Source organism: Salminus brasiliensis, chromosome 13 (assembly GCF_030463535.1).
Source record: "Salminus brasiliensis chromosome 13, fSalBra1.hap2, whole genome shotgun sequence".
Classification (NCBI taxonomy): domain Eukaryota; kingdom Metazoa; phylum Chordata; class Actinopteri; order Characiformes; family Bryconidae; genus Salminus; species Salminus brasiliensis.
The window spans coordinates 27,656,319-27,800,497 of record NC_132890.1 but is presented as its reverse complement, the minus strand read 5'-3'; the positions used below and the strand labels follow the sequence as shown (position 1 = coordinate 27,800,497).

The following is a 144,179-nucleotide window of genomic DNA, read 5'->3' as shown; positions in this document are numbered from 1 at the left end:
TTAGTAAGCAGGCTCAATTAAATGATAACTCAAATAACCATTTAAAAGCTTAAGTGGGTCTTTTGCCTGTTTATTTTCTGCCTTCCTTTTGTTTTTAAAAATGGGTTCTATATACAGTGACATGCAAATGCCTGAGCGCCCCTGGTCAAAATGTCTGTTAGTTTGGATGACCAAACAAGTAAAGGATGACTTCATTTCCAAAAGGTATACAGCTGCAGCTGGCACATCTCTAATATTTCTATCAAGATCAGTTCAAAGGAAAAGTCCTTACAACATACTATCAATACGGTAACACCGTAACACAGCATGTAAATGTTTTAGCAAAGTCTTTTAACTCTTGTTTGGGGAATTTTCACCCATTCATCCTTTGGAATGGTTGCTATTTCTGTGAGATTATTTGGCTTACATGCACTGCTCTTTTAAATAAATCAATCCACAGACTTCCATTAAGTTCAAGGAAGTAGAAGAGTGCACCACCACTCCCAAGTTTGCTAAAACCCTGGGGGGTTGTCTCTCTAACAATACTGCGAGCAGTTCTCTCTGAAATGTCTTCTTGGTCTTCGAGACCTCAGCTTGACCTCCACCGCTCCTGTTACCTGCTACTTTTTAATTGCATTATTTACTGAGCTGTCTGGAAATGCTTAGTTATCTTCTTATGGCCTTCTTTTGCTTTTGGGCATCAATTAATGTAATTTACAGAGTGCCTGGCAGCACTTGGGATCAGAAAGACCTAGACTTGGACCACATCTGGGTCATTCACAGCATGTGGGATGTAGATGGGACCATGCAAACACATTCAGAGCACATGCCTACCTGGACCCCACCTACCCCACATTCCACCCATGTAAGTGCCACATGAGCATGTTGGCTGGCACTAGTTGTGAAAAAGCCATAGCCCTGACAAGCTGACAGTGGTTTTCTAAAGAGCTCAAATTACTTTTTGTGCCAAAACTTTTGCGTAGTGCTCCTTTCCTTAATTTATAATATTAATTATATTAATTTAAATAAATCACACTATTCTTGCTTACAGTTTTAAAACATGTGTTTCATTAATGTTAAATTAGCTACATTTCTTTATATTTATGGCTTTAGGAGATCAGTTCATCTTCTATTAGCTATTCACAGTAGCATGCCACTGTAGCACCAAAAAGGGTTTTACTATCACCATTAAGTCAAAGAACAGAGTGCACCCATAGGTAAGTAGTTCTCCTAAAATGAGATAAATAAACTGGCAAATAAGTGGGTTCACTATTCCAGTTATATTCATTTGTCCTGTCACATTGCTGTGAATTCATCACCCGATTCCTTGCTTTTACCTGTCAGCTCATTAGACATTGAGTATAAAGCCATCCCTCAGCCATGTCAGAAATGTCTGATCCGTGGATTATCCTAGGATTAGCACTGTTGCTAATTGCGATAGGCCTGGGGATAAAATGGTTACCGGTTGTAGCATAGGAGGATTAAAAATGACACCTGAAGGATTGGGGCTCCTGCTAAGATGAGCCAATTACGTGACTGATATCATCTTAAGCCATATACCATAGATTAGTTATGTGTAGACATTCATACTCACCTCTATCAGCTCTAATTTGTCTTCTCCATCATCAGCCATTACAGATTTATTCAAAAGTGAACATTTTCAGGCCAGGCAGTGTCACTAATGGAGTCACTTAGCTGTTATTTAATATCTGTAATAACCTGTTTTGCCTATTGCATGTTACCTATTGTGAAGAAATGACCAGTTGTAGCAGTGATGTAGCAGTCTTACATCCATTATCGTTAAGGTCAAAGGTTCAGCCTCTGTGTATAGCGCCCTTAAGAAAAAAGATTAAATGTCAGAGAGCTGCTAGAGCTAATCCCCATGCCCTTCTGTGTCCAGTCGCACAACCTTTGAATAAGAGTAAGCGTTTATTAGGAAAAAGTCATATGTTCTTATTTCTTTTGCGCCAACTCTGTTATACTGTATTAATGATGAGTCCAGATATCAGCATCATACAGCATCTGTCACTTCAGCTGCTTGAGAAACAGAGTAGAGAACCTTTACATTATATACGTTGTACATTACATTTTCTCAGCTTGCTATTTTTACTCTACAGGGTGAGAGATCATGTATAAGCTTCTTACATACAAACATATGTGAAGTCTTTATTCTACATTCAGACAGTAGATTGTTTAATAAAACCCCATAAAAGATCTGTATTTGAACAACACTGTGATGCAATTCTTGTGTTTGCCAGTAGATGGTAGCATCATACCAAATCTTATGTTACCAGTTGTTTCTTCACACTAAAAAATAAAGGTGCTTTGCACTGTTCTTTGCACTGTTCAATTCCACTTTTGGTTTTGATTCCAGTGTGAAGAACCCTTTAAAGATCCAAAGAAGCAGCACTTGATGTAAGGTTTTGTTGTTGTTGTTTTTTGTTTTTTTTTAAACCAAATATTCAAAAATGTTCAAATATACCTAACAAAGTTAAAATTTGGCATTTCTTCTATTTTTTAACATTTAAAGTAGAATAAGTACAAAAATGGTTTCTCAATTTTATCTCTCTTTAACTGCACTGATCATTAGTGTGGCTACTAGTACACTTTAGTGCACTGGAGCATAATAACGTTTAGCATACTAGAGTCTCCCTTTTTTACTAGGGCAGGCACACCCATTATGCAAATGGTTAGTTACTACCCACCAACTGAGGAATTACTAGAAAACCCAGTATGTCCTCTAGGAGTACAGTCTGATTCAAATGGATTGCATGAATTGTGAAAATATTGCTTACACAAGAGTCAGAAAATCGGCGAGCAAATTCTGGGTACACATTTTAAAGATTTTGTGACTGAGGAAATGCTACAGGAAATTGCAGAAGAAACGAACTTGTACAGTGTGCAGAAAATGGAAAGTCGGTAAACACAAATGCCCAAGAAATCTTGGTATTCTGGGTATTCTGGGTATGTACATGCACATGGGGTTAGTACAGATGCCCAATGTACGAGCTTACTGGGAGATAGAGTCAAGATACCCCCAGTTTGTGATGTGATGTCACGGGGTTGATTCCTGAATATGCTGACGCTGATTCACTTTCAAGACAACCTCAATGTGTCTGAGGATGCAAAAAAAGATTAAGTGTGGAAACGCTGTTGACGAAATCATGGTGCCTTTCAAAGGAAAATCACACCTACGGTGCTACACGCCAGGAAAACCTCACAAGTGGGGGTTCAAGATGTGGGGACTTGCCAGGCAAAGTCTCTACAACTTTGTGTGTCAAGGGGGAGAAGATCTCGCCAAAAAGAAGTCTGATGTTGGTGCTACAGGAGATGTTGTCCTGAAAATGACCTCAACCCTTCCAGCAGAAAAGAATCTTCTTCTTTACATCAGTTCCATTGGTGGCGCACTTGAAACAAAGAGGAATCTACTACATAGGCACTGTCCAAATGAACAGGGTGAAGAACTGCCGATGGATGAGAAAGAACTGAAGACAAAGGGAAGAGGGTCTCTGGATTTCAGAGTAAACCAGGAAGACAACATCATTGTGAAATGGTATGACAACAAAGCTGTGAACCTGCTCTCTTCTTTTGTTGGCGTTGAACCACTGGGCAATGTGAAGCGCTGGGATCAGAAAACCAAAACCTACATAATGGTTCCCAGACCAGCCATTGCTGACACATACAACAGGTTCATGGGAGGCATTGACCTTCTTGATCTGCTATCTGCACTGTACAAGTTCAGCTTCAGATCCCGAAGATGGTACATCTACATTTGGTGGCACACTGTTACAGTGGTAGTAATGAATGCATGGATCCGCTACAGAAAAGACCTGGAGAAACTGCAGCCCAGGCAGAAACCTCTGCCCCTGCGAAGGTTTCAGGATTCTGTTGGCACTGCCCTCACAAGTGCAGGTAAGGTCAAAAAAGGTGGCAGACCACTGTCCTCTGCAGAAGCAACGCCTCCCCGGAGGAGAAAAAACACTGAGGTTCCCCCTGATGTGAGAAAGGATGGCCTTAATCATTTCCCAACATGGGAAACCCTTGTGTACTGTGAGAAATTAAAACAAACCAAAAAAATAATAAATGTCTCTGTTGATGGCACTGATGAAGGTGAAGATGATGTCAAAGATAAGAGAGAGAGAGAGAGAGAGAGAGAGAGAGAGAATGGTTAGTTGGCTGTAATCTACACATTAAACTTATAAACAGTCATGAAGATAATAAGGCCATAAAGGATCCATGTTGAAGAGTCATGGTAAACAATTTTAAACACTAAAATAACTCATAATAATAATCAAGTAAATAAAAGCACATCCAAGTAAAATGACTTTAGTTGATATGACCTATACATGCTCCACTAATGTATTCTTTCATAGTAACTGTTGTTATGTTGCTGCACAGCGGTGGGTTTTCAGTTTAGCTAGACTGTGCTGATGTAGCAAATTAAAACTTAGAAATTCATCACAACATTTACATCCAACCTATCTAACCTAATTAGAAACTGTAAAGAACAAAAGCTCTCAAAACACAGACACCTAGAATACAGTGTATATTTAATATGATATTTATTATTGTAATAGATGAACTGTATAATAAAAAATATATACATTTCTATCAATAAAAAACAGATGAATTACTAAATAAACTAAAGATAGCATTTCCACTTAAAATCTCCTGATATCTTTATTATTATTATTATTATTTATGTTACCTTTATTACTATCTTTACGCTATTGTCTAAAAGTTCTGCTGATACTGAAAAGGATACAAAGCATTAAAAGGATACAGTTGGAAGTTCAGTGGAATCCAGGTGGTGGTCCGAGTGGTCTGGCAGGTGGCTGGGGAATCATCTGAGTCTCCAGGAAGTTGGTGTTGCTCGACTCCGAAGAACGGAAGCATCCACCCTCGCCAATGACCACTCCCTTGAACGTACTGGATGCCTTGGTTTGCTGAAAAGAACACAGAGAGAACCGATGATTAATAAAGGAGCTCCTCAGATCAGACACAGTGAGTCTGGATATTCAAAACTGAGGGGAAACTCTTACCAGGGTCTGTGTCCTCAGCAGCGAAGTGATGCTGGACTCTGTGGTGATCTGCACCTCCACCACACAGACCTGGTGTCCGACGCGCTGAGAGAACAGAGCAAGTGTTTGTCACAATGACTCCAAATTTGCTTAGGAGCTCATCTGTGCTGCTGAAAAGCTCCACTATTCAAACTGCTTCTGCCTTTACCTTGATGAAGGCCACAACCTTGACTGTCCCAAAGTGCTGAGGAGGGAGCTGCGTCTCCTATGAAGCAGAAAGACCTTTCCTCAGTTTAAGAACACTGACCCTGACCCTTTATATATATATATATATATATATATATATATATATATATATATATATATATATATATACTATCAATGGACTGATCGATTGATATAATGGATACACTTCCCATTCTCCTCTATAACCTCACCACTGGGAACAGGTTGAAGCACTGGTTGGTGAGCACCCACCAGTGCACGCTCTCCAGGCCGCTGTACACGGACTTCTGCTGCAGCGTCACCTCCACCTGCTGTGAACAGTGAGAGAGGGATGATGAACGGTGATGTTCCACAGAGAAAGAAAACTTCACAGTCAAACACGCTGACTCTGTACTGAGGTGAGATTTTCACTGCTAGAACAGAAAGAGGTAAGAACCTTCTCCCCATTGGAGAACTGCTGGGTAAAGGTGAGCGCGTAAGTCTGGCTGGCGCGCTGGACGTCCTTCTGCAAATAAATAATGGAGACATTAGGAAACACTGGAATACCTTTAATGGATATAGAGGCTTCAGAAAGTGAAGAACCAGTGGTGATTTTCTACAGAACAGAGCTTTCATGTTCTGAGAGCTGTATCTTACCCTGTATGTGAACAGGGGTCCACACCACAGCTCCTCGCTCAGCAGAAAGACCTCCCGAGGTCTGGGTGGGGAAGCCAGCTCCTGTAGTGCTGCAGTAATAATAAAATATCAGAAGAATCATATTAACTAAAGAAAAGCTCTTCCGGGTTTTCCTCCACTGCAGCAGCTACATGCACTAAGTGAGCAGATAGCAGCGCTGCTAACCAGCCGGTAGGGGTCATTACATCCGCTCGCTAACATTAGCTCCTAAAGCCGTCCACTGTCCAACAAACCCAGCCGCACAGGGGCTAATGCTCACACTGTACATCCATTTAAGAAGCGACTGTAGTTTTAACAGCCCGACACAGCAGAGAGAGCTAGAGGGCAGTGTAAGTTACTCACCCTCGAAGTGGGCGGTGTGGGCGGGAGCATCACCTGTGCGCCTCCGCTCCGTCCGGGTCCACCTGCGGAGCAGAAAACACGCAGCAGTTGTAGCGCCAGTGATGTAAATCACCGGCCGCAGTCGGAAGGGGTGTCGGTTAACGACTAATGGGACAGCGTTCTTTAGAACATCTGGAACATCTGTGGAACTCACAGACGTTCTAATCCAGCGTCTGTCACCCAGGAGATGGAGTTCAAATGCAAACATGTTTGAAGATGAAGTGTATCCTGGAAACCCAGCAATCCAAGTAAAATCACCATGACGACAAGAATCTAACACCATCTGAACTCAACATCAGTCTGATATTACAGACAATATCACATCCAATTCATCTATTACAATAATAAATATCATATTAAATATACACTGTATTCTAGGTGTCTGTGTTTTGGGAGCTGTTGTTCTTTACAGTTTCTAATTAGGTTGGATGTAAACGTTGTGATGAATTTCTGAGTTTCCAATTTGCTTTATTTTAATTTGCTACATCAGCACAGTCTAGCTAAACTGGAAACCCACCGCTGTGCAGCAGCATAACAACAGTTACTATGAAAGAATACTGTGATACTCTTAAGGCCTTTAGTTAATCTTTTCATGTTTTCTTTCTAGTATTTAAAGACTTGTTGTTGTTTGCTTTTGAATTAAGTAAGAAAGAAAAGTTAATAGATAATCTTAAGTTTAATAAGCTTTTTTTAATTATTAATTTCAGTGTGTAATGTGTGGTGATGTCACTTCCGGTTTAGACATTGGGGGTTCTAGGGCCAAACAAAACGAGGCAGACATGAGTGAATGTTCTGAAACTAGTCTCCTAGTATCTGGAAGCAGCAAAGAGGCAATGTTGTAAGTTCATCTAGCATTAAGACACATTACAGTTCATATATTAGTATTAAAATTAATTAATTAAATAGTGATTGCATAAATATTAAATAAAAATCCCCTGGAGTTTCATCATTATGAAATGGATGGAATCTGGCACACGAGTGAATCTGCCTAGAGCAGGCCGTGACAGTGCAAGAAGGAGACTAGGAAGGGAAGCCCTCCCTTAGACACCCATGACTGCTGTGTTTTGTGGGTGTACAGTCTGCTTTGAGCTCTTAAGCTTCTCACACACCCTGAGACTGTGATACAGCACGTCTACATACGGCACATTGTCCCCCTCCTTTCACACCGGCAATCAAACTGAACGTGCACTACATTCTGTTTCAGTGGCCAGTTTATACTGAATGTGAGAGAGCTTTAATCTGAGGGTCTGTATTGGTCAGTAGGTTATAAGGCAGAAGGATGCAGCTCCAGCCTGCAGCTCTGTCAAACCAACCATAAGTGTGTTTGTTCTGAGAGTGAAATGCAGGGAAATGTGCAGGTCTCATGATCAGATCATCCATATACTTAAGTGATTTCTCTAATGAATTATGTTGTCATCTCAGGAAAAACAGTGATTATGCTGTAATAATGATATAAATAACTTTAGATATTGATCAAAAATGTGTGGCATGTGACAGGTTCTGTTGTGGCTATCTAGGCTTAAAGAGTTAGAGGTTATCTAACATTAGTAGGCTACACACCACAGCACGGAGTGTGTTCCAGTTAACTGAGACTGAAGTCACACATTTCAAGGATAAACCTTCATACTTGAGAGCAACCCTAGTAAAAAAAGTAGACTAAGTATGCTAACCTTCATGATGCTCCACAACACTAAAATGTACTTGTAGCCACACTAATGATCAGTGCAGTTGAAGAGTGCTATAATGGAGCAACTATTTTTGTACTTATTTTACTTTAATCAAACAAAAATAGAAGAAAAACATACTTTTAATATGTGAAGTGTTCTTAACTATTCTAAAATTATGCTGTTTTAAGTAACTTAAAATGATTTTATTTTATTCAACATATAGTGTGACTTACACATTTGACAAATATTCCAACTGCATTACTGATCATACACTGACTGCAAAAACAAACAAAAACTTGTGCAGTGTTTAACTTAAACCACAGAATTACAATACCTCCAATTTTAGAAGTGAACACATAGCTTGTGGAGAGTGAATAAAGGGGGAGAAAGCCACGCCCAGTATGCAAATAGGTGGCATCAGAAGCCAATGGGAATGTTGTGAATTTTACTCATATAGGTTGTATTCCACACTCAAACCCACTGTATATTATTGAAGCAGCACAGCTGACTTAGTTACTGGACTTTAGAGAAACGTCAATATGAGAGAAATCAGTAAATCCAACATCAATGTTGTTTATTTTGTTGTTTGTGATGTTTTAAGCTTGCATGGACTGATGACCAATCATTTTACCAATGACCACTGAATAAACTCCATTATTAGAAGTTGATTAAACTTAAAAATCTGTAAAATGATCAAAATCACCTCAACTCAACCTGAGCTACTATAAACAATTTTTGCATTTATTAAACTTCCCAAAAAGCAGAGAATAAGCAAAATATATTAGATATTTATATATAATATTTTATATAACTTAAGTTGATAAACATACAGCTTAATTAAAAAAACAACAAAAGTGACAAAAAATTCAGTGAAAAGGATTCACAGCACCATTGAACTAACCAGCTAAAACAACATACACTAACAACCTTCATCCAACAAGACAGTTAGAGCACTACAAGAGTTACATATGCACACATAGGGGAAGGTAGCTTAGGGGAATGACTTCACACTGATGGTGAGTAAAGTGGGAGACACACCCAGTATGCATTAGAGGGTGTCAGGAATCCTTTAAAAATATATACAACAAATCTCAGGATGTCTTAAATACAGTGCATTTTTTTCTTCAACTGGGTCTGATTTGACCCTGGTTTGATATTCATGTTTGCTCTCTGCCATTTAGTCAAACTCAGCATGTTGTTAAACTATTAAACACTGTGGCCTTTTTTTGTCTGCTTTCAGAGCGACATCAGCAATCAGTGAGCTCCCACAGCACCCCCAACCTCTCACTTAAATGCACATATGCAGATGAGCTCTTTTGGTCGTGCACTAGACACAGAATCAACGTTTAAAATACTGTCCTCATTTGAGATACCATCAATGTTATATAAACACAGCAGTATGCAGTTTTATCTTCATACTTCTCAACCATGCCACGGTAAGTATGGGCCATTTACTTGTGTAATGTGCTGGAATCTGGTGTCCGATTATTGGTGGCTCCGATTTCTTGAGTTGAAATCATGTATTTTGATTTCATATCAATCAAAATATTTACCCAAAGACAAATATTTAAATATTTAAAGATCATTTATTATTTAGACCATAAACTGTTTTTAACTTTGTTCTGACTTTTACTACTAAATATATTAAAATATTGTCTTTATTCATAAAACGTAGGTTTAAACAGCCCAGATCATACTATGCTAATAGCATTTTTGGAAACAACTTAAAATTTTAACAAAGTAGGTCATCATGTACCTTACTAAATAAAATTTCACTTTTTTGATCAACTTTGACCAACATACAGGACAAGCAAGAGTTAAGTCAATAGTGAACACTACAGTACTCTGCCAGAATATTGCCACCCTCAACACCAACAACAATATCATGCTCTTATAACACAACCGTTATATAAAACCCAGCTGATTATCTAAGAGAAGGTACCCAGGGGGGGGAAATTACATGCTGATGGTGACTAAGAGAGAAGGACACTCCTAATATGCAAATATATGATATCATTGGAATAAAAAAAAAAAATACTGAAGCAGCTCAGCTGACTCAGTTACTGGACTTATTGGGAGACATCAGTATGAGAGAAATCAGTAAATCCAACATCAGTGCAGTTTCTATTGCTGTGTATTTTCAGCCATTTTTAAGATTGTATGGGCCGATCACTGTCTGTTTGCCAGTGGCAACGGACTAAACTCAATTATGACATGATATTAAAACATCAAGCCTAGAGTTGAGGTGAAGGCTATCTAGGGATAGCAGTGCTGGCTCCCAACTTAAGATTACTGGCTGAAGTAAGCCACTATATCTGGCCGCTGTGTTTGAGCTCAGTAGCTTAAAGAGCACCAAAGGAGATTAAAGGGTTTTAAAATATACCATAAAGCCATTTACAACAACTTCCCCCAAGTTACCTCTGTATGTAGAGTAGGTTCAGTTCAGCATCCTGAGCACTAATGGAGGCTGGGATGTGAGGTGTTTGCACCGAGCAACGCTTTTGTGTAGTTTATTTCATATTCATTGGGTTTGGTTATCATTTAATTCGGGAACAGGTGAACGTGATGGGCCAAGAAGAGAGTGCAGATCACAAGGAAGTGGATTTGGCACAGATTCAGGAATTATGCACGACTTTTATGAAGGAATGCCCGAGTGGAGCCTTACACTTACATGAATTCAAACGGATCTTCGGCATCCAGAGGGAATCGGAGGAGGAATCAGCCTACATAGAAACATTATTCCGCTCATTTGACGCCAACCAGGCAAGTAAAGCTGAATACTCCTTAAGAGTCACTAAATCTAACTCATATTGTGGTGTTTCTTCATGAGTTCACTTTTAACCTCTTCAGGATAATACCATCGATTTTATGGAATATGTAGCAGCACTACACCTGGTTCTCAGAGGAAAGCTAGAAGACAGGTTGAAGTGGTCTTTCAAAGTTTACGACAGTGATGGAAACGGCCGACTGGACAGACGAGAAGTGAAACGCATCATAAAAGTGAGTTTAGAGTCATTTACCTCATTGAAAATGACTTGTTTGATTATTCAGAATAATTTCATTTAATTTAATTTACTTCGTAAATACTTGTTTCTTGTTCTCTGTTCTTAACCAAATAAATCTGTAGTAAAACTGGGTCTATCCCACATATTACCCAACTGATATATAAACAAACTGCACTGATTTTGGATTTACTGATTTCTCTCATAGTGATGTTTCTCTACAAGTCCAGTAACTGAGTCAGCTGTGCTGCTGTTTGTGTGTAAAATATAACCAATATGAGTTAAACTCACAACTTTCCCATTGGCTCCTGATACCACCTATTTGCATACTGGGTGTGTCTTTCCCCCTTCACTTACCATCAGTGTGAAGTCATTCCCCCCATTCCATCCATTATGTGTTCAGTTGCTGCTTTTTGTACTATTGAGGTTGTCTGGGCTCTGGTTTCAATGCTATAAGAGCATGTTACCACATTGATTGCTGTTGAGTTTGGTGCTCCTAGACACTGGGCTATCTTGTGAATTCAGTTGAAAATCTTTGCTTAGTGTGCTGTGTGCTTTATGAGTAAGCTTGTTCCCTGTCTACAAAACCAATCTCTAGTGATTATAGGGTAAAATTCATAACAAACATGACTGCAGGTCATAGAAATAATCATTTAATTTGAGCACTATAAAGTGCTAGATTAAAGGTAGTGTATTATACCCCTTTCCACACGTTAATACAGTTTTCTGGGTTTTCTGGGTTAAAATGTCTGTGAGATGCTTTGTCAGACTGGGAATTTGCTGTGGAGCATTTAAAGGTGAGGTGACCTCATCATCACCTGCAGACTGCTTAAATAAGTCTATTACCTTGGCACACTCATAGCGCCGGCCAGCAATGCCTTTTTCTTTTTTTGGCTCATCTTCTCTATCCTACCATGGGTTTCTCTGAGCGCTAGATATATGCTTATGTCAAAACTGAAAAAAGTGAAACGACTATGTCCTTCCTTTAAAGTGTATTTTTACTCTGTTCTAATTGAAAAACCTGCTGTTCAGTTTGTCCAAAAGCAAATAATCTTTCCCTTAAATAAACTTCAAAGCAATAATTTGTCTGAAATAATGGTTTTACTTCAAGCCAAAGGTTAAAATGTAATCTGACCTCATGACATCTCATCAGATCACTTCTCGGTCAGTTTGCTGTCCAAAAATATACCAAAAATACACAACAATAGAAACTGCACTGATATTAGATTTTCTCAAAAAGTCCAGTAACTGAGTCACTTTTCCCCTTTGGCTCCTGGTACCAATTATTTGCTCAGTGACCATCAGCATGTAGGCATTCCCTCTGGGTACCTCTTAGATAAGCAGTTTGCTTTAGTGCTTTAGATAATGACTTATTATTTGTCCTCAGTGTTAAAGATTGTAGGTGCAAGTTACTGTTCTCTGTGTTGCTCGTGGGCCTGTTTGCTGGTTGAGTACTGTAGTGTCTGCTCTTATATTAACACATGATTTTGGTAGATTAATGAAAGCCAGCTCAGGAAAGAAAGCTGATATTGAAATGTCAATTCATTAAATGTGAAGTGATTCACCTTTAATTAAGATTTTAATTGAAAGATTTAATTCAAACTTCAAGTTTATACTGAATCAGAAACTAAAAATTACAAAAAATAGGTAAAGAAAAGTTAATAAAACTAATTAACATTGTGTTTAATTTAGTTTTGTACAATACAAATGTTTTTTGTACTAAATTGTAAATATAAATAAAAAGTATAATAAAGTATAATAAAGTAAAAATATTATTAATTATGTGATAAATAATGTGAGAAAATATATATTTAGACCTAAAAGATTTGTCATTTTTTCCCTATTTGGTCCAATGTATCTTTTTTCAGTCAAGGTTGGGGAAAAAGACAAGGCCTCACGAATATAACCCACCGAAAACAATTCCCAGTGATGCTATGGGAGTGCAAGTACACAACACTTGCTCTGAAGTCAGATCAATCTAGAAAATAGAAGCCAAGCATAACTTTAACGGTGTTAAGCGCTCTGTGCTGTGCTAAACTTGAGCTATTAAGTAAACTTAAGCAGACTTTAAACATACAAGTGCATCACTGTTATACACTGACTTTCACTCAGACACTCACCCCTCAGACTCTATTGCAACTCAAAATCACACACAACCTGTGTTAGCACTAACCTCCTTAATTACCTACAATCATAGAAAACAGCAGAAAATTGCACACAAGCCAACACAGAGGAGAAGGTAGCTTGGGGGGAATGCCTTTACACTGATGGTGAGTGAAGGGGGAAAGACACACCCAGTATGCAAATAGATAGTGCCAGAAGCCAATGGGAACGTTGAGAGTTTAACTCATAGGTTGTATTCCTCACACAAACCCACTGTATATTATTGAAGCAGCACAGCTGACTCAGTTACTGGACTTGTAGAGAAACATCAATATGAGAGAAATCAGTAAATCCAGCAGCAGTGTAGATTATTTTGTGTGCATTGTTTTCAAGCTTGCATGGGTCAATCACTGTACCTGCAAGCACTTGATAAAAGTACAATTTCATATTCGTAACATAATTTAATTAGGTATTTAAGCATGTCAGCATATATTGCTGCATGCTTTAAATACTTTAAAGTGCACATGACCCCTAGGACTATATTTAGTTTATTAGAGTTCAGATATTGAGAGCCTAGGACATCATTAACATGGCTTGTGACTACCACCGCGGTAGTGCAGTGTAGCAATGCTGGGCGTGGCTGGCGGCCGCTGCAGTAGAGTTGTTGAGTCAACATGCTATCGCTACAGACTTTGATGCGCATATTAATGTTACAGTGTGTCTTTGTACCACTTCTCTTTACAATAATATTTCAAACAAGGAGACTCAGCCTCAGCTTACCTAAGATTACATCTCTCTCAGCAGCACATATACTTGTTAGCTTTGTGGTAAAATGCAGTCCTCAGATCACAGGAAAATATCTTATAGACAAACAAGTGGAAGTTTTGCGCATGCATGTTTCAACAGGTTAGTCTATCAGTCAGTTAGCCAGTCAGTAAGCGGAATTTCCTCATCTAGGCCGGCCTGCTAGGCAGTCTGGATAAAAAGTTTATAGCGTACAATAAATGAAAAAGCTTAGCTTTGAGCTTCAAGGTTTAACAACATTTAAACTTGCTTATGGAAGATCATAAATATAGCCGCCATGGCTGGATGCAGAACAGTTCCAGAGAAAGTGTTAAACTGACCCCTGCTGTGTTGCTGTTGACTGACTGCCAACAGTATTAAGAGATTTAGCCTGTTCAAATGATTGTGTTGAGGACACAGAGTGCTCTTTCATTCTCTCCTACTGAAGACAATCCAATCAGTTATCAAAGCACCACTTTTCAAGCTGATACTGTCAGTCAGTGTTGTCAGCAATGGATTTCTGTCTCTGCAGATCATCTACAAAATAAAGATGAGGAATACAGATTTCAACATGACACCTTGTGAGGTCTGTGACAGGATTTTTGAACTGGTTGATCAAGACAAAGATGGTGAGTTTCATACATTCTTAATTGCCACATTTGTTTAAATTGTTTAATTTTTTATTTGTCCATTTGTCGCACACACACACATATATGGACAGTAAGTACTGGGACACCTGATCATTCATTCATTGTGTTTTCTAACAACAAGGGGTATTAAAAAGACTTTACCTTGCTTTTTTGGAGTAAGGGAAGCTTTCTACTAGATTCTGGAGCATTGCTGTGAGGATTTGATTGCATTCCGCGACAAGAATGTTAATGAGGTTAGAATGTTGAATGATCACCACCCCACCTCATCCCCAACTCCCCAACTCATCCCAAACACATTGGAATCAGCACCACCTTTCCACAGTTCCACTGCTCCACGGCCTTAATGCTGGGGTGCTTTACACATTCATTAGAAGGGGGTGTCCACAAACATTTGGACATATAGTGTTATATATATGTGTTTTATATCCTTCAACATGTAGTGTGTAATGAATTCCAGCAGGTGGCAGAAGTTAATACACTGTAATTATGACACACTGGCAGTTACAAAGGAACTGTTGAGATGTTCATGCATCACACACTGATGAGTCGAAGGTTAAAACATCAGCAGATCTTTCTGACTGTTTTGAATTTGGACGATGCAAAATGATGAGCTGATCTGATTGATTCTCTAGAGTCGCCATTTACAGTCTCTCTTTCTATCTCTCTTTCTATCTCTGTAGGTCAGATCTCCTTGACTGAGTTTATGGAAGGAGCACAGCAAGACGAGTGGGTCATGGATCTTCTAAAGCTGGATGTCAATGTCAGCAGCTGGTTCATCCACAACAGGAATAAAGACCCCTGATCTCAGATTGGTTTCCTTTCCTTGGCTTCCCCCCCCCTGTAAAGTGGCCCATCCTGTGGCTTTAGGTGTTTGGGGTTATTGCATAAACCATGGGAGCGTGAACCATAGCACTGTGGTGGCTGCTTTTGTTTGCTGTTTGATTGACTCAGACCAATGAGGAGCTTTAATTCTGGTCAGCAGTTTACCTGCGGTGAAGATGGTTGTATATTCAACCAATAAAGGTGTGCAACGTGTGTAACATTTTTCTATTTGTAGCATTACTAAAATCCCTGCTTTATATAAATTAGCACAAATGCTAATTATCAGCCATATATCATGTTCAATGTATGAATAAGTTCCACAAGAGACATTTAAACGCTTGAACAACAGACCAGACATGTAAAACAAAGAAGAGGATTTAATACCGTAAGAGCAGACTATCCATAAGGGGAAACCAAGAGACAAAAGAGCAACATAAAAGGGTCAGAATATCAGTAGGACAAGCAAGAAGCCATTCTGTATGCAATAACAGGTTAATGGCATTTTTTACAGCATCTGGTAAAAAGGTTTTTATGCTAATATACAAATGAGAAACAGATGAACGTGGTTAAAACTCAGACAGCGCTTAGCATGGAAACTGTTTGTGATTGGTTAATGTATGTGCTGGTCATGTGGGTGCCTGTGGAATCCTGTGATATTGAGTCATGTAGTGCGATGCTGTAATTTTGACAAAAGGAAAAAAGAAGTGAGTGTATATTGATTCTTGTGATTGCATTAAAGTTTGTTTTTCTCTGCTTCCCTCTTTATGTCATTGCAGGCTGAAAAAAAAAGTTTCATGGATGAGTTGTAGTTTCCAGTTCAATGTATGTTTCTGTCTTTATATATTTGAAGTTCTGTATGCTCAGGTTTCTTTGGGAAAGTACAGAGTAATTAGCTGATACTGAAAGGTAGAGCACCATTAATTAGATTAGAGCTGAGAATTAGGTGAGGTTGGTGGACTTAAGTAATCTCTATTTAAGAAAACACTGAGCACAGTCTGCTCTAGTCTGCCTTACTCTACACATGTGTTTTATATGCTTACTCTATACACTTACTCTATACATGTGCTTTATATGCTTACTCTATACACTTACTCTATACACTATAGTCTATCTTACTCTATACATGTGCTTTATATGCTTACTCTATACACTTACTCTATATATTATAGTCTATCTTACTCTATAGATGTGCTTTATATGCTTACTCTATACACTTACTCTATACATGTGCTTTATATGCTTACTCTATACACTTACTCTATATATTATAGTCTATCTTACTCTATACATGTGCTTTATATGCTTACTCTATACACTTACTCTATACATGTGCTTTATATGCTTACTCGATACACTTACTCTATACATGTGCTTTATATGCTTACTGGATACACTTACTCTATACACATTAAATATTAAGTTAATTATTAAGTTAATATTATAAGTTAATTAATACTAAGAATTAAAAATGGTTTATCTTATATAAGCACTATAAAAATCAGTTCAGTTGTTAGTTGGTCCTATTACTATAAGTTCAATGAAATGCATTTTGGATGTTCTGCTGACAACCTTAGAATTTAGGACCCACTAAAAACGCTAAACTGTGTCAAAAGAGATTTTATATAAACCAAATACATCTAGTTAGTCCCACAAAATATTGATCACTATTATAAATATATTATTTAGTGACAGTATAATCTTGCAGCAATGCTTGCTGTTATATCTTACAACACTTATACCCACAATCACTACATAAGATTTACATCTATACCTAAGAGAAGTTAGCCTGTGGGGAATGACTACACACCGACGGTGAGTGAGAGGTGGCAAATAGTTGGTGCCATGAGCCAATAGGCCATAGGTGTGAGTTTTACTCTAATAGGTTGAAGTGCACACCCAAACCCATTGTATATTACTGAAACTGAAGCACAGTCAATCTTTATTCAATCCAAAAAGTATTCATTCCAACAGCAGGTGGACAGCGTGTGCCTGTGTGCGTATGTGTGTGTGTAGTTGTACAAGCCTGTGTGGGTGCACACACAGAAGCAGGGATCAGAATCAATCAGGGATTAAGGTGCTGTGTGTCACACGTCACTATCCTTAGTTTCCTTCTGCACACACACAGACAAAAACACACTCACACACACACCGCCTGCCTCAGCATACTGTCAGAGGAAATCCATCACTTAAAGAAAGAGAATCCAGCTGTACCAGAGCTCCTGAGATGATACTAGTTTACCGCTTCCACTAAGTGATGCATTACACACATTCTCTTTTGCTCAGTGGTTAGAGCTCTGGGCTATTGATGACAAGGTTGTGGGGTTGGGGTTGCCACTGTTGGGCCCTTGAGCAAGGCCCTTCACCCTCTCTGCTCCCCGGGTGCCGCAGCAATGGCTGCCCACCGCTCCGGGCATGTGCGTCCACTGTGTGAGTTTCACTGGTGTGTATGAGTGAAAAGCAGTAGTTAAATTCCATCTATATCCAACACAAATGGTAAATATGGCTGTCTTGTCTTATACACAATGGTTCTTTATAGAAACAAGACTGGTTCTGCTATGGCATTGCTCAAAGAACCCTTAGTAGCACCTCATTTTAAAAGCATATATAAATGAACATGAAAGTTGAGTAAGTTGAGGTAAAACAGTTAAAACTTAAAAACTTAAAGACTCTGAGACTCTAATTAAAGATGATGTTCGACCATTTCTAGACAAACCCAAGTCTGTGTCAGAGCTTCAGAAAGCTTGCAAGATAACTAGGGCTTCATAAGACAATGGCTGTTGAGATTTAGTTTTTTGAAACTGACGTTTACTGAATGTACGACACAGCGAACACTCATTTAGTGAGGTTGTTTCAGGACTAAGTAGTGCCCTTTGGAAGATTGGATTGGCGTCTGTGTCTAAAAATACTGTAGTACACAAGAGTTAATCCACTAACAGCACTGAGAGGGGCTCAGTTCCTCCTGCACTGTCAACAAGGGATGGTTAGGACTGCATGGCTCACTCTGGACCACTGACATCTATTCAAATTTCAGATATATCAAATTTTCAGAGAAGAAAGCTTACATAGTTTGCTCTGCATTAGGGATTCCTGCTGCTAGGTTCTAGTGCCAGAAGAATGGGTCAAGTGCAAAGCGAGGAGGATAGTGAAGTAGGCATCTCACAGATTCAGGAGCTGTACAAGAAGTTTGCAGACGAGTGCCCCAGTGGAAAGCTGCACCTACACGAATTCAAGCGGATTTTTGGAATAACAAGCAACTCAACAGCAGAGGAATCTGCATACATGGAGAACGTGTTCAGATCGTTTGACGCTAATAACGTACGTATCACACCAGAGCAGCTAAATGTGGGCTACACTCTTAAAAATGAAGGTGTTATAAATGGTTCTTTGAGAGATTCCATACAAGAACCACTTTTGGTTCCATAAAAACCTTGATGTGTGAGTGTGAAGAACTTTGACATCAGATAATGGTTCTTTAGTCATCGCTCAAGGAGCATTTGAGGAACCTTCATATTTAAAAGTGTATAGAGAACATATGTTGTTATGTGGAGAGGGAAGAAAACAACTAAGCACCTCCTAGAGGTCTCCGACTGATGTTTAAGACGTATGCACTTCCATTCCTTCAGGATAACACCATAGACTTTATGGAATACGTGGCTGCCCTGCACCTGGTTCTCCGTGGCAGGCTTGAGGACAAACTGAAGTGGTCTTTTAAAGTTTACGACAGGGATGGAAATGGGAAGCTGGACAAGCAAGAGGTGAAGCACCTCATCAAGGTAATTTCTTCTTCCTGTAGTGGAACGTTTCTGGTATTTATGGGATTTAACTGCTAAAAGAAATACAAAAACAGGAATAAACTGTAAGTGCAGATGTTGTTGACTTCAAAGACATGTTCTTCAACAGGTTCAACCAAATAGAGGTGACAGAAAAGAGTTCCTCTCCAGCAGAACCATTGGTTCACTAACATTTTTGACATGTAAACATTTAAAGAACCTCCTTTTAAATTAGTGTACTAGAGCCTTTATGTTATGCAAAGGTTCTGTAAACCAGATTTTTAAGCTTTGCCTTTGCATTGCTGAAAGAACCTACTCAGGGAGTCACTATCACTATCCCTGGCTGCTGTCTGGGGGCTTAAAGGGTTTACGTTTCTTCAGAGTGCTTTAAGGAAAGGGCAGGGTTAAGACATCATTAAGATATTCTTATCAGACAGAAGCAAATAGGTCCAGGTCAAAATCAAAGCAAGAAGCTTTTAAGGCAACATTCCATGTGAATAATGTTAATGAACTGACTCCTGACCATGGCTTGGATTTTGACTCTGAGGCAGGAATTAGAAATCATAGAACTTTGAGAGAATGTCAGGAGGGAAAGGCATCAATTAGCTTCACCACTAGCAATGTTTTAGGCTTCACTGATTAGTAGGTCACCTAATTAATTATATATTCATGAACAGAAACGTTAGTACCGTAGGGGCTCCTGAGTGGCATACTGCCTATGAATTTGCATCTTCACCATCATTAGGGGAGCCTAAACGTGAGATTGAACTCTGGCAAAACCACAGCTGTACACAAGTGGTGATAGGTTAAAAGAAGAAGAAGAGGATAAAAATAATGAATCAGTCATTTCAGCATGCCGATCCCTGAAGGCATGTAATGTAGTAGTTTTGATTACACATATTAACTTCTGTGTATCGCTACAACTAACAACACTGTCCTGTTAATCCTTTCCACAGATCATCTATAAATTGCGGCAGCATGACCGTCAACATGACACGGAAAAACTCAGTCCAGATCAGATATGCGACAGGATCTTTGAACTTCTAGACCAAAATAATGACGGTAAGTTCTCCAAAATAAGTTTGTTGTTGTAAGATCACTAAGCCTAAACAGCCTTGTCTCACATACTGGGGTCTCAATACATACATTGTCAAAAATTGCAGTTGTGATTAATTGATTAGGTCAGTAAATCAATCATTATTTGGCGCAGTATAAAATGCTTTACATTTCATACTGCGCTAAAGAATAATTTATGCATTTTTCAGTAGAAATGTTCAATTTTTCATATTTAAGAAATGTTGTGTTTTTAAGATCCCTTAAGCAGCACTTAATACTGTTTTTACTATTATGTCTTTAAGGCTACGTTCATACAAGTAAAAGTGACCCAAATATTCTGTGTGGCCATGTGAACAGGAAAAACACACTGAATCTGACATTTTCAGTTCCGTTTTGGGCCACTTTCATATGTAGTAATAAAATCTCATTCACTGAGACATTTATTGAGGAGAAGGTAAAATGAATGACAGCAGTGAGAGAGGTTTTCAGTGGCGGGATAGTGAGGTAATACATTTTTAGAAGGCACAAATCACAAGCATCGCTCCATGTTTGAAGAAATTCCTGAAGAAACATCTGAAAGCAGTCAGAGGAGAACTTGGATGCAGTGTCAATAGGAAATGCTTTAAAAAGAAGTTTAAAGAAACCAAGGTTGCAAAAAAAGATTGATTTCAGTGAGAAAAGCAGAATTGAGTCACTTTCCCTGCTGTGTAAACATAGGCTAAGAAAGCCCAACTAGATGTCCTACTGATCATTAGGACTTTACCAATGTTAAGTTCATTGCTTATGTCTGCAAACATTATACAGGAATTAATCCATGCTTGAATTTCACATCTTCTTCCACCTAAACCAATATTTCAGCTTCTTTACGAACAAAAATGTTTGTGATTAAGACCTGCTGTGACTAGTTGCTTCAACAGTGCTTCTCACTCCTTGCCCTGAAGTAGCACTGCCCTTTTTTTTGCTCCCAATGCACCTGATCCAACTAATTATCTAATTAACAAGACTAACCTGAGTTGAACTGGGCATTAGAACAAAAGAAATACAATGGCTATGCAGGGCTGTGGCACTCCAGGACAAGAGTGCTTAAAGAATAGAGGAGGGGAACATGTTGGCACATACTACAAAGTGTTATCCATGTCGTACCCTCTTATGAATGCGCACCAGGACCAATGTTGGGACCAGGTGGGGTTAACATGGGCCTCCTTTTGGTGGTTCACTAGGCCTCGCCTTGGGATGCTTTTACCGTACTGTTACATCACACCATATAAATTACCCACCCAGGATTGGTGCTTCTTTACATTGGAGAGTATATTTGAGCTGCTACTTTCATGTTTCTACTCAAAAGGTAACACAACTCCAACTGTTGGCTGCTTTACACACATGTTGATACCTGTTATTTGCTCTTGTAGGTCAAATTTCGCTACAGGAGTTTATAGAAGGGGCCCAAAAAGACAAATGGGTCTTGGAGCAGCTCAGGCTTGACCTGCGACCCACAGGCTGGTTCATCGACCACCAGGCTAAAAAATCATGAGGTCTATTAAAGAAGACAGAATCAAGAACACATGCCAACACTGACTCAGAGACAACACCTGTTCTTCAGAGTTCTCTTCATTTCCATCGTCTGAAACCAGAAGCAGTTGTTCATTGAAATTCAGCAGGACAAGGTTATGCCAACTCATCCAATGTACTGTATTTTTCGCAAATAAATGTTGCATGATTTGGGTAAACAAGGTGGAAGGAGCAAAACGGAAGCCTCACCTTTTTCTTTCTACACAAAGAGACATTTAAGGTATTAATGGCCTGCAATAAAAATATTGTGGGTAGGTTCTAAGTAGGTTGTCAATCATGAAGGAATTTTGTGTTTTCTGTCAACAACTCTGTACACACACATGCATAAACATCTGCACCAGCTATTAAACCAGAATTTAATAATGCAAAGCCTTACATGTGAATGCACTGTCCATCTGTGCTGAAGAAGACATCGGGCCCATCCTTTTTTCTTTTATAACCGCAGACAACCAAACCATTGCTGTCAGTAATGAGTGTCTGTGTGAATGTGCTCTTAAGAGTCACTTAAGTGGATTTTTTGTTGAGACGTTTAAAGGCGGAGACAGTTCTATGGGTCAACATTAGAAGCAACAATCTTCCTTTAACCAACAATGGTATTTTCACCCCTAACCCCTCTGGGTTTTCACTAGGAGTGTTACAAGACAATAAACACATGGCAGTTGGTGTAGTCTAGTTAGTAACACTGCCTTCCCAGTGGGAGACTTGGGTTCGATTCACTAGCTGGACAAGCACCTCGTGCATCACCTCGGGCAGGACTCCTAGCACATCTACCTGAGTAACAAGTCTAAATGCAGGCATGGATTGGAAATTTTCCTGGTGGGCTGGTCTTGTGAAGGCTGTTTTTTTTATCCCCAACCCTGGAATAATAGACAGACAGACATCATTCCCCCCAGGCTACCTTCCCGACCTTACCTATGTGTGCACTTGTAATCTATGTAGTGCTGTAGGTGCCTGGCTTCAGTGTTGGAGACTGTAACATCAAGTTACCACTCCCTCTCTCCTGCTGAGTTTGGCTGCATGTTGGCTGAATGCTGCAGTGATCAATAGCACAATGTACAATAGCACAGATTATCCATTGTTAAACTCTTACACAGATACTTTATCCTCCATATCGTATCCTGAATCCCTCTTGCCTACCGTTCACCCTGATACCTTTCAATTTACATTTTATCAGATCAGATTGTGTTGATGTGAGGATGATAACTGTTTATATGTCTTGTCACTTCCAGCAAGAATAAAATCCAGGACTGGAAACTGGATTGAGTGTCTTAATGTAGATATATTTCATGTATATTTTGGTGTATTTTTAATCCACTTTTTTAAGTGTAGAATAGTAATGTGGCTGCACCTTAGTGCTCTGTAGCATATTAAAGACTACTTTTGTTCACTAGGGCATTTACAAGATTCTAGAGAGCTTAGAAATGTTAAATGTCTCTAAAGGGTTTTAAGAAATGGTCATCAACTTTGACTTTAAAGGAGTGTAATAAGCATGAAAATGTTATATTAATTTTCTAGACTACTCATCAAATTCTTTATTGTACTATTTGAATAACTACTCTGCAATCTAAAGAAATGGTTTATCGAATGTTTGGCTGTAAATAAATGAAGAAATCACAGTATAAACATATGTATTTGTATTTGTCTATGTCAAGGTTGGATTGTTCATCATAAATGTAATGAGTTAGGAGTATCATATTACAAACAGTAATATATATATATATATATATATATATATAGAGAGAGAGAGAGAGAGAGAGAGAGAGAGAGAGAGAGATTTTTTTGTTCCTAAAACACCTGAAATATTGAATAATATTGAATGTATTTTTTTCTGACGCTGAAACGATGCCACCTAGTGTTCATCCCGCTGTACTGCAGCTTTGCACTCTCGCTCAGACAGAAAGAACCCAAATTCCCAGCATTCCTGTGAGATTCTCAGACTGGCGTCACCGTCTTCAGCTCTGCGCATGCTCTTTGAAGTTGGTGCTTAATCTGCCAAGAAAAGCTCCCAAAAAGCCAGTGGTGATCCAGCTGCTCCGCCAGATGTGTCTGCTGCTGGGAAAAGGCAGGGATGCGAGGTGTGCTATGAGATGACACTTAAATGGAGATTGTGGAGGTAAGCTTAAGTGTGTGTGTGTGTGTGTGTGTGTGTGTGTGTGTGTGCGTGTGTATGAAGTATGGTGCTGTTGTAGCTGTATGTGTTAAGGCAGTGCTTGGTGAAATGTGCTGAGCTTGGTGTACAGAGAGGTGTTTGGAAATGTATAAAATATGTTTTTATTATTATATCAGTGCTGCATGATATAGATTTTTTTCCAGCACCATGTATTCCCCCATGATGTAAGATTACATTTTCAGCATATCTCTCTCTCTCTCTCTCTGTGTAACTCTCTTTCTCTCTCTCACACACACACAGCTGAAACACTCCAGGTACACTCCAGTCTGTGCATACATGTCCTGCAGATGGGGTGGTGGACTAAGGAAAGGTTTTGAGGAGCTCTACACTCCATCAGCTTCACCATGCTCTTTGTCTGGACCCCTTGGTTCACCAGTTTAACAATGGAGCAGTCAAACAGAACTGCATTCTCTAGGTCTCACTCGGTCCTAAACTGGGTGGCACCAAAGTGTTGAGCCCAGGCTCATTTACTTAGATGCATTAATAGCTCTGCTGACTCCGTGCCCAGTTATTTACATCTTTCTATCAGTAGAGGATGTTCATTTCTACTTTAAAGGTGTGCCCTAGAATGGACGGTCTTTTCCTTGTCATAGCTGAACAGTGAGAGTTCTGTACATGGAACTGGCATACTGTGAACCTCAAACGCTGGCAATCTGGCGCAACGTCACCAGAGCTGAAAAATGGACCAATTCCAAAACCCCCAAACTGTTGTGTAACAGTCTAGGCATGTTGCATATATATATATATATATATATATATATATATATATACACCACTAGCAAAAGCCCTAATAAAAGCTGGCAAATTGCTAAAATGCTTGGGGATAGTAATGGTGTAGTTGATATTAGTAATGGGAGCTATGGGAGTACAGGTTGCTATATGAACCAGGCCTTGCTTTTGCTGTGCCAATGTCTGCAAATAACTCAAATTGTGCCTTTAAGTGCATGTTGGGCGGTAAGTTGCTTGTAGTTGACGCTCGTTCACCCGCCTTGGTCGCATTCATGTGGTTAATGTGGGAAGTAAAAAAAAAACTAGGAGGCTGTTTTTGTTTATTTATACATTTTTATGCAAAATAATATGCATATGTTAGATGTTAAAGTTGTTACTATTAGGATTATTGTACAAATTGTACATTAGTATTAGATATTTTACCATTGATTAACTGTTTATGTTGGAAACAGCGTTTACAACACAACTCGTCCAGTTCATGCGTTCTTGAAATTTGTGATGTGTCAGACTTCAGCGTCCGACTTCAGACTTCAGAGGGGATTCATGTGATGATTGCTGGTGGAAAACTTGTTTTTCTGATAAAACCGACACCACTTGAGTACCAACAGACATGACGACGTCAAATCCAGGCAGAGCAAACGTAGATCAGAGCTAGGCTTCATGATAGGGCTAGCTGATGCTAGCTTTAGTCGTCTCTGATTGCACACTTTTGTAACTGTGTTAAAACTATGCTATATGGGCTCCTAGTGTCTCAGCGGAGGACTTATGCTTCCTTTCTGTAGGGGGAGCCTATGAGCAAGAAATACCAGTTCTCGCATAAAGCTGCTTTAATGCTTAAGAAAGTTGTTCTAACCACTTGAGGCATTGATTTATATATATATATATATATATATATATATATATATATATATATATATGTTTTTTTTTTATATATATATATTTTATATTTTTTTATATTTATATATATTTTTTTATATTGTTGCCTAATTCGTGTTCGGAAACACTGCTTATTTTGGTCAGCTAGACGTTTGAGAGAGGGTTGTACTGTCCACAAACTACAAATCTGTTACTGTCTGGGTTTCAAAGCTACCCATTACAGTGTCCAACTAACTCAGAGGTCAGAGGTTAACACAGGCATTTCTGTGGAGCAGTATGTGCTAATACTGGAATCCCAGCAATGCCATCTGGGCACAAAGAGTTCATATCAACAGGTGGTCATTTGGTGTCTGTCTCTAACCTCAGGGACATGGAATGAGGAACCAAACTTGACACATCAAACACTTGACATTTCAATATTGTTGTAACTGTTGTTACAAAACATCAAATTATTTTCAGTTTCAGTTGGTTTCACATATCTAACGAGGCCCTAAAGTGCACACAAAGAAACACTAGGTGTGTGAGGAGTGGATAAAATATAGTATTTCTGTATTTTAGTTGACAAAATAATGATATAGATACACAGAAGCCCAAGCATGATTTAGTATTTGATTATTAATGCATTTTAAGACCGTTTGTAGACTGATATGATCATTTTTGTATTCAGCTGTCTTTCTAATAAGGCTGTCCATCAGTGGTTGCTTTTCAGGAAGATGTTATTTCTAAAACATTGAGTAACAATTTTTTGTGGGTTCTGTTCTTGCTTATATAAGAATGAAGTAGAGCTGGGCAATAGGACAGTATTGATCATTTAATTACAATTTGTAAGGTAACATGACTTTTAATATGTCATAATTTATATGTAATATGGCGTTGGGCAGGCACTTTTATTAAGAGCAACCTACAGTTTAGAGCAACATTGTGTAGCAGTTTTAGCCTAAAATAGTGGTACAATGACTGTAACAGGGAGAACGGCATCTCTGTCATAGCCACTCCGGGGCGGAGCGCTGCTGCTTTATTACATGTTATTTTGGATGGGATATATATATATATATATATATATATATATATATATATATATATATATATATATATATATATATATATATATATATATATATATATATATATATAGAGAGAGAGAGAGAGAGAGAGAGAGATGCTTTTTTCACTTTAGATGCTGGTTTTGTCTCTGTATTTATATCTTTCAGCATATCAATACATGCATGTGTACAGCTGTTTATGGTGGGGGGCTCAAAGCGTGATTTGTATTTATGGTAGTGGTGTAAAACCTGTAGGGGGAGCTCAGGAGACAAAAATACCAATTCCCATATAATGCTGCTTTAATCCTGTTACAGAGGGAGGCGAACATAGCATTAGAGGTCTTATCCAAAACCCCTTTTTGTGATAAAGTGGTGCTCTTTCAGAGGGGGAATCAAACCCCAGTCTTCCAAGTACAGGGCAGCAGCATGATCTGCTATGCTACACCAGCTGCAGTAATAAATCACAGTGTATTGCAATATGTGAAATCTTTAAAAATTGCAATAGTTTTATATTGTGGCTGAAATATTGTATTAATGTCATATTGAAAGGCCTCTAGCAATTTCTACTCCTAGCAAACACACTCAGGCACATACACACACACTTGCCTTTTATAGGCCGCACAGACCTGAGGGAGTACCAGGCTTAGGGAAGGGGGGTGGCTCAGTTTTGCAAATATGGACAGACCCAGAGAGTGAGAGAGAGAGAGAAAGAGAGAGAGAGAGAGACTGGAGGAGAACTGATTTTGTCTGTCACTCCCTCTCACACCACCGTGAGAGCCACAGGACACATGCTGTCCTCCAGCACACCCACACACAGACACTGAGAGAACGAGAGAAGAGAGAAAGCGTGTGTGTGAGAGAGTGGAGAGAGAGGGGAAAGACAGAGAAAGAGAGTGAGAGAGAGAAAGAGAAAGAGAGAGAAAACGGAAGGGTTTTGTGGTCTCTCCTGAGGAGCTGCTGGTGAAGCTGGGAGCAGGATGGCTGAGGGAGAAGGAGGAGATGAGGAGATCCAGTTCCTGCGAACGGTGAGTGCCACTTAACTTCTCATGGGCACCCTGACCTGCCCGTACATCTGCTTTTCCAGTGGATGTGTGAGAGAATGTGCGTGACTGCGTGTGTGTGTGTGTGAATGTGCACGTGCTCCAGCAGATGATGATACTGGTTATAATAGGGCTTGCACTACTGCTATCAGAGGGCCTGCATTGTGAGTTGGTAGAAGATGTTCTTCAGGCTTTTCTTAGCAGAACATACATGTTCCTTGGGCTCATAAGGGATTTGACACTGTGCCCCTCCATCACAGGATATTTTTAATGCTAAATTCCCTGTCTACTCTACCGTAGTTAGGAGGGGAACCCATGCATGTTGGTTTAGAAAACTGTGTTCATGGTTTTCTCAAAAATTGTAGTCAAACTTTGAGTGTTTCAGACTTGTCTCTGTTTAGACTTTACGGCTGGTGGACCTCAAATCTATAAAACTATAGAGAAGGTCCTATTGTATTACCACAAAGCATGTTCTTGTTGTACTACTGCAAAGCACCCATCAGTTTGACTGTTGACAGTTGACTGCAGATGGTCAGAAACCTCAGTTCAAAAGCCACGTAGCACCTTCGCACCTTTGTTCCAGAATATTCCTCCCTTCGAGTAGTTAAGTGTAGATAGACAGCGGCTGCTGCATCTGTTAGCATCGTTATCTATTTTTACCCTCGGAGAGGAAAGGAGAGACTTTTGGTGCGAGGGTGGAAGATGCAGCAGGCAGTTCAGTCTGAGTGAGGACAGCTGGCCACTGCCCCCCTCATCTCTCAGGCTGAGACTGAGGCCAGTGCACAGGGGAGGGCAGCAATATCATGAAAAAGTGGGGCTGAGACAATGAAGGACATTCAGATCAAGACCAAATAGGCCATATGCAGTTTCTGATGTTGTATCTGTAAAAGCTGATGCTGTATGTAAAATGAAAATGTCAATAACAGTGGATAAAAGTATGTTGCTTTGCATAAGAAGGTAGTAGCAGCCACTTTGAAGCCTGAATTGTCCATTTTTATGGATAGCTGTAGGTCATACAGTATCAGAAACCACTTAAGGTTTAAAATAATTTAACAGTTTTTTACAGAAATGTAAAGATACTATATAATGCATTTATTCAGTTTTTATACATGGTATGTGACTTTAATTTGGGAGAAAATTGCTCAGGAGTTTTACAAGCCTATTTACCACCCTGTTACAGAATGAAATCTGCTGATTTTTGCTTAATTGTGGGCTTGCAAAAAAAAAAAAAGATTTGTTTTTAGCACTGTACCAAATAACATGGTCATTATTACCAACACTGCCCTCTTATACAGTGCTGCTGTCATCTCAGCGTGGTTAGCTAGCTGAAGAGATTGTGGCCAGGTTAGCTTTTAACCTAGCACAGATAGCCCCTGCTGTAGCTTAAGTCCCCGGCTGTAGCTTCTTTGCTCATTGAGTTACCCCTCTTCGAATACTGCCACAGGGCCTGGCACGCTGTCTGCCAATTGTAAACATCTGTAAAGTGCTAGAAATTCATTAAGCAGTTGTCTCCTGATGCTGGTATGATTTCAGTATCATCATGTGTCTCTAATTTCATTCCAGTCTTCCTTTGATAAAGGGTTGGTATAGACAGGTCATCTGATGGGGACTTCCAAAGACCAACAGAGGTCATGCCAACATCACAGACATCAGTCTAATAAATGAACTAATAATAAACTTATTGTTCAATGTTTGTAACATTTGGGCTTTTTGTGATTGACTTGCCTGGATAGGACGAGGGTAGTTGTAGTATCAGAGGTCCATCCAAAATAAAGGCAAATGTAAGCTAATTTTCATCACTAAAAGGAAAGCGCGCCTTATCTAGAGGACAGATGGAGGGGAATGAGGGTAATTGTTTAACAACAGTCATGGCTCACTGTCTCTGGAGATGGCTGTCTGGAAAGTTGTCAATCCTTTTAGGCTTTGGAAAAAAAAGCCTGTCTGTGTAATGGCAATAATAATAGGCTCAAGTGCCAGTTTTAGGTGTGGCAGTTTGGGCACGGTCTGAATGACAATGCTGCAAGGGATTTTTCCTATAATCATGACCAAAGGTCACCTTTTTATACTCATCACGAGACACCAAAACAAAGCCTCCCAGCTGCCCTTATTCTCTGACATGTGCTAATGCCCACTTTTGCCCCACAGCTGGGAAAGAACTTAATTTTGGATGGTTTCTATTGGTCCATTCATCATGAAATCTTGAAAAGAACAGCAGTCAAATACATGACAATATATATAACTTTCTATGGATGTCAATGTCAATTATTCCAAGTCATTCTGTAGCATTTCTATTGGTCCATCCATCACAACACGCTGGGAAATTGTTATCTGTTAGACCTTACCTATAGATCATTGTGTCTTTGCTGGTTTATTGAGAAACTTATTTTTTACACAAAAGTCATCTTTAGCAATGAATAAATAATATAAATTCTCATTTTGGAGTTACTTTCTCTCTCTCTGTCTCTCTTGCTCTCTCTCTCTCTCACACACACACAGACACAGACTCACAGATTTATAAAACTGCCTTCTCTCCTTCACCACGTTTGTGTAGGAGAGCTGTATGAGTTTGTAGACAGCAGACAGAGCTGGGCTGTGGTACGCTTAATACGTTCTGGCTGTGTAATTTATCATGTTCAGGTGTATTGAAGTGGAACCTTTAGGCACTATGACGTAAATTCAGTTAGAGCAAGTGCAGAGAAGGAAATGACATTTACATCACTGGAGCGTCTCCAGGTTAAAGCTGAACTTTAACAGTCAGATTTCGCTGCTGTATGACTTTCTGACAGTCTGTTTAAATGATATCGGCTCTTCATAGCTCATGTCATGTGAAATTAGTTTAACGTATACTTTCTGTGGCCCATATTCATGAAGCATACTGCAGTGTTATGTCAAAATTCGCAAATTTCCAACATGATGAATGGACCACCAGAAATAGCCAGAAATGACCTGAAATCAAGTCTCTCCATATTAGCATACTTTAAAGTTGAGGGCATACAGTTTCAGCTCTGGCTACAATGCAAATTGCATAAAAGCGAGTTCTCCACCAATGCTAATAACCCTTTAACCACGTAAAGAACCATTGCTAAGTAAAGTAGCAAAGTAACCAGATGCTTCTTTAACTTGACATAGTTCTGTGTACAGCCATTGCTTTTACTTGAAGAACCCGTGAAGAACCCTTTTTGTAAGAGTGTATACTTGAGTGTAAAGATACCTGGTCCTAAATGAGCACTGCCTGTCTGAAGGTTTCTGTCCAAATATTTGTGGACACCCCTTTTAATGAATGCTTTCAGCTACTTTAAGCCACACCGATTAAGTGGACTCTCTGAAGCAGATCAACATGAACCTCTTGGCACTGTGCCTAAGGCCGGGCATGGGTTAGAGAGGTATAAATCCCATATAACGTTTTTTGGTACCCTTGCATCTCAGAAAAAACAACGAATGTGCAGGTGTCCCAATACTTTTGTCCCTTTTGTGAATGTTCTGAGAGCATTTCACTGTAGATACATCCTGTAGATGACAGGGATTAAGTCACGTCCTGGACTGTATTTTAATTTTCATGGCAAATCTCCACTCAGAAAACTGTGTAGTCCTGGACTAGGCTTAATCCCTGACAGAAAATCAGCCATTAACCCCTTAGATCCACATTGTTTTTACATCCTAAGGTTCCTTGTTGTTCAGTGGAAAGCACAACTGCATGGAAACTAATGTAGTGAAGATATGAGCTGAGTTCTTCTTACATTACAGGCGTGTGAAATTGAAGCCTGGGCCCAGCAGCTGATCCTTGGCATTTAAGGGGTTAGACAAGTCTTAGAGGTGCACGACCTTACAGTACAATGCAATACACGACCATACAACACCAGACTGCAAGGCCTACAGTGAAGACAACACAATAAACAGGCAGGACAAGGCCGAGGCTCCTGTCAAGCGTGTGGTGATTCCTCTAGGAGAGCCCCAGGGATCTGACCGCTGGTAGAGAGAAAGAGAGAGATCCGTGTCATTGTTGAAGACGGTTAGAAGGCAGGGAGAGGTAGAGATCAGGCTAAAAGAGTAGTCGTAGTGTTGGAGAGAGCGTTCGAGGGGGTATTCGGGTTCCAGGCTATAACAGCGCTTTCTTTTTATAGTTTCGCCACTATAAGCGCCTGACACTCAGGAGGCAGAGCAAGAGTGCCTGTGTCCTACTTCTCCTTTGCTTGAATCCATTGGGAGGTGTGTGTGTGTGTGTGAGTGTGTGAGTGTGTGTGTGTGACACATGCCATATGAAAGGCCTCGTTCTGAGATTGAGTATTTGAGCATTTGAATTATGACTGATAACCTCACCTAATGCAGGGGGAAGCTGAACTAAACTGTGTGCAGTCAGCTTCTTCCAGAGACTGAGGCTGTTTTAATACACCTCTCCATCCTCATTGCTCCCCACGCACACATACACACATACACACACACACCTCAATGCAGAGAACATTGTTGTGAGCGTGCAGATTCTCACTCTGGAGAAAGAAGGTAAATTTAATTAACTTAAAAATAGAAAAATCTCGGAACACCAAAGTTATGCGGTGAGAGAGCGCAGCGGAACATTGTCTACAGATAATAATGTAAGGTGTGATAGAGACTGGGGTTTGTGTGTGTGGGGGTACGAGCGTGTTGGTTGACAACGTTCCACTGGTCTCCGCCTTTTAAAGGTAGTGATTTTAACTGATCTTTGGGCTTTTGCTGAGTCTACACGTGGTCAGGTGTACACTAGGGGAGGGAGAGAGAGGGAACGACAGACAGAGAGAAAGAGAGAGAGAGAGAGAGAGAGAGAGAAAGCACCTGTTTAAGTGGATGTCATGCAGTCTGTCATGACCACACTGTACACAATAAACAGGTGTTCTCAGCTGCCTTTAACTTGCTGATGTCACTTTGTGATTGAAACAGAGCCCTGCATGACGCACAGCTTTGTTGCAGGAACTGCATGTTAGTTGTGGAAGCCAGGGCCGGACTAGTTCCCAACCAGTGCTGGTGATATACAGTATATTGTCTATATCAATATACCCTGACACTGACATATTGCTTTGATATATACACTATATGGACAAAATTATTGGGACACACCTCTTAATCATTGAATTCCGGTGTTTCATGCTGTCCCATTGCCACAGGTGACCAGCTCCCACGAACCACCTAGGACCCCCCACAACACATGGAGTGCTGGGAGGGTAAAGGCTAGGTATTTTGTTTATCATGCTAAAAGCTACATCTCTTACAGAGTCTAAATTATTACGTAGTCTGAATACAAAGCATTCAAACCGTTTATTGGCCATTAGTGACAGCATTGTCTGGTGAATGCTGATTGGAAGCCACTTTACTGTATTACCTGGCCATACACGCTACAGTCTGTGGGTGAACGGTCTACACGTCTGCCAATTGGCCCCTGCCTGTGGCCAAATTAAACCATGAAATCTGGCTTGTGAGTCTAAGTACCTCACTAATGCAAATTCGTCATATTTTATGGCAAAGTTCCCAAACCCAAGATTCTTTTACAGAGCAATAATAAAAACATGAGATGTTGGTTGTCACGTCTGTCAGATTCTAATCAACAAACAAAATGCCAACATATTCTTCATACATTGGTGTAAAATGCATATTCATGTAGTTCTGGCTTAAAGTGACCATTCTCTAAAGAGCAGGATTCTTATTATTAACCTGAACCCCTCTGTCACACAGCCTCAGCTTAACACTACATGATTCAGGCACTCAAACTCTGTGCATATGCATATTGCTGTTGCATATTTCAGAGATACAAAATTAATATGAACTTTCTAGCACTTGGTCCTTTAACATTTAATTGGAATACACTTCCAATATGTGTACAGTTGACAGAAGAAAGACTGCTTAATTACTGTAGACATCACTGTGTCCTCAGAGAAATGCTCTCCAGGCTGCAGGCTTTCAACAGCTCTGTTATTATCCCTCACATTCTGTAAAGACTTACCACTTTATCTTTGATACCGACTCTGAAATCTTGTGATACAAAGCAGATCGTTCTTCTTCTAAAGATGCCAAAGAATACATTTTGCATTTATTCAGTGTTTGAAGGTGTCTGTGACTTTGGCTGGTGTGAAAAAGGCTCAGATGCAGTTTTACAACCCTGTTATTTAGCCTCAGAATAAATAGTTTTCGATTTATAATGGGCTTGATGCCAATCTCTGCTTTTATTGGTGGATTTATGTCTCCAAGACGATCTCAGTAAATATGTAGCATAGCATAGTCTAGCCTTGACTGTAGCACTGTAACATAAAATATATATATACAAAAAAAAAAAAAAAAAAAAAAAAATATATATATATATATATATATATATATATATATATATATATATATATATATATATATATATATTATTTTTTTTTGTAGTTATTTGCAAGTCTTTCGGACACTGTTGCTGTCATCTTAGTGTTCTTCAGCGTGGTGTGTAGTAAGCTAGCTGAAGAGACTGTAGCTGGTCAGCTGGTCAGTCGGTCACTGTTAGCCTAGCCAAATTCCTGTCCCTTAGCCTAGAGTTAGCTTTTAGCCTTTTTAGCCTTGCTTCCATATTCTTCTAAAGTAGTCATTGTGTTTAGCCTTGAAAGGCTTTCACTATTGGGCTGGGTATATATCAGTTTTGGGAAACGTAAATGAAATGAGTCAGGACTGTTGCGTAACAGTTTTGAGGGTTTGGAATCAGCCCGTTCTGGAAACCTCTGAAGAGACAACAGTGTTTGAGGTCCACGGTTTGTTAGTTCCATGTACTGAACTCTCATTATTCAGCTATGCCAAGATAAATGCAGTTTTCCATTCTAGACCACCCTTAAAAATGAAGAATGCTTTAACCCCTAAAAAGCCTATGGACCGCCAGCAGGCCGAAAGTGTTCTAACAAACTTCTATTACCAAAGAATAGTCCCACCAGTTTGTACAGAAGTCCCTTAGTGTGTAAGAAGCTTTGGAGTGTTTAGGGGTTAAAGGAGGGCTGGGCGATATGGTAAAAGTTCTATATATTGATATCAAAAGACATTTTTATGAGACACATAATGTATACTTGTAGTGATACACATAATCACAGACTCAATGCATCAGTACATTCTTAAAAAGTACTATCCAAAAATACTCCCCCATACTGGGGACAGTGATTCTTTTTTTTTTCAAACTTTGCTTTTTTACACAAATATTACACTGTTGTAATGAAACTTGCGGTTGATCAGTGTTGTTTAAGCACTGATGATAACATAGATATGCATAGAAGAGCATACTGTGTATCACAATATCAAAATTCATCACGATGAAAATCGTCAGATTGCCCTGCTCTAGGTTAAAGTGATCTAAATGATTTTTAATCTGAAGAACTTCAAGTTTAACCTACTCAAACACTGTACTGCCTTACAGAAAGAATTCATAGTGTGCACTACTTCAGGCAAAAAAAATGCTGTCCATTTTGATATCCAGTTCTGCATTTTCATTGGCCCAGTGCCCATACCCATCCATACCAACGTGCCATCTCTAATAAAAAAGTGCTATCTTTACAATCTGCTCCATCCATCTATGCATCCATGTCAGCATTCATACTGTGAATGAGATGAATGAGCTAATCACACATCACGGAGGTTATGTACAGTACCGTAGTGTTTTTTTTCACTGAGCGTAAGTGAGAAATTGGTCATTAAAGCGTCAGCGTGGGCTGGGTTTGTGTGCAGGGTTTTAGTCAGCAGGTCAGACTGTGTGTTGTTGTTGGTGCTGGAGCTGAGCGTGAGTTTGAGGGATCCTGACGGAGCCGCTGCTCTCTACTGGTGTGTGTGAGCCTCCAAACTATCTGCCAGTCAGCAGTGCAGGGGAATGCGAGAGTGACAGGTGCGGCCACCCAAAATAGAAGAGTTGGGGGGCGAGGAAAAGAGAGAGGAGGGGAGGGGGGAGGGTAGTGTGAAGAAATGGGTTTAAATGGACTAATTAGCTAATATGATGGCAATGGTGGTGGTGGTGGCGGTGGTGTCTGAGGGTGAGGAAGAAGTGTATCAGGGCAGTGTTGGAGTGTTTGGGGTAAACGAGTGGAAGAAGCAGAGCAAATAGGAAGCTCTACTGCTGCTTTGCTGTCAATCGGGGATTGAGAGTTCCATCCATAACACCAGAGTCTATTTTCTCTGTTTCTCTTTGCTCAGCACACACAGTCTGAGCTAGATATTACTCCTGCGCTCCTTATTCTCTCTGTGCACACACACACACACACACACACATACAATTAATTGTAGTGTTTTTCGTACACGTTTCAAATTGTTGGCACAAAAAATAAGTTACACAATTTTACCATTACTCTAAATGCAGCTGGCCTTTATGCTGTTTTCTACATTAAAATAAAATAAATAAACAAATAGAATGATAGAAATAAATAAAGTTGTTAATGTTGTTATGTTAAATAGCTAAAATAGTACTTTTGTCCATATATATGGACCAATAGAAATGCTCAAAATTATTTGCAATAAAACATTACATTTAATTACATTAGAAGTTAAGGATGTATTTTCCCTTTTCCTGTAAAGTCACAATTTTGGAGATACATGTTATTGTGACAGTAATCGATGAGTATAATCTTCCACCATTTGTTAGCTGCAGTGCTATATACAGTATAATGGAAAGCTTATTTGCTATACAGGTAGAATAGCTGTACTGTACTGCACTGTTACGCAGGTACACACAATATGTACAGCAGTAATAACCTGGATTCCTGTTTCAGTAGCTAGTCATCAAAATAAAATATTTTACTTGCTCAGCAAGAAAAAGGCCAGCGCAGCATCACTTTTGATTGCCTTTTGATTGACCTCCTGACTAAATATTCATCTAGCTGCAAGGCATTTATAATATGTTAAAAAGCAACATATTATAAATAAAAAAAATATGAACATTATTTGTTAATAAACAAATAAATAAATAGATTTAATGCGTGTGAACGTCAATTTTCAACAAAGTTCTCCTCACCATCCAACACCTAGTTCATCAGCTAGCCAGCAATCAAACTTGTGTTCCTCTAACATTGTTTTTTTCCTGAGCAACATATCGACTTTACAAACAGTACATTCTTCATTATTTTTAAATATTTTATTCTTTATTATTTTTTCCTACATTTAGTACTTTATTTTAAAGTGATAATCTGTCAGTTACCAAAACACATGAATCGGATCATTGCGAGTTTACATTTCTTCAGTCAGTGGAATAATTCAGAGTGTTTAGAGTGTATTTAGGTTTTAAACCATTTCCATTCAGATACATACCTTCACAGAAAAAGAAAAAAACATGTATATCCACAATAGAAAAAAGCGTTTTTCACTTTTAATTCAAGTTAATGGGAATAAAATCCCTTGTGAAACTGCTTACTGTGGTTTTGAGTATATTGTTGTGCTAATTTATGATAAAACACCACAGTGTCATAATGTAGAGAGTAATTATGCCCAGCAAACATTGGGGAAAAACTAAAACTGGCGAAACACCGAATCTGAAGGCTTTCTCTGACACTATATGGCTATAAGAGTGCAGCTGGTTAGAACGTGTCCAGTTGCTTCATTAAAGCATCCACTCAGTCATGTATCTATTTAGATTATCATATAGGTAGTGTTTCCAAAGTGACAGCAAGAATAGCACTTGAATCTTTCTGAGAAGAGTGACTAGCTCTGTTTATTCAAATAACCTAGCTTCAGCAAAAAAACAGCTTCAGCAAGCTAACCAGCTAATTTGCTATACAGGTAGAACAGCTGCACTGTACTGTACAGTTACGCAGGTACACACATCATTTACAGCAGTGATAACCTGGCTTCCTGTTTCAGTAGCTAGTCATCAAAATAAAATATCTTATCTGCTCAGCAAGAAAAAGGCCAGCGCAGCATCACTTTTGATTGCCTTTAGGTCGCGCAGCTCTTGCCTCCTTTCAAAATCAAGGATTTAACAAGGACTCTGTCGCACTCTCTTCATTCCTTTGGGTTGACAGTGGGTGAATGAGCAGATTAAGACTGAGTTTGTCATTCTGATACCTTCATGTTCACAGTAGCCATTGTGTTTGGATCAGCACCATGTGCTGTCGGGACCATGTGCTGTCGGGGCTATGTGCCGCTGGGAATGGTTGGTTATGGTTGTGAGTAGGAGTTGGGGTCGTTATGTAATTACTATGGTAGATTGTGATTAATATGAGATGTTGTTTACTTTACATAATTTTAAATAATTTGAAGTTTAAATTATGTATGTAATGTGCAGTCAGAGAAAATGACATAGAGTGAGTGTTTTGGATGCTAATCCTTTACCTTTCTTACAGCTTCCTTTCTTTTCAGGAAGCACATCCAAAACATTTCAAATACATTCAATTATGTTGTGGTCAGGTCTTTTGGGATGGTCAGCCCATTGTCCTGAGAACAGTAGCAGCGTCTTTGATTCATTTGTCTGTTTACTTTTCTTAGTAAGAGCTTCTTGATCAGCTTCAAATCTTAAATCATCTTCTCACAGTGGAAGGATGGACAGATGCAACTATGTATTTTTATGGAGCTTGATTTTCTCCTCCCTATCAAAAAGCTGTTGATCTGAGGGTCTGCAGGGTTGTTAGGTGTCCCAGGTGTTGCTTATTTATAATATTTTATTTATTTATTTGAATTCCAATTTGGGATCATCTTATATCCAATATCATTTAAAACAGTTGAAAAATAAGGAACTCTGTGGTCATTGTGACTGGAAAATATGATTCAAAGAAAAATGATGAACTACATAGTTTGTTATGCAATGAATTGCATTTGCATTCAGTTAACACACATAAACGCTTTCAACAGAATTCCTCAGTCTAATTTAATGAGGTGTGACGGAGAGATAATGACTATAAAACAATAATTGGGATTGTTCAAAGTGACTGCCTTATTAGAAATGTAGTCCCTTTCTAATTACTCCTAATTTGGATCTTGACATCAAGGAGATTTATGGTTTAGGGATGTCATTTGTAGCTTTGTTGTGCTAACAGGGAAATGAACCTTGCAGCCTCCATAAATACCACCCTGGACCTAGAGGCCACCCACCCATAGAGGAAGTGACATTTTATTCAGGGACACAGTGGCAGGGAGTCGTGTGCGCGGAGTGCCGCACGCTTTTTCAGCTTGGATTAGTCCGAGGCAGACAAAAGCATTTTGAAAGGGCAGCCCTTCACAAAGGACTCCCCCATCCTCCCCCTCCCTTCTTCCTGTATTGACTGTCCCTCGCTCTCTTTCTGTCTCTCTCTCTCTCGTTCTCTCTCTCTGTGTCTTTCTCCATGTCCTGAACTCATCCACCCACCTCATCCATCTCTCCATCAGTCTGAATGAGGCTGTAATCGATGCAGTAGATGCGAGTTTGAGGCTTGGCATGAAGAGGCCTGTGTCAGCAGACTGGAAATGAGCAGGGAATCCCCCGACTGGCTCTCAGTATAGACTGGAAGAATTTCCCTGCTTTGAAAAATCTCTCCTCGTGCGCATTGACGTCAGACGCACTTCAGAGTGTGTGTTCTGTGACCTTCTGTCTTGTTGGGGTGTTGCAGATGTTCTGCAGGCCTCTGATTGAGTTTGTGTTTTAATAATCAGTGATAATATTGGGATTACAATCATTTCTTTCACATTTTTCTTATTTTTCAAGTTTTTTTAAACAAATGCAGCGTCAACAATATACATACAGCACCTAATATTTTGTTAAATGACCCTTGATCAAGTGCATTCAGCTACTTTACATTGCACCCATTGCTGACACATACAGCTTGTCTACTCCCTGTAGATGCCAAGTGTGGCCTAGAGGAGTGTAAAGCCCCCTGGCATTGAGCTATGGAGCAGGAGAGCCGTGTTCTCAGGAATGATGGATGGTGCTCCATCCCATACTTTTGAGATAAATTGTGGAGTTGGGGATGAGGTGAGGTGGTGATCATCCAAAATCCTGACCTCACTAATGCTCTTGTCACTCAATGAAATCAAATCCTGACCTCAGTGCTCCAAAATCTAGTAGAAAGTCCTCCCTGGCCAGTAGAGACAGTCACTCCAACAAAAGCAGGATAAACTCCTTTTTTTTGAGCAGGTGTCCCGATTTGTTTATATAGTGTATCTTTCCAAAACTATATCTGAGGACAAATTCTGATCTCAAACTACTGTAGAACCTGTATTTTAGACCATATATTTGCAACCATCATTCTTCTGTGATGTAACTTTTAGGATGGTAAAAGTGACCCAAATCCAATCTTTCATGTGGTATTGAAATCCAATACATATCTGATTCAGGCAGTGTGACTCTGTCTGAACAGCCAGATGGGAATTTATGTGAAATTAATGCACATGTGTGTCGGTTTAAGAGCATTCAGATGAATGTTGGATATAGGTCACATTAAAAGTTGTCTGCCTAGAACAACCTAAAGAACATCTGCTGTGTGAGTGCAGCCTCAGAGGCATTAAACACTTTAGATATCACTAACGCTGTAAATAAAAAAGGAAGTTTTTTCTGTAATGGAGCATTTTACATCAGAGGACTCTTGTTTACATTAGACGTTTTTAATTAATTCATTTATTAATGTGTTAATTTATTTAAAATATGATAAAAAAAGCATATGTGTAGCTTCTGTGAGTTCTATGTAATGTGGTTTCTCATGGAGCTTCTTAAAAATGGTGTGTAAAGTGCCATCAATGGCTAAGCTGAGGCTCCTTTAAAGAAATCATAATAAATAAATTCATCCATAATTCCATAATGTGTTATTTTATGGTGTTGATGTCACTACTATTCTAAAATACAGTAAAACTGTACTGTAACCCTAAAAAATAATAAATGCCCTCTACACACCTTGATTAAGTGTATCCAGTCATTGGACTGATACTGTCCTACATGAATAGAATAGAGTAGAGATGTGACTGCCTAACGCCTCTGTTTATAAGAGAAAGAATAACAGCACTAAAATGGCACATAACCATGTGTTCAGGTTCCCACTTCTTTTCCACCATTCCCTGGATAGTTGAGCGTCGCTGGCCTTTTGTTCTGGCCTCACCTCCTGCTGAGGGCTCTTAAAGCAGAGAAATGGTGGACACGTGTCCGTTCTCCTCACCCGTCCAACACCCACATAAAGCCTAGCACCTTTACTGACTCACATTGAGTCACACTAAACAGATTAGACTCTTCACATGAGTACCTGTGGGCTGGAGGCTGGTTCTTCACAGGCCCTGAACTTTATTTCTGTGAACGAGTGTGAACAAGCCCAAAATACTTACTATTGTGTCCTACAATGACAACACAAATGGGAACAGGTTCAGTTTTTTCTACAAAAGAATTTGTATTTTGACCCTTCTAGTTGTGGTTTATTTTATGGATTTGTTCATAATTCTTTGTCACTACAGTACCAAAGACTAGCTCTGTCATTACATTCAGTGATTGCTGTCATTATATCAAAGCAGATGTGGTCAGGAATTTTATTTTCCCAAAATGGCTGGCAGATCATTTTAAGAGAAGGAGAGGTGATATGGGTTGTCTACAGGGCTATGATGTCTCTATGATATTGCCCTGATACCTATCGTTCTGTATGAAGTTCATCATAGCTTTAGATGACTTCAGCGGTTCATGGAATTGAGAGTTTAAGGCACAAGGTCTTTAGCAAAGTTTTTTCCCGCTATGTGAAGAATGCCTTAGGGCCTGGACGCCTTGTGCTCATTGAGGGAACAACGTTGTGTGCGTTGACTCAAAGCACACAAGTACAGCAACTAAAGAACTGTGAATATAGAAGATTTGTGTTCTGGAATGTCCAAGTCTGAGTCCTGACCTAAACACATTTACAGGGATGAATAGGAATTGTTTGGTGGAGGTGACTGGCACTAAAGGAGAATTCAAAGGATCACTTACTTTTTCTAGCCTACTTTTTCTAGTGAATGTTTACTTAATGTGCTCAGTAAAAGACATGAACAGCACAACTGTTTGTGTATTGGTAGTGTAGTTAGATTTGATTAGTAATTAATGCAGAAATTGGGCTAATTCCAAAAGATTCACTTACTTTTGCTTGCATCAATTAAATAGCATCCAAGGAAAATGTATTAAATCCATTTATAAATGCTTTTTATATATTTATTTATTTTTTACCTTTATCAACATTACATAAGAAAACCAGAAACCACATGTAGGCCCAGTGGTCATTTTGAATGGTATACATCCATACATCACTGGAATTCATCTAGATCTAGATTTTCAGGACTTGTTTATCATAACTTTTTGTCTCGGTTAGTAAATCCCCTCCCCACATCTTCTGTGCTGACTTGTCTTACCATGAGTCCTGTCCTAAATATGGTTTAGCTGTAATCTTACACCTGCTTTAACTGACAGAGTAGCCGTCTGCCATCTTCATTCAGCCCTCGTCTTCAGTTCAACGGGTCATTACCACAGATATGAATGTTAACACTTCTTTTCTATTCCCCTTTTGTTCACCTTAATCTGAGTCAGCCATGAAGCCTTGCAGCGACACATTAGCGCTGGTTGTGTGAGGAGAGTAGCCTAAAGCATTATGGATCTTTCAAATCCCCCAGCGGCTCTGGGGCTATTTATACGGGCCTAACTTAAGCCCTCGAATGTTGGGGCTTGAGACTGCAGCTTTGCACATGGCTGTAGTGGAACTGCTCTCACACCCCAGCACAGACACAACACTCTCTGAATACTTTGTCTGGGTCAGCAAGAATTAAGGGTTGCTGATTAAATTATATTCAATTATAAATCACAAGGTTATAGATTGACATGTCGGCTGCAGGAGAAAGAAAGATACATTTAAAAAAGTCTGTATCTGTGTTTCATAAAAAGTAGCAACAGGAATTTGCAATTTCCTAGAACTTCAGACCAGAGTTTAGAAATTTGCGAAATCTGGTCACAGCTCTCCTGAAAAAAACAGCCTGGTCAGCCCAAACCAGTTAAGGTGTTTGATCCAGCTTAGGGTATGTTTTAGTCTGAGTTGGATGGTTTAGTCTATGAGGTCAAGCTTGTTAAACAGCATAACCAAGATGGTTGACCAGCATGACAATGGAAATCCAGCAGACCAGCTTGACCAAACGGTTTAGAATGGAAAAATTGACAATCAGCTTGTTGGTCATGCTGGTAGACAATCAGTGAACCTCAAAAGTAAACATACAATGTGTTGGTCAAGAGTGGTATGTTTGGACCAGCTTTTCAAGACCAGCTAAGACCATCTGAATTGAGTGGCCATCAAAAGCCGGTCTTTGGCTGGGTTTTTAAGCAGGGAAATGCATACAGATTGCTTACTGTCAGACAGAGACAGAGTTTGTGATTGTCTGTAAACTCTTTAACAAGTGCTTGAGTCCAGTCTCAGAGGTTTTTGCTATTGTCTGGGACTTGTTTTGGACTCACCACACTTGGTCTAGCTCTAGACCCACTACCTTTAAAAAATCTATATTTTTGAGCACTGTCACCAATATACAATGACCCATTTGTGCTGAAATCCAATCATTGCACCTGTTTGATTTGATTTAGCAAATGGAATCAGAAGACGTCATTCCTTTAACCATTTTTTAAGGATTGTTTTTGGGTCTCAATCTCATCAACTAGTCATAGCCTTGGACATGCATGGAGAAATGAAGGACAGAGTTTTCAGTGACAGTCTAGTAGTTTCTCAGTGTTTTCAGAAAGAGCCAGATGCAATCAGAGGTCATGGCAGGAGAGTTAAGAAAGACAGCAAAAAATGTGCAGCGCAGGAAAGAATCTGTAGGAGAAGCTGCGAGAACAAGAGAGGAACCGCCATCCTTCATCATCGTAGGTCTGGTGTGCATGGCTGCCTTGTCATCCGATCGTCCGGGGCCAGCGAGGAGTGTGAGTCACTGAAGCAGCCGGCTGCTTTTAGAAATTCAGAACACTGCTTCTTCTCCATATCAGGGCCAGGGTCACACACTCACACACTTGCACACACTTTCACATATATCTTTCTATTTCTTCACAATGCAGCCTGAGGCAGCTTGCCTGGGTACCTGCACACTACTTCACCGGCAGTGCCATGCAATTTTCTTTCTCTGCAGCCTGCAGCATTCAGTAGTTCATAAAATCAATTGTTTAGTTTTATGGTGTTGAGATCTGTGCAACTTTGGAGATGTAGTGGATGGTTTAGGTGGAGTGTTCACATATACAGTGTCACAGTATCACAGTACTCCCATAAAGAAGTACTGTTTGTAGATTTAGTTTAGGGTGCCGCTTAAATTCACTGCAGTGATCCGATTGCTCAACCCGAGTAACTCAGTGTCACCCTGTAGCAAAATATATCATAGCTCAAAATAGCTCAGAACGCCTTACTGCTATTTTTTCTATCAGCGGGAGATTGCAGGTTTGAACCCTGGTGATGCCACAGCCATCCGTGTCCAGCAGTCCTCCCTTGGTGGGTATGATGATATCAAATGTCTAAACTGAATGGAAAATCAATTAAATGAAAGGAAATGTATTATTTTATTATAAAATTAGCATTTTGGAGATGATGAGATATACACCAAATAGACAAAAGTATTGGGACACTTGTTTCTTTCAAAAACAAGGGTCAAAAAAAGAAAATTGACCCGATTCACGGATCTGTTTCAGCCATGCTGGATTTTCTTTTAAATGAAGAGACAACAGTGTTTGAGGTTCAAAGTTTGACAACTCCATGTACCAAACTCTCATTGTTCAACAATGCCAAGGAAAATAAAGTTTTCTGTCATAAGGAAGTGATTTGCTTCAATTAAAAACAGCTACATTTAAAGCTCAGTAGCGCTTAGTATGCTAATACATTAGATTTCAGTATCTGTATCAGCAGAGGGAAAGTGGCATGGTGCCATCTCTGCATATAGCTGTAACACTTTTAACCTTACAGTTAAAAATTATTTTTGAAGGGTGCAGTGTGTGAGAGTGATTTCTGGAGAAGGCTAGGGGAGGCATGAGAAAAGAACAGAGGGCACACTGTCCCATTTCCAGTGTGCAGGGGCTGCGGAATAGCTCATGGAGACAGATTTGGGCTGGCTGAAGATAAACGATGAGCTAACTCTAAAGGAACAGCACACGCAGCTGAAGAGCAGACAGGCTTCACGGATCTGAATTTGGGGGAAGTCAGCGGCGTGCGTCACACTACAGGAGATGATGTCATCACTACACATCACGCGGGGTCAGCGAATAAAGATACCATCCTGCAAAACCACCCTGCAGAAACGCCCCATATAACAGCCTCTGACACCTGGGGTGATGGAGAGACAGAGGAAGAGAAAGAGAAAGAGAGAAAGAGAGGGAGAGGATGGAGAAAGATAGAACATACACTACTATGTCCAAATGTTTGTGGAAACCTCTTGAAAAGATAGTATTTGACTACTTGAAGTTGCCCCCATTACTGACACGGATGTGTGAATACACACATGGCTTGGTCTAGTCTCTGTAGAGAAGAATAGGACTCTCTGGAGCAGATATGCATGAACCTGTTGGCACCGCCCCATTAGGTACCGTCAGATATGAACCGTGGAGTAGTGCAACTGTGCTCTGGAATGATGTTGGTGCTCCATCTAATACTTTTGGGATGAGTTGGAGAGTTGGGGATGAGGTGGGATGGTGATCATCCAACATCCTGACCTCACTAGTGCTCTTGTCGCTCTTGTCCTCATAGCAATGCTCTGAATTCTAGCAGAAAGCCTTCCCTGGACAGTAGAGACAGTTACTCTGACAAGAGCAGGATAAACTCTTTTTCAGTGCTCTTAATTTTGGAAGAAACAATGAATGAGTCCCAATACTTTTGTCCATTTATTATAGAATAAATAATAAAGCAAATCAGTCTAGTAAAAGCATGTAAATATTAAGGCCGTGTACTGTGCAAGAACCTGGCAATACGATTCATATCACAATACAGGGATTATGATTCAATATATTGTGATACTCTAAGCAAGACGATACACTGCGATTTTTTTAAACACATTTTAGGAAAACTATCAGTAGTATAAAAAATACAGCACTGCTGTCTAGCGGTCAGGCCTTATTGCAAAATGTATTATTGTGATTGTTCAATATAACGATACTTTCTTACACCCCTAGTAAATATAGCAGGTACATAAAGGCAGATTACAGAAACTGCAAAAAAACAGGATCAAAATATGAATAAGAAGAGAGAAGGAGTTTGGGTTTGTGAAGTGGAAGGAGCGAGCCGAAGAGAAGGGTATGGTGTGCTTTTATAATGAGTGACGGGGGAACAGCTGAGAATGCACTGTGTCAGGTGGAGAGTTGGAGCTCAGAGTGTTTATTAGTGTATTTACACCCCAGATGGCCCCTGAACTGTCTGCTGCTGACAGACTGGCCTGTGTGTGTTCATGTTTGTTTGAACAACACAAATCATTGTCTATTAAAATGCCCAACATTGTTACATGAGTCAGAATCAGGAGGTATTTATGAGACCCCAGTTTCATGAGGGTCGTCAGCAGTGTCACCTGGCTTTTCTTCGCTTCTGAATGGTTGTTTTGGGGTTTTTTGTTGGTCTCATGTTCTATCTCTCTTCTCCCTGCAGGATGATACGGTAGTTCTCCAGTGTACAGCCACCGTCCTGAAGGAGCAGATCAAACTGTGCCTGTCCTGCGAGGGTTTTGGAAATCGGTTGTGCTTCCTTGAAACAACGTCCAATGCTCAGGTACTCAGCACATTCCCCACAGTGCAGCACCATATGGGATATATTAGTCAGTAAAGCATAAGAATCTTAGCCAAACTGTGAGGCTAGACGACTGGCTGAGAACATCTTCAAACAACATCAGGCAGGTATTGTAGGATCTTTTTTGGTATTCAGTGATTAGTACCTACCAAAGGTGCTCAGAGAAAGGACAATGGGTAAACTTGGGCAATTAGGTCTCATTGGTCCGATCCAAGGAGGCCCCACCTCAAAACTTACAGAACATAAAGGATTTGCTTCTAATGTCATTAGACCAGATACCACAGAACACCCTTAGGTGTCTTGTGGACTCCATGCCTTGAATGGTCAGATCTGTTTTAATGGCAAAAGAGAGACATGCTCAATATTAGACAGGAGGAACTGATGTAATGGCTGATCAGTGTATATATTCATTACTTTTATCACAATAGCAATAAAAACTTTCTTATATTTATAACTACTAACTACCTTGAGGAATGGGAGTCTGGACTCACTGACAACTTCTTAGAGTTTAAGGGGTTAACCAGATCCAGAAAGACCAAATAAGGTAGAAAAACCTCTGAACATCAAATATTTTCAAAGAGAAAAAACAGAGTAAAGGCATATTCAAATAAAAAAGCACCAAATATATTATCACTGTCATGCAAAACCCTCATGTCAAAAAACATATTATATATATATATATATATATATATATATATATATATATATATATATATATATATATATATATTAACTTTCAGTGGAAGTTAATGGAAAAGGATGTGTATAGCAGAGATCATTAGCTTTGGTCATGGAGGACTGGAATAGCCAAACTGTGCTGGACACTGGGCCCCCAGTACTGGTATCGTGTATGACAATGTGAATCTTGTGTATTTAAGGGCATTTTCACACCTGAAAGTCCAGCCGAACCAAGGTTTATGGTTTTGTTACATTGTAAACATTGGCTGCATCTCCCTGTACTTGACATTGGTTGGTTTGTAGATTAACTGCTGATGTCAGCATTTTTCATGAGTTGCCAGAATCCAACTCCCTTTGAGTGCTTTTCTGTTTTCTATTGCTATATCTATTGAAGAATAAGGGTTCATTTACAGTTACAGTAGATACAAGAATCACAGCTGCTGTGCTCATACTGCTGTGTGATGCACATGCACGAAAAGGGGACTTCAATTTCAGCACAACACTGGTTCCTTTTCTTCTTTGATTGTTTAATGGGTAACACTAGCCTGCCTTAGCTTCCTGTAACTGGTCGGAAAGTCTGAACCACCAATAAAGTGCAACCATGTAACCATGGTTAAAATGATCCAGTCCGAGACCACCTGTTATGGTTGGACCAAACTGAAAAGTTAAAAGTTCCGGACTGAACAAGGTAGGTGTGAAAGCTTTGCTAATACTGTACTGATGCGGAGGTCTCGCACTTAGGATTCTCAGTCACCTTCACACCTGTTTTACCATGCTGTGACAATAGAAGAGGTTTCATTTTGTAAGTGTTGACGTGTCTGTGTTTCTGTCCCCGTCCAGAATGTGCCCCCTGACCTGGCGATCTGCGCCTTTGTGCTGGAGCAGTCGCTCTCAGTGCGAGCCCTGCAGGAGATGCTGGCCAACACCGTGGATTTAACTGAGGTGAGAGCCAGGGAGGAAACAAAGGGAGTAACAGAGTGAAGAAAAGTGAAAGAAAGAGAAAGTGGCTGCAGTGTTAAAGCACATTACCCAAACAAGGCCTGGTTTCCCAACAGCATGGAAGTGAGAGTGTTCCTTCTAAATCTTCAATATTAGGATCATCTGAAGTGTGTCTCCAATGATTTAAAGGAAGCAGGACCAGCGTACACTCTTAAAAATAAAGGTTCCTAAATGGTTCTTGGCTTGATTGTACAGTTCTAAGAGAAACTTTCTACCACCCTTTCTACCACCTTTCTACCATATTCAAGCCATCTACCCACCCTGGAGAGTGCAAGGCCATTCGAACCAGCGACCCTCTGATCTTAGTGACAGCACCTTAGTCTAGCGGAGGGACCACTTAAGCTGACTTTTTAAAGAAAGTGTTTAGTTTTGACCTAGTATATAATTACTTAAATCTTATTATCAGATTAGCTCTTGAAGTTATAATTTTGACAAACTATTGCCTGAAACAGAGAACCTTTAAATGCATGGAAGTTGTCCATCGGTGAATCTTCTCCTGCACAGAATAAGGAAACCTCTTAGAACGAGCTTTCATAACCCACTGTCAGCATGTACAAACCCATCATCATGACACTTACATCACTGTCACATCAAGTAAATGTTAAACTAGTGACTTATTCAGTTAAGCTAGCAATAGATAATTATCTAGGGCGAGAGCTAATACTAGAAATACAGATAGGTGGCTAGCTAGCTATCAAGCTAGCTAACAGCCATTATGCTATTGTTCGGTAGTTATGTAGTTCAGTAGCTAGCTAGCTAACGTTTGCCTTTGAGTGTCTGTTACTGAATCTGGTTGGGTTGTGTTTCCTTCAAATTTTAGTTGTAGGCTTGGTTTCTGTTCGGCTAAAGAACCATTCAAACAAAGAGCTATTTAAGATGTTGTTAGTGAAACATAGCTAATGCTTGTTTTAGCTACTTTTTAGCACCTTCATTGTTAGGAGTGTAGTGAAAAAGGTCAATTTGGATGAATGCAGACATTTGTTGAAGGGAATACAGCCACTTATGGAAGTGGAAGGACAGAGGTTCACAGGAATGCAGTGGAAATAATTCTGCTAGTCATTAAAGGCCTCAGGAGACTCCCATTCTGCACCTGTATTCCCATACCTGTGTTCAGTAACTTACATATCCCTGTATAACTGTAGGTCCAGAAGAACACTTTGGATTCAGCTCCTCTCTTTATTGCCTTTATTGTTTCTTGATTTCTTTGTATTTTTGTGTTGTTTTAATGTGAATAGTTCTCGCAGTTACAGTGTGCTGTTTCTGTTTGATGAATTGCCATTTCCAGCAGTGGTGGTGTGATTGTGGGCTGGTTTGAGGTCCAATCCTGTCTTTGACTTTGTCAAAAGCTTTCTTAGTGTATCTTAACCTCCTGTTGCCTTTTGTCTCTTTTCTGACCCCTCGTCTCTTTTCTCTGCCAACCATAGGCAGTCGATTTGGACCAATGGGTATGTTTTTTGTTTTTTTTGCACATGTCTCATGTACTCATATGTTCATCTGTTTCCCCCCTACCCAATCTTAGCACCTCTGTTCCACTCCCTCCTGTCTTTTCCTACTTAGTGTGTCTTATGGATGAAATGAAATGGTGCTGCAGTTACTGTTCACCTCCCCCAAGCCTTCCTGTCCTCCTCGGATTTGATCCCTGTGCCACCTGTTCCTCACTTTGTCCACTATTGGCATAGCTGGAACCTTATACGGTTCCCAAGCGACATTTCAAACAAGGGCTAGGTCCAAAGTGTACGAGAGAGAGAGAGAGAGAGAGAGAGAGAGCAAAGGAGAGCATCCCGATCTGTAAGACGAGTCCTGTTACTCAGCTCCACGGTAAAGCTATAAAACTCACCGCCCCTTTTGAGCTTAGTCCATCACACACTGAGAATCTTTAAGGGCTTCACTTTGACGAGCCATTTAAGGTCACAGGCTTTCAAAGAAAACTCTGTGTTTCTTTTCCTCGTTGGGTGATCACTGATTACTTGGCTCATCACCCAAAGAAATGCAGGGTCTTTTTTGGACCTGTGCCAGCTACACTGCCATTTCATGCAGCACCGTCACCATTTCACTAACATTCACTTCCATCTTCTTTTCCTTCTTTGACTCTAATGGCCTTTGTCTTCTTACTTTATCCCTATTATCTCTGATCATCTCTACTAAATACTAAATCACTCACTCTGGGCCACCGACACCCTGATCTTTACAGAAATAGTTTGGTGAAAAACAGATGTACACAATTTGAATGTAGTCGACCATACATATGGTCACAAGGCAAACTTAACTAACAAATAAAGAGGGACGGGGACTGTCAGTGGGCCCACAGGCATGACGATAAATAAATGAATAAATAATTAAATACTTTTTAAAAATGGATGAACAACAAGACAAAAATATAAAACAGTTCAACAGAATTCTGGTGGTAAAATCTGTTAGCAGTATCAATTGTAAATATAATTGACATACATGGAAACGTTTAAAATTTTGACTAAAGTCATTATTTTAAGTGATAAATATGGTGTTTAAGTGAATATATATATATATATATATATATATATATATATATATAGCCATAAAGACATCCAGCTAATATGTAGTTCTGAAATTGATGTTGAATGCATTGATTGACGATGGCAACAGAGCACCACACACCATTATTGAGCCAGGGAAGCAAACAAAAATAGTAATGTTTTTTGCCTCAGTTTAATATATAATGTAGGGTCTCAGAGACGTCTGTTGGTCTCAGAAATGCCTTGTACCTATTGACCTTGGACTGATAAGCAACAGATTTTTAACACATAAGATATAGATAATGTTTTTTTAGCAAACTGTATAATGTTCAGATGTGATATATTTAAATAGTTGTTAAACACAAAGACATAAATAAATCCACAGCACTTACCCTACTGTTTCTGTCTGAGAGGGATGGACAGAATGGAGCAGAATTAGTAAAAACTGTTAAAATTGTTGCTTTCACTACAAGGTTTCTTTGACCTCTTTGCCTTCTGAATTTGTCAATTTTCTTGAGTTGCCAAATGTTTAAAAAACAGAATATTATGATCACCACTGGTTTGGAATGAACTCAGCCTGGAACGACACAGATGCCGCGTGACATATAAATATGTGAGCACACCAGTCAGTCAACAGTCAGTTGTTGCAGAGTGCAAAATAAGCATCATGGGCATAGGACGATGTTTGACTGATGTCCAGAAAGGCATGATAATAGAGTACCGGGTAAAGGGTGGTAGCATCTCGGAAATGAATAACTTGGTGGAATGAGAGCCGGCATAGTGAAGGTGTACAGAGAATGGACTTCTCTTACATTGAGTTCCGCCCAAATGGCATTTCAGTGGTGCCCCACAGGCCTAATCGAAAATATATGGCATGGCTGCATAACAAGGATAACAAGGTCTCCAGGCTGTTTCAAGCACAAATCAGCTCACTGAGCAGAAATAAAACGCAAGAAAGCCTCAATAACGTCTGCTGTTCACCTACATTTAGGGCAAAATTGTGTACATTTGATTTTTCACTGTTAACACGAAACAGTCTTTTCCTTTCCTTCTTCTTCTTCTCCTTCATTTCTGTATCTCCAACTTTTTCCATTCTATGCTTCCCTTTCGCACTTAATGGCCTTCAGTAAGCCGTACAGAAAAGTTCCCGTCAGCCCTCTAACCCGTCACTGAGATTAAAGTATGTGACAGACAGCCTGTGGTATTAGCTGGGTATTAATCTCATAAGAGGGAGAGAGAGCACGTCCCGCTTGGCCTTAGCAGGGGTTCACCTGGCTCTGCAAACAAGGGGCTTTTTCCTCTGCTGTTGCAGCTATCGGAAGGCCAGGGATGAGAATAACATGGCATGCAGCCCAGCAGAGAGTCTCAGCAAGAGGAAAAGTGGGGAGGGGAGGGGTGTCAATGGGGATGGAATCTGACACCTGAGGTGCTGAAAGAGCCCTGCCCCCTCATTGCTCCAACTGCTAATATGGACAGACAGACAGATGGTGGCATAACACACTGACCCACACCGGTTGGCCGCTACTGTCCAGGTGGATTAACCTCATAGACCTGCAATGTGCATTCTCTCTCTCACTTGAGCCATGCTACTGATGCTGATGATGATGAGGATGATGATGATCACAGTGGTTACAGTGGTAATGGTGGTGATGATAATCCCTAATAACAACAATAATCATGTTTTCTCATTTCTAAACCTCACTGGATGTTGAGTAAAGGTAAGCTGGCCTCAGGAATCAGAGACTGCTGTCCTTGTACCGGCCTTTTGTGACCTCTCCCGGTTTGGTGTGGACTGTCTGTTTACTGGTTAGTTCTGTACTCGTGTGTGCGTTTCCTGTGGTGCTGTAACTCACTTCCTTCGAGTGTGACAGGAGGTGAAGAGATGCAGAGTCATCTTTGGTGCGGCTCCTCTTCCTTCTTTCTCCCATGATGCTCTTCTTTCTGGTGTGCTCCTTATATTTCTGTCTGTCTGTCTTTATGTAAGAAGGATGAAGGCCACACTTTTTTTTATTTTTGGTTTTGAGGGGGTGGCTGTTACCATACCACACACACACACACACACACACACACACACACACACACACATACAGATGCACATAAATCTATCCACCCACATAAAGCCAAGCCTGCACACTCCCTCTGTCCAGGTCTGACATCTAGAAGCTGATATAACTTCTGTCTTTTTTCTCTTTTGGCCTTCCATTTCTAGTCCTCCCAGGGAGGGGGCCACCGGACCCTGCTGTATGGCCACGCTATCCTGCTTAGGCACAACCACTCTGGCATGGTGAGAAGCAACAGATGTGATACATTGGACATTTTGTTGAAATAAATGAGGCAATGAATCATCCTTTATACAAGGATGCACTCATTTGCTAACAACTGTCATGATTAATCGTATTTTCTCTCTATTATGTCGCATTGTTTTGTAGTACCTTAGTTGCCTGACCACATCACGCTCACTCACAGACAAGCTGGCCTTTGATGTGGGATTGCAGGAAGACTCTACAGGTAAGCATACTTATGTCTGATGGGTCCCTGAATTACATCTGTGCTCGTTTTTTTTTTTTTTTTTTTTTGCCAATGTCGTTGTTGTTGTTTATTGGTTAAATATTTTATTGTTATGCAAACTTGCCATAAAAAGTCACAGCATAACACGTTTATGTTGCAGTGCATTGTTGATTAGTGCTGGTTGCATTTGCATTAGATCGCAATGCATTGTCACATTCTTCCATTGAAAGTTTCACACCCATACAGACATGCACTGTTTTTGTATGTAAACTTTTTTCAAAACCCTGCATCTCAAAAGATGTTTAGCTGCTCATAGACGAATGGGATTTACTGTCGGAATCCAATACAATGTACATACATATTCAAAATGACAGACCCGAGCCAAGTGACAAACCATGAACCTCAAATACTGTTGTGTCCTTCTTCTAAAGCAAACCTGGCACATACCAGAACAGAGCTGCACTCTTACTTAACAGTCTTAATTCTTTATATTTACACCCCCAATACAGTACATACACTTAGATCACTAGTAAAGGTCTTTCAAGGCTTAATGCATTGGCTACTTCAGGAGAAAATATATGGAAGCGAGTGTAAAAAAGCCAGGTTAGGCCATGGCGTGTTATGCTATGCTATGCTGTGTGGTTCCCTTTATCCCACCTTAAATGGAAAATCGAGGACATCTTAGCATTTTCTTACCCCAACCAAAGTCACATAATTATTATACAGTATACTTCTATATTTATATCATTCATCAATAAATTCTATGGCACCTTTAAGAACATCTTAACCGACAGAGACAGTGTTCAGAGTGATGCTCGCTTGACCATTTAAGAATAATTTGTATGCCAACAAAGAAATCCAACCAGAAGAAGGATTCACAGTTGTCAGAAAGTCAAAGCAACACCTTGCCAAAATCCTTCTAGTGCAACGTTTCCACCTAGACTGTCAGTAATTCACCAATTGATGATCTGGGAAATATTAACCTAACATGAAATATTACATTAATGGAAATTGTGTTTGGAATCCTGCTTCATCATTTTTTTTCTGATTCATTACCCTGTAAATACAAATGTGAGGTGGCCTTCATGTGTCTGTAGGTGAAGCGTGCTGGTGGACTATTCATCCTGCCTCCAAGCAGAGGTCAGAAGGTGAGAAGGTCAGAGTGGGTGACGACCTCATCCTGGTTAGCGTGTCATCTGAGAGATACCTGGTAGGATTCACTCTCTTGCTCCTCAGCTTTTTAGCTGCAGTTCTTTTCACACAACTTACTTACTCTCTCCCAGCGTATTAAATACTATTGTAACAGCATTTGGTGTGTTTCACTGTGTTGTGTGCTGTATGCGTGTAAAACTCTTGTGTTTGTGTTCTTGCAGCATCTGTCGTATGCCAGCGGGGATCTGATGGTGGATGCCTCATTCATGCAAACGCTTTGGAACATGAACCCAGTGTGTTCAGGTTGTGAGCTTGCGGAAGGTGAGCGCCTTTTCTTTTCTTTTTGTTTGTTTTCTTACAGTTATTCCCTTAAATCCCAGTTTTTTCTTCCTAAGGCTTTATTGAATTGAAAGTAATGCAAACTAACTGAGTTATCCCTGAATTATACAAGTGAGCAATGAAAGCCTGGACCTGCCATTGGGTTAACTAGATTTCAGTTTGAATCTGCACTGTAGTTATGGGTATTTATGGCTACACTTTTCTCCACTACAGGATACTTGACTGGAGGCCATGTTCTGCGCCTGTTCCATGGTCATATGGACGAGTGTTTGGCTATACCACCACCTGATCAAGGAGAAGATCAGCGCAAGTGAGAAAAGAGACAGCATCGGCTTCAGCAAGAACTCAGTAGAGTGTTTGCCAACACTGCTTAAACTGCCTCTTTCTTGTTCTTTCTCCCTCTCTCGCGCTCTATTTCTGGTTTCTGCCTCTTGTTTCCCTCTCTCTCTCTCTCTCTCGCTCTCTCCCTCTCCCTGCTTTATCAGGATTGCCCAGTATGAGTCGGGAGCTGTGTGTAGTCAAGCTCGCTCTTTGTGGAGACTTGAACCTCTGAGAATCAGGCAAGGAGAGTGTCTGTTCTTTTGCAGATATGCTTTTGCTTACTCAGTGTTTAGGGGAGTAGCGATAGTTCCTCAGCCGGTGAAGATTCCTCAGCCAGTAGTGAGACAGTTTTTAGGTAACATTTTGTTGTTACTGGAGACTTAAACTTCTGAGCTCGTTATCTGTGGAGGCTTGAACCTAGCCTGTGACTGGCAGGGAAGTCTATGAGAAGGAGTGTGGTTCTCGACCGCTGATCCCCAGTCACTGGATCGGATCGGGACATCCCTATTGACTGCACTTCCTAAACGTTTAGGAGAGTAGCAATAGTAATATGAACCAGTAGTGAGAAGATTGTTAGGTCATATTCTGTGACTGGCAGGCAAGTCTCTACTTGTAGAAGTAATGGCGCTGCTATACTGTTTAAGCAGTAATAGCTACATTGGTCCTTAAACTCCACATAATTGGTAGATTTTTAATATACAGTTGAATACAAATGCCCACCCTAATCTTAACTACTGATATCTGATACTCTTTAATGCTTGTTCCCTGTAGCTGGAGTGGCGGCCACATGAAGTGGGGTCAAGCGTTCCGCATTCGCCATATCTCCACGGGTCGCTATGTGTGCCTGGATGAGGAGAAGGGTTTGATGGTGCTTGATCCAGAGAAGGCCAACACAAAACTGTCTGCTTTCTGCTTCCGTGCCTCTAAGGTCTGTATAAGTATTTTTGGAAGTCTTCAGGTTACTAGAAGTGCTGTCAGTGTAGCTGTTCCAGAGTCCATTTCCTCTGATCTCCCTCTCTCCTTTTTCCCTTCTGTCTGTATTACTGCTTGTCTCTGAGCAGGAGAAGGTGGAAGTGGCTAAGAAGCGGGATGTGGAGGGTATGGGTGTACCTGAGATCAAATATGGTGAGTCCATGTGTTTCGTCCAGCACGTCTCCACAGGCCTGTGGCTCACCTACGCTGCCCTCGATGCCAAAGCAGCACGTCTGGGTACCATGAAGAGAAAGGTACGGGACAGACTCAGAGACCCCTAAGGATGTGGATGAAATCTTATTCACTATGCACTGTCTTGTTTCATGATGGTTTTCCTGCTTCCCTTTTTGTCCTTCAGGTCATTCTGCATCAGGAGGGCCATATGGATGACGCGCTGTTGTTGTCGCGCTCTCAGACAGAGGAGTCTCAGGCAGCACGAATGATCTACAGCACCACGGGCCTTTTTATGCAGTTCATCAAGTACGACAAGTTCATCAGTAGCTACTCGCAGCACTTTTAATCAGACTGACTTTTCAGAGTCAACCGTGATTTAGCTGGCTAATTCCAGAAAGGAGTCAGCTGGGACAGGGTGGTTTAGGACAGTTTGCGTTATAATAGGGGTTTGCAGGCAGGTGTACTGTTAAATGACGAGTCCCTTATGTCTCTTTTTTATGTGTTTATTAATTATTTAATTCATTAATTTATAATATGTGCTTGGTCTACTCATTCTGTGTAGAATTGTTCAAAGACGTGAACAAAAGCTTACTCCCTGTGCTCCTACAGAGGACTGGACTCTCTAAGTGGAAAGAACAGGGCTGCGGGGCCAGTCTCTCTGCCCCTGGACGGTGTGATCCTCTCCCTTCAGGACCTGATCCACTACTTCCGGCCACCCGAGGAGGAACTGGAGCACGAGGAGAAGCAGACAAAACTGCGCTCACTGCGCAACCGCCAGAACCTCTTCCAAGAAGAGGTGTGTGTGCATGCATGTATGTGTGTCACTGCATATGGCTGCTGAGAATTTTCCGCAGTCAATGGCTAGTCTCTCAGACCTAGATTAATAGCTCAATTTTAGATCCAAACTAAGTAGACTTTCAGAGGTAAGTCTGTTGGCCTGGTTTGTAAAGCTCCAATCTGTGATGTCTTTTGCCAACCCGTCTGGCCAAATGCAACACTGATTGACTGGTTTGGTCTCTGATTATTCCTGATTGCACTGTAGGGGATGATCACCATCGTGCTGGAGTGTGTCGACAGACTGAATGTGTACAACACTGCTGCACACTTCTCAGAGTTTGCTGGAGAGGAGGCTGCCGAGTCCTGGAAGGAAATAGTCAACCTGCTTTATGAACTGCTGGGTGAGCCTAATGCCATACTACCATAGACATAGACATAGATGTGCGACTGCACACACACACTGCTCGTCCGGTCCCTGTAGAGAAGTACTGTCAATAAAACAGGACTGTCTGGAGTAGATAAAGATGAACCTAATGGCACCGTGCCTTATGCCAGGTGTAGACAAGGGGGGTGTAAAGCCTCCCAGCATTGAGCTGTGGAGCAGTGTTCTCTGTAATGATGGTGCTCCATTCAATTTTCAATCACTTTTGGGATGAGTTCAGAAGTTGGGGGTGAGGTGGGGTGGTGATCCTCCAACATCCTGACCTCACTAACGTTCTTGTCACTGAATGTAATCAGATCCTCACAGCAATGCTCAGAAAATCTAGTAGAAAGATTTCCCTGGACAGTAGACACAATTACTCCAAAACAGGAAAAACTTGCATTAATACCTTTGATTTTGGAAGAAACAGTGAATGAGCAGGTGTCCCAATACTTTTGTCTCAATAGTGTGTTCTCCATTTTTGCTGATTTTCACTTATTTGACATAATGTGAATCTGGCAGTTTTCACAGTCATGATTCATAGATCAATAGAAATGCTCCAAAATAACCTGGAATAAAGTATTTTACATTGACTTCCATTGAATGTACAGAAGGTTTACTTCTTCACCTGAGAAGTTGCTGTTTTGGTTATGCAGGTTATGGCGTGGACTATCTGGAAACCAATAATATGGTGAAATATCTTCTAAAATTCAATGATGGAGGGTTAAGCAGATGGCAGATGGTTGCTATGTGACTCAATTAACTATTTACTCCTAAATAGTGCAGCATATTATCCCTGTTCTAAAATTATCTCTCTTCATCATAATGTGGGAAATGTCATCTGAGGGTTTTTGTATGATTGTGTGTCATTTGAGTAATGAATCGGTGAAACAGGTGAAAGTAACCGTGAGTTCTTGTTTTTCTAGCTGGTCGAACATAGTTTGCTCTCTCATTGCTTTCTCTCTCTTTCTTTCTCCGTCTCTCTGCAGCCTCTCTTATCAGAGGGAACCGTGCTAACTGTGCTCTGTTCTGTGATAATCTGGACTGGCTGGTCAGCAAGCTGGACCGTCTGGAGGCTTCCTCAGGTGCGCACTGATCTTTTTCCCTCTTACACAGCAGTGGGCAAAAAATACTTCATTGTGATACTTTTCAACATTTTCAGGATAAATAATATGTATCACAGCTTCTTGATGAAGAGACATGATATACACATAGTTCTAATTTAAAAAAACTCTTAATGTTGGCTTACATTTGCTACAGCACAACCAATTAAAGCAGCATTATGTGAGAATTGGTATTTTTATTTCCGACTCCCTCTACAGTTAGGGTGTGTATTTCACTTTTACACCATTGCTGTAAATACAAATCACACTTTAAGCACCCCCTCATGGACAGAGGTACACATTTCTTGACAAGTGGAAGTGAAAGAAGGTTGTGGACTGATGTGGTAGAAGAATATATACTCGGGAACCCCTTATGCAGCTCCACCGAAGTTTCATAGTGCAGTAGCAGCGTTCCAGTCCGGAGTGGCAATAACAGACGCCGTTTACAGTCAGTGGAAAATCAACATAATTCTGAAGCTCTTATTTTAATTTAAAATTGCTACATAATGTGCTTTAAACAGGACTGATTATAAACTTTGTAATGAAACCAGCTTAGAATTGTTCGCGTTTATTCCACAGCAATAAGATATCATCATACACACCTCTACTGCCACATCTAAGTGACCTCAAAATGCTTTATGCCTCGCGCCTTCAGTAACTCAACTTTCTACTATTGCGTTTACCCTCTGCAGGCATTCTGGAGGTGCTGTACTGTGTTTTGATTGAAAGTCCTGAAGTTCTGAACATCATCCAAGAAAACCACATCAAGTCTATTATCTCTCTTCTCGACAAGCATGGACGCAACCACAAGGTAGGCTTATCCTGTTTGAAATGAACAGAGACAAGAATAAACACAGCCTTGCATTCACAAGCACAAGCAAACACATTCAGACTAGAAATGCCTGATCTCGTCTTTTTGCTCCATCAGGTTTTGGACGTGCTGCGCTCTCTGTGTGTGTGTAATGGTGTGGCTGTGAGGTCCAATCAAAATCTGATTACAGAAAATCTACTTCCAGGCCGTGACCTTCTGCTACAAACCAACATTGTGAATTATGTAACCAGGTAAGACACTACTTCTTCCTAACCTTTGCCCCCTGATTTTTGCCCCCTGAGTGTCAGCCAATTCCAATCTTTGTGTTTCTATAAATGATGCAGACACACTATTTAGGTGAGATGTCCGGGGAAAGCTTTCTACTGGAGTTTGGAGCATTGCTGTGAGGATTTGATTGCATTCAGTGGCAAGAGCATTAGTGAGGTCACCCAGCTCCTCCCAGAAGTGTTGGCTGGAGTTCCATTATTCTAGAGAACACAGTTCCACTGCTTCACAAATACCCCTCTAGTCCACACCTGGCATTAGACATGGTGCCAATAGGTTCACGTTAACCTGCTCCAGAGAGTCCTATTCTATTGTCGGTACTTCCCTACATGGACTAGACAAGTGGTATGTGTGTGTGTGCATTTACACATCTGTGTCAGCAATAGGTACAACTTAAAGTAGCTGAATACAATCATTAAAATGGGTGTCCACAAACATTTGGACATATAGTGTATTATGCATCTATTTTTAATACTAAAAGTTTTTTTTTTTCTTTTTTCAGAAACTATGCTATAGCAAAAACTAGTGCTAATAGTGCCTCCCTGTGGAGAATCTGTAGCCTGCTCTCTCAGTGTCTCTCAGAGAGTATGTATGGATAATGACTAAACTGGACTAAATGTTATTTCAGTTACATGTGTCAGCGTTTTTATAAATAGGAGTGCGAAATGCTGTTTAACAGTTGCTATCTCAGCATTTTTACACTGAATTAATAATCAGTGAGAAAAATTAGTATAAAGATAACATATTTCAATTTAAAGATACAACATCTGCTTACATTCAAATAAATATCTATAAATTCAACTTTTCCTTCACTCCTGTGTTGGGAAAAAATCCTCTCTTCGCAGGGTGCATATGTGCGAGTGTGAAAAAACAATGGAAAAAAGAGAGAGGCGTAGGTGTTTTCTCCTTTATATATCTCTCCAGGTGTGACAGTCTGTCTGCAACCACCTACTGCACCCACACCACCATGGCAGAGCCAGATAAGGTCACAGTTTCAGCGCCAATAGTAGAGCTAACACTACTGATACTAAAGTAGTGTTGGTTAATGACCAACACTGACCAATGACCAGCATTTACTAGAACACTAGAGGACCAACACAATAAAGTGAGACTGTGAGACTGATATGTACCTAACTGAGAGTGTTATAAATCTATTTTCTCTGCAGTGTGAGGCCCAATATCTTTCTGGGCACGTGTGAAGGCTCAACACAGTATAAGAAATGGTACTATGAGATGATCGTGGACTACGTAGAGCCATTCGTGACACTCCAGGCCACACATTTGCGAGTTGGCTGGGCTCTGACCGAGGGCTATAGCCCATATCCTGGAGGAGGAGAGGGCTGGGGAGGCAACGGTGTTGGAGATGACCTCTACTCATATGGTTTTGATGGCCTTCACCTCTGGTCAGGTGAGTGGGATCATGTAAATAGGATGTAGAGGTACTTTGTCAAGAAGTACAGATGATATTATTTGTGGATTTGAACAGTGTTTTTATGCACATTGAAAAATTTAACTAATAATAAAGGTATTAGTCCTGTAATATAAAAATATGCACCAAGTATATACATATATTTGATATAAAATACTGTATAAATACTAATAGACTATATTTAATATTTATATAAAATTATTTATATAATATATATAAAACAATACTAAAATACTGTATAAATAAATATATACATTTCTAATAAAAGTATTTGTTGTCTTTAGGTCATGTGTCTCGTCAGGTAGCGTCACCCAGTCAACATATCCTGGCAGCAGATGATGTTGTGAGCTGCTGTCTGGATCTGAGCGTGCCCAGTATCTCTTTCCGCATTAACGGTCATCCTGTTCAGGGAATGTTTGAGAACTTCAACTTGGACGGCCTCTTCTTCCCTGTCATAAGCTTCTCAGCTGGAGTCAAGTAAGAACCTGCATCTCTTGCTTTAGCCGACTAACTTTTTAAAATTGAACCTCACTCTTTGCTAATAAACTGCTAATAAGCATTACTTTTTGATTTATTACTAATGTGCCCTGTCTTCACTTACCTGCTTTGTCTTTGATCTCTTAGAGCTCGATTCCTTTTGGGTGGTCGTCATGGCGACTTTAAGTTCCTCCCTCCTCCTGGCTACGCTCCGTGCTACGAGGCTCTCCTGCCCAAGGAGAGGATGCGCATTGAGCCCATTAAAGAGTACAAGCATGACTTTGATGGAGTCAGAAACTTACTGGGCCCCACACAGTCCCTCACACACACCTCATTTACACCCTGTCCTGTGGACACTGCTCAGGTGCTCCCTCCACCCTTTCTATATCTATCTATCAGTATCTCTCTCTTTCTCTTTATATATATATAAATGTATAATCCTGTCTGTCCTTTAGCACTAATAGTCTTGCTGCAACTGTGTTTGGGTAGATTGTGTTGCCTCCTCATTTGGAGCGAATCAGGGAGAAGCTGGCTGAGAACATCCATGAGCTGTGGTCTGTTACACGCATCGAGCAGGGCTGGACCTATGGGGTGGTAATGCACCTTCTTGCTGTCTCTCACAGACACACACAAACACACATAACCATAAAGCACTTCCTATAAGTGTTTATTTTATCTCTCTTTACTGCCTGTTTTCATATATGCTTTCTTTCTGTCTCAGTCGCATCTAATACGCTGTCCTCTTGCTTTCTCAGTTCCGAGATGATAATAAGAAACTACACCCTTGCCTGGTGGACTTCCAGAGCCTGCCAGAACCAGAAAGAAACTACAACCTCCAGATGTCTGGAGAGACTTTAAAGTAAGTGAGAATTCCCACCTGCTTCCAAAACTACTTACTTACTCTGTATCGCTATAGTCCAGTGAAAAACTTGAATCTCCATTTTTGTCTGTTTTTAGTTTTGTTCATGGTTTGAACCCTGTAGCTGCTCTGTACACTGTGTAAATAATTCTGGATGAATAGATTAACAGAAATGCTCAAAATTACTTGGAATAAACAACTTAGATTTTACATTGACCTTCAATTAAAAGTAAGAGCATTTGTGCCGTCTCCTGAAAAGTCACTATTTTGGAGATACATGTTTTTCATTGGGCAGCGACAATATTTTCAGGTCATATATGTTTTTGCCTCTTTGATTCCTAATTATTAACTATTAGACAAATTAGATTTTAGATGTATCTGTTTATACATTTGTACGACATGTATTTTTTGTGAACCTCCCCAGGACACTCCTGGCTCTGGGCTGCCATGTAGGTATGGGGGATGAAAAAGCAGAAGAAAACCTGAAGAAGATCAAACTGCCCAAAACGTGTGTATAGTAACACTATTATACTGGCCTTTAAATATATCTTTCAACTTTAAGCGGATAATTTTTGTGATATGGTTAAGCCTGTTAAAACATATTCTCTCTGTCTCTCTTTTTCAGGTATGTCATGACCAGCGGGTACAAGCCAGCCCCTCTCGATCTCAGCCATGTGAAACTTACGCCCAACCAGAACCAGCTAGTCGAGAAGCTGGCAGAAAATGGCCACAATGTGTGGGCACGAGACCGAGTGAGGCAAGGTTGGACCTACAGCATTGTACAGGTACCTGTGCATTCAAGAGGTTCAGACACTCCTGCTGCTGCAGTTGAGATTGATGTAGACACCTAATACTAGAGCTTGCTAGAAGTTCTCAATTTAGATCTATCTCAATCTATCAGTCTTATACTAACTCATCCTCCCTGTTCCTCAGGACATCATGAATAAGCGTAACCCTCGTCTGGTTCCGTACAACCTTCTGGACGAGAGAACCAAGAAAACGAACAGAGACAGTGTGAATAACGCTGTGCGCACCCTTATTGGCTACGGATACAACATTGAGCCCCCAGACCAGGAGAGCAGTGAGTGCTTGCCTTTCAGTTGTTTTTTTACGACAGGTGATTTACGCTGTTATGTTATCAACATTGTCTTGTGGAGGTCCCTGAGTGGTCCAGGGGACTAAGAAATGCCACTATGATCCAATGATATCTGGTTCGAATTCCAGGTCATGCTGCTTGCCGTCTTTACCCTCCTACTCATATATATATATATATTTTTTTTTTTTTATTTTTTTTTTTTTTATAAATTATATTTGAAATTTAAAAAAATCTAAATTACAGAGAAACTTTAGGCTCTGTGCACCCACATAGTGTGTAAAAAGGTCTCCAGCTTAGGTGCTCTTGTCTGCTGTGCTTGTGTTCTGTTTCTCACTCCACAAACCACTCTGCCTTTCTTACTGACAGGTGGTCATGCGTTGGACAACACCCGTGGGGATAAGGTGCGCATCTTCAGAGCTGAGAAGCAGTATGTTGTGACCTCAGGAAAGTGGTACTTTGAGTTTGAAGCAGTGACCACTGGAGAGATGAGGGTGGGCTGGGCTCGGCCGAACGTTCGTGCAGGAACCGAACTAGGAGCTGACGAGCTGGCTTATGTCTTCAACGGAAACAGGGTGGGTATCGGAAGAAGTACTTCCTACAGATTATACTGTACACACAGTAGAAGCTCCGCTGCATAAACGGTGTCAGTATATGACAAATACATGACAGGCATGGCAGTGATTGGTGATGATAAGCCAAATTATTTTTGCTGTGTGTGGTTACTCTCCTACCAGGCTCAGCGCTGGCACATCGGGAATGAGCCGTTTGGTCGGCAGTGGCAGTCTGGGGATGTCGTAGGCTGCATGATCGACCTTGTGGAGATGAACATCATGTTCACTCTGAATGGGGAGATGCTGATAAGTGACTCTGGGTCAGAAATGGCCTTCAAAGACATTGAGGTTGGAGATGGTGAGTGAGAGAATCCCTCACTTTTAAAATGAAAGATGCCACAACTGGTTCTGGTTAAATGATGCCATAGAAGAACCGGTATTGGTTCCATAAAGAACCATATTTATAATAGAGATGTGTGAGTGTGAGGAACCTTTTAAACCATCTCTTGATGTAAAGCATTTTTTTAAACCTTATTCTCTGTTTCAAACATGGTTCTTTTTTGGAACTCTGAAAACCGTTTGTGGTATGTACTCTAGGGCACCTGGTCTTTGGGCTTGTTGAGTTGTAGTAATTTGAACAATCCTTTGAATAATGAAAAGGTTGTTTGGATTTAAGTTTTATTTTTTTTAATCCTCTCTTTCCTTTCTTTCTTTGTCCACCAGGCTTCATCCCTGTGTGTGCTTTGGGCCTGTCTCAGGTAGGCCGCATTAACCTAGGCCAAAATGTTAGCAGCCTGCGCTACTTTGCCATCTGTGGGCTGCAGGAGGGCTTTGAACCTTTTGCCATCAACATGAAGAGGGACATCACTATGTGGTTCAGCAAGAGTCTGCCCCAGTTTGTCCCTGTGCCCACTAACCACAATCACATTGAGGTACTTCCCTCAAAGTAGCATGTTTTCCATGCCTCCATTACATCTCATAATGAGAGTGTCTCGCTTATCTTGATATCTCTTATCTGTTCTCCTCATTCAGGTGTCTCGTGTGGATGGTACAGTAGACAGTGCCCCCTGTCTGAAGGTCACCCACAAGACATTTGGCTCTCAGAATGCCAACACAGACATGCTGTTTTTTAGACTGAGCATGCCCATTGAGTTTTATGAGACATTCAAAGTGCCTGCAGGCACCACCCCACTCACCCGCGCCCTCACCATCCCGGAAGACGAGGTGCTGGAGGTGGATCCCGACTCCGACTTTGAGGTGCTGAAGAAGTCGGCCAGCCGGAAGGAGCAAGAGGAAAAGGAGAAGGAGCCATCAGTACCCAGAGAAATCCCTAGCATCAAGGAGAATGACAAAGACACGGCATCTGAGAAGGGGAAGAAAAGAGGGTGAGAACAGAGGAGCGTCACAGAATGAACATGCACTCTGAAGTCTTTACTATGCAGTCAATATAAGGACAGATGTTGTCATTTTTGTTGTTCTAGTTCTGTACTCGTAACCAGTAGGCCAGCGTACCAAGCCGTAACAATTAGCATTATATTGTCTCAACCAGATAACTTTCAGTGTAAATCTTTTTGACCAGTGATATTCATTTACTGTAGTTATATAAAGTATATTGCTGGGTTCGCCCCTCATTCACTGCTTTTGCATCCCTCAGTTTTCTGTTTAAGGCTAAGAAAGCAGCAATGATTGCTCCCCCTCCTCCTCCTCCTGTTATGCCCCGTTTGGTGGAGGATGTTGTGCCAGATGACCGCGACGACCCAGAGATCATCCTTAGCACCACTACAGTGAGCCCCTCTCAGACAGAGATATACTTAGTTACACTACCTAATGTCTATAGGTAGCATTTGTTTACCAAGCAGGCATCTGCTGTTAGTTTGACGTCAAAAACATGCAGTCTTTATATTTTCTTTATATTAAATAGATGTTGAAATTTTAAACCAACAAAATAAAACAAAAACAGCTAATGATGTTAGAATTTAAGTTAAGATTATGATTATGACATTCTGCGTCATAATATGAGATTCTGCGTCACTATGACGTTGGCGTAAGATGTTTGGAATGTTGAAAGGGTTTTGGATTATGACTACCTGACACCACAATTGTAAACCAACAAAAAATCTATGTCTAATGATGTTAGAATGTCACATCGAGTAGACGTTAAAATTAAGATGCTTACCAGACATTGGGTTTGGTTCGTCATACCACATGAATAAATATCAATATTCTGATGTTGGATTAAGACACTTGGAAGATGTTGGATCACAGCTTAAAACCAACAAATTATCAAAAGTAGCTGTCGTCCTACTACATCAAACTCTACATTCTATTCTACATCAAATTGATGTTGGCATTAGATGTTGTCCAGACACTGAATTTTGGTCACCTGACGTCACAACCTACGTTCAACCTGATAACAATGTCTACTGTTGAAGTTGTTATATAAACTGATCTCTGACTGTCTTTCTCTGTGCTCAGTATTATTACTCAGTGCGGATCTTCGCTGGTCAGGAACCCGGCGGGGTTTGGGTGGGCTGGGTCACTCCTGACTACCACCAGTATGATCTCAACTTTGATCTCTTCAAAGTGCGCACCGTGACAGTGACAGTGGGAGATGACAGGGGCAATATTCACGACAGGTGATGAGCTGCATCAAAAGCATTACACCTCAACATGACCTTTAGCTGTGAATTTATCACTCTCCGGCATTTAGACATGATGATATGAATGTAAACAATTTCATTTTAAATGATTCATTTGTACTGAATGAGCACACATTGTATAGACACTGTAAATGTGTGGATTTGAATGTCATGTAAACATCCTAACTGGTGACTCAACAAATACTACTGCCATTCCTGTATTAAAATATGCACCCAGCCTGTTTGCTGCTTATGAATATGTAAACCCTGATGATCCACTTTTCCACACAGCATAAAGAGGAGCAACTGCTACATGGTGTGGGGAGGGGACCTGATCAGTGGTTCCCAGCAACGTTTTAGCCAGGAGGACTTGATAGTTGGCTGTCTGGTTGACTTGGCAACAGGCCTCATGACTTTCACAGCCAATGGGAAGGAAATCAACACCTTTTATCAGGTGAGACTGAGTTATCAGAGCAGAGATGTTGTACCTAATAATACCTAATTATACCCTAAATATAACTCCTGTGTAAAGGACCTAGGCTTTCTGGGACAATAATGAGCTATATATCTCAGCTGTAAGCATTTCTAATTCATAAAAACACTATTATTAAACTCAATACTAAAATTGATTTATTGTGATTTGATGTAAGAGTGTCAACATAATAATTTCCACATCTATTCTTGTGGAAGCCCAGTTTTTACAGTTACAGTACACTACCTAGTTTAAGTCTTTTATTTATAAGTAAATCAGATAAACTGTTGGTGGAACTGAACAAATACATACAGTAGGCAGAGCATCCAAATCTGTGCTAATTTAACTATGTTCTTCTAATCTACATGTCGACTAGTGACATACTGGCATACTGCAGACGAAAATAATCATCACGACTGCCTAAACGCTGTGCACAGTACTGTGTATGCTATATATGCTGTGTTTATTCCTGCTGCTCCACATCATTTATAGTGGTCTTATCTTTTGACACACTACGATGGGTGCTTTTCTTTTCAGGTGGAGCCCAACACCAAGCTGTTCCCTGCCGTCTTTGTTCAACCCTTCAGTCAGAACATGCTTCAGTTTGAGCTTGGCAAGCTGAAGGTCAGTCCTCTCCCTTACCCCGCCTTTGTTTTAGTTCTGTAGCATCCACTCAGTTGAAGTAGTGCTCATCTATATCTCTCTGTTTCCTCATCTCTTGATCTTTACCTCTCACTCCCTATCAGAACATCATGCCTCTCTCAGCAGCCATGTTCCGTAGTGAGCGGAAAAACCCCGTTCCCCAGTGTCCACCCCGTCTGGACGCGGAGATGCTGACTCCGGTTATCTGGAGCCGCATGCCCAATCATTTCTTAAAGCCTGAGGTGGGCAAAGTTAGTGAGAGGCATGGATGGATGGTAGAATGCACCGAGCCGCTCACCATGATGGCCCTGCATGTTCCAGAGGAAAACAGGTGAGCAACAACAAGGGACACATATGCTTGAAGTGATGATAAAATAGATGATAGAGTTAATATCATTATTTAGATATTGCCTAATGCCATGGAACTGTATTGGAAATCGTATACTTAGAGTCATCCTTAATGTATGTTTTTTTACAGTGATTTACAGGATTCTGTTCATTGATATTTATCATTTTTGTGCATCAGGTGTATCGACATCCAAGAGCTCTCAGAGCGTCATGACTGGCTGAAGTTCCACTACCACACACTGATGCTGTACTGCGCAGTGTGTGCACTGGGTAATAACCGTGTCGCTCACGCTATCTGCAGCCATGTCGACGAATCACAGCTTTTCTATGCTATTGAGAACACTTACCTGCCCGGCCCCCTACGCAGTGGCTACTACGACCTACTCATCAGCATCCACCTGGAGTCTGCCAAGCGCAACCGCCTTGGAACCAACCGCGAGTTCATCGTGCCAATGACGGAGGACACACTCAGCATCACTCTGTACCCTGATGCTGAGAAGGCCCATGACCTGCCTGGTGTAGGCCTCACCACTTGCCTGAGGCCCAAGCTCCACTTTTCTCCCATCAATTTTGTGGGCACTGACCCAGACCTCTACACTCTTAGCCCTATTTTCCCTCTCCAGGTATGGTACATGGCAGTAATAGGGTGCTTTTCAATGAAGATGATGGGGCTATTGTAGTAGGCTAAAGGAAAGGAAGTAAAGGAAGCATATATTTAGTAATTAGCATATTGTCATCTGTATAATTAAATAATCATAGTAATAGCAGACATATTTTTTATATATAGTGAAAAAATATTTTACTGTAACTGTAAGTATCAACTATTTGCCCTTCCTAATGTCTGCTCTTTCTCTGTAGGAGCTGAAGACCAAATCCCTAAGCATGTTGACTGAGGCTGTCATGGATGGTAGTCAGGCCATGCGTGACCCAGTAGGGGGCAGCGTTGAGTTTCACTTTGTCCCCATCCTCAAACTCATCAGCACTCTCCTCATCATGGGCATCTTTAACGACGAGGACGCCAAGCACATCCTGAAGATGATCGATCCCAATGTGTTCGGTGATGCCAAAGAGGAACAGGGAGGAGAAGAAGAAGAAGAGGCTGCTACCAAGGAGGGAGGAGAGGAAGCGAAGGAGGAGGAAGAGGCAGCCGAGGGTGAGGAAGAGTTGGTGGATGAAGGCGTGGGAGAGGAAGAGGAAGACGAGGAGCTTAAGGCCCTTAAGAAGGAGGAAGGAGAAGAAGGAATAGAGGCGGAGAAAGCGGAAGAGGAGCAGGGAGGAGAAAAGGTGGATGGAGAGAAAGCAGAAGAGGAGAAGGAGGCGGAGGAAGGAGAAGGTGAGGGGCAGGAGGAGGTGGAGGAAGCTCCAGAAGAGGGGCTGCTGCAGATGAAGCTGCCGGAGTCAGTCAAACTGCAGGTTAGATACTTTTATATGTTTTGTTTATTACAAATTCATTACTATCATTTACAGCATTTAGGAAAAGTTACAAAAGTGCTTCACTGTTCACTCTGCAAAATACCCTTAGCTAGTTTCTCAGAAGATACTTCTGAGCACACTACTAAACACAAAAGTCAGTGTGGAGACCACAATACTCGGCACTACACTAAGTTCTCTCGGAAGAGGAGGGTCTTCAGTAAGCATTTGAAGACAGCGAGCGCGTCTGCTGTTTGGACACCCAGGGGAATTTCATGCGACCACTTTGGTGGAAGTCTAGATGCTTGTCCTCTGTGGATCTTAAAGGATAACTGATCAGGTCAAGCCCTACTTGAAGCTTGAAGGGATCTTGGTACTGATCGACTTTTGACCATTGTCGTCAAGCACAGAGGGGCTGCTTTGTTCAGGGTTTTGAATCTGATGCAGGCAGCTACAGGAAGCCAGTGAAGAGAACGCAGTGACATGGCTGAACTTTGAAACGTTGAAGACGACCCGTGCCGTAGCATTTTGTATTAACTGCAGGGGTCTGATGGCGCACAAAAGGAGACCGTCCAGAAGAAAGTTGCGTTAATCAGCTCTTGAATTGACAATAGACTGAACAAGCACCTGGGTGGCCTCTCTAGAAAGGAAGGGTCGAATTTTATATACTGACTTTATATGGAACTGACTTTTTTAACATATTTTTGTTCCTTGCTCAAAATCCTTTTAACCCTGTTGAAAGTGCAGAGTTTAAGGTTCAGTTGATATCATAAGAAACATTACTAAAGATTTTGCCATGATTGGCCAGAATTAAACACCAAACTGTGTAGCAAAGTAAACAAAGATGGTAATGTTGTTACAGAAATGCCATCTCTTTTACATATATCATTAACTTTTATCCAACATCTTATCATCTTATTGTCCGTCCCCATCTCTGTCCCTCCCTCTCTTTCTCAGATGTGTACCTTGCTGCAGTATTTCTGTGACTGTGAGCTCAGGCACCGGGTGGAGGCTATTGTTGCCTTCTCTGATACGTTCGTGAAGAACATCCAGACAAACCAGCGTGAACGGTACAATGAGCTCATGAGAGCCTTCACCATGACGGCCGCTGAGACGGCCCGCAGGACCCGAGAGTTCCGTTCTCCTCCACAAGAGCAGGTGAAGCACACACTCGCATTGTTCTCATGTTACCTCAAACGTTTAAGAACACCTTCCCTTCTTTTAAAAGAAAAGCACTATAAGCACTGAACTTTGGTATGAAGTACTTAGCTGGACATGATGAACTAAGATTCTTCTCAGCCCATAAGGCCTGACAGCCACGATGTAAAGACACGCTATAACCCCAACAGCCTTCAATTTGTGATGTGGAGTCACTCAGGCATGGAGAGGCTCTGAGTCACACCTCAGGTGGTTGGGCCAACAGTACTCACAGCCACTATGTAGACTCACTCCAGGAAAAAAAAATGAAGAAAAATCGGACCTGCAGTGTAGAGTCTGTCTGGCGGCTGGCCAAGCAATTCACCAAGCCATGGTGTAAAGTCATTTCAGTGGCTGACCTAGAAGACCTAAAAGACGAGCTGTGATTTAAAGTCTCCCTGGCAGCCGGCATTGCAATCCTCCTGACTGCAATGTAAAAACACTCAGTGGGGGGCCATGAGAGAAAAGAGTACCCATGACCAACATGGAAACATAGAAGTAATCATAAAGAACAGACAGCAGTACAAAACAAAAACGCTAACCAAAATGAAGCGGCAGACAATTAGGAATGCACACACACATACACACACACACACACACACACACACACACACATACAAATACACACACATATAGTAAAAAGCAACTTTTAAGTGTTTAAGGAACTTTGCGTTTTGTCCAGGTTCTTCTGCTGACTAACTTTAAGCACAGTCCAGATGATGAAGACTGTCCAGTGCCTGAAGAGGTGCGGGAATTTCTCCAGCAGTTCCACAATGACATCCTGAATCACTGCGGTCAGTTTCAAACACATTGCAGACCAAAACTGCCCTTTAACTACTGCAGCAGATGTCTTTACATATGTGTCTTTACACAAGTCTTTACATATTCAAGCATCACCCTCTGAAAGATGTTGATTATTTGATTTCTGTAATTTCAGGTGTGCATGTGGAAGAGGAAGAGGAGGAGGAAGAGGTAGATACTTCACTGAGAGGAAGACTGCTTAAGCTGGTGGACAAAGTCAAGAATCTTCGCAAGAAGCAAGAGGAAGAGGAGCCAGAGCCAGAGGAAGAGACCAAACCCAGTGAGTAACGCAGGTTTTAGGAACATAAAATAAAGTTGAACCCTTTCACAAGTATGGTCCCACCCATGGAATTTGAATGTTCAGCTTTTCAGAATTTCCTTGCGAAAGGGTTATATCAGTCATATCTAGATGTATCTGCTTTTAAACATGTAATTGAATAACTTCTGGATTCTTCTTCTTACCCAGGTACTTTACAGGAGCTGATCTCCCACACAATGATTCACTGGGCCCAAGAGTCTTTCATCCAGAACCCAGAGCTGGTGCGCATGATGTTCAGCTTGCTGCACCGGCAGTATGACTCTCTGGGCGAGCTGATCCGGGCCCTGCCCAAGGCCTATGCCATAAACGCTGTGTCCGTGCAGGACACCATGGACCTGCTTGAGTGCCTGGGCCAGATTCGCTCACTGCTAATTGTCCAGATGGGGCCAGAAGAGGAAAGGCTCATGATCCAAAGCATCGGGTTAGTTCTGCGTGCTAGTCAGAAATGTCTGATTAGAAGATTGAGGACATTATATAATACTGTATTCTCTTTAGTAATCATGGCCTATTAGGGTATGAGTAAGCACTACATCAAATGTAAAGAACGAGGGCTTGTGCTGATTTCCCTGTTGCAACACACCATTAAATCTGGCAGTTAACAATCTCAAAATGAGAAATAGTCGATATATATCCAAGTGTTTGTGGGCACCCCTTCTAATGAATGCATTCAGCTACTTTAAGTTGCACCCATTGCTGACACAAATGTGCAAATGCACAAATACCGTCTTGTTCTGTAGAGAAGTACTGACAATAGAATAGGACTCCCTGGAGCAGATAAACGTGAACCTTTTGAGCACAGTGTCTAATGCCAGGTGTGGGCTAGAAGGATATAAAGCCTAGCAGTGAAACTGTATTCTCTGGAATGATGGTGCTCCATTCAATACTTTTGGGATTAGTTAGAGATTTGGGGATACGGTAGGGTGGTGATTGTTCATAAAAAGCCTTCCCTGGACAGTAGAGAAAGTTACTCCAACAAAAATCTCTTTTTAAATGGCCTTTATTTCATAAGAAACAATGAATGAGCAAGTGGCCCAATACGTTTGTTCTTATAATGTGTTTGGACTACTTCTGAGGATTATACTTATTCAAATATATCCATTTTTTACAGTGTAAGTATGTACCAAATGTGCCATAATGAATAAAATGACAATATTTTGTGTTGTAGGAACATCATGAATAATAAGGTCTTCTACCAGCACCCCAACCTCATGAGGGCACTAGGCATGCATGAAACGGTTATGGAGGTCATGGTCAACGTGCTGGGAGGAGGAGGAGACTCAAAGGTATTTCTCTACTTCTGCCAGATATCAAATATCAGTTTCTGAAATGTATTACAGTCACTTTGATGAAGCACTGTTCTTAAATATCGCTTTGTACTGTCAAATCTTTAGCATTTTAATTTTATTAACTCACTGCTCTCTCTGAAGGAGATTCGTTTCCCCCAAATGGTGACAAACTGCTGTCGCTTCCTGTGTTACTTCTGCCGTATCAGTCGGCAGAACCAGCGCTCCATGTTCGACCACTTATCCTACCTGCTGCAGAACAGCGGCATTGGCCTGGGTGAGACTCCTCACAAATCATGCTGATGAGAGGACCTGCTTTACACATGATGAACAAATATTACACCTATAATAGCTGTAAATACTGCATGTATTAATGTGATGATGTGGCCATTCTGGCTGGTGACTCAGTGTGACTAATAGGAAATATTACTGTTTGGTTAGGAATGCGTGGGTCTACTCCCCTGGACGTAGCTGCAGCCTCCTGCATTGACAATAATGAGCTGGCTTTAGCTCTACAGGAGCAAGACCTTGAAATGGTAAAGCATCTTGTGAAATTTGTCCATCCCACTATGTTTTTCTTTTTTGCACATTTACCCAAATCTGTGGATGTCAAATTAAATAGATCATGTTCTCGTTATCTCATCCAACAGGTGGTAACATATCTTGCTGGCTGCGGCCTGCAAATGTGTCCAATGCTGCTTTCTAAGGGCTATCCTGACATTGGCTGGAATCCCAGTGGTGGAGAGCGATATCTGGACTTCCTCCGCTTTGCTGTATTCGTTAATGGTGAGTGGAGTGGGTTTAGGGTAAATTACCAGGTCTTTCAGATTGTCCATAATATTACAGCCTCCTGTTTGAAGATAGGGGGCAGTGTAAAATTCCTATACAGGCTTGATCTTCTGTTTTTCTTATGAAACAATGTAATGCACTGCATATTAATTTGAAAATTTGTGTGTATAGCCGATAATTGATGAGGGCCCTGTATGCATTAGGTTTGATTAGGGTAAATCAATTTCAGGGTGTAAGTGGATCATATATTGAAATTGTGGGGTTTTATTTATATTGTAAGCACCCCGAAAAATTAGTCACCAAGTGTTTTTCAAGCTCATAGTACCTTTAGGATCTTGCAGATGTCGTTGCACGAGGATGATTGGGCTATAAATACCTGTGGCTTGTGTAATGGGATTCATAGATTGAGAAGAGGTGGTAGTGAATGTGTTGTTTGATGTGTGGAAAATGGGTCGCATGGAAGATGTTAATTTGGGGCAAAAAGGAGTATTTGCATTTGGGCGTGCCAAAGGCCATAGTGTGAATGAAGTAGCTGAAGCCCAGTCTACAGGAACATCTTGTCATTGTTGAGCAGAAGTGAGCAAAGGCCTCTTGTGTGCCACTCTGCTCCATATGTTCATGGTATGCAGTTCCCTGCGGAGTGTTTTTCCAAGCGAAACGATTTTCACTCATAAGCCGTGAAACACGGCGGCGGTCCATGTCCTTCAGGTTTGTTTTTCGTCAAGAATTTCCAATAGAGTTTAGACCTGTATGACCATATGCTTTGATACATCTGCAAATTTAACTTCTTCCTTCACACTATGGCCCGTGGCACACCCAAAAGCAATTAGACTGTATTGCTAATCTGCTTTGCGACCCATTACATACATCCAACGAAACATTCACTGCACTGTACCACCTCTTCTGAATCTATGAATCTCGTCACAAACCCCACAGGAATTTATAGCCCATTCATCCTCGTGCAGTGCTATCTGCAGGAGCCTGAAATTACTAACACCTTGAACATTCAAGGTCACTATTATATTTTTTGTCCGGGAAGCTTATATTTATATGTATTATATTTATATTCATACTGTGTTTTTAGTATTTGTTATACTAAACTGTATGAAAATTAGCTTATTAGCTAATTCTGGTACAGATTAGATTGGAGATTCGTGTAATTTGTGCATTTAACAAATAACTAAACTTATGATATGTAGTGAGTAACAGCAACTGGACCTCCTCCTGCAGGTGAGAGCGTAGAGGAGAACGCTAACGTTGTGGTACGTCTACTGATTCGTCGGCCTGAGTGCTTTGGCCCTGCCCTGAGAGGAGAGGGTGGGGCAGGTCTACTGGCTGCCATGGAGGATGCCATTAAGATCTCGGAGGATCCGGCCAGGGATGGGCCTACGCCTAAGAAAGACAGACGTTTCATGTACGACTGGACTGATAAGAGTAGCTAATGCCAAAACAAAAGAAAGCATTGTGATTTGTTCCTTGCTTAGACCTCAAGTGATGTGTGTATTGTTCTTAATTAATAGGTTTGGAGGGGAGGAGCAGCATGAGGAGAATAGGGTGCATCTCGGAAATGCTATCATGTCATTCTACTCGGCTCTGATTGACTTGCTGGGCCGTTGCGCTCCTGAGATGCATGTAAGTTTGACATAGTGGACAAATGCTTGGTTCCTTAAATGAATTAAATTTAACCATAAGCCACACTTCTGTTCACAGTTGATCCAGGCTGGTAAAGGTGAAGCTCTAAGAATCAGGGCTATCCTGAGGTCTTTGGTGCCCATTGAAGACCTGGTGGGAGTCATCAGCCTGCCTGTGCAGATTCCAACCTTTGGCAAAGGTATAATAAGAGTGATTTTTTTTTAATATCTTACATAGATGTCTTCACCTTTGTTCGACTTTATCTCATTCTTCTCTCCTGTTTCCTCCTTTTCGATGGTCAGAGAGTCAGCTTGTTGAACCCAAGATGTCTGCCAGTTTCGTGCCAGACCATAAAGCCTCCATGGTGTTGTTCCTGGACAGAGTGTATGGCATTGATAACCAGGACTTCTTGCTACATGTGTTGGAGGTGGGCTTCCTCCCAGATATGAGGGCTGCAGCTTCTCTGGACACGGTGAGATGTTATTTCAGTTTGCTCTGGATATTTCTCTCCAATAACAAAGAAAGCAGGCTGGCTTTCACATACATGCAAATGCTGTGCCACACAATATTCACCCTTGATCTAAGACGTCCGAATTTGCCTGAATGTTGTGATGTCATGGGCTGCAAATGATTGGTCTGAAAATGTATACATGTTGTTGTATTTGGATTCTAGGTGGCGTTCAGTACCACAGAGATGGCGCTGGCTCTAAACCGTTATCTGTGCTCTGCTGTACTGCCTCTGCTCACAAAGTGTGCCCCGCTGTTTGCTGGCACAGACCACCGGGCCATCATGATTGACTCCATGCTGCATACCATCTACAGGCTGTCCCGTGGCCGCGCCCTCACCAAGGCCCAGAGGGATGTCATCGAAGACTGTCTCATGTCCCTTGTCAAGTCAGTCTTCTTTTTCTTTCTTCTTTCTTCTTTCTTTCTTTTTTCACAAAAGATGATTAAGTAAATTGATTACAGAGTGTTTAGTTTAGTCTAAAGTTCTCCTAACTCACATTTTTTTAGTTTTGCATGTCAGTCTGGGCAACAGTACATGTTGAGTAAAGCCTTAAAAATGTTATGAAAATGAAAAAGAATTTAATCAGATTTGACTGTTTACTGTTTATTCCCATAGGACTCCCCCTATCACATTACGTCCTCCGACTGGGGGACTTTTGACTATGGAGTGCTGAGCCTTTGCTGGGATTTGAACTTCTGATCTTCTTACACTGGATGAGCAGCAGTTAGACTGTTGTACCACTCTAGAGCTGTCAAATCACACTGCATAAAAACACATTTCTGAGTAAATTTACCATGGCTTCACAGCTCTAAGGTGGAGCAACTGTCCAACTGCCAGCCTGTCAAGAGACAAGAGATCATAAGTTTAAATCCTGTCAACACCACAGTTCTTCATTGTCAGGAACCTGAGATTATCGATGGGGATAAATAGTAAAGGAACACAGAGATAGACAGCATATTTCAGCTGTTTATGAGTTGCCTCAACTCAAAATGTATTATTGACAAAATTGAGATGCAAATGTGAGTTAGGAACACTTGTGACTACACAAAATGTGGGTAAATTTGTTGGTTAGTAAAAAGTTATAAAAAAAAAACATTGGGTTGTTATTTTTTAGGTATCTACATCCATCAATGCTGCAGCATCTTCTGAGGAGACTAGTGTTTGATGTGCCAATCCTTAATGAGTATGCCAAGATGCCCCTGAAAGTATGCAAACTTTTTTCTCATTTTATTTTCTGATAGAACGCCAACACAAAACAGTTTCATGTTGTCAGTTATAGCTGAGGTGACTGTTTCTTTCAGCTGCTGACAAATCACTATGAGCGTTGCTGGAAGTACTACTGCTTACCCAACGGCTGGGCTAATTTCGGCATCACATCAGAGGAGGAGCTGCATCTGTCACGCAAACTTTTCTGGGGAATTTTTGAGTCTTTGGCACACAAGGTGAGGTACAAAAACAGTAAATGTGTTAGAGAAGGAAGCACACACATGCAAACCCGTTCACACTATCAGACATGTTCTTACTATGTTCTTCTGTTGGCAGAAATTCGATGCAGAGTTGTTCAAAATTGCCATGCCATGCATCTGTGCCATTGCTGGTGCCATTCCTCCAGACTATGTAGATGCAAGCTACTCTGCCACAGAGAAGAAAGCCACTGTTGATGCTGAAGGCAACTTTGATCCCAGACCTGTGGAGACCACCAAGTGAGTCAGCTGCTCTGTGTGAACATGGCGTGAGGGGTTTGCTGGGAGACAAACTAAGCTTTACAAGATGAAAACTAGTATGATTCCTTAACAACCTGCTTGGTTCTTCACAGCACCATCATCCCAGAGAAACTGGACGCCTTCATCAACAAATTTGCAGAGCATACTCACGACAAGTGGGCTTTTGAGAAAGTCAGTGAAAAAGCCACACTTCTCTCATAAATGTATCACTTGAAATTGCTGGGCAAAGTTTAGTGGGATTTCACCCAAAGGATTTTCTTTGTTTCCTTTCAGATCCAGAACAACTGGACATATGGAGAAGCACTGGATGAGAATGCCAAGACCCATCCTATGCTTCGGCCGTACAAGACATTCTCTGAGAAGGTTTGAACATGTGCTTTCCCTCAGATCACACCAGTTGTGTGAGACTGTAGTGACTGTCCATTACAGACAGCATGAACTGTATGTTTAACTCCAGTTAAACAGAGTCCAGTGACTTTGATGCTTTGGTTTATATGCAAATACTAAGCAGGCTGCCATATTCTGTCTTCCAGGATAAAGAGATCTATCGCTGGCCCATAAAAGAATCCGTTAAGGCCATGCTGGCATGGGAGTGGACTTTAGAGAAAGCCCGTGATGAAGGTGAAAAAGCAGAAAAGGCTGCTGCTGCTGCTGCCACCACAAGGAAGATCTCCCAAACTGCTCAGGTAAAATAGGGATGAATAGGATAGACCCATGGAGTGAAATGGATGGAACATATAGCTTAAAAATTTGCTTTCTTTTTCTTCAAAGGCCACATATGATCCTAGCCAGGGGTACTCTCCCCAACCAGTGGACTTAACTACCATGGCCCTGTCCAGAGAACTGCAGGTACACTACTATGAAGATTTGATGATGAGGGTTTACTTAGGCAGTTTTTTGATAGACTTTAACATTACTCTTTTCCTGGCTACAATTTTTTCTAGTCTATGGCAGAGCAACTGGCTGAGAATTACCACAACACCTGGGGCAGGAAGAAGAAGATGGAGCTTCAAGCCAAAGGTGAACTTCAGATCCTAATAAAAGAACAAATGACAAAAAATGACATTACTTACAATATGAATATAATAATTCAGTATTAAATGATTCCATTTTCAGCAGTTTTGTATGTTACAACTTTATCCTACAAAAAACTATTAAATATTGTCTAATAGTAATAGTATTAGTTTTCAAGAACTACATTCATTCTATTCAAATGTATTATTTTTATAACATTTGCTATGTGGGATTACACATGCAGAATCTGTAACTGAAGTATAAATAACATGTTTTTAAATAAATATAAAAAAGTAGAACTGTGGATTACTTCTGCCCAATAAAGCAATTTATTGGACAGCAGTTTATACCTTTTAAGCAATTAGTGTGCACAATGTTAATAAATTATAGATTTTTCAGTAGCCCATAGCCCATAATATTTCAAATTATATCATCATCATGAAATGAGTGTGAGAAGTAGTCATGTGAACAGGAATGTGAACAGGTTGTTCTGTTTACAGATGTAAAAAGTGTTTTCAAAAAAATAAATAAATTGTATGCACTGCTCACACTGAATGCTGTGTGTTGTTATAGGTGGCGGTACACATCCCCTGCTTGTTCCTTATGACACTCTGACAGCAAAAGAGAAAGCCAGAGACAGGGAAAAAGCCCAAGACCTGCTTAAATTCCTCCAGTTTGAAGGATATGCTGTTACCAGGTATAAAACCATATGCAGTTTGTTATTAATGGGAATTTATTTTGATTGTGATTTGATATTGTTGCTGTCCTCTCTGGGTCCTCTCTGGGTCCAGCCAGTCATCTAGCAGCCTAGCGTTAACTTTCAGCCTTTTTAACCTTGCATTCATATTCGTATGGTGTAGCCATTGCTTTTAGCCTCAAACGCATTCAGTAGTGGGCTAAGTGTAAATAATTTTTTGGGGTAAAAATATAAAAAAATAAAGACTGTTACATAGCAAATTTGGGGATTTTGAATTGGCCTGTTGTACAGCTCTGTTTTACTTACATGGGTTTTGCTTTCGAAGGAAGAGACAACAGTTGTTGAGGTTCACAGTTTATCACTTCTATGTCCCAGACTCAATATTCAACTATGCTAAGATAAACACAGTTTCCTATTCATCCTTTTCTCATCCCTCACTTTCTTCCTTACTCCATTGTGTTCTTTGTGCAGGGGTCTGAAGGACATGGAGCAGGAGATCTCATCCATTGAGAAGCGTTTTGCTTATGGATTCCTACAGAAGCTGCTGAAGTGGATGGAAATTGCTCAGGAGTTCATTGCTCATCTGGGTGTGGAGATAAGCTTTTTATGCAATTCTCAGACAATTGTTCAACTTGAAATCTTACTCTTTAAAATTATTAATAAAAGACACCTAGTGTGACATAACTGATGTGTATGCATTTGACCGCAGAGGCTGTTGTGAGCAGTGGTAGAGTTGAAAAGTCTCCTCATGAACAAGAGATCAAATTTTTCGCCAAGGTGAGACAATTACACCCTTCATCTGATAGTATGAAAAATCATCATGTCCTAAGCATCAATGCAACACATATCTGTCATTTCTTCACACTTTTCTCCCCTAGATTCTGTTGCCTCTGGTAAACCAGTACTTTAAGAACCACTGCCTATACTTTCTTTCCACTCCTGCAAAAGTGCTAGGCAGTGGTGGCCATGCCTCCAATAAGGAAAAGGAGATGATCGCCAGGTAACTAATGCTATTACTCTCAGATGCTGTACATTGGGTCTCATACAACCATGAAATGAATGTAAGGGATCGATAGGGCTATGTTGAGTCCTAGGTTGAAGTTACATTACAGAATATGGTTTGTTTTGGTAGCATTCCATGTAAAGTTTGTAGCTATTCAGGAGATTTGTTTTGCAGCGTTACATACAGTGGTCCTTCTGTACTTTAAATTTCCTTCTACCTGTGGTGCTGTACTTTGTGTTCCATCTCTCCTAAGTTTCCCCTTTCTGTGTCCCCATTGTTTTACCCTCATTCTGGACTACATCAATTTTCCGCTTCTTGTCTGAACTTCACCCTCTGTTTTTCCTTCCATCCCTCCCTCCTTCCCTCCCTTATGTCCTTTTCCCTGCCCTTCTTTCTCTCTCTTTCTTCCTGCCTCAGTATCTTCTGTAAGTTGGCTGCTCTAGTGAGGCACAGAGTTTCCCTCTTTGGTAAGAACCTGCATAAGGGGCTGATGCTTTTCCCCGTTCCTGTTCCCCTCAGCTCTGCTCTTTCTTGGCATTCACAAACCCCTTCTGCATTCAGACAAGCCTTCAGATTGCTTTTACTTCTTTAATGCTCTGTCTGTTTCTGTAACATTCAGTAATTCATTTCTCTTTCTCTCTCACTCTCTCACAAACGCTTGCTCTCTATTTCTCGTTTTTTTCTGTCTGACATGCTAATGCTTGGCATTTTTCTCTGAGTGGCTCTGTTGGAATTTGCTGTGCTCGGCTTAAATGTTTGTAACTCACTCTCTCAGCTTTATGCTGACTCTAATAGAAAGAGATTACATTATTTGAAATGCTTTTGAAGTGCTTATGCGGGAAAACTACATTCTGAACAATAAACAACCAGCAGTGCTGCAGTGCTCCGTTTTCAGCATGTGCTTTATCATTGCAACCATTGTGACTGTGTTCATGGTAGAGTGACTACTTTAAGCCAAAGTTATTGTGGTACTAGTTTGTAAGAATTTGTAATAAGGTTATATTGAGGTTGTTTTCACTCCTGCAACGCTTGGGCCGGACCTTCTGACTTTCCACTGTGGTCCAAATCCAAATAGCAGGTGTAAAAGGTGCCTCAGACCATGGTTCCAGACCAAACACCAGAATGTTGCGGTGTGTGTTGCAACGCATTTTATGGTGGTTTGGACTTTCGGACCAAGTACTGGATGTTGGAGCAGGCTATCGTCACCCATTAAACAATAGAAGAAGAAAAACCTTGGTTCTGACCAAGATCCAGACTTTTAAAAGTAAAAATGCCCTTAGGCTGCCTATGCAGGACACAGGGTACTCTCTAGTGTTCCCCACTGATCTCTGACTGCATTGATTGACAAGCTTAACATCATGCAAGTAGTAACCTGACCACGAGCACCTGACTTTTCTCTCATGGTGTGTGCTGTCCACAGGAACGGACGCTTCTGCGGTAGTAAATTGCCTCCATATCCTCTCCCGTTCACTGGACGCCAGGTAAGTTCATATCCAGCTCAGTAGATTTTCAGTCCCAGACCACATACAGTAAACTGCACACCTGGTTCTACTCATCCTTCAACTTTCCTGAGTTGAAGCAGGTTGTTTGAGCACAAAACGAGCAGTGTATCCGCTCGGCTACGACAGCAAACTTCTGGTCTTACTCCATTACTCTGTACAGGACTGTGATGAAGTCCGGCCCGGAAATCGTAAAGGCTGGTCTGCGCTCCTTCTTTGAGAGCGCTGCTGATGACATCGAGAAGATGGTTGAGAACCTCAAACTGGGCAAAGTGTCCACCAAAAGTCAGGTTAGATGTCAGCTGTCAGGGTGCTGTTCTGTCCTACTTACTGTCACACTGTCATGTCAGCGTTGCTGTAATTCTTCCCTTCTGTCTTCTGTCCCCAAAGGTTAAGGGTGTGTCTCAGAACATTAACTACACTACCGTTGCTCTGCTGCCAGTGCTGACTTCACTTTTCGACCACATTGCCCAGCACCAGTTTGGTGATGATGTCATCTGTAAGTTGCTCATCTGTCATAAGTTCACACATTTTTTAAGTTCACACAGTTCTTCAAATGGTTGTTTGAGCAAAGTCATAGAAGAGCTATAGTTTGTGTCATGAAGAACCATGTTTGTCATATGATCCAGTAACAGTAGTTTCTGACTCAGACTCAGACTTACTGAAGTTCTTTATTTCACACTAATATGTTCTCTTTCTATCAGTGGATGATTTGCAGATATCTTGCTATCGCCTCATGTGCAGTATCTACTCTGTGGGCACTGTTAAGACTCCTCATGCTGAAAAGTAAGTAAAAGCGTAAGTGAAAACAGCACACACTGTATGTATACATTATAGAATCTCACATGAATGAGACCCCACTTTCCCATGGACAAATAGTGCAAGTGCAAATCCTGAGACATTATATTATGTTTCATAATGATTATGTCATTTCTAGGATGAGACCTGCTCTTGGGGAGTGTTTGGCTCATTTGGCTGCTGCCATGCCTGTGGCCTTTTTGGAACCCAACCTTAATGAGTTCAATGCATATTCCGTCTATACCACCAAAACACCCAGGGAAAGAGCTAGTGAGTGCCAAGTTCCTCTTTGTTCCTCTTTGTTCTTGTGCATAGATCATGATTCTCATATGACTATTGAATATCTGTCTATTCAGTGTTTTACTCATTTGTGCTCTGCAGTCTTGGGTCTGCCCAATGAGGTGCAGGAATTGTGCCTGGACATCCCTGAGCTGGATGTGCTGATGAAGGAAATTGGAGACCTGGCAGAGTCAGGAGCTCGCTATACTGAAATGCCCCATGTGATTGAAATCACCTTGCCCATGCTGTGTAACTACCTCCCCCGCTGGTGGGAGAGGGGAGTGGAGAACTTCCCCGAACAGGAAGGACAGCTTTGCACAGATGTCACCTCTGAACACCTCAACCAGCTGTTAGGCAGCATCATGAAGATAGTAGTCAATAACCTGGGCATTGACGAGGCCTCCTGGATGAAGAGATTGGCCGGTTAGTAGGATTCATTAGAGGCAAAGACTGTTTCGAGGTCCTGTTGTTTGTGTTGTATTACTGGGTTACCAAGTAGATCTTGGATTTTGCACAAGCTTCAAAGTAACTGTCATAATTCTTCTCCCGTCTGTTTCCCTCAGTGTTCACCCAGCCTATTGTAAGCAGGGCCAAGCCAGAAATGCTGAAGTCTCACTTCATCCCCACCATGGAGAAGCTAAAGAAGCGCTCAGGGAAAGTGGTGGCTGAGGAGGACCAGCTACGCATGGAGGGGAAGACTGAGGTGGACAGTGAGGGAGGAACTATTCGGGATGAATTTGCTGTGCTCTGCAGGGACCTCTATGCCCTCTATCCACTGCTCATTCGCTACGTGGACAACAACAGGTGCCTGAGCCACATGGTGCTTGAGAATTAGGCTATGTTCAGACTTTCTAGATTGTATCCAGATTGATTTTTTTTTTTATCTGCACCTGAAATCTGATTTTTGCTAATCAGATCTGAGTTACAGTCTGAGTTTTTACAGATGCATCTCAGTCTGGATGCTCTGGACGCTCAAATCAGATTTCAAGGCTTCTTTGGCGCAACTCGCAACTAGAAAGACAACAACCACATCAAATCTAGAGCAACCTCCAGCTCTCCTGCTTCTATGTATGAAAGCATGCAGATGGGTTGATGATGTTTGGACATGCAAATCCAATCACGTGACTTGCGACATTGCAACATAACATTGCAAACAGTCATCTCACCAGATCTGATTTGAGAAGCAAATCCCATTTGCCTGCAGTCTGAACATCGCCTCAGGGCCTAGTCATTTCTACACTGTTAAAACATTCAGAAGGGCAGGAAGTTGGTACTTATAGCATGTACTGTAATGTGTTTAAGTGCTTTTATCCCATCCACAGTTTCCACTCAAATATGTCTTTGTTTTTGAAGGGCGAGGTGGCTGACTTGCCCAGATCCTGATGCTGAAGACCTCTTCAGGATGGTGGGAGAGGTTTTCATTTTCTGGTCCAAGTCTCATGTGAGTATACACGCATCCCCATTCTCATGACCCATTGAGTAAACCCTGAAATCATCTCATTACAAGTCAGTCCTTTTTTTATTGTTTTGTGCCACTCTCTTCCCCAGAACTTTAAGCGTGAGGAGCAGAACTTTGTGGTGATGAATGAGATTAATAACATGTCCTTCCTCACGGCTGACAGCAAGAGCAAGATGAGCAAGGTGAGGTTTGCAGTGATGGCTAGAAGGCACAATTCCCTGAACTCAATTCTACAATTCTAACTGTCTGATGCATTCAGCTAAAATGTGACGTTTTCTGTTTTTGTTTTAGCTCATTTTGAAAAGTAAGCTATGGTCTTAAAAGTAGTTTGGCACAGCTTTCTTTTTTCATCATCTGCTTGCTTTACTTTGTGTAGTTTTTTTTTATATTCATGAAGTTTTGGTCATCTTTGGGGCAGCGTTTTTTTGTTGTTGTTGTTGGTGTATTTTTTGCTGCTGTTGTTTTCTGCCGTTGTTTTGTCTGACCCTCCTGTGAGGGTGGGGTTGTTAGCTGGATGGGCAGGGCTGTGGATACACCGGAGCCGAGATGTTAACAGAGCTGTTTCTCTCTGTGTTCTGTCCTGGTGGGTTCTCTAGGCTGGGGACGGAGAGGTTAGACCACGTTTCTGCACGACAAGGCTGTGCTGATCGCATGGCACCCCCAGTGCCGAGGCTTTCCATATCAAACTCCTACACACACTGGCACACTGAGACATACTGACATGCATGCCAACACCAACAGTATTTTTCCCTTCAGTGAAATATGTAAATTAAGTTTCATTTAAGGCAATTTGCTTTAATCAGTCCTGTACTTTAATGTATAGCACTATTCACTGCCAGTGTGTGTAATGTTGCTTTGTAAGGTGTTTGATGAAAGCTCTCAGCCCTAGTTAGCAGGATCAGGTTCATGGCACTCTGTTCAGCTGCCGTTTTGCTGCTGGGCCCGAGTCCCATTGTCCTGCCAGTTTGATGGGTTTGCCACTTGCTGGGTCATGTTTGCTGCAACTCAATGCAGAATCTCTTTTGTCTCTTCCTTGTCCTCTTTCTCTTACTCATTCTCTCCTTTATTATTTTACTGCTCTTTCTCTGGTTGTTTGTTGTTGACTGTTTTTGAAGTCGCGGTGATGAGGCTCCCTTACAGGGGGCCCCCTTAACCCCCCTCTTCTCTTGTCTACTGAAAATGCACCATTTCCCGTCGTAATCACATTACTCAGTACTGAGGAAGACAAGAAGATATTGCATCATTGACCATGTGTTGTTTTTTGTAGGGGGGACATGGTTCTCATTGATTTAATCACATTGATTTAATCACATTCATATAATCCCAGCTCCTACTGACTTCCCTCCATTCTAATTCAGTTAAAGAGAAACTCCCTGTTGATCAACTAATACAGTCATGTGAAACAATTAGGGCACACCATTAAAATCTAAATGTGGACATCTGATCTTCATTTGAATATTGAGAGAGGAGGTACTGTAGCTGAATATATATGTCAAATGTAATTAATAAAAGTGCAAATTATGCTAAATAAAATGTGTGAGGCACCCCATACTACTAAAATGTCAAACCTCAGACCTTTAGCTTGGTTTGCTCTTGATTGTTAAATAAGATCCAACGAGCTCTCAGAGGCCTTTGGAAAGAATGCTGTTGATGCTTATGGGAATTGAAAAAGATCTTTAAAAATCCAGCTGTTCCACTTTCCGCAAAATAGTGTACAACATGCCAGGCTAAATTTTGTGAGAGAACACTAAAGACCAGGACGTCTGGAGCAGAGGTTTAATTTTTTGGGCACAGTAACAAAAAACACAGCATTTGGCACAATTGCACAGCAAATATACAGGTTTGACATAATCTAAATGTTTAATTTTCTTTACAAAAGGCACAGGATGGGTGTGAATTCAGGTGTAGTGTGGGTGGGGAAAAGTCAGAGGAAAATGTGAAACCATCCATCCACAAACTGAAGCTGAAGTGGAGATGGGCCATGTAACATGATGATGATCTACTACATTTTAGTTAATTCACCAAGGAATGGCTTAAAAGATAGCAATGGAGAGTTTTGGAATGATCAAGTCAAAGCCTGAATCCTATCTTATTGATCCTATTGATGTGCTATGGGGTGTGCATGCAAGAAACCCCTTAACCATCACAGAGCTAAATAAATTCTGCAGAAATAAGTGGGAAATACTTTCTCCCAGTTGATACCAAACGTCTAATTGAGCTTATTTCAGTCAAAGGGAGAAATATCATCTATAAATGTTGTTTGAAAAAAGATTAAGAAGTTATATGTCCATTGTTAAACAGAAATAAATAAATAATGAGATGTCATCATTTTTTCACATGACTGTAGATGAAAGATTCATATCTATATGTCACCCAACTCACTCACTCATTGATGCCACCCAACTCACATGCCCAGTCCCTGAAAATGTCCCTATCTATGGTTGTGTACCAACTGTAGGCCTCAAAATCATGCGTCCACTCCTGCACTGTAGGACGGTCATTACTGAATCATCACCTGTTATCTGCTCACCAATGATTCCCTTTTCTTTTCTCTCACATCCACACACTGGCCAGAGGGAATTCTAACGGCAGCAGATAACAGTCATTAATGAAGTCCTGAAACAGCAGCAGTGGAATGCATGTGTTTGGATGCGTGAGAGCTGAGGGGTGATGGAGGAGGCCCCTTAGCCTGGTGCTGGTTGTAGTGTGCTGTGCTGGTTTACAGTGGGCTACGTCACAATACTAACAAATGGGACTGCATTGTGTGTGCATAGACAGGTCTCTCACTATAGCAACACTGCCCCCTACCTGTTATTCCAGACCTAACACTCCCTGGCGGAATTATAGTGTTTAAGTTTAATGTTTGCCTCCCGAGCATGATTCTTCTATGATATCTGTTTCTCCTATAGACTCTCGAACCCCACACCCCTCCCCCCTTTTACCCACACTGATTTACCAATCCAAAAGTTCAGTTAAATATTCCCACAACTCAAATCTCCCCGATTTTTTTTTTTTAAAAGATACTATATTTTATAGTCTGTCAGTGGAACATCATGAAAAATATAGCCAGGCCAACCTCAAATGATTACAGAGCGTTTTCTCAGTTAACTCAACTCAGTTTAGTCCTAACTCACATTTGTTAGTTCTACTTCTCAGTTTGGTCAACAATACAGTTTAGGTTGAGCCTCAAAAACATTAGTAAATGAGCTGCAGCTGAAATTCACTGAATATTGTTTAAGTCTGTGTTCCCACTCCACAATTTGTTAACTCTGTTGTTAAGTTATATTCTCACCTGCAGTTTAGGACGTCCCCTATCACATGTAGGGCTGTGGTGTTGATGGGATTTGAACTTATGATATCCTGTCTCTTGACACGTAGGCAGTTAGAAAATGGTACCACTCAGAGATGTGAAACCATCTACAATCTCATCAAGTGTGGGGGGTCATAAGTACAAATCCCAGCACATGCTCAAGCAGTCTGCTGTCAAAAGCCTCCCAGTCTGAGAATGTCATGTGAGGGGAGGCCTAACCTGTTTTTGAAGCCCACCTCTAAATGTATTGTTGACTAAAATGCAAAAAATGTCATTTAGAAGAACTCTTGACAACCAACTCAAAAACGTTAACTCAAAACATTAACTCAGAAACACTCTGTAACCAGTTACTTTATCATTTTAAGTTGACCTAGATTAAAAAAAATAGAGTGGAAAAATAAGCCAACTGTACAAATGTTGTTTCTCTGTTCAGGTAAGTATGCAGTTTTTTTTTTTCTTTGAACGACCTCAGTTTCCCCCCTTTCTACCTTTTTTGCCAGTGCATCCTATATCTCCCACCAGGAATAACCATGGTGCAGTCTAACTCTGCTGAGTCTTTTTTAGGGTGGGGGTGCCGATGCGGAACGTACCAAGAAGAAGCGGCGCGGAGACCGCTACTCTGTGCAGACATCACTGATCGTAGCAGCTCTGAAGAAACTGCTGCCCATTGGTCTGAATATGTGTTCCCCTGCAGACCAAGAGCTCATAAACTTGGCCAAGATCCGCTACTCTCTGGTACTGAAGAAATATAGTAATAAAGTAGTGAATTTAGATTTTGTTTTTGTGTTCCCAAGTGACCCAATTACAGATGGCATATCGTTATTGATGGGGTTGGGTTTAGGGTCAATATGCTGGATCAGATTGCACACACACATTTTGTGTGATATCACGTTGTTTAGCTTTGTATTTACTTCTGTGGGTTAGTTAAATGGCCCATTTTGGCTGGCGCGTGGCACAACTGGCGGATGGCAGAAGTGTTGACAGTATCATCGGTCCCCTGCGATTCCACAGCCATCCTTGGCGGGCAGTCAGAGAGAATATAATTGGCCTCGCTTTCTCTGAGTGGGTAGAATATCCCCCATTGCAGTCCTAGTCAGCAGGGGCTAATGTAACACAATAGGCAGTTAGTGTTCTCCTCCAAGCATGCTGAGCTGGACGAATCACATGCAAGCCTTTCCAGCTCCCAGCACTGGTGACATTGTGAGTTAAGGGGAGTCTTAGGTAATGGGTGGGAATTGACAATGACTAAATTAGGGAGAAAACTGGCATGTTAGTGGTATGTACCAATCCTTAAGGTTTCAACATCGGGATTGCACAAAAAGAAATGACATCACACCATCTGTGAATCCATCTTTGTGCTTTTCAGATTTCCACCTGCCGTGGTTCTTGATATCTTTTGTGATCTTCTTACAGAAAGACACAGATGAAGAAGTGAGGGAATTCCTGCAGAATAACCTGCATCTGCAAGGCAAGGTGAGGTCAGAGGTCCGTTTGAGCAGGAGCGGGAAAAGCGTTTACATGTGCCTCTCTTCACTTTCGCTTTCTGTGCAGGTGGAGGACCCCTCAATGCGTTGGCAGATGGCTCTGTATAAGGAAACTTCAGGCAAGGCGGAAGATGCTGAAAACCCAGAGAAAGTTGTGAAGAGAGTACAGGAGGTTTCTGCTGTGCTGTACCACATTGAAGTGGTAAGGAATAAACACTCACATGTTCATATATACTGTACACACGTACATACACATATAAAGGCAGTCAGGAGTTAGGAGTAACAATACAACAGTAATTAATAACACCAGATTGTTCAGTGATATTGTGCCACTTGGTGAGACCCTAGCAACCACCTGAGACATTGTAGCAAATGCCTAGAATACCATAGCACCCACCTAGCATTACATTTACATTTACATTTATGGCATTTAGCAGACGCTCTTATCCAGAGCGACTTACAAGGTTACTCATATTACAGAGGTGGGCCAATGTAGTGTTAGGAGTCTTGCCCAGGGACTCTTATTGGTGTAGCGCAGCATAGTCACCCAGACCGGGAATCGAACCCTGGTCTCCCACATGGTGTTGTTGTAACGCAATGGTAGGTGGTGGTGTTATCTGTTGCGCCACACCAACCATTACTACAGCACACATCTAGTAAGCTCTTAGCAACACCATTACAACCACCTGGGATATCATAGCAACCATCTAGCACTTTTTAAGTTCTAGATGTGATCACCTTTCACTTCCCTCTCTCACTGGTCTTCATCTTTTTCAACTTTTTCTCTCAGACTGAACACCCTTACAAATCCAAGAAAATGGTTTGGCACAAGCTGCTGTCCAAACAGCGCCGGAGGGCCGTTGTGGCCTGTTTCAGGATGACACCCCTCTACAACATCCCCAGGTTTTTTTAGCACACATTTGCACTCACTGCTATAACTGCATGCTATAAAGGCACAGCCAGTGGTTTGCTTACTTACTCACTCGTCCTTTCCCTCCAGACACCGGGGATCCAATATGTTCCTGGACGGGTACAAGCGCAACTGGTTAGAAAATGAGGGCTACTCATTTGAAGACAAGATGATCGATGATTTATCCGTGAGTCTGCATTTTTCCTCTCATCTGACCTTCACATTTGTCTACATTTCACCTTTACCTTGTGCTGGTTGTGACAAAGTTTTGTAATTGGTTTATGTAGAAAACTCTGGAGGAGGAGGAAGAGGAAGAAGAGGAGACAGAAGCAAAGCCAGACCCCCTGCATCAGCTAATCCTTCATTTCAGCCGCACAGCTCTCACTGAAAAGACGTAAGGCCTTTATACCAGATGAAGATGCTTTTACGGATGTACAGGAACACTGTTCTAATGGTTGTGGTTCCCCAAGACCTATATCTCTAAGTTATGCCTGATATTGTCTTCACTGCAGCAAACTCGATGTAGATCATCTCTACATGGCATATGCTGATATTATGGCAAAGGTGAGTGGGATCTCATATGTTCTAGGAGTACCTACATCCAGTACTGAGGGGCCACAGTCTGGTGATTTCCTTGATTCAGCTTGTCTGTTGGGTTTAGGAGAGGTTTTCACAACCCAACCCTGTCACCTCCAACCCAAATCCAGCACACTTCTGTCAGCTAATCAAGAACTTCTGAAGTTAGTAAATAAATTAATCTAGTTGTGCTGATTAGTGTTGGAGGCAGGTTTGGTTGCTACTACTTTAAACCAAGGAAATCTCCAAACTGGGCTGAACTGTGATGATGCTGATCTGTTCACATGGTCCAGCATAAGTTGTTAACATGGTTGTCCTCCTGCAGAGCTGTCACATTGGTGAGGAGGACGAAGGGGGAGAGGATGAGGGGGGCGAGGAGCTATCCTTTGAGGTGCGACAGACAGAGATGGTATGGGGGGTCCGGGGGCTGGGGCTAAGGGACACAGAGGAGCAGCTACAGCTCCCTCCACTGAGTGACGTGACCACACTGACCACTGCACCTGCACACCCCTGCCCCTAGACCCCCTACAGGCTTTCTTTTCTTTCTTTCTTTCAGATTTTGTTCATATTTCAACATCTTTGTTTTTTTATTTTCTTTTTTCTTCCTTTCTTTCTCTTTCTCTTTCTTTTCTTCATTTCTTTCTACTTTCTTTTTAATCTTCCTTTCTTTCTCTTGTCTTCTTTGTTTCTCTTTTTTTTCTTTGCATTCTTTCTTTTTTCTGTATTGTCTTCCCTCTGTATTTCTTTATCTCTTCTCTATCATTTCTATATCTATTTACCTTTTCTGGGTTTTTTTCCTCCCTTGCACCACTGTCTTTATGTTGTGGACTGACTTGTGCACACCTTTGCTGGATTCTACCTTTTGAGTCCTTGTCCTCTGTTTTCATGGTGTATCTACGTCACACGTCTTCTGTGCATGACCAGAGCGAGTGCAGAGAGATGGAAGCAAAGCGTGAACAAATAATTACAAAACAAACAAGACATGTGGAGCACATCACTGACCAGAAATTGGCCAGATCAGGATCAGAGTGAAATAAGCAGACATTGGTGTGATGTGCTCATGGACAGCATTATTCATTGCTTTTTTTCTTCATAGAGGACACTAATGCCTGTATCTCGTATTTACACTAAACCTCTCCTGGGATGCTAAACATTGATACTATTTCGATATCTAGTTTGACGACTATCTCCTATAACCATTCCCAGACAACCTGCATTGTTGTCCTCTAAAACATGGAGTTTAACATGCTTAGTATTAGATAGTATGTGTGTTTGTGTGTGTGAGTTTGTGTACAAACACATTCTCATATACTCAAACCGCAACTCACACAAGTTCCCTTAACTGTTCCCCTAATACAATAGCAGTCCCACCTCTCCAGACTCAGCCTTTCCTGTATGTGTACTGCCTGCCCCGGTTTTCCACCAGCACCCCTTGGTCTCTAACTCCATTACTTAACTACTGAACACATTAACTCGAACTGTTTAGACTTGGTTCCAATCCAGGCATTCAAGTTGTTTAATATCTCCACTGATGCACTATATGTCCAAATGCTTCTAAACACCTGATAAACCAGCTTTTCTTCATCTGAAATGAAGAGTATTAAAATGGATGGCACTGGAAGTTGGAGGTTGGATAGCATAACTCCAACTCATGCCAATAGAGAACACAGTGCCACTGCTTTATAGGCCAGTGCTGGGGGCTTTGTGCTCCTCTAGCCAATGCTTATCACTGGCTGCTCTAGAGCATCCCATTGAATTTGCAGTGCTTTTCTATGGAGAGATAGATATGTGTAGATTTGTGTAGTTAGACAGATATTTGTCACACAGGTTGACAGATAGATAGTCATACAGGTAGGTAGGTAGACGAATAAGCAACTAGGTAGGTAGGTAGATAGATAGATGGATAGATAGATAGATAGATAGATAGATAGATAGACAAGCATACGGGTAGGTAGGTAGGCAGGTAGACAAATAAGCAGCTAGGTATGTAGATAGATAGATAGTCATACAGGTAGGTAAGTAGACAAATAAGCAGATAGGCATGATTAGTCTTATTGTGCACAGACAGTACAGTACAGTGCCAGGGCAAATTTGGACATAAAGTGTATCTAACCTGATACATTCACTCCTTTTAAACATGACTTCAAAGCTCAAGTGTCTAAAACTTTAATCAGTTTCACATTAGTAAAAGAGATTTTGCAAACTAAGAAAACTTTGCTCTGGATTGGTATCAGGCGTTTTTGTCATAATCTCATGTGTCATACCACGTCTTCATGTCTTTATTTCTAATTGGATTCTCCAACCAGTCTCCCTCTCTGTACTCACCCAGAACTACAGTAAAAGCCTGCACAGTCAGTCAGACACACACTCTTTTCTTCCTCTTCCTCACATTCACATGCACCCACAGTATCCCAGAGAAATACAGACACCCTCTGCTTATCAGAGTGTGATCTCTATCTCACATATAGGCTTACGTGGGAGGGTGGGAGGGTGTGGCTTTAGTGGGTGGGTGGGGGGTAGGGGTAGAATGCTTGGGTGCTTTTTTCGGGTGGGTAAGAATAATTTCCAGCGTGCATGGTGGGTGGGTGTGTTACCTTTATGTGTCATCTCTTTTGTCAACAGAATTATATAACTGTATCCAAAGTGCAACTATTCCAATTTTTCTGTATTTGTATTATTTATTTTTCTACCTTAAGTGTCTTAGTTGCTTAATATTTAAGTCATAATGTTTATTTATATATTAATTAATTTTAGCTATTTTTTAAAGAAGCTTTTCTTATGGCAGCCCCTGCTGTCTGTAGAGTAGCAGTTAGAGGGCCACAGGCCTGTAAGAAAGTGCAGCACCCAGCTGTAGAGTGAAGGGAAGTGAAGAGCAGGCTGTGCTCAGGAGGAGTAGGGCTCTTTGCTGTAGTCAAACGTTTCTGCCTGTCAGCAAACGTGAGCAGCTCAAATAACAACCTTATCACTAATACCACTCATGTTTATGGGGAAGAGAGAGTGTGTGCGTGAGTGAGTGAGAATTGTTTAGACAGTCAGATTGCTGAAGGTAAAAGTGCTTTAAGACTAGGGGGCGTAGCGATACACGGCTTTAGTTTCGAGACCATGTTGGATTCTGAGGTCCAAATTCGATACAATTCAGTAGATGCAGATAATTGGTGAAAAATAATGATCCTACAAAAGATTTATTTATTCAGAAATATTAGAGCATCATTTTCTTTTTACAATGTATTTGTTAGAATTTAGGAGATTAGTATAAGGATTGTGCATTATACCAAGACAAATCTGTTTCATGGCTTCCAAGTGGCACAGCTGTCTAAGTGCTGACCCAAGATGCCACAGTCATGCATGACTGAAAAGGGGATATTTGTTCTTGCTTTTTTGGGGTGCGCCCAAGAGACCCATCTCTTTCAAAGTACTTGAATTAGCACTGTACTCGTGGCTTACTTAATTTGTTTGAAATTCAGGTGTAATGCATTTTGAGTGTTGTGTATCCAGGTATCCATACTGACTTGTATTTCGTAGCGTCTAAGCTTAGATGTGTCTTTTGGATTCTAGCCTATACAAACTATTTTCTGAGTAAAGAGTGAAGCACTTTTTTAAGTCGCTCTGGATAAGAGGGTTTTCCAAACGCCTCATTCTTCAGTGACAGCAGCTTATAAGAAGTGGATGATTAGCTTTACATGACTTGTGGGAAATTGTCACAGTATTTTAAATGCAGAAATGATGAAGGTTTTTTTTTATTATGTAATATGTACAGATACTTTCAGATTTATCAAAGGCAGTTCAATAATAAATAAAACAAACACAAGTAGGTGATCGTCCTTAAAAGCAGCATTAGTAGCATTCAGGATAAGTGAGTGAGTGTGTGTGCGAATGTGGGGTTAGGGGATGTTGGCCCAGGCGACTGGCTCACTGTACTGTTACGCTCTCGGGTGAATAGGAGAAGGAGATGGAGAAGCAGAGGCTTCTATACCAGCAGTCCCGTCTGCATGACCGCGGAGCAGCAGAGATGGTCCTGCAGATGATCGGTGCCTGCAAAGGTACACAAACACACACGTGAAACAATTTTGTAGGAGAGCTTTAGAGTCTCTCCAAGTGTTCAGAGCTAAAATTACTGTCCTCTCTCAGGTGAACCCGGAGCCATGGTATCTTCCACTCTCAAACTGGGCATCTCCATCCTCAACGGAGGCAACTGTGACGTCCAGCAGGTTAGCTTTGGGTTGCAGCTTGTCACTCTTCAGAATTCATTCAGCATTTCATGTTCTGAAATCACTCCAAATGTTTCCTGACATTTCATTTATCCCAATAATGTATAAGGCAGAACATGAGAACATGCCTGCACTGCCCAGTTAGATATTTTCTCTTTTAGCACATCTAACGCTTTTCAGTGAATAAGAGCGTTTTCACTGTGCCCCTGTACTTCTATGCTTGTTACAGAGAATGCTGGATTACCTGAAGGATAAAAAGGATGTGGGCTTCTTCCTGAGCCTGCAGGCTCTAATGCAGACCTGCAGGTAGGTAACCTCTCCTGACTCTCATTGTTAAGCACTCATTTAGCACTGCTGGATGATGCAGTGTCTATTCTCGTTTACCATGATATTGCTTCTCAGGTTTCAGCTATATTTGTACTAATATGTTTGATATATAATGTATTATTCAGCTTATTGTTCCATGCCACAGAGTTAGTTTCTTCTGCCTTTGTGTAGAATTCCTAGTCATTCCGTATCAAATGGTTTGTGGTCGTATCCTGAACCTGCTGTGGACACTGATCATAAACTAGCTAGCTGTGCTAACCCAAAATTCCAACAGGCTATTTAATGTTAGCAGAGTTAACTTCACAACACAAGAGGATGTTCTCTGGAATGATGGTTGGTGCTCCATCCAGTACTTTTGGGATGAGTTGGGGAGTTGGTAATGAGGTGGGGTGGTGATCATACAACATCAGTAATGACCTCAGTAACGCCTGTGGTGCTAAATGCAATCAAATTTTCATAGCAATGCTCCACAATCTCGCAGAAAGCCTTGCTTGGACAGTAGAGACAGTTCAAACAAATCAAAAGGAGAAAAAAAAACTCATTTTTCAACATTTTTGTAATGAAACAATTAACGAGCAGGTGTCCCAATACATTTGTCCATATAGTGTACACTCCTATTCATATTGTTAATGCTAACTTTCATGTGTGATACCATGATATACTTTGAAAATAAATAAGATTTTCTAGACAGAAAACTGGTTGCAGCCTAAATTTGAACATGATTGTCTGTCTTGCAGTGTTCTGGACCTGAATGCATTTGAGAGACAAAACAAGGCAGAAGGGCTTGGAATGGTTTCAGAAGAGGGCACAAGTAAGTCAGCTCTGGCTATAACTGTGTATATATCTTTCTGCTTGGTCATGTGAATGCATTACATAGACATGCTGCTGTGCACACAACAGATCAGCAGCTACATGCTGGTCTCTGTGATCACTGATCACTGGATTGTACTTTTGTAAATTGCTGCAATGTCATGTTGACATCAGTATGATTATTGCACCCATGTTTTTGACCTACAGGAGTTAGTGCCTCTGTATAATGTGTGAATGTTATACACGTAGTTCCCTACTGAACAAATGGATTGTATGTGTCATTCATCTCTGCTCTCCTGTTTGCTCCCTTCTCGGTTCTCAGATATCAAGCTAGAACGGGGTAAATAATTCCTGTCTATATCTTAATCTTCTTCCTCTCTTTCTGTCCCATCTCTTCCTGTCTTCTCCCTTTTCTCAGCTCTTTTTTCTGTTTTGATGTGTAGTTTACCTGCATTTCATTTCGCATTCAAGGGAAACTAAAAGAAAATTCTTCAGTCATTGTCACAATGGCACTTGCTTTAACTGTAGTATTTAAAGAATTCACTGAGACTGGAGCTTCATTTATGATATTTAATTCACATTTAGTTCTAAGCAGGTCTGCTTGTGTGGTCTAGCCCTGCTGCAGCCATTAGAACATGTTTACCATTTGTGTCTGGTTGCCTCCATGTGACCTCCTCTTTTAGTCTCGTTAGCAATGACTGAAAAGTTTCTTTGGCCCTTGAGTGCTGTGTCACAGATCTACTGTACCTCCAACCCTCTCTGACTGATGACTGATTGTGAGGAAAGAAAGACCAGTGTCTTCTCTTTTCCAATCAGTTTTCTCTGAGCAAATCACAGAGACCTGTGGTGACGTGTCACCTAAACCATGAAATGAATTGCAGTTGCAGACTCCCAAAACCATAAAAATGAGCCACCAAACATTATTTGAATTTCTTTCAAATAATGAGTTGTCATGGGAACTTTAGAAGAAGCTAGGGGGGAAGCGTATTGGTCTTGCCCATGACTCTGCTCTTTTCTTATCTTTTTTTTATGTTGATCCATCACTTGTTGATTTGTTCATTAGTAGGTTAATATTGATCAGCAAGAACCTGGAACTTTGCTAAACCCGAATGTTATCCAAATATGTTCTACAGAAATGACTTTCCCTTTCATGCAGAAATGTAATGATATGCTGAAAATAGGAGTATTTATATTTGTAACTGCTGTGTGCTACATAGTCCAAAGGTTTTTAGACACCTGCTCAGCCAACATTTCTTTTGAAATCATGAATCATGTTTCCATTATATGGTTCTCCATAGCCCAGTGCTGGGGAGCTTGCCTTGCTTAGCTTTGGGTATGTGCTGCTACATAGTGTCTACTTTTGAATTCAAAGTATGTAAATTGACCCATAAGAAGGGGTGTCTGAACTTTTGGATATGTAGTGTAATTTTCAGACTTGCCTGATGATCCTTAGGACAAATCTGACAGGTTAAGTAAGCACTGTTTTGAAGAACATGTGGCAGTTTCGAAAAATACCATTTAGATCTAGGTGGAATTTCTGTTCTTATAAATGGATCATCATTATTAGGGCAGTATATCAACATGTAGTATTTGTAAGGGTACAGGCCAAATAACTTTAGTACTACAAGGTAGAAAATCCCATGTCATTTAATATCAAATTAGAATTCTTAAGCAGGCAGTCTTACTAGCATCAGTAAACAATTAAGCACACTGTCTAAATGACCGTTATATGCATGTAGTAAACAATAGCACTTCTTGATCTGCCTCCTATCCACAGTTTCTGGTTTAAGCTCTTTTATGGTTTTAGCCACACCTACTTTTGGTGTATCAGTATCAACATATGAAATGATTTTTAGTCCTAATTATTATTGTTCTTGCAAACTTTAGGCCAACTTCATGCTCTACATCAACAAGTAATTATTTTTTGCTAATTTATTTATACAGTGGGGAAAAAAAGTATTTAGTCAGTCACCAGTTGTGCAAGTTCTCCCACTTAGGTAGATCTCAACTATGAGAGACAAAATGAGAAAAAAAATCTGAAAATCACATTGTCTGATTTTTAAAGAATGTATTTGCAAATAATGGTGGAAAATAAGTATTTGGTCACCTACAAACAAGCAAGATTTCTGGCTGTCACAGACCTGTAACTTCTTCTTTAAGAGGCTTTTCTGTCCTCCACTCATTACCTGTATTAATGGCACCTGTTTGAACTCGTTAACAGTATAAAAGACACCTGCCCACAACCTCAAACAATCAAGAAATTACTCTTTTTACAATACTGCTTTTATTCTGAATATTACAGTGGGGGAAAAAAGTATCCACCAATCACCAATTGTGCAAGTTCTCCCACTTAAAAAAAATGAGAGAGGCCTGTAATTGACATCATAGGTACACCTCAACTATGAGAGATAAAATGAGAAAAAAAAATCTGAAAATCACATTGTCTGATTTTTCCAAACTTCACTATGGTGAAGAGCTGTCGAAGGACACCAGAAACAAAATTGTAGACCTGCACCAGGCTGGGAAGACTGAATCTGCAATAGGCAAGCAGCTTGGTGTGAAGAAATCTACTGTGGGAGCAATAATCAGACAATGGGAGACCTACAAGACCACTGCTAATCTCCCTCGATCAGGGGCTCCACGCAAGATCTCAGCTCGTGGGGTCAAAATGATCACAAGAAAATCCCAGAACCACACGGGGGACCTAGTGAATGACCTGCAGAAAGCTGGGACCAGCGTTACAAAGGCTACCATCAGTAACACACTACGCCGCCAGGGACTCAGATCTTGCAGTGCCAGACGTGTTCCCCTGCTTAAGCCAGTACATATCCGGGCGCGTCTGAAGTTTGCTAGAGAGCATTTGGATGTTCCAGAAGAGTATTGGGGGAATGTCTTATGGTCAGATGAAACCAAAGTAGAACTGTTTGGTACAAACACAACTCGTTGGAGGAGAGTGAATGCTGAGTTGCATCCAAAGAACACCATACCAACTGTTTCCACCATTATTTGCAAATAAATTCTTTAAAAATCATTTTCAGATTTTTTTTCTCATTTTATCTCTCATAGTTGAGGTCTACCTATGATGTCAATTACAGGCCTCTCTCATTTTTTTAAGTGGGAGAACTTGCACAATTGGTGACTGACTAAATACTTTTTTTCCCCCACTGTAATATTCAGAATAAAAGCAGTATTGTAAAAAGAGTAATTTCTTGATTGCAGGAGCCAATTTTAAATGAATGAACACACTGTTAATCTACTGTTTATATTAAAATGGCTAGTACCATATTGCTGCTGATAAGCTCTGTTATTATTGACGTTTTATGACGTCTGTTTTATGACGTTGTGACGTGGGATATCATAGCATAGCATACACTAGCTTTGTTCAAACAAAAACATTGTAACTATGTTTTGTCATTTTGAATGTGTTAATGGTCTCTCTGTGCTGTGAGAGATGACCCGGCCTGGCTACAGTTAGCTTTCCCAGAGGGACACTTTCCCCAGGCAGCACTTTCCCCAAGGAGTCGGATTGATTTAGAAACCTGTTCTCTGAGACTTCAGAAGTCTGGTGATAATATGCATCCAGGGGATGCCTTTACAAGCTCTGCCAGACAGTGTTTGAGGTTCACAGTTGTACTGAACTCTCATTATTTAATTATGCGAAGATAAATACAGTACAGGTGCAATTTCTTGGCCCCTTTAAACTTTTTTTGTCTGTATGAGCTGTACTATCTTACAATTGTTGTGTTGAGTGTTTGTGTTGTGTATTTTATTTAGATATTTATCCTGTACATTTACTTCTGCATCTTATACATTTTTTAATATGTGATGTGTCTGGGTTCCAGTTTGTTTCCTGTATTCATTCAAACTTCGAGCAGCTTTCATTTGGGACTTTTTATTTCATTGTTTTCATCATTTGTATCAAAACATTCCAGTTCGGATTTCCCCCTATGTGTTCTACCCAGTGAGATATTTTTTATGGAAGTCATGGTTCCCTTTTTGCATATATATCTGTTAAAAGACGTCTTGGGATGATTCTCATCCCCAGCCCTCCCACTCTCATTCTTCCTTTCCCCTCTCTTTGTTTCCAACTTGAACAGCAGAGTTTGTGGAGTGCAGTAGATCTGTCTTGCATGGCTGTGTATCTGTGTTTGTCCTCCATTTGTCTGTACTTCTGTTGGTGTGTTGGAGAAGATCTCAAAGCTCTTCTCTGTTTTATCTGTGATCGTATCCTTTATCCTTCATCATTGATTCAGTGCTCACATCTTTCTCCAGTGCTCAGTACTAACCCATATACTGTCCATATACCTGTTCATATAAATGTTTCTCTGACATCCACCTGTTAGTGTTTCATTGCTCCACACTAGGTGTGCTTTCTGTTTGCTGTGTATTCTGTGTATGTTGAGTGTATGCCGTTGTGTTACGTGTGTGTGTGTGTGGAAGAGGGGAGGAGGATAAACCGTCAGAAAGGTGCGGAAATCAGGTGTCTGCCTCCTCTTCTCACTTTCTGCTGCTCTGCTGCACGGTGGAGAGACAGACGGACGTATCCTAGAGAGGTCTTTGTGGTTGTACTAACATGCTAATAGAAAATCAAGTGTGCTATGATGTGATCATAATCAGTCCTGAACTCATGCATTTACTATACGTCAGCCTATACAGCGCAGGGTCTTCAGTTCCGGTCCTGGAGGGCCAGTGTCCAGCACAGTTTCTGCTGGACTAGTGCTGGTGCTCTCCAGGACGAGAACTGAAGAACCCTGCTGTAGAGAGACAAATGTTCACATGCTGCATTGTTTTACATTAACATTCTCTCTCTCTTTTTATATAGATGTTAAGACATCTAAGCATAAGTGCTCAGCAACATTTTTATAACACCACACATGTCATATTAACACAGTCTCTCGTTTTAAAGAGCCCATATCCTGTAATTTTACTGTAAATAGTTCTGAGCAGCAGTGCAACTTAATTTAGCTGCCTCGTATAACCCATCCAGGGCAGTCCAGGGGATTGAACCGGTATCCCAAGCCTGCTTCTGTCAACATTAAGCCATACAAACTTATGTTTGTGTGGTTTTATGTACTTCAAATAGGTGATCCTCGTTTAGGCTCCCTGTGCATACGCTCCTCTGGTGTCTTTCTCTCGTTATTTTCTAAAACAGCGTGGAGATGATCTGTTTTGTCAGCCTTGCTTCTGGAAACTGACCATCTTGTCACATGACCTCAGTATAAAATTTCTCCTACTGAAGCGGGGGCTCTGAACTTATGCACTTAACTAAGATTAAACTCTATTAATATACAGTACCAGTCAAAGGTTTGGACACACCTTTTGGATTAATACTAGTCATCCAAGCTATGACGAAACACTTAGATAACAGCTTTGCACATCTTGGCATTTTCCCAGTCAGTTTCATGAGGTGGTCACCTGGAATGGCTTTCAGTTAACAGCTGTGCCTTGTCAAGAGTTTATTACTTGAATTTCTTGCCTTCTTAGTGTGTTTGAGACCATCAGTGGTGTTGTGAACAGGTAGAGTTGGTATACAGTGAATAGCCCTATTTGAGTAATATTCAAATATATATTATGGCAAGAACTACTCAACTAAGAAAAATAAAATACAGTCATTACTTTAAGAAAAAATGATGAAACTGACTCTCATCAGGACCACCCTAGATAATAGCCCGCCTAAAAGCTTCACAGGGTATTTTGGTTTGTTTAACACTTTTAAGTTTACTAAAAGATTCTGTATGTGTTCCTGAAGTCTGGATGTATTAGTATTAAACATATATATAGTATTAAATGCATTTTTAGATAAAGTAGTAAATGGGCTTTAAAACTTTTGATGATATATACAAGTAATCTAGGGTCTGTATAAAAACTCTGTGTAGCCCCTGTAGGCTAAATAGATGGATAAATTAATTGAGTTGTTTTTTATGACATCACAAAAACTATCAATGCACACACTACGGTGATGGATTTTGCAGCTTATTCTTTTTATATACAGAGTGTGTTAACAGTTGTTTGCATCAGTCATTTCAGCAATGTGAGGAAAATGGGCTCTTTAAGATCTTCCCTTCATTCACACTCTTTCAACACTAGCAAAGCATCCTGTCGTGCTGTTAGTCTCCTGTGACTGTAATGTTTGTGTGTGTTTGTATTGTGTGCCCCTGTGCAGATGAGAAAGTCATGGCAGATGACGAGTTCACGTGTGACCTCTTCCGCTTCCTGCAGCTGCTTTGCGAGGGCCATAATAACGGCAAGTGAAAGAAATCATGGTTTCAACGTGTTATCAAACAGCTATGTGTATATTCTACATTCCATATAACTACACTATAACCCCATTTACACCTGGTCACTTCATATGACTAGTATCTCAATTGTATGTATGATAAGATTTCAGCACATGAATTTACACTTGGAAGTCAAATACGTCTCTGGAAATCTGATTGCCCTGTGGGATGGACTATGCAAATCTGCTCATTGCGTGGCAGTTATTATTGGAGTTTTGGTTGTACTGGGGGGAGTTTTGGTTGTCAAATGTGTCTTGGTAAGACGGATGCTTTACGTGTGGCTCAAATGCGTCTGTTTTAAAAATGTCTTGGGTGGTGTTTACACTTGCATTTTTAAGTATATATACATATAATCCTGACACTCAAGACACATGAAGTGACCAGGTGTAAATATGTATATAGGTGTATATATGGGGTCTATATGTCCAAACGCTTGACATTGACATCCACTCATTGATTGTTTCTTCCAAAATTAAGGATATTAATAGGAATTATGAACAGCTGTAACAACCTCTGCTTTTCTTGGATGGCTTTACACTAGATTTGATTGTATTCAGCCACAATAGCATTAGTGAGTTCATGTATTGATGCTGTGTGAGTAGTTTTGGATCACACCTTATTGCACTGTCAGCATTGAGTTTACCTTAAGCGGCTGAATTCACTAATTAGATGGGGATCTGGACACGTCTGGACATGTAATGTTAATTGTACAGCTCGTTAACAGTATGTCTGACTTGACTTCATTGACCTGAGTATCCCTGTGTTCTTCTAGATTTCCAGAATTATCTGCGCACGCAAACTGGCAGCACCACAACCATCAACATTATCATCTGCACTGTGGACTACTTGCTGAGACTGCAGGTATACCAACATGTTACCCATGTAACAGAGGTGTTGACCTGTTTCTCTCTGTCCTTCTTGTCTTCTCAATCTTCCTTCTCTGTCTTTGCAAGGAATCAATCAGTGACTTCTACTGGTATTACTCTGGGAAAGACATCATTGATGAACCAGGCAAGAGGAACTTCTCCAAGGCCATGACCGTTGCAAAGCAGGTCTTTAACAGCCTGACAGAATACATCCAGGTGGGACTTTTATCCTAAGACATCCTGTCTTTAAGTTGCAAGTCTGGTTGACATCTACCCATCCTACAGTTTTTCTTCACCTCTATTTTTTTATTTGTTTGCCCCTCTGTGTGTCTTGTTCCTCAGGGTCCTTGCACTGGGAATCAGCAGTCACTGGCTCACAGCAGACTGTGGGATGCTGTGGTGGGCTTCCTCCATGTGTTTGCACATATGATGATGAAGCTGGCTCAGGTGCGAGTGCAGACCTAACCAAACACGCACAGAAAGGTCACACATTTAGGCTACATTCACACAGCAGGTGAAGCGGACCAATTTTTTAAGGCTGTTAGCACATCTTTTTAATGTGACCTATATCTGACATTTATCTGAATAGTTTATGCTCCTAAACTGACGCACGTTATTTTCCTTTTTTTTTTTTTTTAGTTTTTAAGGTCTTTTCTTTTTCTTTGACGTTGCAGCAGCACTCTCCTGTGGTCGTGTTCAGCCATTTCTTCAAAAATGAAGCGGTTGTTGCAATACGTGCCTTCTAATTATGTTTGAACGAGACATAACTTGAATATTTATGAGGTCTGTTACCTCACTATTCCGCCACGGAAAACCTACTTCACTGCTGTCGTCCCTTTTCCCTTGTTCTCAGCAAATGTGGCATTGGAATGACGTAAAAGTCGCACAAATTACGATCCGGCAGTTAAGACTGAGTCGCATTGTTACGTATCAGATATGTATCAGATTTCGATACTGCATATGGAAGTGGCCCAAATCCGAACTTAAAATGTCAGATTCAGTGTGTTTTCTGCCGTTGACACTGCCACACAGATTCCCATATGACAAAAAAAGGTTGGTTTGGGGGTCTCTTTTACCTGCTGTGTGAACACAAGAATTAGTCAAACACACATGTTCACACATGTTGTTTAATTCCGTCACTCTCATGACTTGTTGTTGAAATGTTTTATTTGCTCACAGATCTTTGACCTTAATATAATAGCATATTTAATTTGCTGGCAAACAAGCAGTTAATTACAATGAATAGTCCATCTCCATGGTCCTGTGTCATCATTTGTAGCCCCTTAAATGTTTTAAGGACACTGAAAAGCATGCAAGGTGTTCTGTGAAGCTTCTGGAAAGACTGTGAGCAAAGTATAAACACCGTTATAAACACGGTAACAGTTTCCCTGTCAGCAGATGGGTGAAAACAGAATTGTCTGTTTTGACAGTCCATTTTTAATGCATGTCTTTTTGAGCTTTGGTACGCTGACATTTTGTGCAAATAAATGAAATGCTGCATGTAGACAATGCCAGGCATGCTTACAAACATGTCTCTTAGTGTTCTGATGAGGAACTTTAGCTATTTTGGTTTGTTAGTGACGCTGCAGTATCATTTTAATAATTACTTTGTCTGTATTTTTATTTTTTTATTTATTTGGATTGCTCATCACACTGTTTCCATTTTAATCTCTTACTTTATTTACTTTATTTATTTATATTTATTTTAATTATTTAATTATTTATTTCTTGGTTTAAAATGATCAAATCTGATACATAACTGGTTGATTTATTCATACTTATTTTAACAGTAACATTTAAAGTAACATTTAAAGTAACAATTTCATGCTGGAAACCAATTTTTGTGATATTACGATCTTTTATAATAGATCCTTTTAATAAAGTATGCATATATAATTACATTCTTTTAACCCAGTAATGCAGCTTGCATTGCAATGGCATGAATGTTTAAATTGCTTGTTGACTAACTGGTTGACTAACAGTATTTGGATACTGACACACCTAAACCACCATTAACTCTTATTCTTTTTTATCCTATCTACTGTGCTGCTGTCTGTTTTTGCTCTTCTGTATGAAAAAGCCTGGTACACATCCGCTTAATCAAATGCATTTTTGTATTTCTCTCCTGAGGAGAGTCTCTCCCACATTCTGGATAAACACAGGTGATGAATTCAGTCAGAAAAATATAGGAATTCATCACACAGTAGATCGTCCTGGCCAGTACATACAAAACCAACATTTACAAACTAGTAAAAACAGCAGTAATAAAATTCAGTACAGGCTGCTTTGCATTACCTCAACACACTGTTAACCACTCCCTACCCAACTTTAAAAGACACACACTACCAGCTCATGTGGTTCGAGGACTGTATTTGAATTTAATTTGGCTGTAGAGGTAGAATTTTGAGATTCTGTCTTTGAAATGTAGTGTAAGGAAATGTGGGTGATTTGTTCCTGCATGTCCTCCAACCACATCTTTACTATATGTCCAAATGTTTATGGACACCCCTTCTAATGAATGCATTTAGCTATTTTAAGTTGCACCCATTGCTGACACAGATGTGCAATGCCACACATACACACGGCTTGTCTAGTCCCTGTAGAGATTATTAAGAATAGGACTAGGCATGGGCTATTAGGGTATTAAGCCTCCAGCAGCTGTGACCTGGGAAGCAGTAGAACTGTGTTCTCTGAAATGATGGTGGTGCTCCTTCCAATACTTTTGGTAAGAGTTAGGGAGTTGGGGATGAGGTGGGGTGGTGATCCTCCAACATCCCGAACTCACTAAATGCTCTTGTTGCTGAATGCAATCAGCATTTGACAGCAATTCAAGTACATCTAGTACAAATCCTTTCCTGAACAATAGAAGAAATAATGAATAAGCAGGTGTCTCAATACATTTGTTCATATAGTGTCACTTTAGTGTGTGTCTTAGTGTGCACATCAGCATCAGTAACACTAGGAAGGTTTAAAAGTGCTTAAAATGGGAACATTGTTAGAGGAAATCACTGTGTCCACAACGGAGAGATAAAATAAATACAAAAATGATTTAAAAATGTTGATGGATAACATTTTTATTCTGATGTGTGACCCTGCCAGATGCACCCTGATCCAGGACTCCGAAATGGCGTAAGGATTTGCGTTTCATATTTGCTCTTATCTTACATAGAAACTTACCTGCCGTCCACCACACACCTATACCGTACCTCGCTTACCACAGACACTTCTTGTGTGTTGTGGGAAGTTCAGGTTGCACATTTTCTGGAGTGCACTGTCATAGTTTGGATTTTTATTAGTTATTTTTTCACAAAAAGACAGAAATCATTTACCTCTAGTCTATTTGAATGAGACGTTATAGCTGCAGGGCGACAGAAAGCGTCAGACAGTGCTATCCAGTTTCTGTGCTTTACAGTTTTAGGTAGTAAACAAATAAGGATTTGCGTTCCTTTAACTGACGCCACCTCTTACACTCCTCAAAATAAAGGTGCCATAAAGGGTTCTTTAAGCAGTGCCATGGAAGAACCACTTTTGGTTCCTTTAAGAGTCATTTTGTAAAAGAGATTATGCTTCAAAAAAGGGATGTGAATGTTGGGGGTGTAAGAAAATATTGATATATCGAAGTATTACGATATTATGTTTTGCAATATTGTATCAATTCTCTAAAACACAGTATTGAATTTCAATTATTATTTATATACGAAGATTGGTGGCTACAGTGGTTCATTATGTGCTATGTTTAAACAGTATAGCAGTGTTGTACCCTGTCTTTAGATCCCACTTTTCGTTTACTCAGACTTTATGCAGATGAGTGTCTTTTTTATACTATGACCATTTTCTCATAATTTTATTTTTTAAAAATTGCAATATGCTTCCAGAACCGCTACATATCATAATAAATTTAATCGGAATCTCTGTATCGTGATATGTATTGTATCGCTGGGTTCATGCCAACACAGTGCAAGTAAATGTTCTTCTGGTTATTTTTAAAACAAACATGATCCTTCTGTGGCATCGCTCAAATAACCCTTCACCATTACTTTTAAGAGTGTAGCTCACACATTACTCCCAATTTCCTGTCGGGTTAGTGCTGCTCTGATCTTGGTCATGGGAGCTAAGGGAGGTGTCTTGCTTATCTATCAAAGGAAATCGCTCCTGTAGATCTTCTCCAGACACTCCATATCATAAAGACAAGAACAGATTCCTCAGACCCAACATTAACCCTCCAGTCAGCTGCTGCAGGACTTTGAGAGTGTGCTGCAATAATATGTGCCTGTTGACCATGCGTGTGTCCTTGTTCTGCCTGTAATCCGTGAGGACAGGTATTCTGTGGATTCACTCTGCAGAGTGGACACCATCAAGGCTGGCATGCAAGTTAAGGACTAATGACATTTTATGTCACATCATGACATGACAGAATTTGATAGCATATTGTCACTGGCATGCAAAAACAAATTCTCCAAAAAATCTATCTCAATCTCTCTGGCAAACTTTACAGCAGGAGACAAACATTATATGTCTTTGTGGACACCCTTTCTAATGAATGCATGCAACCTATTGACACCATGCCTAATGCCAGGATTGGGCTAGAGGGATATAAACCTCCTAGCATTGAGCTGAGGAACTATGTTCTCTGGAATGATGGTGCTCCATCCAGGACTTTTGGGATGAGTTGAGTGAGATGAGGTTGGGTGGTGATCATCCAACATTGTGACCTCACTAATACTTGCTGAATGCAGTGCTCCAAAATCTTGTAGAAAGCCTTTCCTGGACAGTAGAGAGTTACTTCAACAAAAGCAGGATACACTCTTTTTGAATACCATTGATTTTTTATTAGAAGCACGGAATGAGCAGGTGTCCCAATAATTTTGTCCACATGGTGTACAATGTTTTTGCATAACAGCGACAGTATGCTCTATTTTTGACTATGTTAACCCTTAGAAGTTTACAATTATAATCATCATTCGTGTGGAATCTGCAATTCTTTATTGTTTTTCATGTCAACAAAAGACAAAACCATTTAAAAAATGCTGCATGCTTTTGTTATGTTTGCCAAGACGTGTATCTTCTAAGGGTTGAGTCATTCAGGTCATGTTGGCATGAGACGTCATTAGGACTTGTCATTATACTCATTGATGTGATACGTGCGGTAGATACTTTTAACACCTAATTTTACATTGACCCACAGAGTCTACTGTCTTCTTTCAGCTGCCTATTCATTTCTACCTGTGTGTCAGTTTCTCCATCCTCTTCCGCCTGACTTGTCTTAGCTTATAGTGTAGATGTTTACCATGTGTGATGCTCTTTTTTGTATCTATTGTTAATAAATGCAAACCCAGGATCATTTCTGGAGTAGAACACACTCTGAGGTAAGGTGACAGCAGGGTGACTTTTGCTCTAAATATACCAAATATACTACAAGCCCTATACTCACAAGTTAATGTGCGTTTAATATGCTGTACACTGGAGTTTAGTAGTCAGTTCAAATCATCTCATGAAGGATGGGACATATGTGAAATTACTGCTGCCTAATAACCAATAGTGATGTGTTTAACACTCACACACCCTTGTGTTCTCAGAAGGTGAGTTGAGTTGGAATATCTGTTGAGTGTTTTGTCATTCCACTTATATAAATGCACAGGATTCCAGTCAGATTGGTCTGCTGAAGGAACTTCTGGACCTCCAAAAAGATATGGTCGTAATGCTGCTCTCTCTACTGGAGGGTATGTTGCACATGAGAATTTTCTCCATCTTTAGCGAATTGAGCTTCTTGTGATGATCGTATAGAACATGGTATTGCCTCCCTGTTTATGTTCGAATGTGCTCCTCGTTCGCAGGTAACATAGTGAACGGCACTATTGCTCGCCAGATGGTAGACATGTTGGTGGAGTCGTCCAGCAACGTGGAGATGATCCTCAAGTTCTTCGACATGTTCCTGAAGCTGAAGGACATTGTGGCGTCAGATGCCTTCATGGATTATGTGACAGACCCACGTGGCCTGATCTCTAAAAAAGACTTCTCCAAGGCTATGGACAGCCAAAAGCAGTACTCTCCCTCTGAGATCCAGTTTTTGCTCTCCTGCTCAGAGGCCGACGAGAACGAGATGATCAACTTTGAAGAGTTTGCCAATCGCTTCCAGGAGCCAGCTAAGGACATTGGCTTCAACATCGCTGTGCTGCTCACCAACCTTTCTGAGCACGTACCTCACGACACGCGCTTGCAGAACTTCTTGGAGCAGGCCGAAAGCGTGCTGAACTACTTCCGCCCCTTCCTAGGCCGCATCGAGATCATGGGCGCCAGCAAAAGGATTGAGCGCATCTACTTTGAGATCAGTGAGGCCAACCGTAACCAGTGGGAGATGCCTCAGGTCCGAGAATCTAAAAGACAGTTCATATTTGATGTGGTCAATGAGGGCGGTGAGTCTGAGAAGATGGAGCTTTTCGTCAACTTCTGCGAGGACACCATCTTTGAGATGAACATCGCTTCGCAGATCTCAGAGCAGGAGGAAGAAGGAAATGGAGATGAGGACGAGGAAGAAGAGGAGGAAAGTGGGAAAGGTGGAAATGCAGAAGGAGGAGAAGGCGAGGAAGGGAATGGAGAGGAGGCCCCGGCTGAGTCCAGCTCAGCGTTCGCAGACTTCATCAAGAGCGTGGTGAACTTCCTCAACATGTTCACCTTCCGCAACCTGCGGCGACGCTATCGCAGACTTCGGAAAATGACCATCAAGGAAATGATCGTAGGCCTGGCCACCTTCTTTTTCACCATTCTCATGGGCATTTTGCATTTCATCTACAGTGTATGCAAAGGCTTTTTCTTGCTCATTTGGAACACTCTGTTTGGAGGCGGCTTAGTAGAGGGAGCTAAGAAGATGACGCTAACTGAAATCCTGACTAACATGCCCGACCCAACTCAGGATGAGGTGCACGGTGACCTGCCACCTGAGCCAGGAGCCAGGAAGGTCCAGGAAGCAGGAGGATCAGGAGAGGGAGAGGAAGCCGGTGGAGGAGAAGAAGAAGATGAGGATGGACGGGAAGGAGAGGGAGGAGGCAGGCCAGGATTAGACACCCCTGGAGGTCTAGGAGATATGGGAGAGACGGAGCCAGAAGAGCCCCCAACACCGGAAGGCACCCCACTGCTGAAGAGGAAACTGGTGGGCCATCATTAGAAAAAGTTGCTTCATAGTTTAATATGGAACAAAACATTATTTGCCTTAAAAGTAAATCAGCTACTTTGCAAACAATAAAATTTAGCCCTGGCATTCCTTAGTGCAGGAACAGCTGCAAACAAGGAGCCATTCTCAGGAGAAGGTTTTTAGCCACGCAAGCGTTAAGTCAGAGCAGTCATGACCTACAGTTGACCACACCAGAGTCCCCTTGAAATGAATTCCTGAAAAAAGCTCTAGTGTGAAAATGCCCTAATTTTTGCATGTTATCCTGATTATTTTTCTTCTGGTTTCTCTCAGCTGGCTGAAGGAGCTGAGGGTGAGGGGGAAGCAGTAGAAGCAGAAGTAGTCGAGGAAGAGCCTGCCCCAGAGCCAGAAAAGTCAGAGTGAGTATTAGACTCAAAATGTCTGATTACTGCAATTAGAGGAAATACTAAGCAATACACAGTTGTAATAGCAAATCACATGTATGTCACTTGACCAAACATTAATTAAGGTCTCTGAAATATACTTCTATTGTGTTGCTGGCAGCGCTGAGAATGGAGAGAAATCCGAAAAGGAAGCCGAAGCTGGGCCAGAGGAAGAGAAGGTGGAAGAAGTGGAGGAGAAAAAAGTAAAGGCCAAAGCTAAGAAAGGGAAAGCAGCTGCTGAGGAGGGCTTCGAGCTCTGGAATGAGCTGGAGATTCAGAGGATCAAGTTTATGGTAAGAGTGTTTGTAGAGTCATACTTTTTGGTCAGTTAACCAACAGTTAAAGTGTTGGTTCGATAGGAAATCACACATTTTACTTGCTTATTAATTGATGTAATTAACTGCATCTTATAAAGGCTGTTCTTTTCTAACTCCCCTGTAGAACTACCTGTCTCGCAACTTCTACAACCTGCGTTTCCTGGCTCTGTTCATTGCCTTTGCTCTGAACTTCATCCTGCTCTTTTATAAGGTCAGACATCATTGACTTTATTACCAAAAAAAAAACATATTTCCAATTGGGGAATAATTTCTAGCTTTGCTTCGGTACCCTATCTTTCCCTGTTCTTTCTTTTAGGTGTCCAGTAGCCCTCCAGGCGAGGAGGAGTTTGAAGGCTCTGGAGGCTTTGAGGGTTCTGGACTGTTTGAGGGATCTGGACTGTTTGAGGGATCTGGCGGTGAGGCAGAAGGTTCTGGAATGGAAGAGAACGGAGATGAGGATGATGAAGAAGGGCCTGTTTATTACTTCCTGGAAGAGAGCACAGGCTATATGGAGCCTGCGCTTGCTTTCTTTGGCATTTTACACACCATCATCTCCTTCCTCTGCATCATCGGCTACAACTGTCTCAAGGTCTGCCGGTCACATTATGCTTACCCTAAGACCCAAATTAAAAGAATGACTGATTATATGAATACATATATCAGCTCCAACTCTAGCTTGCTTCTTGCAGATTTCATTACATGTAATAAATAAATGAATTTGGCAAATTCTCTGTCGGGGACAGGTTCCATTGGTCATCTTTAAAAGAGAGAAGGAACTGGCACGTAAGCTGGAATTCGATGGTCTCTATGTAACTGAACAGCCAGAGGACGATGACATTAAAGGCCAGTGGGACAGACTGGTGCTCAATACACCGTAAGAGTCTTCTGAGTCTTTTGTATGCTTTTGTGAATAATAGGTAGATTGTAGGATAGTTACAGTTGTTGATTGTAATTAATGGGTATAATTAAATGTACTAAATATATTTTTCCCAACTGTTATTGTGCAGAGATATTTAATATTGTATCATTTTATTCTTATTATATTACAGAACCTTCCCTAACAACTATTGGGACAAGTTTGTAAAGAGAAAGGTGGGTGTCATATCTGTATTTGTTCTCTTTTAATGTCCATTAGATTCTTTCACTACTACTTCTACTACTTCTACTACTAACCGTTAGTTTCTTTCACTTTCTGAGTATTTGATCGATTGAACTACAGTTACACAATATAATTCACTAAACCTTAATGACACATTCATTTACACAATAATGTCTATGTTAATTTGAGGATATGTATGGTGTGTCTGACTACAGGTGCTTGAGAAGTATGGAGATATCTATGGTAGAGAGAGAATTGCTGAGCTACTGGGAATGGACTTGGCATCTCTGGATGTCAGTCAAATGACACATGAGAAGAAGCCTGAACCTGACACTTCCATGTTCACCTGGTACAGAATAACTACAGACACACATACATACACACACACACACATACACAGAGAGAGCCCTTATTAGCATGGACTTGTTAAGATGAAACATGAGTGTGAAGGACAGGATTAACCCATAATAAAGAGACCACATTGTTGTTGTTGGTTCTTAGTAAAAAGGACTCTGGTTCTTAGTAGTGGTTAGACCATCAAAGGTCTAATCAAACTTTCTGAATAGAATTTGCTATTGATAGAAATCTCAATAGTCTTATGTGGCCAAAATGTGAAAATATAATACATGTAAGAAAATTTGGATATTATTAGAAAAGGTTTATGTCCAAATGTTTGTGGTTATGTACTCAGCTTTTTAAATAGGCAACCATTGCTGATGCAAATTGGCACCATGCCTAATGTCATGTGTGGGCAAGAGGGGTATAAAGCCCCCCAGAATTAAGCTATGGACCAATTGAATTGTGTTCTCTGGAATGATAGTGCATCCAATAACGCTCTTGTAAGATAAACTTTTTTTAATACCCTTCATTTTAGAAGAAACAATGTATAAGCAGATGTCCCAATACTTTTGTCTATATTGTTTATTTCAGATATTACAGCACATTAATTAAGGTCTCTGAAATATACTTCTATTAAGGTTAATACTGTGCTTTTTTCTTGTGTCTTTAGGCTGACCTCTATTGACATCAAGTACCAGATCTGGAAGTTTGGAGTTGTGTTCACAGACAATGTGAGTATTGACTATGCTGATGTGTTACTGTGTTCCTGGCTGAATTTGTGTCTTTATGCTCACTCCTGTAAATCCTCCTCTAGACGTTCCTCTATCTGGTGTGGTACATGGTCATGTCCCTGCTAGGTCACTACAACAACTTCTTCTTTGCCTGCCACCTGCTGGACATTGCCATGGGCGTGAAAACGCTGCGTACCATCTTGTCCTCCGTCACCCACAACGGCAAACAGGTGCAGTTGGTGGAGCAGTAGAACAAAAATTTCCATGAATTTTAAGTTCACAACGATAAATCTAAGCCTTTACTATCAGGCTAATTTGCAGCTCCTCATACCTTGTTTCTGTGTTTGTTCCTGGTGTAGCTGGTGATGACAGTGGGCTTGCTGGCTGTAGTGGTGTACCTCTATACTGTGGTGGCCTTCAACTTCTTCCGCAAGTTCTACAATATGAGTGAGGATGAGGATGAGCCGGATATGAAGTGTGATGACATGATGACTGTAAGACTTACCATGCGTTACCATGGCACAGTTATACAAGAGCAAGATAAGAGTTCAACTGGATGCTTACTCTCTCTCTCTCTCTCTCTCTCTCTCTCTCTGTCTCCCTTGATTTCTCTCTCACTCTCCATCTCTTGCTCAGTGCTACCTATTCCACATGTATGTGGGCGTGAGAGCTGGTGGTGGTATAGGTGACGAGATCGAGGATCCAGCCGGAGATGAGTACGAGCTCTATCGTGTGGTCTTTGACATCACATTCTTCTTCTTCGTCATTGTCATCCTGCTGGCCATCATTCAGGGTAAGGAGCTTCCCTTCTGTCTTTAAATACAGTAGATAGAGGGCTGTTGTACGCTGAACGCTGAGTAAAGTACTCTAAAGTAGGATTCAGTGGAATAAATGTATTATTATCTAAATAAAAAAAACATTATTCCTATCGCTGGGTTTTTTAATCAAAGGGGGAGGGGGGGGAACATAACCGTTTGTCCATGACAGTTTGGCAGTGGACAAGGGAGTGAGTGGTGTGGCCATTTTTCATGATCAAACACTTAATGAGTACAATTTCTTATTAAATGCTGCACTAAACTACAGTTTGTGGCATAGGTGGCACTGCCCTGTGCCCAGAAACAAACACCAAGGGCACAGTTCAAACCCTCCTGGCATACTTTATTGAGTCTTAAGTCTTAAGCCTTTTGCTGTGCTCTCTGTGTGGTGTGTGGTTAGCTAGCTGAAAAGATGGTAGCTACTCAGCTGGGTTAGCTTCCTTCCTTTGTTTAACCTGTTCTCCAGCCTCCCCCGTGCAGGCAGCTTAGATTCCACCAGTTGGACCATCTCCTGGCTTTTTTAGTTTTACTTCCATAGTCTCCTGAAGTAGCCGTTACTTTAGCCTTGAAAGGCTTTCCTTTCAATATTTTCATATTGCCCTCTCCTTCGTTATTGTACAGTATGTATGGATTCCTGTATTGACGCTGTTTATGTGGTGTGCAGGTCTGATCATTGATGCCTTTGGTGAGCTGAGAGATCAGCAGGAGCAGGTCAGAGAGGACATGGAGGTATGTCTTGTCTGAATACAACCACATTATAGTCTATGCATATTCAGCACAAAGCCTGCATTCGTAGATTCACTTTCTGTAGCTTGACACTCATTTACCTGCTTTTCTCTGTGTCTCACCAGACTAAGTGCTTCATCTGTGGAATCGGAAGTGACTACTTCGACACGACTCCGCATGGTTTTGAGACGCATACACTGGAAGAGCACAATTTAGCCAACTACATGTGAGTGGACCAGTTCTGGGTCCCCCTTTAGTGAGGCTTTTTTAATTCATTGCTTTCTTGCAACAACCCTGATCTCTTTTCTGCCCTATCCTGACAGGTTCTTCCTGATGTATTTAATCAATAAAGATGAAACGGAGCACACTGGACAGGTTGGTGGTTTTCTACTAACTCCACATTCACCCACCCCCCTACACACACACATGCTCCTATTTTTGCTGTGTTAGCTGTAGCTTATCCTTCCATTCTCTGTCTTTCTCTCAATAGGAATCGTACGTGTGGAAGATGTACCAGGAGCGATGCTGGGACTTCTTCCCAGCCGGTGACTGTTTCAGGAAGCAATATGAAGATCAGCTCGGCTAGCTCTCAGTGCCATAGAGTATGTCCTAGTGTGTGTGTGTGTGTGTGTGTGTGTGTGTGTGTGTGTGTGCTTGAGGGCGTGAGGGTGTGACGGAGGAGGTTAATGTCATCGTAGGGCGTCTAAAAAAAGAAACAACACCTCACCTTTACCCTTAGTAAAGACACTCCACATACTGGAGCACACACTCACACCCAGAGCCTTTTATTTACCAGTGTGAATGAGTGAGAGTGTGACTGAGATGAATATGCAATGTGTGTTTGTGTGTAAGAGAGAGATAAATAAGTGGAGCGAGGGAGAAGAAGGAGGACGATTTGATTGTATACACAGCCTTTATTTTACTGTGGTGAATATGTGCAGGACAAAATGACCCCTCAAGCCCTCCTTCTCTCAGTCCTGTCTATGTGTTGGTATGGATCTTATAAAACATCACAGTGCCTAATACTGAATCATCTACAATAATGAGAAGTATGATGATACTGCTTTATTGAGGGTCAGTATTGATCTTTTTTATTAGACCCAGTACGTGAATGAGTATTTGAGACTTTATTGTAATGTATGTAAGTTTTGTGTCTGTATTTATTTATGTGTATATAGACGTTACACGTGCCAGAGCCACAGAACCAGAGCCATATCACTGCTAAACTCCTGCTCTGTGACCTGCAAGTCATTTTAAGCCAGGCTGTTGTCCTGTGCGACTACATGACAGTTTGTAAAGTAAACACACTTCTCGGGAGAACAGAAAGAAACTCTAGAGGCCTTTCTCACTCTGTTTCTTTCTTGAGACGATTTCATAGAAACTATTAACTCTCTTTTTTAATTGTTGGTGGTAAGACATGTGCTTTAAACCAGTGCTTTGTACTTATGTTCAACAAACCTTACTGCACTCCAAAGTCTTAGGATGAGACACTGTTTCCAAGCCCCTTCTCCCCATACACACTTACACAGTGTTTCTGCTACTCCTCTGTAAAGTGCAGAGAAATCAGAACTTTTCCGTGTTTCTTTACGTTTTACAGAAACACTGTTAGCCGGCAACTTCCACTTGCTGTGACCAGTTGCGCTGCCAGGGATTTTGGGCCCCATAGAAAGATATTACACTGGGCCCCACAACCCACCAATTCTGCCAATTAATGCATTTTTAGGGCCCCTGTCAGTCACAGGCCCCCTTAAATCATCCACCTCACATACTTGTCGTGACCATGACAAATTTATTTATTTCTGTGGATTGCAACACATGAATGTATGAAAATATGGAAATATAGCATTTGAGGCCATTCTCTCTGTCTGCTTCTTTGAGTGATGCTATAGAAGAACCACTTCTGGTTTCATAAAGGATCATGATACTGTACAAGTGAGTCATCGCACTCAGACATCTCTGTTATGTCATGTAGGGATCTGTTAGAGCTGTGAAGAACCTTTAAATTGGTGAAATTCACACTCACACATCTCTATTATCAACAACTTTACAAACTTCTTTATGAAACCAAAAGTTGTTTCTCTTTGGCATCACTCTTAGAACCACTTCGAGAAGCACCTTTATGCTTAACAGTGTAAGACTCACTGTAAGAAGCACCCTAGATACAGATTAAGGTCTGAATGGAAAGAAATAACTTATTTTGTCAACATAAATACAAAGATGATCTATTTTTTGCTTTGAATTATTCAGATGCTCTAAGTGAATATGTATTGTGTACTTTTTTTGAGAAAGGAAAGAAATTAGTAATAGAAGATAAAGAATGAGAGCTACATTCAGTTTGCAGCCAGATAAACCAGGTAGCTTTAGTGTTTTTTTGCCTGCAGACGTCTGTTACTTTCAACCCTTGTCCACACGTCATACTTTTTACCCAAATAGAGAAACTAAAGCATTGTTAGATCTCTCCTATTTCTGCTTCAGAAGAAGTCACCAAGTGACACCACGCTCAAACACATGCAGGCTCCACATCTTGTGGTGCGAGTGTGAGATTATGTGCCAGAACCGTGTGCCTGTATGAACTGCTCTGAAAGCGGCAGGAGAGAGGTTGCTTTTCTTTAAATCTGCCAAAATCCTGTTTAAATAAATAAATAAATTAATAAATATTTCAATATTTTAAGAACACTTTGGTTTCATGCTTGGTCTTTTTAACAAATAGCATTGCCTGACTCTGCCCCTTCTTTTTACTCTAGTTTGTCTCTGTGCTAAGAAAATTCAAAGTAAAGTTTCAACAGTGTGAGATTTACTGTATGATAACTAAAAATATCACCTTTATCCCCTTTAATTAATTGACTGTTTGGTTTTCAAAACTCTGAAAATGGTAAGAAATTGGTGAGGGTCTCTTACCGGTTGCATTTTATTTTATAACTGGTTTTAAACTCATGTACACTGTATAATAACCATTTATTTTCATACCATAGTATACAGAATCTGAGAATAGAAAGGCCCCCTCCCATGTGATAGGGGGAGTCCAAACCTGCATATGGAGTCGTTTTCACATATGAATCCGGTCCTGACATTTTGAAGGATAAAGTCCGGGTAACATCCGGTACAAATGACTCGAACGTTTGCGTTCATACTGTACATAGAGCTCCTCCAAGCCAGGCAAAAGGTTATCCAGAAAAGTTCTGGGTTACTGTGCATGTCTGAAAGGGGCTTAAGGGGAAAAAACAGTAAACAAATGAAAGGGGAGTGCAGACTAAACATCTTACACAATATTCAAGTCATTTCAGCTGCAGCACACTACTAACTGTGCAGCTCTGTGGTCAAAGTCTAAGCTTGGGAACCAAATTACTCATCACTCATCCAGGGAGTGCAGTGAGTCATGCTAGCACATCAATCATTAAAGGTTGTAAAACACTTTGGAGATGCCTATCAGCTGAAACGACGTTCATTAATGACATATCTTTAAAAAAAGAAACAGGGCACTCAGCAGACTGACTCCAGATCTCCATAAAAAATATGTGCCCTCACAATGTGTAAATAAACCACACTCTTTGTCAGTTATCAGTCACATTTACTCAATATGTGAAAACTACACAAACCCAGAAGGCTAAATGCATACAGTGTTGCAAGTATTATACTTAGGCCTACATTAATTTTATCGGAAACACATACTGTATAGGTCCACTTTGTTCACCATTACTTTCCAACCATGAAGGAGGTTCTAATTAAGTGGCCAGTAAGTATACAAAGTTTAAAAAGCCAAGAAACACCATGTGCTTGATACAGTCATACCACTGCAACACTTGCTAACATGTCGCTACCCAGACTGGTGTCACAGCTGTATTGAGAATGGTCCCCCACTCAAATAACATCTGGTCAGTAGATCTCTTTCCATTGAAGAATGGGTTGGAGGGGGGTAATAGACTGTGCGGCAGCTAATAGGCTACTGTAACTGGAAACCTGCAAAGTTCAATTAGCTGGTGTAGAGTTGTGGATAACAACACAACCTTGCCTGTGGTGAAGAGGTAGAGTAGTGTGGGGCAACCAATAATGGGTATGTTCAGACTACCAGTCCATGTGTCAGATTTTTAGCATATCTAGATTGCATTCAGACTGATGTTTGATAGTCTGGACAACCAAAAATACATGAAATCTGTTTTTTTGTTTTTTGCAAATCATCATGTTTGGAGGTGGTTTGAAATGTGATTACAATCGGATTTGTACAGATCCATTCCACTCTGATTTCAAAGCTTCTTTTGCGTCACTCACAATGCAACAGACAATGACAATGACACTATTCTCGTTAGCGCCTGTGTTGTTAGCACATCAAACTATGCAGATAGGTTTGTGATGTCCCAACACACAAATCTAATCTGATCACTTGAAAATAACTCCTAACACCTACATTCATCTGTAAGTTTCTGTGGATAAGCACTTGAATGTACTTGGAAACAACAGAATTCTGTGATATTTATTGAGTACAAGTAAATACAAAAACACAGAGATGGCTGTCTCCTCTGTCAAGCATTTGCAGTCAGCATCTTCATTTTCCAACTGACCATGTTGCCTCATTCATGCTGTGCCTTCTCCTCTGACAATCGAAAGCACTTTGATTTCTCACAATATGAACATGTATTTCCAAACACCGTACATGACTCTGAAAGTGTTACCTTAATTTCACAGACACACCCTTGCAAAACACACACAAACACACACACACCTGCTTACCTAGTTGCTGTTCTTTCTTGGCCTGGACCACTCCTGGTGTTGGCACGGTAATTGCTGATAACAGGGGCAGAGCAAACACTGAGTCTATCGGCGTAGGTCTGGCAGCACCCCTCCCTTTAGGCCTGAATATAAGAGTAGCTTACTGACTTTGCCCCTGTTCTGCTCCTGTTCATCTTACTGCCCTTCTCCAGCCTGCCCCTCGTCTGCAGAAACAGACACCATCCAGCCAGCATGGCCTTCTTAGCCCCACCAGGCTATCAGCCTATCTACAATCCAGTGAGTACAGTCTAACCTAGTTTCAGGATTTATTTTACAAAGGAATTATTATACTAGCTACAGAACATCTATAAGGTGTGTGTGTGGTTGTGCATGTGTGGTTGTGTGTGTGTGTGTGTGTGTTCTTTAGGACATCCCATATGTTGGTCCTATCAGTGGGGGTCTTAGAGCAGGAATGTCGGTCTACATTCAGGGAAAGATCCACCATCACATTAACAGGTGGGTGATCTCAAAAGGGAGGCAGATGATATCTCACCACTGTTTACTTTGTGCTATTTTGAAATATGCTTCATATTTCACTTATGTGTTTGGTTATGTTCTGAAAGTGTTAAATGGACTAATCTAAATCCTTTAAAAGTAGCAGCAGTCTAGTACATTACATTGGGCGTTGGGCTGACTGATAGAAAGATTAGCACTGGTGGAAGAAGCTGTAACTGATAATAATACAGCATATAAAGGTTAAATGTACTAATTATATACTTATTATATAACACAGTATATAACACACAGTAGATCATTACTGTAATAAAAATCAATGATCAATGTTGAAATTCTATAATAAAGAGGAACCCATAACAAATGTTATGTCTTAAAATAATGTACATATCCAGTATTATCAACATATGGATTTAATAGAACTCATGTTTAATAGAAATGTTCATTATTAAAAATCCATTACGATTGTTGTACATAAAAATGCCTATGGATTTAGAACGGGATATCATAACAACTCCTGCAGGTCTAATGTGTAGGTGTCCAAATACTTTTGTCTATATAGTCTATGTCTGCTGACAAATCCAGCTGCTTTCAGATGTTCTAAGCTGGCCTTTGGTCCTGGAGGAACGTTGTTTCGTTTCACTGTGTACTCTGTATGTAGTTGAAATGACAATAAACCCACTTGACTTGACTTGACTTGACTTGATGGTCAAGGTGGTTCAAATACTGGTCATTATGGCAAAAACAACATACCTCATGCTTATAAGACGGCTGGTAAAGCTAGGTTGACCAGCTTAGCTTAGTCCAAAGTAGCATTCGTATGTTTTCCTTTGAGTGTGATGGACTTTCATTATGACCAAACTGAATATATAAAAATATAAAGTATTCTGCTCGGTTTACAAAGCCAATATACTGACTAGTACTGGCCACGTACACCATAATGAGACTCCCATGTCTTGACAGTCATGGTTTCCATTAAATGTTCACAAATACTGTAAATGACTTTTCAAACAAAAGTGGGTCTAATCGCTGTGTGTACTTTAAGGTGTTCCAGTTTGTTTTTCATATCTCATAGAGTGCAGGCCGCTGGTGCCACTAAAACATGTCCAGAAGAAACCACTAAGCTTACATTCATTCAAGCCTCATAAGTCACAGTTATCAGCAGCCCATAACTGTAACTGTACTGTATTTATCTCGCTTCCATTCAGTCCGATCATTGTAAGGCCTATTGCACAAGTATACATCGTCATCAAAACATCATGCGTCTTTGAGAGGAGTGCCAAATCACCAGTGTCAGCTTGTTCATAAACTCTGTTGTTTGCTAGAAATTAGTACTTTTCTATTCATGATCATGATGAGCTGTATCTGCAGAAAATTAAATTGCTCGTGTTTGCTAGTAGTAAGTCGTTTTTTCTCCCTCTGTGCTGCCCTCCGAAGGTTTAATGTGAATCTGCAGTGCGCCGAATTTGATGGATGTGATATCGCTTTTCACTTAAACCCTCGTTTTGACCTTTGGGACAAAGTGATCTTCAATACTTTCCAGAACGGTTCATGGGAAGGGGAAGAGAAAGTCAAACACATGCCCTTCCACAAAGGAAAGCATTTTGAGCTGATCATCGTCGTCAACTCTGAAGGCTATCAGGTGTGTGTGTGTATGTGGAACTTGATAAGCACTGCTTTTCCACCTTTCAAAGTCATGAGAATCACTCATTAAGACTGCCTTGAAGTGTCCATTTTATCAGCTCCACTTCTCATATAGAAGCACTTTGTAGTTCTATCATTACAGACTGTGGTCCATCTCTCTGTCTCCATTCTCTGCATACTTTGTGTAATACTGAGTAAATGTAAACAGTACAGTCATACACATACACCTCTGACATCTGAGGCTGATGGAGCACACAGAATTGCATGAACATGTACTTTCATGGCTTTGCAGGTGAACGTAAATGGGAAAGATTTCTACCTGTTCCAGCATAGAATGCCTCTGGAAAGGGTATGTTTCCTGCAGATCGGAGGAGACGTGGCCATTGATACCATCAACATCATCGGGGTGAGAGATTTGAATGCTTTGAATGGAACTTGTTGTTGAAGATCCTGGTCTTGTTAATATAGTAATAATGTGAAGTGAATGTAATTCAGCACATGCTTAGCAGGACTAAGAGAGTTAAAGGTCTCCTCTTGTTTCAGGGTATGCAGGGAGGAATGGGAGGTATGGGGGTAAGTACATTAGTATGGTTTTTGGCTCTTAGACATTAAAGCGCCGACAATCATGAGAATGGACTTTCTTTCAAACTCCAACAGGGAGGCTTCCCAGGTGGAATAGGAGGTGGCATGGGGGTGAGTGACCAAACAACAAATCCTGTACTTGCTTGTGTTACCTTCATGCTAAGCACTGCCTGCCTGTGGAATACATGCTACAACTAACTGATTGATCCTCTGTAGGGTGGATATCCCGGTGGTGGAATGGGCGGGGTGAGTCTTTCCCTTAAACTGACCCCAGAAAATGATTGTATATTATACAGTGCTATATCCTTTATATTCAATTGCTGCTTATTTCCAACAGGGATATTATCCTGGTGGTGGAATGGGGGTGTGTATGTTTATTTTTATGCATACCTTCATTTTTACATTAATGTGTTTATTTCTCTAATATTTTATACATTTATGATTGCAGGGAGGATATCCAGGAGGTGGAATGGGTGGCATGGGGGTGAGAGATGTGGATTCTGTTTGTATGTGTTGGCTTACAATTGAATCAGGTTTATATTCCTAATTTGTTTTGTGTAAATGTCCTTTAGGGAGGTTATCCAGGACCTGGAATGGGGGTGAGTGAGAAATAATCTGACTTTTTGGGTTCTTTGTGTGCTGTGTAAGGGTGTGTATTGTGTTTTTCACATCTTTGTTTGATGATAATGATGTTAATATCCTTTATTTTATGTTTTTAAGGGAGGAGGCATGGGCTTTCCGGGTGGTGATCTGCCAGTAAGTTTAAATGCATTTCGGATGTGTAATCATCAAAACAGTCTAGCCTAACTTAATTAAAGTTTGCAACTGCAACAAATGGCAATTTGTTGCCAATATCTATACCTTTTAGTGATTACTGCTGCTTGGATTCAAATCTGTAGTCCTCCATAGCAAAGCCCTTGGATAATATGTTAGATAGGACTGTTCAGAGGTAAAAGTCGATCCATGCCTTTGTTTATCGATAGAGAAATTATTTATAAGTACTGAATCTGTGATGTGATATTTAAAAAAGCCATATGGCTGTCATAGTGTAGTAATATTTTTTACAGTCAAAACATCAGTCCACAGTGAAGACAAAGCCTGTTCTGTTATAGTAATATAATAAAGTGTATTTTGACCCAGTGGAGAAGGCCTCTCCAAGGCCTCTCCTATTTTCACATCGTTAATTATTTATTTATTTCTGTCCTCAGGTAATGGGATTACAGCCTTTGTTCAACCCTGTAAGTAGGAAAACAAATGTGTTATTTTTTCTTTCATTTTCTTCTATGAATATACCGCTGTCTTGTCCCTGAAGCAGGAATATGTAACAGTAAAGGGAGCGTCTATTTCTGTAGCACTGTGTCAGCCCAGAGTAATCTCGCTCAAAGGCCGAACAGAAATAGCAAAAAGTTATCGGAAAGTATCAAATAAAGCTCACGGTTTCTTAGCAACAATATCCAACCAAATTTCGGCTATTGTTAATACTTAGATTATGTGTGTTCAGGGTGTTCCCTATTCAGACATGATCCCTGGAGGTATGACATTCAAGAGGACCATTATAATTAGAGGCATGGTGCCTTATGGAGCTAACAGGTATGTGTGTGTATGTGTGTTTACACACATTTTCTTGTATTTACTCTGGAAGAATAGGTTAAAAGTTTAGGGTTAGTACATGGATAGTACACTTTAGCCCCTGAAAGATTATCTAAAGAAAAATTGTTAACAAACTCCTCAGCGGTGTTAGACCTAGGATTAGGACCAGGGTAAGGGTTAAGTTTATGATATGTCAACTATCTACAGAGCATCTAAAGTGTACTATCCAATGTTACTTAATTTTATATATGAAAAAACAGCACAAATGAAAATACATATAATGGAAATACTTCATATAAAAGAAAAAGTTGCACTGATTTCATTTTCCATGACTTCTACCAGAGGAAATTTATATCTGCTCAGTATAATTTATTTTACTCTATTTTACTGCATAATTAATATTATGACATGTTGGATAATCAAATTCTCGTTGAACTTCTGGTGAAATCTGGTGAAAATTTCAATAATGCACTGTCCTTTTTTTTCTCAATATCATGCAACCCGATATGTATGTATTATTTGGGTGGTGGCTCATTCTCAGCACTGCAGTAATACTGACATGATAGTGGTGTGTTAGTGTGTGTGATCAGACACAGCAGTCAGTGTCTCTGCAGTGCTGAGAATGACCCATCATGTGGTCCTGGCCGTTAAAGAACAGGGTGATAGGAGGTTGTGTGTATCTTTGTGTGCTGTTGTAGGTTTTGCATCAACTTTGTGGTGGGTGGCTCACGAGACATTGCCTTCCACATTAACCCTCGAATAAGTGAGGGCATTATCGTCAGAAACAGCTTAATCGGTGGTTGTTGGGGTGATGAGGAGAGAGACTGTGACTTCAACCCCTTTATGGAGGGACAGTACTTTGAGGTGAGGGTTTATTTAAATGGGTATAATTGCTAGTATCTATTAATGTGATATTTTTTTATTGCTTTAGTTAACATTGATAAGTCAATAATCAGTCTCTCTCTCTTTTTCTCCCTCTGCACAGATCTCCATTCGCTGCGGTGAAGAGAAATTTAAGGTGTTTGCTAATGGGCAACACTTGTGTACTTTCTATCACCGCTCGCCCTACACTCAGATCACCATGCTAGAAGTGGAAGGAGACGTCCAGCTGTCATACATTCACTTCTGAACCTGATTCTCAGCAGTAACAGCTTTCTTGGTTGCTGTTTAGCTACAAATAAACAAATGTTAAGAACATCTTAACTGTTTCTTCTTTGTTTACAACTAGTTCTTTGTGTAGTCTTTCTATTCTAACGGTTCATCCATAATGAAAGAAAAATGAAAAAAATATTATATATATATATATATATATATATATATATATATATATATAACACCCTTTTCAAAGCCTTAATATGCTGTTTATCTGTCATATTAACTACATGAACATTATTAGATAGGGGGCTCAGAGTGGTCCAGTGGACTGCTATGTGGGCTACCACTAGGATCCAATCAGCACTGGTTTGTATACCTGGGCCATGTTGCTTGCCCTGAGCAGCTGGTGTCAGAGAGAGCACAATTGGCCTCGCTCTCTCAGGGGTGGGTTGATGGCATTTCCTCCCCGCATTACACAGTATAATATTTTGGAGCTGAATCAGAGCTGGTGATGTCCTCCGAGCGCACTGGCTGCCTAGCAATGCTGCATCGGTGGCAGTTCACAAAGAGGTAGTGGCTGGCTTTACATGTGTTAGTCCTCGACCTACTAGTACAAATGAATGGGGACTGGGTAGTTGGCCTTCCAAATTGGGTACAAAATGGGGTAAAATGATGCGTAATGGGGTCAAATAATTATGAAGTCTAAATAATTAAAACATATTATTAATAATTTATTATTATTATTATTATTATTATTAATAATAATAATAATAATAATAAAATAACGTTTTCTAATCTAAAGCATTTAAATAAAAGTAGTAGTTGTTGTTTTTTTTTTTTACATTAAATGTACATTTTACAAATGTAAAAAAACCCCAAACCAAACAAATCTTCAGTTTTATGTGTTTAGTTATATTGTCATCTCTCAGTATTGTTAAAATTAAGATAAAATGAGTTTTGTTGTCATATTTTTGTCACATGGCTGTATATCGCTGTTTTCAAACGAAAAACATGTATCTCCATTTTTCTCCGTTTTTCGTTTCCTCCATGGTTCGAACCCTGCAGCTGCTCTGCACGCTGTGTGAGTAATGCTGGATCAATAGAAATGCTCTAAATCACTCTTATGTTTCATTGACTTCCATTCAAGGTTAAGAGCATTTTGCCTTCTCCTGTAAAGGCATTATTTTGGAGATTCGTGTTTTTCACTGGACGCGGACGGTATAGTGAGGTACAGGTTCATAGTCAAACTCTGCAGCTCTGTGGTCCTGCTAGCTAGCGCTACCTCACCCGCTCCCCGCGCGCACACACGGTTACCGTTAAATGCCGTTAAACGGCAGAGGACAACGAGGAGACTCGGAAATGTCACCGATTTAGGATGAGTACTTCTCATTATTTAGACAAAAAATGGATTAGAAAGAGCGTTAAACGTGTGTTTGAAAGAATTACATGTTAAATTACATGTGAACTGTAGCTAGTTTTGGAGCTAGCATAGCTAATAAATCGTCTGTTTAGTTGGCTAGCTAGCGCTCGAGGAGTGAGAGGAGAAACCCTTCCATTATTCACCACTAAATACACACATAATAACATTTACTACATGTAGCTATAAGCTTACACAATTTAAAATGCCTTGTTGATGGTAAGCAGGTGATGCTAGGTAATTTTCCAGTTCCACCTTAAATGGTGCAGCAGCTAGTTAGCTAGCTAGCTAAAGTTATCTATATGTAGCTATCTAGCTATATATGCTTTTAAGGCGGAACAGAAAGGTCTACTCGAATAAACCTAATTTGCAATCGGAGTTCAATAATTTCGATTGCAGCTGTAGTTGTTATTAATAGGGCCACTGTAATTAGCTAGCTATGTAAATCCACAATACCCCCTGTATTTCTCAGCTGCTATATGCATAGCTTGCTTGCTACCCTTTTTATATTAGCTACCTACAGGGTATTGGTTACCTTTCATGGGGGAAAGAAAGTACACCCAATTAAAATGGTGTGGTGTTACATTTTAGGACATAAAAAACACCACCTGGTCCTTAGCAGGTGTAAAATACAGTAAACACAACCTCAGATGAACAACACACAACAGAGTCCACTGTTTCATTATTTGTTTAGCAAAAATAAAGCCAAAATGGAAAGGCCATAAAAATAATAAAAAATAGTACACTCCAGTAATCAGTAGCTTGTAGAACCACCGTTAGCTGCTGCAACTTGAAGTAATGGTTTTATGTATAACTTTGTCAGTCTCTCACATTGTTCTGGAGAAATTTGGGCCCATTTGTTTATGCACAGCTCTCTTGAGGTACTGCCACAGCATGTCAGTTGGATTGAGGTCTGGACTTTGACTGGGCCGTTGTAACACCTTGATTATTTTCTTTTTCAGATTTGCTGGTGTGCTTAGGATTATTATCCTGTTGCATGACCCAATTTTGGCCAAGCTTTAGCAGTGGAGTGCTAAATGGTTGACTCAATGACTGTAACATGCCCAGGTCATGTGGCTGCAAAGCAAGCCCAAGCCCTCCACCACCATGCTTGACAACTGGTATGAGGTGTTTGTGCGGATATGCTGTGATTGTTTTTGTTTTTTTCACCAAACGTGGCGCTGTGAGGTATGGCCAAACATCTATACTTTGGTCTTGCCTGCCCAAATGATATTGAAGTCTTGTGGTTTGTTCAGATGCCACTTTGCAGACCTAAGCCGGCTGACATGTCCTTTTTAGAGAGAAGAGGCTTTCTCCTGGCAACCTTTCCAAACAAGCCATACTTAGGCTTTTCCTGATTGACCTTGGACACTTAACATGCTTACTGGGGCCTGTAGAGTCTGAGATATAGCTGTTGGGTTTTTTTGAAATCCAGATTTTCACTGTCTGACCTTGAAAACCTTGGTGAATGTGCTGGGATGTCCACATTTGGGAAGATTGGCAGGTGTCTAGAATGTTTTCAACTTGTGAATAGTGTTTCTCACTGGAAATTTATGGACTTGTTGGATTTATTGACTTATGGATTGTTAAGAAATGGCCTTATGAAACTTTCCAGATTGATTGGCAACAACAGTTGCTTCTATGAGATTGCTGGTTGTCTAACATTGCTGATGTCTTTCCTCCTTGGCATTATGTTAACACACATCTTAATGCTCCAGCCAAGCAAACTGCCAAAACGTCTGCTTTTATAGAGTTGCTCACATTTGCTGTTAATCAGAGGCACTTGGTTAGCAGTGTGTGGGTGCCACCTACTCTCTAATCCCTATGAAAACAGTGAGAGGTGTACTTTCACACACAGCTTTTTTTTTTATTTTGGCTTCATTTTTGTTAAATAAATAAAAACTGACATTTCAGTCTGTTTTGTGTTGTTGTTCATCACCTATCTAGCTAACTATAAAAATGATATTGTTTTATTATAACCAAGAGAGAATCAGTTGTTACAAACACACCACCAGTCCCTTCTTCATTTGTTTCTGCCATTTGCATCAAATGGAATGTTTGGGAGGTTGAGTATATATGACATGTTGATTTGCATGTTAATCTTCGTCTAAAGGCACAGAAGCTGTTTTGGCAAGCAATTTGCATATCAGTTCTTTTGGGAAATGGGAATTGTGGAACTGCAGTCTATCTGTAGTCATCCTTAGGTCCACATCTTTATAAAATCAGTATGACATGGAAGGCGAGCTTGCAGAACTTGAAATGCAGACAACATATGTGTGGATAAATATGTATTTTATTTAAAACTACAAAATATTATTTGCACATTTGTTGCTCTTATCCCGGAATCTCTATGGAGAGCACAATTTGATGATTTCCTTACTTGAATACCCCATATTCACAAATTTTCAGGTTTAATGGGTTTGAACTTGGTTTGCATTATATTTCTTAAAGGCACCTGCCCTGCTTTCATGACTGTGACAGTGCCTGTCAGAAATGCCCTGAATGAGTTGAGCATTTGGATATCAAAGTGACGGTTTTGCCCCAGGTGATTTAGATTATATCAGAAGAGGAGGTGATTTGTTGAATTTATGTAACCCTTTGTGTATTACTATTTCCAAACATCTCTTAAATGTTTATTTAGGCATAAAGGTCCTAACAATACATAAGAAGAAGACAAAGAACATGACCATAACTTATGCTACGCTGACATGAGGAAAATACCTTTTTGTTGTATGAAGGTATTCCATGTTGCACCTAATCAGCTTCATTGTTTTGTGAAGATAGACATTTATTCTAAAATTGATATCTACAACACTTTCCAACAAAAGTTGAAACAGGGGCAGTTTAGGAGTTATAATGATGTAACAATTACAAAAAATAAAGAGAATGTAAAATCAGCGATGTTAAACAGGTGAGGCAGTCTTAAGTTAAAGTCAGTGAGTTCATTGCCAGAGGTCTACCAAGATCAAGCTAGTACATATCAGTTGTGAGAACTCCTTTGGGCTTTACTCAGCCTGGGGCCAGATGTTCCCACCCTTTCGTACTCTATAAAATCAAGCATGCACACTGTGAGACTCATTCTGTGCTTACAGAATCTCTGCTTGGTGAGTGTATCTACCTATTCTTCTTCTTAACAGGAGTTTTATGATGAGACGAGGTCATCATCACGGCGACCACCACTCACACCGTGGTTCGCATGGTGAGCACCATTGCCACCGAGGCTCACATGCTGACCATCACGGCCAACGCGGCTCGCATGCTGAACACCACTCACACCATGGCTCGCATGCTGAACACCACTCCCACCACGGCTTGATTTCTGGCCTCCTCTCCCCCCGTGGCCATGGCCATGGCCATGGCCATGGCCACGGCCACAGCCACCAATTCCACCAGTCCTCCATTTTTGAGAAGGTTATCAACCTTGTGAGTTTTACATTTAATATTGTTTATCATGTTGTAAGATGTGAAAAGTTAGAACAATTATTTTTTCAGAGCTTAGCAATATTGCTTAGATGAAAACAGAAACAGATGGATCACCTATCATTTTCATCTCTTTCTACTATCTTAAGTTTTTGGAATGCTAACTATATAAACTGTTGATGGAACATCAATGTAATTGCTGATTTCTCAGTAATGTACATCACTGTTTTCCCACCTTATTAAAATAATAATAACAGTGATTCACTAAAACATTGTTTTATTTTTTGCACACCACAGAAAATTCCCTATGTAAGCTCATTCCCTGGAGGACTAATTCCAGGGAAAGCTTTGCTCTTTCAAGGGGTTCTTCCTGTAGGTGGAAACATGTAAGTTTTAAAATATGCACAGTCTTAGACACTGCAAAGAAAAGAATCATATTATAGAGCTTTAAAAAACAAAAGATATGGTAATAATACGGTTATATGTTTTCTCTTTAACATAGTCAGTAAGCACTGTTTTTTGTGAAAATATGTAAACTTTGTTTTGTGTTTTGTTTGTGACAGCTTTGAGATAAATCTCAAGACTGGACAGTCTAAAGGCGATGACATCGCCTTTCACTTTAACCCCAGAATTGGTCAGAGAGTGGCCCTGAACAGCTTCAGGAGTGGTAAATGGGAGCGTGAGGAAAGCGCCTCAGACAAGCCCTTCATCAAAGGAGCGGTCTTCGAATTGCTATTTGTGGTTACACCACAGGGCTATGAGGTGTGATTTTTAAATGAACAGTATGAATGCACAAGTTACAAGTAAAACGGGCCAAATTATGAAAATGTATGCTTTGTTTATACAGGTGTATGTAAATGGCTTGAAACACTGCTTCTTCAAGCATCGCATACCATTGGAAAAGGTGTCTGCAATGGAAATTTGTGGAAATGTGACCATGAATGTCTTTGATTTAATTGAAGTAAGTGTATTTTGATATTGGTAAAAGAAAACCTAGAAAGGGTGTTGAGTGTTTGCAAATCTTGTTCTGTGCAGAAGAAGAGAGTCAGCATATGGTAAATATTAAAATAGTGCTCTTCAGTTATGCATGCTTTACAGGGCCAGTCTGTAAATTTCTTGAATTACATGGTCATAAACCTGGCAGTTTTAATAATTTCATTGTCACCCTCCACAGCAACTCTTCCCTAATCCTAAAATACACATGTGGTGTTATCAGATTGCTCAAGTCTCCAGTTATTGATTAATTCAGATGGCACAGAGATAAGTGAGACTTGAAAAATGACATGGATTTATCCAAATGTTGGAGAATTGGTGGATTATGTTTACACATTGGTGAACTAACTAAAAACACACAATAACTAAGATAAATTCCAGTTTGTTTTTAGCTTATTTTTAATGGTTTGACTTTTCTTCAGAATTGGAAAATGACCTCTTTGGGACAAGTATCAACGGCACCCTCAGAGGTTTCAAATCCAATAAGCAACCCCGTAAGTTTGACCTGCATTGGAATTATAATTCAGCGAATGTGTGTGAAAATAGACAGTTAAACAAATTGTTTATTGTTTTATTGTTAAACAATAAAAAATAATTTTGTATTATTTTTTACATAGTGGATCAGTAATTGTGCATGTTTTGTTTCTTCACAACAGACAATTCCCTATGTAGGCCCAATCACTGGTGGGATAAGACCAGGAATGGCTGTGTATTTCCAAGGCACTGTTCCTCAAGCAGCCAAGCAGTATGTTGTCTTTGCATGCTGTAAAGAGCATAAATACAACAATTATTAAATATTATTAAATATAATGGATATTGGAATATTATAATAACTGTCAATAATTGTTTAATATTTTGTTTGCAGCTTTGAGATAAATTTCAAGACTGGACAGTCTAATAGTGATGATACTGCCTTTAATTTCAAGCCCTGCATTGGTCAGAAAGTGACCCTCAACAGCTTTAGAAATAACAGCTGGGAAAAAGAGGAAATAGCCTCAGACAAGCCCTTCTCAAAGGGAGCAGTCTTCACAATGATTTTTGTGATTACACCTAAGGGCTATGAGGTGTGTATTTTGAGAACTTTAGGATTAAAAATTAATACAGGCAAGCAAAATAGACTATGTAATTTACTTTGCATTGTTTATGCAGGTGTATGTGAATGGCTTGCAACACTGTACATTCCAACATCGCGTACCCTTGGAGAAAGTAAGCACACTTACAATCCATGGAGATGTCTCTATGAACATCTTTGGAGTCATTGATGTAAGTAATGCTCTACCTTTATATGAACAATGTGATATCATTGGGTATTTTTGAAACTAGACTCTTTTTGAACATTTAAATCAATTTAAATATTGCTGTCACACAAACTATTCAAATGTACGTGGAATGTAGGCTCTTACATTCAAAACAATTAATCTGAAAATAAAGATTTATTTTTATTCTAAAATAACATTGATTGTTTCCCTAATTCCTTTCTTTGAATTAGAATTGGCAGATTTCTTCATTCTTTCTGAGCAACTTCCAGTCAGAAATGGTTCAGCCAGTTCTCAAACCTGTGAGTAAATGAAGTTTGCTTTATATCAAATAACACTTGACTAAATTTATAATTTTTACCCCATAGATTTTCCCTTCCTCCTTCCATTGATGAATGTGGAAGTTTGAACACTGTTAATGTCATTACAGGCGATTCCCCATGTCAGTCCACTCTCTGGAGGGCTCCGACCTGGGATGGCTCTGTGTTTCCAAGGGGTTGTTCCTGTTAATGCCAATGAGTAAGTCCACATGTTTTGTTTTTTAATAGACACTACATTAAGAAACAACTAACAGAGCAGTACATTCAGTAATACTCACAACGTTGTAGATTTGTTTGATTCATGTCTATTTTTCTCTTTAATGTGTTTTTGCAGATTTGCAATAAATCTCCAGACTGGGCCATCTGATAGTGATGATAAAGCTTTCCACTTTAAGCCCCAAATTGGTAAGAAAGTGGCCCTAAACAGCTTCAAAGATGGCAAGTGGGAGAGTGAGGAATCAGCTTCAGACAAGCCCTTCACCAAGGGAGCAGCCTTCAATGTGTTTTTCGTGGTTACACATCAGGGCTATGAGGTACAGTGTTTGAAACACACACTGCGACATGCATTTTTAGAAAATGGACGGCAGTAAATTACACAACAAATTGTTGATGTTCCTGCAGGTGTATGCAAACGGCTTGCGGCACTCCACATTCAAGCACCGCATACCCTTGGAGAAAGTAACTTCACTTGTCATTGGTGGAGATGTCACTATGAACATCCTTGGTGTTATTGAAGTGAGTATTGCTGTCACTTTCTTAGTTAAATATCATATTTGTGGGTGCTTTTGAATCTGGGCTCAACATGCTTGGTTTGTTTCAGAGAAGTCAAATTAAAAACTCATTTTGAAAGAACATTATATTGAAAAGGAATGAGTAGTTGCTAGGACTTATTTCTCAAACAGATGCATATCAAACATATCAGTCAATTAAACTGTCATTTTAGCCATGTTTTGCTTTGTCTTGGATCACTGTTATTTTTGTCTGTTTCTTTCTTTGAATCAGAATTGGCACACGTCTTCATTCTTTCTGAGAAACTTCCAGTCAGAAATGGTTCAGCCAGTTCTCAAACCTGTGAGTAAATGAAGTTTGCTTTATATCAAATAACACGTGACTAAATTTATCATTTTTACCCCATAGATTTTCCCTTCCTCCTTCCATTGATGAATGTGGAAGTTTGAACACTGTTAATGTCATTACAGGCGATTCCCCATGTCAGTCCACTCTCTGGAGGGCTCCGACCTGGGATGGCTCTGTGTTTCCAAGGGGTTGTTCCTGTTAATGCCAATGAGTAAGTCTATAGTTTTCATTTTTCAATAGACACTACATTAAGAAACAACTAACAGAGCAGTACATTCAGTAATACTCACAACGTTGTAGATTTGTTTGATTCATGTCTATTTTTCTCTTTAATGTGTTTTTGCAGATTTGCAATAAATCTCCAGACTGGGCCATCTGATAGTGATGATAAAGCTTTCCACTTTAAGCCCCAAATTGGTAAGAAAGTGGCCCTAAACAGCTTCAAAGATGGCAAGTGGGAGAGTGAGGAATCAGCTTCAGACAAGCCCTTCACCAAGGGAGCAGCCTTCAATGTGTTTTTCGTGGTTACACATCAGGGCTATGAGGTACAGTGATTGAAACACACACTGCGACATGCATTTTTAGAAAATGGACGGCAGTAAATTACACAACAAATTGTTGATGTTCCTGCAGGTGTATGCAAACGGCTTGCGGCACTCCACATTCAAGCACCGCATACCCTTGGAGAAAGTAACTTCACTTGTCATTGGTGGAGATGTCACTATGAACATCCTTGGTGTTATTGAAGTGAGTATTGCTGTCACTTTCTTAGTTAAATATCATATTTGTGGGTGCTTTTGAATCTGGGCTCAACATGCTTGGTTTGTTTCAGAGAAGTCAAATTAAAAACTCGTTTTGAAAGAACATTATATTGAAAAGGAATGAGTAGTTGCTAGGACTTATTTCTCAAACAGATGCATATCAAACATATCAGTCAATTAAACTGTCATTTTAGCCATGTTTTGCTTTGTCTTGGATCACTGTTATTTTTGTCTGTTTCTTTCTTTGAATCAGAATTGGCACACGTCTTCATTCTTTCTGAGAAACTTCCAGTCAGAAATGGTTCAGCCAGTTCTCAAACCTGTGAGTAAATGAAGTTTGCTTTATATCAAATAACACGTGACTAAATTTATCATTTTTACCCCATAGATTTTCCCTTCCTCCTTCCATTGATGAATGTGGAAGTTTGAACACTGTTAATGTCATTACAGGCGATTCCCCATGTCAGTCCACTCTCTGGAGGGCTCCGACCTGGGATGGCTCTGTGTTTCCAAGGGGTTGTTCCTGTTAATGCCAATGAGTAAGTCTATAGTTTTCATTTTTCAATAGACACTACATTAAGAAACAACTAACAGAGCAGTACATTCAGTAATACTCACAACGTTGTAGATTTGTTTGATTCATGTCTATTTTTCTCTTTAATGTGTTTTTGCAGATTTGCAATAAATCTCCAGACTGGGCCATCTGATAGTGATGATAAAGCTTTCCACTTTAAGCCCCAAATTGGTAAGAAAGTGGCCCTAAACAGCTTCAAAGATGGCAAGTGGGAGAGTGAGGAATCAGCTTCAGACAAGCCCTTCACCAAGGGAGCAGCCTTCAATGTGTTTTTCGTGGTTACACATCAGGGCTATGAGGTACAGTGTTTGAAACACACACTGCGACATGCATTTTTAGAAAATGGACGGCAGTAAATTACACAACAAATTGTTGATGTTCCTGCAGGTGTATGCAAACGGCTTGCGGCACTCCACATTCAAGCACCGCATACCCTTGGAGAAAGTAACTTCACTTGTCATTGGTGGAGATGTCACTATGAACATCCTTGGTGTTATTGAAGTGAGTATTGCTGTCACTTTCTTAGTTAAATGTCATATTTGTGGGTGCTTTTGAATCTGGGCTCAACATGCTTGGTTTGTTTCAGAGAAGTCAAATTAAAAACTCGTTTTGAAAGAACATTATATTGAAAAGGAATGAGTAGTTGCTAGGACTTATTTCTCAAACAGATGCATATCAAACATATCAGTCAATTAAACTGTCATTTTAGCCATGTTTTGCTTTGTCTTGGATCACTGTTATTTTTGTCTGTTTCTTTCTTTGAATCAGAATTGGCACACGTCTTCATTCTTTCTGAGAAACTTCCAGTCAGAAATGGTTCAGCCAGTTCTCAAACCTGTGAGTAAATGAAGTTTGCTTTATATCAAATAACACGTGACTAAATTTATCATTTTTACCCCATAGATTTTCCCTTCTTCCTTCCATTGATGAATGTGGAAGTTTGAACACTGTTAATGTCATTACAGGCGATTCCCCATGTCAGTCCACTCTCTGGAGGGCTCCGACCTGGGATGGCTCTGTGTTTCCAAGGGGTTGTTCCTGTTAATGCCAATGAGTAAGTCCACATGTTTTGTTTTTTAATAGACACTACATTAAGAAACAACTAACAGAGCAGTACATTCAGTAATACCCACAACGTTGTAGATTTGTTTGATTCATGTCTATTTTTCTCTTTAATGTGTTTTTGCAGATTTGCAATAAATCTCCAGACTGGGCCATCTGATAGTGATGATAAAGCTTTCCACTTTAAGCCCCAAATTGGTAAGAAAGTGGCCCTAAACAGCTTCAAAGATGGCAAGTGGGAGAGTGAGGAATCAGCTTCAGACAAGCCCTTCACCAAGGGAGCAGCCTTCAATGTGTTTTTCGTGGTTACACATCAGGGCTATGAGGTACAGTGTTTGAAACACACACTGCGACATGCATTTTTAGAAAATGGACGGCAGTAAATTACACAACAAATTGTTGATGTTCCTGCAGGTGTATGCAAACGGCTTGCGGCACTCCACATTCAAGCACCGCATACCCTTGGAGAAAGTAACTTCACTTGTCATTGGTGGAGATGTCACTATGAACATCCTTGGTGTTATTGAAGTGAGTATTGCTGTCACTTTCTTAGTTAAATATCATATTTGTGGGTGCTTTTGAATCTGGGCTCAACATGCTTGGTTTGTTTCAGAGAAGTCAAATTAAAAACTCGTTTTGAAAGAACATTATATTGAAAAGGAATGAGTAGTTGCTAGGACTTATTTCTCAAACAGATGCATATCAAACATATCAGTCAATTAAACTGTCATTTTAGCCATGTTTTGCTTTGTCTTGGATCACTGTTATTTTTGTCTGTTTCTTTCTTTGAATCAGAATTGGCACACGTCTTCATTCTTTCTGAGAAACTTCCAGTCAGAAATGGTTCAGCCAGTTCTCAAACCTGTGAGTAAATGAAGTTTGCTTTATATCAAATAACACGTGACTAAATTTATCATTTTTACCCCATAGATTTTCCCTTCCTCCTTCCATTGATGAATGTGGAAGTTTGAACACTGTTAATGTCATTACAGGCGATTCCCCATGTCAGTCCACTCTCTGGAGGGCTCCGACCTGGGATGGCTCTGTGTTTCCAAGGGGTTGTTCCTGTTAATGCCAATGAGTAAGTCTATAGTTTTCATTTTTCAATAGACACTACATTAAGAAACAACTAACAGAGCAGTACATTCAGTAATACTCACAACGTTGTAGATTTGTTTGATTCATGTCTATTTTTCTCTTTAATGTGTTTTTGCAGATTTGCAATAAATCTCCAGACTGGGCCATCTGATAGTGATGATAAAGCTTTCCACTTTAAGCCCCAAATTGGTAAGAAAGTGGCCCTAAACAGCTTCAAAGATGGCAAGTGGGAGAGTGAGGAATCAGCTTCAGACAAGCCCTTCACCAAGGGAGCAGCCTTCAATGTGTTTTTCGTGGTTACACATCAGGGCTATGAGGTACAGTGTTTGAAACACACACTGCGACATGCATTTTTAGAAAATGGACGGCAGTAAATTACACAACAAATTGTTGATGTTCCTGCAGGTGTATGCAAACGGCTTGCGGCACTCCACATTCAAGCACCGCATACCCTTGGAGAAAGTAACTTCACTTGTCATTGGTGGAGATGTCACTATGAACATCCTTGGTGTTATTGAAGTGAGTATTGCTGTCACTTTCTTAGTTAAATGTCATATTTGTGGGTGCTTTTGAATCTGGGCTCAACATGCTTGGTTTGTTTCAGAGAAGTCAAATTAAAAACTCGTTTTGAAAGAACATTATATTGAAAAGGAATGAGTAGTTGCTAGGACTTATTTCTCAAACAGATGCATATCAAACATATCAGTCAATTAAACTGTCATTTTAGCCATGTTTTGCTTTGTCTTGGATCACTGTTATTTTTGTCTGTTTCTTTCTTTGAATCAGAATTGGCACACGTCTTCATTCTTTCTGAGAAACTTCCAGTCAGAAATGGTTCAGCCAGTTCTCAAACCTGTGAGTAAATGAAGTTTGCTTTATATCAAATAACACGTGACTAAATTTATCATTTTTACCCCATAGATTTTCCCTTCTTCCTTCCATTGATGAATGTGGAAGTTTGAACACTGTTAATGTCATTACAGGCGATTCCCCATGTCAGTCCACTCTCTGGAGGGCTCCGACCTGGGATGGCTCTGTGTTTCCAAGGGGTTGTTCCTGTTAATGCCAATGAGTAAGTCTATAGTTTTCATTTTTCAATAGACACTACATTAAGAAACAACTAACAGAGCAGTACATTCAGTAATACTCACAACGTTGTAGATTTGTTTGATTCATGTCTATTTTTCTCTTTAATGTGTTTTTGCAGATTTGCAATAAATCTCCAGACTGGGCCATCTGATAGTGATGATAAAGCTTTCCACTTTAAGCCCCAAATTGGTAAGAAAGTGGCCCTAAACAGCTTCAAAGATGGCAAGTGGGAGAGTGAGGAATCAGCTTCAGACAAGCCCTTCACCAAGGGAGCAGCCTTCAATGTGTTTTTCGTGGTTACACATCAGGGCTATGAGGTACAGTGTTTGAAACACACACTGCGACATGCATTTTTAGAAAATGGACGGCAGTAAATTACACAACAAATTGTTGATGTTCCTGCAGGTGTATGCAAACGGCTTGCGGCACTCCACATTCAAGCACCGCATACCCTTGGAGAAAGTAACTTCACTTGTCATTGGTGGAGATGTCACTATGAACATCCTTGGTGTTATTGAAGTGAGTATTGCTGTCACTTTCTTAGTTAAATATCATATTTGTGGGTGCTTTTGAATCTGGGCTCAACATGCTTGGTTTGTTTCAGAGAAGTCAAATTAAAAACTCGTTTTGAAAGAACATTATATTGAAAAGGAATGAGTAGTTGCTAGGACTTATTTCTCAAACAGATGCATATCAAACATATCAGTCAATTAAACTGTCATTTTAGCCATGTTTTGCTTTGTCTTGGATCACTGTTATTTTTGTCTGTTTCTTTCTTTGAATCAGAATTGGCACACGTCTTCATTCTTTCTGAGAAACTTCCAGTCAGAAATGGTTCAGCCAGTTCTCAAACCTGTGAGTAAATGAAGTTTGCTTTATATCAAATAACACGTGACTAAATTTATCATTTTTACCCCATAGATTTTCCCTTCCTCCTTCCATTGATGAATGTGGAAGTTTGAACACTGTTAATGTCATTACAGGCGATTCCCCATGTCAGTCCACTCTCTGGAGGGCTCCGACCTGGGATGGCTCTGTGTTTCCAAGGGGTTGTTCCTGTTAATGCCAATGAGTAAGTCTATAGTTTTCATTTTTCAATAGACACTACATTAAGAAACAACTAACAGAGCAGTACATTCAGTAATACTCACAACGTTGTAGATTTGTTTGATTCATGTCTATTTTTCTCTTTAATGTGTTTTTGCAGATTTGCAATAAATCTCCAGACTGGGCCATCTGATAGTGATGATAAAGCTTTCCACTTTAAGCCCCAAATTGGTAAGAAAGTGGCCCTAAACAGCTTCAAAGATGGCAAGTGGGAGAGTGAGGAATCAGCTTCAGACAAGCCCTTCACCAAGGGAGCAGCCTTCAATGTGTTTTTCGTGGTTACACATCAGGGCTATGAGGTACAGTGTTTGAAACACACACTGCGACATGCATTTTTAGAAAATGGACGGCAGTAAATTACACAACAAATTGTTGATGTTCCTGCAGGTGTATGCAAACGGCTTGCGGCACTCCACATTCAAGCACCGCATACCCTTGGAGAAAGTAACTTCACTTGTCATTGGTGGAGATGTCACTATGAACATCCTTGGTGTTATTGAAGTGAGTATTGCTGTCACTTTCTTAGTTAAATGTCATATTTGTGGGTGCTTTTGAATCTGGGCTCAACATGCTTGGTTTGTTTCAGAGAAGTCAAATTAAAAACTCGTTTTGAAAGAACATTATATTGAAAAGGAATGAGTAGTTGCTAGGACTTATTTCTCAAACAGATGCATATCAAACATATCAGTCAATTAAACTGTCATTTTAGCCATGTTTTGCTTTGTCTTGGATCACTGTTATTTTTGTCTGTTTCTTTCTTTGAATCAGAATTGGCACACGTCTTCATTCTTTCTGAGAAACTTCCAGTCAGAAATGGTTCAGCCAGTTCTCAAACCTGTGAGTAAATGAAGTTTGCTTTATATCAAATAACACATGACTAAATTTATCATTTTTACCCCATAGATTTTCCCTTCCTCCTTCCATTGATGAATGTGGAAGTTTGAACACTGTTAATGTCATTACAGGCGATTCCCCATGTCAGTCCACTCTCTGGAGGGCTCCGACCTGGGATGGCTCTGTGTTTCCAAGGGGTTGTTCCTGTTAATGCCAATGAGTAAGTCTATAGTTTTCATTTTTCAATAGACACTACATTAAGAAACAACTAACAGAGCAGTACATTCAGTAATACTCACAACGTTGTAGATTTGTTTGATTCATGTCTATTTTTCTCTTTAATGTGTTTTTGCAGATTTGCAATAAATCTCCAGACTGGGCCATCTGATAGTGATGATAAAGCTTTCCACTTTAAGCCCCAAATTGGTAAGAAAGTGGCCCTAAACAGCTTCAAAGATGGCAAGTGGGAGAGTGAGGAATCAGCTTCAGACAAGCCCTTCACCAAGGGAGCAGCCTTCAATGTGTTTTTCGTGGTTACACATCAGGGCTATGAGGTACAGTGTTTGAAACACACACTGCGACATGCATTTTTAGAAAATGGACGGCAGTAAATTACACAACAAATTGTTGATGTTCCTGCAGGTGTATGCAAACGGCTTGCGGCACTCCACATTCAAGCACCGCATACCCTTGGAGAAAGTAACTTCACTTGTCATTGGTGGAGATGTCACTATGAACATCCTTGGTGTTATTGAAGTGAGTATTGCTGTCACTTTCTTAGTTAAATGTCATATTTGTGGGTGCTTTTGAATCTGGGCTCAACATGCTTGGTTTGTTTCAGAGAAGTCAAATTAAAAACTCGTTTTGAAAGAACATTATATTGAAAAGGAATGAGTAGTTGCTAGGACTTATTTCTCAAACAGATGCATATCAAACATATCAGTCAATTAAACTGTCATTTTAGCCATGTTTTGCTTTGTCTTGGATCACTGTTATTTTTGTCTGTTTCTTTCTTTGAATCAGAATTGGCACACGTCTTCATTCTTTCTGAGAAACTTCCAGTCAGAAATGGTTCAGCCAGTTCTCAAACCTGTGAGTAAATGAAGTTTGCTTTATATCAAATAACACGTGACTAAATTTATCATTTTTACCCCATAGATTTTCCCTTCTTCCTTCCATTGATGAATGTGGAAGTTTGAACACTGTTAATGTCATTACAGGCGATTCCCCATGTCAGTCCACTCTCTGGAGGGCTCCGACCTGGGATGGCTCTGTGTTTCCAAGGGGTTGTTCCTGTTAATGCCAATGAGTAAGTCCACATGTTTTGTTTTTTAATAGACACTACATTAAGAAACAACTAACAGAGCAGTACATTCAGTAATACCCACAACGTTGTAGATTTGTTTGATTCATGTCTATTTTTCTCTTTAATGTGTTTTTGCAGATTTGCAATAAATCTCCAGACTGGGCCATCTGATAGTGATGATAAAGCTTTCCACTTTAAGCCCCAAATTGGTAAGAAAGTGGCCCTAAACAGCTTCAAAGATGGCAAGTGGGAGAGTGAGGAATCAGCTTCAGACAAGCCCTTCACCAAGGGAGCAGCCTTCAATGTGTTTTTCGTGGTTACACATCAGGGCTATGAGGTACAGTGTTTGAAACACACACTGCGACATGCATTTTTAGAAAATGGACGGCAGTAAATTACACAACAAATTGTTGATGTTCCTGCAGGTGTATGCAAACGGCTTGCGGCACTCCACATTCAAGCACCGCATACCCTTGGAGAAAGTAACTTCACTTGTCATTGGTGGAGATGTCACTATGAACATCCTTGGTGTTATTGAAGTGAGTATTGCTGTCACTTTCTTAGTTAAATGTCATATTTGTGGGTGCTTTTGAATCTGGGCTCAACATGCTTGGTTTGTTTCAGAGAAGTCAAATTAAAAAACTCGTTTTGAAAGAACATTATATTGAAAAGGAATGAGTAGTTGCTAGGACTTATTTCTCAAACAGATGCATATCAAACATATCAGTCAATTAAACTGTCATTTTAGCCATGTTTTGCTTTGTCTTGGATCACTGTTATTTTTGTCTGTTTCTTTCTTTGAATCAGAATTGGCACACGTCTTCATTCTTTCTGAGAAACTTCCAGTCAGAAATGGTTCAGCCAGTTCTCAAACCTGTGAGTAAATGAAGTTTGCTTTATATCAAATAACACGTGACTAAATTTATCATTTTTACCCCATAGATTTTCCCTTCCTCCTTCCATTGATGAATGTGGAAGTTTGAACACTGTTAATGTCATTACAGGCGATTCCCCATGTCAGTCCACTCTCTGGAGGGCTCCGACCTGGGATGGCTCTGTGTTTCCAAGGGGTTGTTCCTGTTAATGCCAATGAGTAAGTCTATAGTTTTCATTTTTCAATAGACACTACATTAAGAAACAACTAACAGAGCAGTACATTCAGTAATACTCACAACGTTGTAGATTTGTTTGATTCATGTCTATTTTTCTCTTTAATGTGTTTTTGCAGATTTGCAATAAATCTCCAGACTGGGCCATCTGATAGTGATGATAAAGCTTTCCACTTTAAGCCCCAAATTGGTAAGAAAGTGGCCCTAAACAGCTTCAAAGATGGCAAGTGGGAGAGTGAGGAATCAGCTTCAGACAAGCCCTTCACCAAGGGAGCAGCCTTCAATGTGTTTTTCGTGGTTACACATCAGGGCTATGAGGTACAGTGTTTGAAACACACACTGCGACATGCATTTTTAGAAAATGGACGGCAGTAAATTACACAACAAATTGTTGATGTTCCTGCAGGTGTATGCAAACGGCTTGCGGCACTCCACATTCAAGCACCGCATACCCTTGGAGAAAGTAACTTCACTTGTCATTGGTGGAGATGTCACTATGAACATCCTTGGTGTTATTGAAGTGAGTATTGCTGTCACTTTCTTAGTTAAATGTCATATTTGTGGGTGCTTTTGAATCTGGGCTCAACATGCTTGGTTTGTTTCAGAGAAGTCAAATTAAAAACTCGTTTTGAAAGAACATTATATTGAAAAGGAATGAGTAGTTGCTAGGACTTATTTCTCAAACAGATGCATATCAAACATATCAGTCAATTAAACTGTCATTTTAGCCATGTTTTGCTTTGTCTTGGATCACTGTTATTTTTGTCTGTTTCTTTCTTTGAATCAGAATTGGCACACGTCTTCATTCTTTCTGAGAAACTTCCAGTCAGAAATGGTTCAGCCAGTTCTCAAACCTGTGAGTAAATGAAGTTTGCTTTATATCAAATAACACGTGGCTAAATTTATCATTTTTACCCCATAGATTTTCCCTTCCTCCTTCCATTGATGAATGTGGAAGTTTGAACACTGTTAATGTCATTACAGGCGATTCCCCATGTCAGTCCACTCTCTGGAGGGCTCCGACCTGGGATGGCTCTGTGTTTCCAAGGGGTTGTTCCTGTTAATGCCAATGAGTAAGTCTATAGTTTTCATTTTTCAATAGACACTACATTAAGAAACAACTAACAGAGCAGTACATTCAGTAATACTCACAACGTTGTAGATTTGTTTGATTCATGTCTATTTTTCTCTTTAATGTGTTTTTGCAGATTTGCAATAAATCTCCAGACTGGGCCATCTGATAGTGATGATAAAGCTTTCCACTTTAAGCCCCAAATTGGTAAGAAAGTGGCCCTAAACAGCTTCAAAGATGGCAAGTGGGAGAGTGAGGAATCAGCTTCAGACAAGCCCTTCACCAAGGGAGCAGCCTTCAATGTGTTTTTCGTGGTTACACATCAGGGCTATGAGGTACAGTGTTTGAAACACACACTGCGACATGCATTTTTAGAAAATGGACGGCAGTAAATTACACAACAAATTGTTGATGTTCCTGCAGGTGTATGCAAACGGCTTGCGGCACTCCACATTCAAGCACCGCATACCCTTGGAGAAAGTAACTTCACTTGTCATTGGTGGAGATGTCACTATGAACATCCTTGGTGTTATTGAAGTGAGTATTGCTGTCACTTTCTTAGTTAAATGTCATATTTGTGGGTGCTTTTGAATCTGGGCTCAACATGCTTGGTTTGTTTCAGAGAAGTCAAATTAAAAACTCGTTTTGAAAGAACATTATATTGAAAAGGAATGAGTAGTTGCTAGGACTTATTTCTCAAACAGATGCATATCAAACATATCAGTCAATTAAACTGTCATTTTAGCCATGTTTTGCTTTGTCTTGGATCACTGTTATTTTTGTCTGTTTCTTTCTTTGAATCAGAATTGGCACACGTCTTCATTCTTTCTGAGAAACTTCCAGTCAGAAATGGTTCAGCCAGTTCTCAAACCTGTGAGTAAATGAAGTTTGCTTTATATCAAATAACACATGACTAAATTTATCATTTTTACCCCATAGATTTTCCCTTCCTCCTTCCATTGATGAATGTGGAAGTTTGAACACTGTTAATGTCATTACAGGCGATTCCCCATGTCAGTC

General features: G+C 40.4%; 5 protein-coding genes across 13 annotated transcripts; 4 read left to right on the top strand and 1 right to left on the bottom strand.

Annotated features, from left to right (window-relative positions):
- Window positions 1-4,689: 4,689 nt before the first annotated feature.
- LOC140575493 (uncharacterized) lies at window positions 4,690-6,489 on the bottom strand. Its single transcript, XM_072695842.1, has 7 exons — window positions 6,243-6,489; window positions 5,862-5,950; window positions 5,662-5,730; window positions 5,438-5,536; window positions 5,209-5,265; window positions 5,022-5,105; window positions 4,690-4,925 (listed from the first exon to the last, which is right to left on the bottom strand). Exons 1-7 carry the CDS (start codon window positions 6,487-6,489, stop codon window positions 4,773-4,775), a joined length of 798 nt encoding a protein of 265 aa, XP_072551943.1. The 3' UTR covers window positions 4,690-4,772.
- Window positions 6,490-10,510: 4,021 nt separating this feature from the next.
- On the top strand, window positions 10,511-16,011 carry LOC140575107 (guanylyl cyclase-activating protein 2-like). The gene is made up of 4 exons (XM_072695267.1): window positions 10,511-10,711; window positions 10,799-10,948; window positions 14,369-14,465; window positions 15,167-16,011. The coding sequence occupies exons 1-4, from the start codon at window positions 10,514-10,516 to the stop codon at window positions 15,286-15,288; spliced, it is 567 nt and encodes a 188-aa protein (XP_072551368.1). The 5' UTR covers window positions 10,511-10,513; the 3' UTR covers window positions 15,289-16,011.
- Window positions 16,012-18,422: 2,411 nt separating this feature from the next.
- LOC140575017 (guanylyl cyclase-activating protein 2-like) lies at window positions 18,423-21,665 on the top strand. The gene is made up of 4 exons (XM_072695135.1): window positions 18,423-18,623; window positions 18,932-19,081; window positions 20,035-20,140; window positions 21,544-21,665. Exons 1-4 carry the CDS (start codon window positions 18,423-18,425, stop codon window positions 21,663-21,665), a joined length of 579 nt encoding a protein of 192 aa, XP_072551236.1.
- Window positions 21,666-23,699: 2,034 nt separating this feature from the next.
- Window positions 23,700-117,212, top strand: LOC140575472 (ryanodine receptor 1-like). Of its 9 annotated transcripts, none has more exons than XM_072695819.1 (108): window positions 23,700-23,816; window positions 46,077-46,196; window positions 47,733-47,834; window positions 49,316-49,336; window positions 52,593-52,667; window positions 52,813-52,891; window positions 53,989-54,101; window positions 54,265-54,364; window positions 54,596-54,692; window positions 54,868-54,942; window positions 55,475-55,631; window positions 55,765-55,929; window positions 56,034-56,155; window positions 56,459-56,645; window positions 56,892-57,027; window positions 58,037-58,132; window positions 58,843-58,961; window positions 59,079-59,212; window positions 60,413-60,654; window positions 60,960-61,152; window positions 61,300-61,516; window positions 61,642-61,746; window positions 61,908-62,011; window positions 62,436-62,519; window positions 62,637-62,796; window positions 62,945-63,092; window positions 63,474-63,679; window positions 63,842-64,016; window positions 64,382-64,590; window positions 64,691-65,043; window positions 65,313-65,442; window positions 66,134-66,294; window positions 66,589-66,751; window positions 67,307-67,393; window positions 67,516-67,742; window positions 67,938-68,382; window positions 68,618-69,172; window positions 70,127-70,327; window positions 71,049-71,160; window positions 71,304-71,447; window positions 71,634-71,907; window positions 72,652-72,769; window positions 72,914-73,046; window positions 73,211-73,305; window positions 73,420-73,555; window positions 74,789-74,972; window positions 75,079-75,190; window positions 75,269-75,389; window positions 75,493-75,662; window positions 75,864-76,084; window positions 76,813-76,903; window positions 77,000-77,140; window positions 77,241-77,401; window positions 77,515-77,593; window positions 77,696-77,785; window positions 77,956-78,108; window positions 78,194-78,271; window positions 78,367-78,442; window positions 79,010-79,133; window positions 79,605-79,720; window positions 79,843-79,910; window positions 80,012-80,133; window positions 80,554-80,603; window positions 81,557-81,617; window positions 81,799-81,925; window positions 82,026-82,134; window positions 82,340-82,421; window positions 82,573-82,703; window positions 82,815-83,135; window positions 83,276-83,516; window positions 84,066-84,153; window positions 84,261-84,353; window positions 88,046-88,216; window positions 88,895-88,954; window positions 89,033-89,167; window positions 89,756-89,868; window positions 89,966-90,062; window positions 90,163-90,269; window positions 90,388-90,439; window positions 90,777-90,842; window positions 94,392-94,491; window positions 94,580-94,659; window positions 94,889-94,965; window positions 95,724-95,797; window positions 96,119-96,136; window positions 101,960-102,040; window positions 102,847-102,935; window positions 103,028-103,156; window positions 103,283-103,387; window positions 106,040-106,069; window positions 108,277-108,306; window positions 108,579-108,660; window positions 108,775-110,087; window positions 110,400-110,485; window positions 110,631-110,802; window positions 110,951-111,037; window positions 111,143-111,415; window positions 111,570-111,700; window positions 111,876-111,918; window positions 112,141-112,274; window positions 112,935-112,995; window positions 113,079-113,225; window positions 113,355-113,489; window positions 113,632-113,788; window positions 114,475-114,539; window positions 114,662-114,762; window positions 114,860-114,911; window positions 115,027-117,212. In XM_072695819.1, the coding sequence occupies exons 1-108, from the start codon at window positions 23,802-23,804 to the stop codon at window positions 115,120-115,122; spliced, it is 15,249 nt and encodes a 5,082-aa protein (XP_072551920.1). In that variant the 5' UTR covers window positions 23,700-23,801; the 3' UTR covers window positions 115,123-117,212. The 9 variants fall into 9 exon arrangements, with proteins under 9 accessions (XP_072551920.1, XP_072551916.1, XP_072551918.1 ...); XM_072695815.1 differs by lacking the exon at window positions 23,700-23,816 and adding an exon at window positions 27,311-27,546; XM_072695817.1 differs by lacking the exons at window positions 23,700-23,816; window positions 49,316-49,336 and adding an exon at window positions 27,311-27,546.
- A 2,280-nt stretch (window positions 117,213-119,492) lies between these two features.
- LOC140575214 (galectin-4-like) lies at window positions 119,493-124,698 on the top strand. The gene is made up of 16 exons (XM_072695431.1): window positions 119,493-119,537; window positions 119,668-119,756; window positions 121,191-121,395; window positions 121,690-121,803; window positions 121,941-121,970; window positions 122,055-122,090; window positions 122,196-122,225; window positions 122,317-122,343; window positions 122,428-122,463; window positions 122,552-122,578; window positions 122,628-122,630; window positions 122,700-122,735; window positions 123,188-123,217; window positions 123,481-123,569; window positions 124,268-124,433; window positions 124,555-124,698. The coding sequence occupies exons 1-16, from the start codon at window positions 119,493-119,495 to the stop codon at window positions 124,696-124,698; spliced, it is 1,107 nt and encodes a 368-aa protein (XP_072551532.1).
- The last annotated feature ends 19,481 nt before the right edge of the window (window positions 124,699-144,179 follow it).

What these genes read in the sequence shown, in the direction of transcription:
- LOC140575493 (XM_072695842.1), bottom strand. Translation starts at nt 6,489, where the DNA reads ATGTTTGCATTTGAACTCCATCTCCTGGGTGACAGACGCTGGATTAGA. An exon ending in AGTTCTCCAATGGGGAGAAG is followed by an intron (nt 5,537 to 5,661) that starts GTTCTTACCTCT and finishes CACTGTTCACAG; the next exon opens with CAGGTGGAGGTGACGCTGCA. An exon ending in TGCTGAGGACACAGACCCTG is followed by an intron (nt 4,926 to 5,021) that starts GTAAGAGTTTCC and finishes TGTTCTTTTCAG; the next exon opens with CAAACCAAGGCATCCAGTAC.
- LOC140575107 (XM_072695267.1), top strand. Translation starts at nt 10,514, where the DNA reads ATGGGCCAAGAAGAGAGTGCAGATCACAAGGAAGTGGATTTGGCACAG. An exon ending in GCTCATTTGACGCCAACCAG is followed by an intron (nt 10,712 to 10,798) that starts GCAAGTAAAGCT and finishes TAACCTCTTCAG; the next exon opens with GATAATACCATCGATTTTAT. An exon ending in GGTTGATCAAGACAAAGATG is followed by an intron (nt 14,466 to 15,166) that starts GTGAGTTTCATA and finishes CTATCTCTGTAG; the next exon opens with GTCAGATCTCCTTGACTGAG.
- LOC140575017 (XM_072695135.1), top strand. Translation starts at nt 18,423, where the DNA reads ATGGGTCAAGTGCAAAGCGAGGAGGATAGTGAAGTAGGCATCTCACAG. An exon ending in AGGTGAAGCACCTCATCAAG is followed by an intron (nt 19,082 to 20,034) that starts GTAATTTCTTCT and finishes TCCTTTCCACAG; the next exon opens with ATCATCTATAAATTGCGGCA. An exon ending in TCTAGACCAAAATAATGACG is followed by an intron (nt 20,141 to 21,543) that starts GTAAGTTCTCCA and finishes TTGCTCTTGTAG; the next exon opens with GTCAAATTTCGCTACAGGAG.
- LOC140575472 (XM_072695815.1), top strand. Translation starts at nt 27,499, where the DNA reads ATGGCTGAGGGAGAAGGAGGAGATGAGGAGATCCAGTTCCTGCGAACG. An exon ending in AGCTTCTCAGCTGGAGTCAA is followed by an intron (nt 61,153 to 61,299) that starts GTAAGAACCTGC and finishes TTGATCTCTTAG; the next exon opens with AGCTCGATTCCTTTTGGGTG. An exon ending in CGGAGTCAGTCAAACTGCAG is followed by an intron (nt 69,173 to 70,126) that starts GTTAGATACTTT and finishes TCTCTTTCTCAG; the next exon opens with ATGTGTACCTTGCTGCAGTA.
- LOC140575214 (XM_072695431.1), top strand. Translation starts at nt 119,493, where the DNA reads ATGGCCTTCTTAGCCCCACCAGGCTATCAGCCTATCTACAATCCA. An exon ending in ATACCATCAACATCATCGGG is followed by an intron (nt 121,804 to 121,940) that starts GTGAGAGATTTG and finishes CTCTTGTTTCAG; the next exon opens with GGTATGCAGGGAGGAATGGG. An exon ending in GAATAGGAGGTGGCATGGGG is followed by an intron (nt 122,091 to 122,195) that starts GTGAGTGACCAA and finishes GATCCTCTGTAG; the next exon opens with GGTGGATATCCCGGTGGTGG.